General features: G+C 27.2%; 3 protein-coding genes across 5 annotated transcripts; 1 reads left to right on the top strand and 2 right to left on the bottom strand.

Moving 5' to 3' along the window:
- Nucleotides 1-11,925: 11,925 nt before the first annotated feature.
- LOC107450644 (protein GUCD1) lies at nt 11,926-27,940 on the bottom strand. 2 transcript variants are annotated; one of them, XM_016066491.3, is made up of 9 exons: nt 27,812-27,940; nt 27,359-27,514; nt 25,005-25,073; nt 21,848-21,947; nt 20,498-20,589; nt 18,879-18,984; nt 18,186-18,234; nt 16,119-16,193; nt 11,926-12,134 (listed from the first exon to the last, which is right to left on the bottom strand). In XM_016066491.3, exons 1-9 carry the CDS (start codon nt 27,844-27,846, stop codon nt 12,112-12,114), a joined length of 705 nt encoding a protein of 234 aa, XP_015921977.1. In that variant the 5' UTR covers nt 27,847-27,940; the 3' UTR covers nt 11,926-12,111. The 2 variants fall into 2 exon arrangements, with proteins under 2 accessions (XP_015921977.1, XP_015921976.1); XM_016066490.4 differs by lacking the exon at nt 11,926-12,134 and adding an exon at nt 15,331-15,751.
- A 125-nt stretch (nt 27,941-28,065) lies between these two features.
- On the top strand, nt 28,066-74,761 carry Vps8 (vacuolar protein sorting 8). Its single transcript, XM_043039562.2, has 41 exons — nt 28,066-28,225; nt 28,361-28,429; nt 30,856-30,971; nt 32,338-32,476; nt 33,725-33,779; nt 34,010-34,134; nt 34,214-34,300; nt 36,400-36,467; nt 37,244-37,294; nt 38,504-38,606; nt 39,007-39,063; nt 40,951-41,073; nt 41,360-41,440; nt 42,336-42,419; nt 42,526-42,612; nt 42,986-43,096; nt 43,188-43,278; nt 46,045-46,231; nt 47,031-47,253; nt 47,940-48,029; nt 52,989-53,083; nt 53,176-53,291; nt 55,218-55,291; nt 55,374-55,408; nt 55,498-55,564; nt 56,480-56,572; nt 58,419-58,558; nt 58,676-58,760; nt 60,001-60,099; nt 60,234-60,323; nt 60,408-60,457; nt 61,052-61,214; nt 61,363-61,452; nt 63,561-63,725; nt 63,822-63,903; nt 64,548-64,630; nt 64,705-64,785; nt 66,646-66,809; nt 67,701-67,893; nt 71,472-71,537; nt 74,189-74,761. The coding sequence occupies exons 1-41, from the start codon at nt 28,139-28,141 to the stop codon at nt 74,327-74,329; spliced, it is 4,206 nt and encodes a 1,401-aa protein (XP_042895496.1). The 5' UTR covers nt 28,066-28,138; the 3' UTR covers nt 74,330-74,761.
- A 7,144-nt stretch (nt 74,762-81,905) lies between these two features.
- Nucleotides 81,906-102,906, bottom strand: ssp6 (PDZ domain-containing short spindle 6). 2 transcript variants are annotated; one of them, XM_016066468.3, is made up of 6 exons: nt 102,473-102,906; nt 89,531-89,650; nt 88,909-89,011; nt 86,756-86,916; nt 85,302-85,368; nt 81,906-83,603 (listed from the first exon to the last, which is right to left on the bottom strand). In XM_016066468.3, the coding sequence occupies exons 1-6, from the start codon at nt 102,617-102,619 to the stop codon at nt 83,062-83,064; spliced, it is 1,140 nt and encodes a 379-aa protein (XP_015921954.1). In that variant the 5' UTR covers nt 102,620-102,906; the 3' UTR covers nt 81,906-83,061. The 2 variants fall into 2 exon arrangements, with proteins under 2 accessions (XP_015921954.1, XP_015921955.1); XM_016066469.3 differs by lacking the exon at nt 102,473-102,906 and adding an exon at nt 93,252-93,531.
- Between the last annotated feature and the right edge of the window lie 756 nt (nt 102,907-103,662).

Raw genomic sequence — 103,662 nt, 5'->3', positions numbered from 1 at the left:
ACTTGAACTTTCGAACTTTGCCCTTTTTTTTTAGTCATCCCATTAGACCCTCTTAATACTTATATTTAAAGTAAGCACGTCATACCTTTGTCGCATTTCGAAATTCCAGTAAAAAAAAATAATAATCCAAAGAAGCTCTGAACACAAGTAATTCCAGAAGAAGGAAGTGCTTTAAAATATATGACCGTGGAAAGTGAGAAGTATGAAAAATAAATTTTACGACTCAAGTTACCGGTGGGACACCGTCTTTTTTTTATTCGAATTCTCAATGTCTTCAGGTGAGCTCATCTGAAGTAAAACGAATTTACGAGCCGATAATTATTCCAAACACGTTGTTAAAACTCTGTGGGAAATGAAAAACTCAACAATTCACAATTGATTTCGGAACTGTTTGACTTCGAAATAAATAACTTAGAGGTGTCAAATAGAAATACTGATATCTTATCAGCTGTAACAGGGACAATGTACGATTTGAACTGAAGTCAGTCAGCACGTTTCAGCAGTCAACCATTGGTTTATTTAACTCAGTTACTTATTTTTAAAATCACGGATGTGTTATAGTGTTTATGCAAGTGCAATTTGCGTGTGCACTTTTTTCTATCATTTGAATCGAAATTTGTACGAACTGAAGTTTCTTGGTAATTCTATGAAAATGTCAGCTTTCATCAAAATTTAAAAGATAACAAAATATTTTGCAACGTTATAATAATACTGTAATGTTAAATACTATTATTTTAAAACTTTTTTTCTTCCAATTCCCACCTGGGGAATGACGTTTCGTCGTGCAGGCATCTGAAGGGCAGATTTGTTGGCAACTCATTCAGGGGCACCGTATTAGGTGGGCCAACGTTGCTCCCCAGTGACGTATCCAGCGGGGGGTCATAGGGGTCATGACCCCCCCCCCCAAATTGAAAAAATTTTTTAATTTTTTTATTAGTTTAATAGTGAACCAGAAACAGGACTTGAAGTGCCCAACGATCTTTCCAAGATTATTATTGCCTGTGACATCGATTTGTACCCATCAATCAATATGTTGTTGAGAATTTTAATAACTCTGCCAGTTAGTGCAGCAACAGCAGAACGTTCCTTTTCAACTCTTCGACGTCTCAAAACTTCGCTTAGGGCAACTCAAAATCAAGAACGATTAAATGGGCTAGCATTATTAAATGCTGAAAAAATCATTGACAGATTTGCCTAAGTTTCTAAAAAACGCATTACATTTGTTATTTAAAGATTTTGAATACTTGAATTATTTATATATTGTTCTATTGTTCATTATGAAAAAAATAAATGAGAAGACTAGCATTAAAAACCCCAGTTTTTTTTTTCTAAAAATTTTTTTTAAAAATTTTGGGGGTGGGGGAGGAATTTGAGTCTATGACCCCCCCCCCTTAGTAAAAATTTCTGGATCTGCCCCTGTTGCTCCCACAGTAAGAACAGATAGTACAGGAAATGAAAGAACATCCATGACTTGCCCGGGATTCGAATCAAGAAATTATTTTAAAGCTTGAATTATCTATTTTGATAAGGTAGTATACTTAGTATACTTGAACTATCTATTTTAATAGTGTACTAAATTATATCTTTCAATTAAAGAAGCCTTAATAGATATATGACACTTTTTCAGAATATTTTTTTTAGATATTTAGTGTAATTTTTCGATCATTTGTGCAAAGTAAGCGATCATTTGTTTCTTCATGATTGTAGATAAGTTATCTAGAAATATTAACATTTTTGCCCTCATCGTGAAACTTTTTATCAGAAACTTTTAAAATTACTATTTTATATTTTTACTAAGGTCATTTAATACTGAATAAATAAAAATTTCCAAACGACTGACTTTACATATTAACTGACAAATATTTTATTCAACTGTTAAATAACTACATTTGACTTTTTCATATGCTTTTAAAGAGACATTTACTTGGTTTTATTACTTTTTTTTATTAGTTTCGTTAGTTGCTTTCAATTTTAATTTTTATTATAATAATCAAAGGCTACAAAATTCTGCACAAATTGCTTGATTCTACTTCTCTAGTATTTTTGAATTCAATTAGGTTTCGTGCTTTTCCTCTCCATGTAACACAAATGCGGGTTAATTCCATCAAATAGTCCGGCACCAAAGGTTGTTTATCCCAATGCTTGATTCAAGAGTTCTCTTGTCTTCTGGAATGCGTTCAAAACTACGAGATTGCGTAGTTGAACATTAATAGTCGTAAACAGGGCCGTAATTACGCCGGGGAAGTCATGGCGTTGCCCTTAGGCCCCCAAATAAGGGAAATAAAATTTTTCAAAATGAGGGTATCTAAATTAGGGTAATATAAGGGTAGGGTAAATTCAAAATTAGGGTAATAAAATCTATTCATTCTTATCTCTTGTTAAAGTTAAAAAGAAAATGTAAAGTAATAATTGCTAAAAAGAAATTTTTTAATTTGAAGCCATAAGTTTAGATCCCTCTTTCATGAAATAGGGAGTAGAGAGAAGATTCTTTCTTCTCTCTGAAGAGCATAACTCTGAGCAGAGAGGGGTGTAAGCGATCAAAGGCATTCAGTTGATTGTATATATTACTTCAGCCTGTTGTAGTTGATCGTTGTTTCATCAATGATCTATGACTCTGTTCACTAAAAAAGAATACTATGTATTATTTACATTTGCAAATGTTGTGGACAAGATTCCTTCCCTTTGAAATCTTTCGAGGAAAACCATTCAACGGCCATTGACCATTAACTATTCAATGTCATTTCTGCTTTTGCAAAAAAATAAATATATTTCCATTTGTGAGAAAAGGAAATTTCTCAAGAAAGAAAACACGCAGGTCCCTTATTGATGTAGAATATATGCTTTGTTTTACTAAAAAAACTTGAGCATATAAAACAAATTTTAGTATACAAAATCTGCCTAAATTTATCAAAAGACTTGTAATCCTTAAAGTCATAAAAAATCGTAATATCTTTCAACACTATTAAAAAAAGTGTCCCAATGAATGTCCGAAAAATAATTTTCGAGTACACACTTCGAAAAGTTACTTCTGTAATAATTATTTTATTATTAAATGATATGAATATTAAATACTAAACTTATTAAAACATTTTCAATTAATTATTATTTTTGTTGTTTTGAAGACAATGGCTAGTTGATATTTAAACTAAGGAAGCCCACCCAGAAAATTATGCCCGGAGTGGCGAAGTTACGGTACTGGTCGTAAACTCAAAATTTGATAGGCTGTTCACTGCCAGGTTTAAACAAATTAAAGTCGTTTACTCAATTATTTCGAGCAAAGACTAAATTTTCCATGTTAATTTACTTAACGTTTAACTTTAAAAAAATACCATTTAGTCTTTTTCAAAATTAGCAATAATTATAATTTAAAATACAGGAATGGTGTACCAAGTACGTGATGAGAATAAATAGGATACATCTTCGACAGTTACTATCAATTCAATGTATGTTTGCCATTTTATACTTCATATTGTTAAATATTTTAATAAAACTTATAGTTGATACGTATACAGACTATGTAATGTTGCATAAAACATAAAAGTTAGTCTTAAAATGTTAAAGAAATCTAGATGACAGGCAGGATAAGAATTGAATAATTACATGATAAAATAAAATACATTCAGTGTAATCTTCCAAAAACAATCGAAAGTTCAACTACTCTCAGACTAGTTAAAAGGATCCAAATTGGACTTCAACTTTGTATCTGATGACAATACAAAGTTCAATAGTTTCTAGATTGCTACAGGCAGTATTTATGATCATTTTATCGCTAATCAAAGTTTCGACGAAAACTTCCAATACCATATTTTTACCTGATGGTAAGTCGTGGTTATATCGTTTTATGATCCTTATAAGCAGAATTTGTTGTCATACTCGTACTATCATAATAAAATTTATAATCAAGCAAATTTCCGACTACTTTCAAAATCGCTAAAAGTTATAATTTTTTACTGCACCTCTATGCCTCAGGACAATATAAAATTCAATCGTCTCCAGACCACAGCAAACAGAATTTACCGTCATTCTATCATGGAATAGAATTTAACATTAATCAAAATTTCGAACACTTTCTGATTGATTGGAAAGATTAAATTGCAACTACACCGCAACAGCTGCTGTAAATTGTAAAAGCAATTCAAGTTCCTATCGTCTCCTGACCACTACAATGAGATAATCCTCAAAAGAAATTTCGGCCATTTTAGAAATGGAGAGATGACGTCAATACCGGCCACTATATGAGCTATAAACACATTCCCAATATTAGTTAAATAGATTTTTCCCTTCAAATATTACACGTCGACGCTATTAATGTAGTTTCTGTGTTCGGGTACAAGCACTGTCCATCAGTTACATATAAAGAAAGTAACATACAAAATAAATAAGTTAAAGCCTTATGTTTTTCGAGTTAACTAAAGTGGAAAAAGTAACCATTTTTGTCAGGCCTAAACTAAAAAATCAAAGGCAACCTGAATCACTGTCGAAAAACGATAAGAAATTATTTTACGAAGTACAAAATATTTTACAAAAATAGTATGAATGAAGATTAATACAAAAATGCGCACAGCGTTTCTGTTAGGTCTGACAAAAGAATAAAAAAAATTTCTATTTAGTTCTTGTAAAACAAAGCTTTAAATTTATGTTAGTTGCCTTTGAAGAATTGTAATTCCTTTATTTAATGAAAAAGGCACAGAGAAATGTTTTGTTTAGCAAATTAAGCGATAAACTAGCTTTTACTCTTTATATTTATTTTCCACCTTTTTCACATTCTTTTTCATTTTTAATATTATTACACCATAGAATTACGAAATTTGGTAAGGGTCACAAATTATAAATGACAATTCATGAATTATGAATTTAATAGCAATCAGCTATTTTTGTATAATAAAAAGACGTAATTTATTTTATAAATATTTTTATAGCTCTCATTAAAAAGAATTTTTTGATGCAATGAAATCACTGTGAAGAAAAAAGTATTTCTTCTCACTAATTTGAAAATGAAGTTGTTTTAAATGATAATATAATATCCCATTGTTTAAATCATCTTTCTTGATGAGATCATTAAAGACGAAATATCTAATCACTTATTCTCACGATAAACTGAAGCATTTGTTTATCAACCTTAAACACGCTCTCAACAAGAACTAATTGCATTATTTTCTAAACTCATCTTTCAACAATCTTTCTTTAAAAATTACATCCAAAGGGTGTAGTAGGTTCATTAAGTGCAAACTAAAAAAACGATTTCTCTCCGAGATAAGCAGAGCCAATTATTTTTGTTTACTTTTAACCATTCTTTCTGCTCTAAATGAAAGGGTCACATAGATCCACAGCTTATAAAGTATTTTATGTATAATGAAACTTCCTCATTCTTAAATATGTTTGTTGGAGGGAAAGTGTTTAATATTTTATGGCTCACACAGGATGATGCAGATGACCATCTCATTTTTCACCGTTATATTGTTACTTATTAATGAATTGAGGAAATGCTATTTTTATGAATGCTATAAAATGAATAGCAGAATTAAAGTAATGAGTTAGGTAATTATGTCTGTTTAATCAATGAAGTTCAAGAAGTCAAAATATAGGTCAACTTTATTTTCCCCGTTAGTTTAAACTTCTAAACTAATCCGGATTTAAACAATAAAACAGCGGGTCTTCAAATTATTTTTGCTTGAAGAACAGGTCAAGACACGTGTGACCATTAGCACATTCCTCTTAAAATATAAGAAGTAATATACAGTAAGCCATAAAAGTTTGCGTACATTGACAAAAGTAATATCAAACTCGAATTTAAAGGGCGAAAAAAGCGGCATTTTTAAAATTTTATTATTTTAAATCCTTAACGTCAGTTAGTAACTTTAGAATTATTTGACAAAAATATTTTCATGCCCAATAATTTATGCACACTAATTTTTAAAAGATAATTGGACAAAAATCAAGGCCAATAAAGTTTGCGTACAAGCCAGAAGGGGCGGGGAATTTCTTATCTTAATTTCAAACTTGAAAATGCAAATCAGATTACACTTTCAAGGTCATTGAGCTTCAAATCTATTTTCGAGTTAATGGGAAGTTGCTAGTGCTATTTTCTTTGACGAAAATGTCACTTAATAAGGAGATTCCTTTAGCTACAAGACAGTTAATTATAAAATTGAGAGATGAAGGTAAAACTCTTCGCTATATAGGTAAAATAGTTGGGAGAGGCCTCATTCTAGTGTGCAAAGAGTTATTCAAAACTACCTTGATACTGGAAATCTTGCTGTAAAACCAAGATGTGGAAGACCTAAGAAGCTTACCCAGAGAGAAGAAAGAAAAATTCTTTTGCGAGTGAAACAAAATCCTAAACTTTCTGCTGTAAGTATAACAAAAGATATTATTTTAACAAGCAATAAGGAAATTTCCCCTGAAACTGTAAGAAAAGTACTGCGAAAGGCAAATTAGCACGGACGCGAATCTATGTCTAAGCCATACATTTCTAAGACGAATAGAATGAAAAGAATTGCTTTTGCAAAAACTAATTTGAATTCCTCGGTAGATTATTGGAACAGTGTAATTTGGTCAGATGAAAGTAAATTATTTAAAGTCAATGGCCACCCTATTGTATGGAGTAAACCGGGAACAGAACTGAATCTGAGAAATTTAAATCCAACTGTTAAACATGGAGCTGGTGGAGTGATGGTATGGGGGTGTATGTCTTCGAATGCAGTTGGAAATTTGCATATTATTGATAAAGTCATGGACAGGTATGTTTATTTGGATATTTTGAAGAAAAATCTACCAGGAAGTGCTCGAAATTTAAACCTTTCTAATACCTTTATTTTCCAACAAGACAACGACCCTAAACATACTGCTAAAATTGTGAAGGAATATCTTCTCTATCACACTCCGCGACAATTACCAACTCCTCCACAGTCACCAGACCTTAACTCGATTGAACATTTGTGGGCAAAATTGGACAAACGAATTCGAAAACACTATATTACTTCCGGAAATGAGTTAATATGCAAATTGCAGGAAGAATGGACGAAATTTACGTCAGATGATACACAGAAACTACTACAGTCAATGCCTAGACGTCTGCAGGCTGTTTTAAAAAATAAAGAGTACGCAACAAAATATTAAAATAACGCTCAAAACTTTTATTTTTCATTTTTTCTTAAGTGTACGCAGACTTTATTGGAGTGTATTGCTGCGTTTTTTTTTTCGTAAAAATTTATTTTTGAAAATTTTTTTAAAATATTGCACTTATATTTTTGCTTTTTATTGTAGCTTACAATTGTAGCTATTACAGGAAAACATACTGATTAAAATGTTTCTTTGATGTTTAAAGTGCTTTTTTAATTTAATAATCAGTCCGTACGCAGACTTTATTGACTAAATGTATATACTATATAAAAATAAAAAAAATTAAAGTCAATTCTTACTTAAGTCAACAAAGAAAAATTTTATTTCGCACTACTCTCTTGTCTGAAAGGCTAGGCTTCCCATGTACTATTGAAGTCATCTAACAATTCATCTTCGGCACAAGGCACATACTGCAGGAGAAGGCTGTAACAGTAATTCTCTGGATTTTTGGCATCTATGATATACGAAACAGTCACACATGCTGGTCTACTTCTGACTGCCATTTTCGCATTGCAAAATTCAAATTCTAAATATCTTATATATGAGAAATTTTTTTCTTCTATCTAAAACTGAAATTAATTAATAAAATTTAATTAATGAATTAATATTTGAAAAAACTGTATTAACACAAAGTGCCATCCACTACAAGATTAAAAAAAAAATGTATTTGAACTTGAGTGGATGAATAAAAAGTATTTTATAAAGGATTGAAAATTTGAACACGATATATAAATACAGGGTTCTAAAAAGTATAATATATAATTCTAAAAAGATGGGAAAAATGTTAGGAAGTGATAGTAGGGGAGAGTGGGGTCAATTGTAACAGGGTACGATTGTAACAGAGCAAAAATTTCGAGTGTCGGGTTCTAGATTTGGTTCCTAGGTGGCGCACAAGGTGTATTTAATAAATCTACATGTACACCCCTGATGGCAATCATTTTTATGTACTTTTGAAAGAGTTAGATCACAAAAGATATTTTCACGCCAAGCAAGTACTTTTTTTGATATTAGAATATTATATTGTAACAAAGTAATTTTGTTTAAACAAATAAAAATTAGTAACCGAATATGTAAGTGGACACCTTCATTAACATTTCAATAAAAAAAGATTAGTTTTGCTAATTAACTAGCATTGTTTTTAACAAATGAAGCTGAAGTGGCGTCTTGGGGACAATTGTAACAATCAGTAAAGGGACGATTGTAACAGCTGAAAATAAATAATCTTATGTTTACAAACCATTACTTAACTCTTTAAGAACCACCAATAGTTTCCTATATCATTTATATTATGTTGCATGTGCATTATTTTATTTGTCACCTTTCACAGCATAAATTAAATTTTTTAACCCCTTAAAGTTAAAAGCTTAACCCTTTAGGTCTCTGCTCATTATTATTTTTACTCCTAAAATATCACTACTATTTTGATCAATAAAGAAATATATCACAACTATGACACTATGTATAATTAACTATGTTTTAGTTGAATTTATGAACTGTTACAATTGACCCCGTAAGTGGGGACAATTGTAACAAGTGCTCGACTGTCGAAAATTGTTAATAACTAATGTAATAACATTTAAAATTAGGTATTTATTCTTTTTTCTAGTAGAGGAGAGTCTACTTTACTCGTCTGTCAATTAATACTAATAATATATTGGATTTTTTGTTAGTTAAAAATAGTTAAGTAAAAAATGTTACAATTGACCCCACTCTCCCCTACACACCCAGACAAACAATTTTTATCAAAGAATGCATGGTCGAAAACAAAACGCAAAACCGCTAGAGGGCGTCAAAGTTTATGTTCTTATATGAGGCAAAAACACACAAAGAACGATGAAGTTAAGTTATAAAAGCAAATTTAATGGCATGTGATTACAATAAGTGTTCAAAACAGTAGCCGGCAGCGGCTATGCTGGGTACAACGGCGAAGAAAAGATAGGCGAACTTTCCCTGCAGCGGAAGAAAGCTTGGCGACAAATAACGTAGCGCAGTAACTCGCAATAGGAATGGAGCTTTATCGTTTGCATGAAAAAATTTTCCACATGCGCCAGCATCTTTGCGTTTTGTTTTCGACCATGCATTCTTTGATAAAAATTGTTTGTCTGGGTGTGTACTATCACTTCCTAAAATTTTTCCCATCTTTTTAAAATCACCCTGTATATATAGAGAGAGTGTAAACTAATATATGGATTGAAAAAGATTCAGATAATTTTTTACTGTTCCGAATTCCTTCCTACTTTGAAATTTAGCTCGCATTAAATCTACGTCATTTGTTTTAGTATCCTTGTAAGAGTTGAAGTAAAAAAACTAAAAGTTGCTAATTATTATTGCAATGAGAAAGAACAAAAGCGTTTTTCAAACTTTGATAAATTACTCCTCTATAAACAGTGGCATACGCAGGCATTTTTTAGCGAGCTGTTAATGCTATTCATATTTCAATTCTTAAAATTTTTCTAATTTCTCTTGATATACTTAAAAAATTATTTTATAACTTCAGAGGTGTTTAGGTCATGCAATTTCTAATACTTATTATTAAAAGTAAAAGCTTTCAGAGGTTCGTGGGAACGACAGTAAAAACGAAAGAAAAATATTGTTTTTAAACACCCCACGCTAAAGCTTATTGTTATAAGCTTGTAACTTTTATCGATTACTTTGGTTATTACATGGAATGACTGCATAAAATTTCGTAAACTTTTCATGAAGGTATGAATATTTAATTAAACATTATTTCTTTAGATTACGTGTTCTAACAACATCGATGAAAATATTCAATAAAATTAATTCATACAAATTTAAATTAATAACAAAAATACCATTTAAAAAATTGTTCGAGGTATGAGCTCTTAAAGTAGTCATTTCATACAGAGCATGAGCGGAAACATTAAAAAAAAATTTATAATTTTGGTGTGAATCGTATTTTTGTGTTTATGTAAGAACTCCGATTTGAATTTCTTGGAAATGTAAAAATTTTCTATACGTTATATACGTTTCTATACGTCTGTAGTTAAGAAAAGACCATTACGTTATAGGATTTGAGTAATCATTCGCCACTGCATATAGTTCCGTTTTATTTATCAAATTAAACAAATATACTTTCAAAACAATTTAAAAGTTTTTCAAAGTTAAGCACGTCAAACCGAAATTTAATTCTTGTTACCTTTTACGATACATATCACAGAATTATATATTTAAAAAAAAAGGTGTTAGTTTCGAAGTCTTACTGAAATTCTAGACTTTGCGACATATTTCGATAAATAATGAGAACATTCGTTCTTGAAAAAGAAATCACTATATAACGTTGCAAGAGCATTGGATTTGATTGGACCACTAAAAATTTATGTTGAAACCGAAAGCGTCCCAGAAAGTTTCCAGAAAGAATAACGCAAAAACATGTCAACCAAAGTCTTCACCCCTAAATGCTGAAAACATATCACAGTATTTGTTCTGATGAGGTTTGATTTATGATAATTTATGACAAAAAAAAGTGGTTCTGGAGATCCCCAATATTTTTAAAAGTTCTGGAATCTAGAGACTAATAGCAGTTATACTTGTAGGAGGTTAGAAACGCTATGGGTGGTATAAAGGCAAGAGGATGGAATCAACTTTCATTACTGCAGGGCGCTTTATTAAACTTTTCAATAAAAAAGGAGAATGGGAAAAAGCCTTAACTATAAAGCATTAAATAGAAATAATCCTTTTCTCCAAAATAATAGGTTCTCATTTCCAACTATTACAGGAGTTCAAGGACCCTCAAGGATAAATTCTCCCCTCTAACCTAAACCCTCTTTTGTAAACACCACTCAATATAAACGAATTCCATGAAAGAGAAATGCATTCTAGTCCCACAAGAAAAATCAACTGGTTTTGATGGTTTTTATCCTCTTTTGCTCTTCCCAATCTCAAAAATGATTGGTCAAAAACTTATGTCTTTTTTCCTCACAATTTGGAACTATTAATGGGTATGTTTTTTACATAGAGTCTAATACTATAATATTAAGGGTAGTCACTAGGAAACACTCATCCTATATTTTGCCACTCTTATTTTATAGATACAAAAAAGTTTTAAAATGACTCAGCTTATTAAACGCCTAAAACAATATTGTATTATTTATAAAAAAAAAAGAAGAAAAAAATGAAAAAATAATGATCATAATTTATTGAAAACAGAACTATAAGAACTTCTGACATCTAAAAAATATTTTTAAGAGCAATGAGAGTGTAGTATTCAAATTTAATAGACCGTGTAATGTGTGGTCACTCTTGAATAATTTGTACGTTTTCACACATTTTACATGAAAAGGACACTTATATTTTACAGGTATAAAGATATCAAATTGCGTGAAAAATTCAGAGCATTTGAGTGAAACTTCCAACAACTCAACATTTTTTTTTAGTACAAATATGTGTAACGTTAAAAATATATTGAAACTTCTATATGCAATTGTTCTTTTCAACGTTTTGCAACTTTTTACATTTATTTCATAAAAATTTTAATTACATTTTAAAGCTACAAAGCTATCAAATCGAGTAAAAATATTATTAATATTTTGCAAAATATTATTTCAAAAAGTATTATTGATTTTTTTGATATGACCAACTAAAATGTAACCTTAGTAAAATTGTATCCCTCTGTCTTCATGCTCCACAATCAGATACTTTTTGAAATAATCTAAATTATACATACCACATAATGACACTCTTTTCATATTTTCTCTAAAACTACCATCAATAAAAATTGAATAAATAATCAGAATTTTTAAAAAAATAAAAACATGATAAATGAATGATAATTAAGTACACAAATTAAATTTAAGCAAGGAAAATTTTTATTTTACTAATCATACTCGATTTTACAATAATGAAATTTCAAAACATTTTCATAGGGTGAGATCTTACACATTTTGATATATACAAGAAACATGCAACATTTTTGATCAAATTACGGTGGAACCTTGCTTAGCCAAACCATTTCATATTGGGTACAACTAATCAACTGCCATATAGATCAGTTACTGAAACAATATTGAAAATTTAGCAGTTAATAATAAATAATCAATGATATTACAAAGAAGCATTTTTATTAATAACAAGTAGGCTGAAATATGTATTATATGTCATAACTTCAACTTCCTATCATTATTTTTCGTAGATTTTGGATTTTAATCAAATGCATAGAGCTGTTTAAATATAATATTTTATGATACAATGATATATAAGATGAATATAATGACTTTTTTATTATATATAATATTATATATCTGTCTATATATATGATATTATATAAAATATAAATATCAGATAATTTTAAATACATATATTTAAAATTATGACAGGTTCTTTTTAAACACATAATGAAACATCAAAGAAATTAAAAGCACTTATAGTGAAAATTTGTAACTTGTTATTAAAAAACAAGCTAATCACAGTTTTGAAGGAAAATGAGAATAAAACACTTTATGTATTTTGAAATTTCTTCTTTCAAATTTTGCAATAGCAAAAATTTTTAAAAAAAATAGGACCTCATAAAATAGTTTTACCAAGTCCACAGTTCCCCCCAAAAAGTACATAGCTGAACAACAATTTTAATAAAGCTAACAATATTTGGTCATTCCTATACATAATGTATAAAGAATAAAAATCTATGTTAATATAACAACCACAAATAAATTTATAGATTTCTGCTTTCAAACCTCAGGCAATTTTTCTGAAAACCTTGATTTGAAAATTGAGAATTATTCATAATAAAAAATATATATATATCACAGAAAATTATGTTTAAAAATTAATCACAGGAATGTATCTAGCATAATCATAATTTATTAATTATTTTAATGTAATTATAATTGAATGCTAAACATCAAAATTTGTCTAAATTTAAAAGTTTTAGGAATTCAGAATCAGAACAAAACATCTTAAAATCGTGAAAATTGTTAGAAAAAATATAATACTTAGCTATCAGACAAAAATCACATACATTTTTGTGCATGTAAACAATTTAGTCATAAATTATTTTTTAAAAAAACAAACAAATAATCATGTAACATATTGCTTATATGAATGTTGCTAATATTGTTTAAAAAAATAATATAAAATATGAAGTGTTAAATATAATTCTTTTCTTACATTATAAAAGGAAACACAACAAAGTCCAAGTGCTTACATAAATTTAAAAAATATAAAATTTATACGTTCAACAAATTTTTTAACAATTGTAATACTTTATAAAAGCATTTTCATTTATCATTTCACTATAAAAATTCATTTACCATAGCTATTAAAACATTTTCACTATAAAAATAGTAAAACAAAAGTTTCTCGAATAATAATATAAACACTGGAGAAAACATAGAGCTTTTATATTCAAGGTGAAATGTTAAGGAAAAAGTGATAATATTTATATTGTGACTAGAATAATAGATCTATAAAAATGAATTATTATATCTATCTGCGTGTAATGAAAATTTGCAGAAATATAGATATTGGTATTAAGAAAATAATTAGGCAATACATTCTGCAGGGGATGCAAGCAACTACATCATAAAAAATCCTTAGGCAAAAAAAAAAAAATAATAATAATAAAACAAAAAAAAATCATGAATTCGAAACTATACTTTATAGTAAATTTTAAAAAATACTTTATGATGCAGATAATAAAACGCATTTAATATTTTAATCGAGATGTAAAATAAATCTTATTAAAGAATTAAATTGAAAAAAATAACTATGCATCATATAAATATTTGGTATTTTTGGCATGAAATATGTAATTATGGAAACCATATCTACTTCTATGTTTCTTAACTGCTACTGCTGATCATATTTTTAGCAAGTTATGTTGACTAAATGGTTATATTGTACCAAATGTAAGAAAAAAATTTATTAACATCTAATATCAATGCAGTTTTAATATAAGACTTTGATATGTAATAAAATCTCTTACTTAAGAGAAATATTAACAATAATAAAATCAAAAGGAACTTTTGTAGACATATATTTTTTTTTAATGAACACTTTAATAAAAGAGCAATAATAGATTGCAGAAGAAATTCATTCCAATTAAATTTGTAAAATTTGCATCAAAAAATTATAATTTTTTAAATACATTTGGTCAAAAATTGGTTACAGTTATTTTATATTAGTAAAGTATTTAGATGCTGTGGGAAAGTATATAAATAAACTAATTATGCACCTTTACATAAATTTGATAAAAACAAATAATCATTAATGATGCTAGGGCAATGAAACAAAAACTAATGATGGGGTAAAATACAAGAATAGAAGTAAAGAATAACTTATATTAAATAAATGAATCATAAGGAGGATAATATTATGAATTTATATGATTTTCTTAATAATGTTGGTTTCATGAGTACAAATGCAAATTATACAAATTTTGAAATTTAACTGACGTGGATAGATTTCATTGCTTATAACTAGCAATGAAAAAATAAAATAGGAAGCAATTTTTAATGAATTCATCATAAATATTAATGTATCTTGAATAAAAATCAATGATAAGAATGTATTTCAGGAATATGCTTATCAAAATTAAAAGAATAAAAGATAAGAAATATTTATTCATAAATTAAATCATGTAAGAGATTACTAAGAAACATATTTAATAAAACATTTTTACAATAAATTTAGGAATAAAATATTTATCCTTCAATATATTTTTTGAACATTTATAAAAATTGCAAAAAAAATTGGTGATAATTAACTTAACATAATAGTAAAATCATGTACATAATGCTCAATTTTTACATTATTTATGTATTAGTACATTTGTTCAGACATTTGACTAATTTTTAAAGCTATCCTAACAAGTTTCTTAACTTGGTTTTACCTAAAATATGACTTCTTAGATAAATTAAGATGTGAGTAAATGCAGTGCAATAAACTTTGCCTATACAGGATGAATTTCTCTATTCCAGTTAATGACACGATATAACTCTTGATCACATCAAAAGAAATTATAACGTAGAATTAAAATTGATTTGAAATTTTATTTAAATAAAATCAGTTTGTAACATAATTATGTGTGTTATGTGAATGAAAAGTTTGTAAGACTTTTGTTAGAATTACAAATTATATTCTGATATTAGGACATTATATGTAAAAGAAAATATTAAAATATTCATATGCATAAGTATATACATAAAAATTAAACTAAGTTTATCAGTGTGCTTATTTTCCAACTTTTCCCCACTATAAAACAATTTGCTCAAAACTTATGGATCAAATTGTTTTAGCTTTATAGAGCTGCAACGGTCATGAGTATAATTATAAGAAAATTAATCAAAAAATGAGGAAGCAATACCTTTTTACAAGCAATATACATAAATATACTATTATAAGTAGTATACCAGTAGAAAAAATTCATATTATCTCTAAGATAACAATAGCTCTTGACTGAAGAGAAAAGGTAAGTCAAAATTCTATGCTAACTCTTTCGCATTTCAAAGATTTAAAGAGCCCAATTCATGTTTGTTCTATAAGTACATAAACTTTTTAGAAGACAATAATATATACACCAGTCAAGAGCTAAAGTATACAAATAATACATCTTCATCAGTTCCAAAGCTTTTCCTGGCAGTTTCAAATGAGTCATAAGGTATAGAGCACACTTCTATAATCAAAAAAGTTATAGTTGATAAGTTTATGAAAATATACTAAAAAATTAACTATTTTTCATACATTATATTATTTATAATTATATTTTTTAATTATCATTAGTAATTATCATTTTTATCAGCTATTAATCATTAACTTGAAAATTATTAAATTCAAAAACAAAAACAGACATGACATGATCTTTCGAACAGTAGAAAGGAACATTTTGTTTCTACACAAAACATTAAAAAGATGGAGGCCATCAGTATTAGACAATTATGCATCATATCTTTATTTTAATATATAAATTTATTAATTAATATATTTCTATATATTTATCATTAAGTTGTGCAAAAGATATATTTCAAGATTCATAAACTTACTGTTCAGTACTGAAGGATTTCTGTAGAGAACTTTGCATTCTTTACTATCAAAACCACAAAGCACAATATAATGACCTAAAAAAAATTTAACTAACATTAAATGGAAAGAATAAACAACAAGTACAAATATTGATGCCAGATTCAAAACCGAAAAATAGAAGCCTAAAATGTCTTATATTACATATCTGTACAGTTAACAGTATGATGGTTTCACGAGTAAAGAATAAAGTTTCAAGCTGCAAATTAATTTTTATTTATGTCAAAGAAATAAGAAACAATGTATTCACACAAAACATTTGTATACATCTACACAGTAGTAAAAATGCCAGAAACTTAACGTGGCAACATATCAAACATGACTGCAGGAAATTTATGATAAATGAATAATATAAGCAATTCCTTTTGAAAAAAATTCAATTAATACTAAAAAAAGATTTTAAACTTAAAGGATTAACATCATTACATTTTCTATAAAGTATATTATTAGAGTTTAAATGATAAAATTAATTAATATAGTACTTGCATCACCTTATCTAGAATTTTCAAATAATGGTGAAGAAGAGGAAAAAACACCAAATTTTGTGTCAGTGGGCAGACTTATAAAAAGGTTTTTCTTATTTATTCAGTATAATAACATAAAAGTTTGTAATACATGAAAGCCATCCAATTTTTCAAAAATGAAGTTATAAGTTACCGTCATTTGGGGCTACTTTGTGCAGCGGGGGCTACTTTGTGCAAATTAGAATTTGGCACTTTTTAAGTGCTGCTATTCAGAATTATGTTTTTTTCAAGTTAAAAATGTGTGGATTTTGAAGATAGTAGTCCCCTCCATTACTAAAATTTTTTTTTTGAATTTTAAAACAATCTCAGAGTGTGTTTTGTTTATCCAATGTCAACAATTTTCCGAGAACGTCAGACGTCGAAAAGAGTGCATGGAAACTTTAGCTGTTAAACGCAAAGACGTTGATAAAACAATTGTCGTAAGAGCAAAATTTTTTATTCATATATTAATAAACAATTATATCATGTTAGCGTTAAAAAAAATTTGAAAATTAATAACAAATAAACGGAAAATGAAAAAAAATGCACTGTGGGGCTACTTTGTGCAAAGTTTTATTCGGTTTTTTTTTTTGACAAAAATTGTTAGACGTTATAAAAAAAATACCTGGAACGAGAAACTACAGTGATTACACTTTAGAAAATCTGCAACAATGTTTGCAAGCAGTTGCTAGTGGTAAGTCGATGGCAGAAGCTTCTCAGAAGTACAAAATCCACAGAAATACTATCTCTAATAAAATTCACAAGAAACATGTGAAACGTGCTGGTAAACTATTATTTTTCTTCTACAAAGATTTTTCCAATGAATTAATCAAACGATTTAACACATAAAAATATATTTTATAGAAAATCAGGTGATTTTGACAGAAACTGAAGAGCAAGTTCTGTCATGATCATTCAAGCATATTATGTTCAAATTTATCAATATTATAAATGTTAATGAATATGTAATAATTATTATTTTTGAAATTTCATCCATTTCAATGTTCAAAAATGTATATGGTTTCCTTTTGTTTAAACTAAAATGTTTTGATATAAACATTCTTTTTAAGAAAAAAATTCTTCATAAAAAATGGTTTTTTAATGCTGAAAATTATTTTCAAACTAATATCTTTACATATCTTGATGTTTTTGTAATTAAAAATGTCAACAGTTAACTTTTTTAACAATTTTATATCAATATTTTGCTAAAAACATGATTATTAAACTGAATTCCTATCGCTGCACAAAGTAGCCCCCAAGTGGGGGCTACTTTGTGCAAGGTATGTTTTGACTTATTATTTGTAAATATTACATAAAAATAATGCCAATATTGATCAAATTCACTCATCTGAGTCCAGTTATGAATACAGCATCAATAAATTTTACTAAAGTTTGAATTAACATAGTTTTTTTACATGTCAAAGTTCAAAAACTGCGAAATCCTGCACAAAGTAGCCCCACATGACGGTAGAAGTAATATAATTTATTTTAGATTAAATAACCTGAATACTAACAGTATGAACTTACCTTGATAAGAAAATGAACTATTACAACAACTGAGCATTTGCATCAGGCACTAAAGGAGTACAGGAAAGTTAAAATGAGCAACATAATAAATTTTCCAAGTATATTGATTAATTTTATATATTAAAATGTATTTACAATGTAATATTATTCAAAGGAATAAAAAAGATACTTCTGAGTTTAATTCAAGAAAAGTTTAGGTCACAAAGGTAAATTATTTTCAAATTAAGATAAAATAAGTAGTGACTTGAAAAAAAATTTCAATTTTTCAAAAAAATGCTGCTATGATAAAATTGAACTTAATGAAAATTTAATGATTTGAATTAATTGAATTTAATACTGCCCCCCCCCCCAAAAAAAAACAGTTAAGATCTGGTATCAACATCTATTTACTTATTAATAATACTAGCGGAAAAGTTTCTAATTGATATGTTACATCCAAAATCTTTAATTACTACCTTAACAATTAAAATAATTATTAACAGAGAAGTTATTCAGTCTTATGTAACATTTTTACTTCCTTGAATGGGGAAATAGGGCCTAAGAATTTCCGTTATACATATTCAAACACAGAAAGCATGCAATTATTAAAAATACTGAAGAGTAAAATAATTTTAATGGAAGTAAATTTTTAAGCAATTATTTTCAATTAATTGTTTTAGAACTAATTTTATTTATTTTTTAAAAAAAATATACCTTTTTTGTGTGACAAGTATCACAGAACAGAAGGTTGGCATTGACAAGAATAATAGCTGGATTACCAGAACTCAAATGATCGATTATCTCTTCCATATCAACAGATCTACAAAGCAAATAACTCATGATTAAAAATGTGCAGAAGATTAGGAATTATAGCATTTAAATTAAACTAATACAAATACAAAAATTATCATATTAGAAAACATAAATAAGTTCCTCCTATTACAAAAACAGAACTGTTATTTTAACTAGACAATTACAAAATTCATAATTTCCTTTAACTTTTATTATAAAAATACTATTTATCAACTTTAAATATAGAGAGATTTAATTTCATAGATCACATAACCTTATAATCAAATCTAAGGCTGTTAAACTACAAAAGAATGTAATTGCAAGAATGCAATTTTATATTCATACAAAGAAATGTGTTGATTTTCAGAAAGTATTTAGTGAATACTTATTTTCAAAACAAAACATATAAAACCAATTTCAATTGATTGATAGCAAAATATTAGTTTTATATTCTTCACATTAATTTTTTGTGTTATTCTATGAAGAAAATGTGAATTAAAGAAAATATTTATGCATTTTGTTCATGCAAAATTGGTAGTTAATATAGTTGAATTTTAATCTGGCATCTCCGCATCTTTTATTTCTTCACATACATCATCTCGTTTTAATGGTCATCGTCTCAAACAATATTCTTGTGCTATTTATAATACACATTTAGAATGGTACTAAACTAAACTAAACTCAGTGGTGCGACAGCTCATATAGGGCCAAGGCCTATTGTGTCCATCTCAGTTTTCATTACCTTGGGCTCAGGGGTGCAGGAGCAGATGTTCCGTTTAGGTGGTCAGCCGAACGCGAAACCCCCAATGTATAGTTCCCAAGCATGCTTGGTACTCATTTATCAAGAAGGGATGAAAGGCTGAGTCAACCTTGCCCGGCTTGAGGATTGAACCCAGAGCCTGTGGCATGGGAGAGCGAAGCGCTGACACTTAGCTACCGGGCATCTTAGATTGGTACTTAAGCTAGTAAATTCTGGTATCTATCATTCAAAAATTTTACTGGCATTAAAACACTTGAAGTTATTTCCTCTTTGCTGAGTTAAACGTAAGTCCTAAAAAAATACCAATGAAGACAATGAAATGGAATCACAACTATGGAATGCCTCAAAGGCTATGAAACAGTGAGGAACTTTTTACATTCACAAAAACTCAAAAATAAACAGCAATCTGCAATAAATGTCAAAAATTTGTTTGTGCTGAGAAGAAAAGAGTTTTCAAACAAAAATTTCTAAATATTTTTAAAAAAAATAAATATGTTTATCTTTCTTTTGCATCCAAAATATTTTCTTAGTTTGTAAATAACTCTTTTAGATTAAAATGTTTTCATACTTATTGCAAATTTATTTTCAAAGCCATTACTTCTTTATTACTTTAAGTACATTTTAAGTGATTATTTGAAATTTCATATTGACCCGCAGTCATCGTTTTCCATTATATATCATTCTCGATTAGTGGTTCTATAAGAAACAAATGTCTAATGTTCTACTGTAACTGAATGATATCTTTTTGATTGTTAATAAAAGGGCATTAACTTCACTTTACCTTTTTTCAACTTGAATTCCATTTACAGCAGCAGAAGAGAATCTATCATTTATTCTTTGAGCATCTTTTTGCAAGACTCTTAGATAAAAATCCTAGAGAAAAAAATGCAAGTATTATAATAAAGGAGTTCTTTTTTCAAAAAAGATATTAGAAAGAAAACTTTTCATTACATTTAACCCTCTGAGTATTCATCTTAGCTAAACTTACAACAGATGGTTTTATCACAATTCTGGTTTTTTTTCCATGTTTTTTAATGTAAAAGAAGTGTCTAGCAGAAAAATTTCAGAACAATTTCGCTCAGATGCTTACCACTTGGAGAGTTAACGCTAAGGTTTGGCAGGTTCAATCATCATAAGCAAGAACTCTATAGTTTATTAGAAGTAAAACAGATAAAATATTCAAATAAATTACTGAAAAAAATCATTTTACATTTTTACACATGTGTTCTTTCAAAAAAATTATTATAAACTATCATGAGATTATTTTGCAATATTGGAAACTATTAATTATATTAGACTTATAATTTCACATGACAGGGCTAACTAAGGTTTAACAGGATCTTAGGCTGTTGAAAGAAATAGAGCTAATTACACATCCAACTCATGGCACCACATTGAAACCATTTTTTATGTTAAATATTTGAAATTTTGGTAACTTTTTTAATGGACCTTTTTAAAAAACCTAGATGTGTTTTACAAGGTTGGATTTAACATAGCAATGATGTCCCTTGAATGAGCATCTTATTTAATCTTTTTTTAATCACCTGGTACATTCAAATCACATTTTATATATAACATGTGATGAGTCACAAAAATATAAAGCTTCCATAAAATGTGATAAAATTTAAAATTCAGGCAATTTTTTTAGATAGCTTTTTTTTAAATAGCTTGTTTTTATTCATTTTTTTTTAAACTGTTTTTCTTAATTTATAATATAAAAATTATTTTTATTAGTTATTTTCAAAAATTTAATCTTTTTTAGTTGATATGGGCATATTAAATTTAAAAAAAAAGTGCAAAAAAAAAAATGAAAAAATTATAATAAAAAAAAAATTATTTTGTGTAACATTACAGAAAGAAGATCTCAGACAAAATGAATATTTATGACAAGAATAGTTGTTAGAAGCTATCCTCTTTGGGTATCAAAGTTAATAAAATTATACGAAACAATGTGAATAAAAAAATTAATCATAGCCTTCTCAAAATCAATTTAAAAAGTTAGAAATTGCTTATAGTTACATGCTAATTGAAAAATATAAAACCAAAAACTCTCCTTCGTGGTTTACTGATGTCCACTGTAATTGTATAATAAAAATTAATTACCAGCAATTTCAAATTTTTTTTTTTTTACCTCTTCAGAATATCCAGGATTTACACCTATAGTTACAGTTGAATAAAGATGCCGAATTCCGAATTTGTGTAAAAGATATGCAAGATCAATAGTCCAAGTGCTGAAAAAAAAAAGAATTATGCAAATTACTCAATGTTACTATCACTCCTAATTAATTTTAATTTGTATAAGAAATGCATAATTATAGTGCAAAATTAAAAATTTATATTCAATTATTAGTTGTAAATGGATTACTTATTACAAATTTTATTAGTAAATCAAGTAAAGTATTATTATAAATTTTAATAAATAATTCCTTTGATTGAATTACTTATTAAAATTTAAATAATTGTTTCACGAATAATTATAATTAAGTATTTTCTAGTTGTTCTAGTTCTAACAATTTTTTCCTATATTGTTACCTACTTAAAATTACGATTTAAAAATTATGTATTTATTACACATTTAAAGCATGTGTGTCTTTTTTATGAATAATAAAACAATTAATTATTTGAAAAAAGTAACCTTTTAAAATGTAAAGTTTAGAATGAATATTATTTAGTTCAGATCAAATTGAAAAAAATTTACTTATTTACTCAAATAAATTTAGAAGACCCAACTATGAGTTTAAAAGGTAGAGTAAAAAACTTCGAAATCTGCTACTATTTTATTTCACTAATAACAAATGATAAATATATATTGTTGGAAATTGAGTTGAGATGATTACATGTTATCATGGCATTGTTAAAATATCCTAAAACTAAATTAGAGAGACAGAAATACATAGAGAATACAAACTGTGGTAGTAACAACAAAGACAATGGTTATATATATAATTAATTTTAAAGAAATGTACACTGATGTTGACTATGAAGGTTGCATATAATTAATGTTGCTTACTTTTAGATGATTCTCTCTAGAAAAAACTTTCTTATGATTAAATTTAAAACAAATTACAAAAAATCACATTTTTACTGTAAGCTGAATAATTATACCGGAATAGCAAAAGAAAATAGGGTCAGTACAAAAAAGGCATAACAAAAAAAAAACATTTTTATTTGCAGTTTCAAAGGCCTCTTTGCTTTTTTATCTTGACTAACAGTTAAAATGCTTAATTTTTTTCATTCAGTAAAATTTGATAATTACTATTTTTTAAATTCATAGAATTTTAACAAACAAGTATTTAAATTTCATTAAAGTTACAAAAACTCCTTAATAAATACTGCAGGATGAAAAAGAACATGTTTACTCAAGTTTATCCATGAATTATATTAATTAAAACATATCACCTTTTAATCATAGAATATTTAATAATAAAAACAACAAGTTTTGTTAGAAATTAAATTAAGAGATATTATTTTTAAGTTTCTATAACGGATATCTATTTAGCTTCAAAATGTATTAATGAAGAAATTAAGGAATTTTTGTGATGAATTAAGCTTCAAAAAGTTTGCTTCAAATATTATTTTCAATAAAAAAATATAAAGGTAATCACAACTTTTCAAAGAATCATGGTTCATGACTTTCCCTGGTGAATTAAGATAAATATTAAGGAATCTGTATATGTTTAAGGATTTTCAGAATCCTCACATAGTCATGTTAATCTGATAAGATTACAAAGCCTTCACTGAAGGTAGCATTAAAAAACAGTTGCTCTAATAGCCTCTAAATGAAGAAATAATAGTTTAAAGAGTATCATCAGAAATATATAATAGTAGCCTAAAACCTATCCTCTGATAAAAAAAAAGTAACACACAAAGTAAAAAATTCTAAAGAAAATAGAGATAATACACAAAGTGTTTGAAAAAACTGCCCTTAATGTTTTTTTTTTAATTATTATTATTATAAAAGAACAAATAGGTATACACATTGGAGGTTGCAAATTATTATTTGACTGGAGAGGGGAAACAAAAATGCTATCAAAATCTGACAAATCACAGAGGAGGAAGGTGAATATAATAATCAAAATGACTTCGACTTTACAATTTTTTCAACTGTTTCCGTGTGATATTCCAAATTTAGATACAGTACAGAACCCGTTATCCGGAAATCAGAAAACCGGAAAACCAAAAAACCGGAACGAAATTCAATAAATATTCCCGTTATTTTTTTAAAAAAAATTTTTTTTTTTCCTTATTAGATTTTTCTTTCTTTTTTGAAAGACCTTACCATCATTTTGGAAATAATCATTAGTGTATTACTTCATCGTTTTTTCTTCTTTTTAAGATTATTTCCGAATATATTTTTTTTTAGTTGAGTTTGACAATGAAAAAAAACGGCCTTTTTTTTGCGATTCAGAAAACCGGAAAAATCAGTTATCCGGAATAGCGATGGTCCCGATCGTTCCGGATAATCGGTTCCCTACTGTACTTTGATATTGTATTATGACACACAAACTTCAAATTTGATTGATTACATTTTGACACACTTGAATTTCCACAAATCTATCATAAATCTACATATTTTTTTACAGTTTTTTAACAATTGCTTATAATCTTTCAACCCTTTCCACACAGTTCTCTATATTCCAATATTTAAACTATGATATCAGGACATTTGAAAACACTAGATAATTTTCTGATGTTTTGATATCTAGATCATTTTCTGATTAACAACTATTCCATTGTAAAGCTAGATGATTTTTCTCATTATTTTTTGTCACTTATTTATCATTTTTAGAGCCATTTCCCCATAGTTTCTCAAATTGCAGCAATTGTAATAAAATGTTATTAATAAATGAAATTTCGAATTTGAGCTATGACTCTTGATGCATTTAGTTTGCCATAAATTTACATTCGTTTCCAAAAATTTTTTTTTTTATTTCTCACTTTTTTGGGGCATTTCCATCTTCGGATATTTTCATAATTAGTTTTCATGCGACTCTCTGGTTTGTCAACAGTATTTTTTTAAATAGTCGCCTTTTTTAAATTAGTTTCCATTTTTCTAAAATCGCCCTCCTTTTTCTAAAAACAGTCACTTTTTAGCCATTTTTTTTTGGAGGGGGGGGGGTGGATTGAAAGGAACATAAACTAATTCTGATTATTTATCTAGAACTTTCCTTTAGAAATTTAATCAGACCAAAACATATGGTTATAAATTAACCTAGAAATTAAAAATGAAATTTCAAGCAAATAAAAAGCTGTTATAACAAATAATGATACTAATTATATATTTTTACCTCTTGTCAAAACCTTCTTGTTCAGAAATATAATCCAGATTTTCTTTTAGATAGGAACGATTTGCCTCACTATAGCAGGAAAAGAGAAACAAGTTGGTTTTAATTACTCAAACTAAGTAAACAGCAACAAATAAAATAATTTTCAAAATTGCAAACAATATTCATATATTTTGAAGTAAAAAAAATCTAAAAAATATAAATTTTGTAACAGCAGTCAAAATTAGTCAGATAAATCACTAATAAATCTCAAAAGTGGTAAAAATATCTTTAAAAAAAACAATCTTTGAAAACAAATATGACTTCTGATTATAATTCTACTTAAGAAAAATTACAGAATGAAAAGGACTAAATGATACCTTAAGATGAGCACAATTTTAAATTTTATTTTAGCCACTTTCACCTCTATTTCAATAGTTTAAAAAAAATGGTGAAAGAACAGGAGTGAATGTTTATAAAAATAAAACTCAAAATATTGGCAAATGCTAAATCAAAACGAATCGTAGAATGTGTACCTGTACTAACTGTAGATGTGTACAATTTTATTTATTATCACTGGATTTAACAAACTATATGATAAATAATTATATAGTAAATTTTACAGCATGAGTTTTCAGTATTTATAAAAACACATTTTCGAGAGTATGACAAATAGTTTTAGGGCAACAAAATATGTTCCAGGAGAAAAGTAACATTTATATATATTTTTCTAACCAATTAAAACCATTTACAGAATATAAACAAATGAAATAGAAATCATATAGTATTTTAATCTATTTTTAACAAAAAAAAAATGTATGCACATAATTTTTTATCAACTGAAGTCTCACGCTATATCAACTTATTCTATTGGTGGGTCTCCAAATATTGATAATCATAACAATAATAGTCATCACACAACGTCAATAGAATCACGAAAAATAATATAGTGATCAATATTTAGAAGTAAAATTGCATCAAAACTGCATAAATAGCATCATCATCACTTTATGTTTAATATGAACATATCATTGAATTTACAATTGCAATAACATGTCATAATTTAGAGTTAAGAAAAAAGCAAAGTATAATTCAGATGGTTTATAGCTGATTAATTAGTTCACATTAGAACATTTTTTAAAAATATATAAAGTCAAGCTATGTATCAAGAACTAAACCACATGAAGTGGAGTAAGATTTTTAATGGAATAAGGAGATTGCACCTTTTCTACACTATGTCCAACAAAGTGCTGAACAGAGATCACACGTTATAACTCTTTGATTACCTCTAATCATTTCACCAACAGTAAAAATGATTTATTAAGGGAGATCATGGCACATTGTTTATTCTAGTTCTGGGCTAGTGTCAATATTCAATGATTCTACTAGACTTAGGAAGCTATGTCCCCTTCGGAACACAAGACTTCCACATTTCTGGATTCATTTTTACTTAGAGCACTTTTCTTTTTTTGCTTTTTAAAATAATGCTAATCTTCCATTTTAAGATGTAGTACATGAAAGTGAATATTATATAATTAGGCTAAAAAATGTGATTAGTAATTTATTCATTAATAAGATTAAAGGAATTAAAACTAAGATTTCCACATTAATTGTCTTTAAATGATCAAAATCAGATGCACTTTTTAAAAAATTGCAGAATACACACAATTCTTTTTGATATGCACTAATTTAATACATTATTCTGATTAGATCATTGAGAATAAAACTTTGCTAAAGGTCAGACATTTTCATTCTTACCTTCTGTAAATTATTTTATTTATTTATTTACTTTTTAGATTTTCCTTTAAAGTTTGATTTAATTCTAATAACATAAATCTGCTAACACATCATTGTTTATATTTTTCGATATAGAATTATGCATTCTACAGGGTGGGTTACAAATTTTTTGCTCCCCCCCCCCACACACACAATTTGCTTAATATTTTATGAGCTATAGTGTATAAGCAAAATCGTATATAGTGATGCAAGATGCTTACAAGCTTTTACACTATGCAAAAATTTTACTATTTATATTAAAAATTTACTATAAAATTATAAATTACTATATATTCACAGCTATTTTCCTATTCAATGTTCACAATAAACAGAGGGCATTCTAGAACAAATGCGTGCTTAAAAATCAAACCAAACTAAATTAATTGCATAGTGAATACAAACTAATAAAATTAAAAAAACCAAAAATAAACATTATGACTAAATATTTCACTACCAAAGATGCATATTTTTAAGAAAATTATGAGACAAATTTTTCCTCATTGTAATATAGATTTAAATGACAAGCATTCAACATTCATATTCAAAACCAGTACATAAATTGAATGACAATTGATATGAAAGTATAACAAAGGTAGTCCTACCTGAGGACCATCATTACAGCAGATACTCCACAGTCCCATGATAACTGCTGTTGCACATGTACTAATGGAATTTCGATAGAACGTACTTCACGAGCTCCACCACCCATTACTTCAGGAATTTTTTTCGAATCAGATTTAAAATAAAACGAAGGAAATCTGAAACATTTTAAAAAATAATGTAAAATTGATGTATCTTATACATGAAAGCTTTTTTTTTTTAATCGAAAAATAGAACAATAGAAATATAAGTCAAGACAAATTTTGATTTTGCAATTGTAGCATAGTTCAACTTTTTAACAAACTATTTTAAGAGATACACTTTTATTGTTAAATGGTATAAAAACATTTTTAAAAATTGAGATCTTTTATAAGAAGTTTCAATCGAAACACATATATTTAAAAAATAAAAAAAAAAACATTTTTTGAAAAAATAAATATTCTGATTATACATACGTTCTAACAGGAAACAAACAGAAACCTTCCAACATCAACAAACAGAAGGAATTGTGTGTTGCCAAACAATAACACGAAAAATAATACGGATTATTTAAGTAATAGCCGAGAGATACTTCTGAAGAGAAAAGTCGCCCTAGCTAAGCAATTTTTTTATCCGCTATTTAATTATATATTATTTATAGTTGTATTTTCTTTTTTAAAAACAAAGTAAAAAAGCAATAATTGCATCAACATATCAATAAATGATATCTTGTTATTATCAATCATCAATTCTTCGTGTTTCTGTTTTCTGCTCTGGTTGTGCTAATTTGTTATGGTTTTGAAATGTCTGAAGATTTTGCTACTCCCACTTTGCCTCGTCGGGAAATTTCTCCGTCAACGTTAGGAGATTTAAACTTTGACATAGAAGAAGTAAATATATATATATATATATACTTCAATTTATAACTATAATAACTCTTACTTATACTTTATTAATTTATTTGTATAAAAATATAATAAGAGCATGTATTACCTTTTATTCTATTTTTTTTTTTCTTATTTTAGCTAGATGATAAAGAATTTGATTTGCCAACAATTGATACTCCTCCGACTCTAGAAAGTATTTTAAATGAAGTATGTATATTTTTATTTTCTTTTATTGGATTTGAATTAGTTTTTCGATTTGCTGTTCGTGACGGTGAAGTAGAATATAGTGTACATAGTTAGACAATACCATACCAAATTCGTAAAAATCTCTTATGCATCTTATATGCTTAAAATTCTAGCAGTTTTTCCCATATTGCAGTAATTAGATCTGGTAAAAAAAAAATTGTGAAACCTTGTAAGTTTAAGCTTTAGTTTAACTACTTTCTATGCAATTTTTAGGCAATAAATAAAATGCTATTTTTTGTCAAGTTTTGGGATAAACAATATTTTTCAAAATAGTTATTTTTTGAATGAAAACTGTTCAAATTTATATTTTCAGCATAATGCTTAAAACTGTATATTATCTAATTTATTATAAATTTTTTTTTTTTGTTTCACCATTATTATTTGTCAGAAATTTTGATAACATAAGTAAAATTGCCGCCCATGCAAATAGGGTATGTTTGGATGTTCATTAGATTTTGCTGATACTTTTTTAAAATTAATTTACTTTTTTAAAAAATATGTAAAATTATGCAGAAAAAAAGAAATTGAATTTGCAAGAGCAGATATTTTTAGAAGAGATACTGGGGATATTTCCGCATTGTGATCTGTCACACACAATCGCCGAGGTGCCTAATAGATTTTACACTTGCAAATTTTTTTTAACAAAAGCATGTAGATGTTTGCTCGAGGGTTTCTACGAGTTATACCTTTCGAGTTGGTCCCTTTCTGTAATCTTTTTTTAGTTTCTTATGGTCCACTGCCCGGAACTTTCTAAGACTTGGCGATTAATCTACCACAGATCACGATACAAAAATCTCCCCCAGATATTACCAGGGCCCTGAGTGGTGAAGTTATTGCACTAAAAAAGCTTGAACATTAAAATAAAGGAAGGAAGATAAGAAACAGGTGTTTTGGACCCCAAGTTGCAAATTGTGTAAATTAGAATTTATTTCCAAACATTGGTTAAGAATGGGATACTTTTACTTTAGTCAGAATTTAATTATTAAGCCTCTTTTTTTAAAAAATACTTAAGAATGTTGAGTTACATTAGAATTTCATTTACCATAAATAAAATTGTGTAAGGAATTTTTTTCCCTTATATCTTTGCTAAATTTGGTATTTATATTGAAAAAGCTATCTGATTGTTATTAAATTTTTAAAAAAAACACTTCTGCTAATGTTTATGTATTGATTATTGGTAATATGTTGGTACTTTTTAAATAGTAACAGGGATTTGTTCAGGCTGTATTTACTACCGTTTAGCAGTACCTTCACAAATTCAACTTAAGGAAAAACGATAGTTTCACAAATTCAAATTTAGGACAAACTGTAGTTTCACAAAATATTTTTTCTTCAAATTTCATTTTTGTATTTCTTAAGAAATGATTAATCCATATTTTTGTGTTGATTTTTAAATATAAATTTTAAATTTTTCACAAATTATGTCTACATTTTCACAAAATAGGTACCTCTCAGAAAAACCTAGACAGACCCCTGAGCAAAGAGTTTTGTATTTGAGTTTAAGCTTCTACATGTGTTCATTTAACATTATTTATTAAAGGGTTTCTTAATAAACTATAATATATAGTATTCTTAATCAGTGGTGTACAGTGGCATAGCATTTTTAAAAAGTGTTTAAGGGTGCTTATTTTCGATTTTCGTTTTTTAAAAGCCCTTAAAGGTGCTTTTTTCATTGGGTGTTTTTAAAAAGTGCTTAGTTTACCCTTTTCCAAATTGAGATTTTTCCTTTACCATGTTGATTTTCGATACGAATTATGCTGAAAGACACTGTTCACATTGTTCTATTCAATGTTTTCACAATTAATTCAACCACAATCTATTTCGGCCCATCTTCAGACTGTAGCTTATGAAAACAATATTCGATTTACATGATTCAAAAATCTTGATAATTGCCATAAACAATGCCAAAAGAATATTTTTTTTTTTTTTACATGACTGTTAAAAACAGATAAAACCGTCGATTGTCAAAAACTTTTCAACCCTGCCTAATTATGATATTCTTTTAAAGTGCTTAAAGATATTATTAGAGTGCTTAAAAGGTGCTTATTTTTTGTTGAATAATTTGGCTACGCACTCTGGTATAGTTTCGATGTATGTTCGAGGAGGTTATCAGTTATCTCCATCTAATATATGTATATATATTCTAAACGTTTAAATTATAAAAATTAATAATTTAATAAATAATTGAAATTTTTTATACCTACATCAGCCTACTTACGGAACTAATGTTCATTAATCAAGTAATGTTTAATTTCAGAAGGGTTTCTGTCCCCCAAAACAATCTCACTGATCTTAATAAATTATAATAATTTATGAACAAAAATAAAGGCATTGAATTTTAATTATTGTTTTTACTTATTGTTGATAACTTAATTTCAATTTTTTAGACAGATGATGCATCTCTTAGTGATGAAGAATTTTCGAGTCACCTTGGCTATTTTCAGGAAACTTGTGAAACAACTTCGATTGACAGCCTTGAATCTCATACTCGTCGTGAAAGAAAGTATGTTTGAGCTTTAATATTTTACTAAACAAATTATTAGAAAATGTTTTTAAAATAATTATTTTCATACATCTAGAATAATACATAATTGAATAATTAGTTTTTCATGTTTATATTTGTTTTTTTGCAGAAAATAATTGATGAATAAGGATAATAAAATAGAAAATAAATCATACTAATTTTATGAAGATTATCTTGTCTTATTTATTGATAATGATATTGTTGTATCTTTACAAATATAAAACTGATTTTCTATTTCCTAAGAGTTTGGTCAGGAGAGTGATTTAAATGTTCTACCCCTCAATGATACTTTTACTTTTTGCATATTTCACCATATCTCAAGAACTTTTTTAACAAAATTTTTGATACACATTTATGAAATTTGTTTATGCAAAGTTAATTCCATGCAAAATATAACTTTTTGTAAATATTTATTATTTTTTTATAATTTTATTTAATAATAGTCAAAAATATTTTGAATTGTAAGGTATACAATTTTTTACATCATTTTAAGGAATGTAATTTTAATTGGCAAAATACGAAATTTGAGTGAAATCAGTCATATAGTTGCTAAGAAATCAGATTTAAAAAATATGAATTTTTTAATTCAATTTCTCAGGAAGTAATCAACTGCTTTTGTTAAAATTTTGTATTTAGCCATTTCAAATTACAGTCTTTAAAATAATGTAAAAATTATATACTGTACAATTCAAATTTTTTTAGACTGCTATTAAATAAAATAATAAATATTTGCTATTTTGCTTGAAATTATCTTTGGATAAACCAGTTTAATAATTGTGTGCAAAAATTTTTCAATTTGCTAAAAAAAGTTCTCAAGATACGTGAAATATGCGTAGGTCCAAAATTTGGACTACTCTCCTGACCAAATTATTAGGACCATTATTCGCAGATTGCGGTTATCCTCTGTATCTTGGGTGCCAGAAAGTCGAATCCGTAGAAAAAATGTATTTTTATTCAGAGAAAGTGCGCTTTGTGTCTGATTTCAGAACTTAAAATATGGTCTGCAGTAATTAATTAGCATATTTGATGTCACCTCCTCGAACCTTTACGATTGAGACCTAGAACATGTAGATCAAATTATTAGATCAAAAGTTATCCAGGGTAGTCCATTTTTTATTTTGTGCACTCTACACAATTTATTCTCCAAAGAAAATATCCAATAATCATAGCTGCATACAACTCTTGTGCCATTAAACTGTTCATTTTATCATCAATCGATTAAACTCTTAGTTTGATCTTTTTTAATCAACTTGTTCAAATCTTAACTTTGTCTTATATTATTTAAATAAAACAACTGACTTAGATATCCATTTTTCAAAGAATTATCAAATAGTTTTGTTTTCAGACTTTCAAGTCAGAAAGAGAAAAAAAGTCCTCAATTCAAGATACATGGATCTATTTTACGGCATGTCACATTAAGAGGAGTTTCAGCTCAGTTACAATCAGCTGCAGAAAGAGTTAATGCTGGAAAACCAACATCAATGGTTAGTATAAAATTCTCTATGTTTAAAAAGGATATAACTGTCTTCTGTTATAATTACATTGATTTAAGCTTAACATGATGTGTACTTAACATGTCTACATAATACTGAGTTAAATAAATATTTTAAAACTTAATTAAATAGTATATTTAGTGGAGACTGAATGTTGGATTTGTTGATAAAAACTGACCGCATTGCTGTCGTGAAATATCCTCAGTGGTAGATGGATCATGGGTTATAGTTCCTTTGCCATCAGGCTTACTATGGGAGGTTCTCGTGGTTTCCCTCTCCAAGTAACGCAACTGTGGGTTAGTTCTATCAAAAGGTCCTCCGTGAAGGCTATAAATTTCTCCCAATACTTGATCCAGGAGTTTCCTTGTCTTCTGGATTGAGTTTAAAATTACGAGCCTATGGAGTTGAACATCAGTAGTCGTAAACCCAAAAATTGGTTTGGCTGTTCAATGATGGTTATAAAATAAAATGTTCATAAAAGTTTACTTGTAAGCAGTTTTCTATCTTTATTAAATAATTTTTGATTATTTTATAACCAATGAAAAAGTTTTCTTCCTCACTCAATCTAGTGTTCTCATTGCACTTACAGTTGAACTTAGTTAAGATGAACCAGATTCAACCCCAATTGTCTGATTTAATAAATAAAAAAAAGCTGAAATTTAGATAAAGAATATAAATTTCATTATTGCAAAAATATAAGCTGTATATATTTGTGTTAAGCTGTTTTGAGTTAGTTGATATTTCATTACAACTTTGGTCTACTCCTGAATAACATATTTTGTCTTGTAAAGTTGAACACCCTTCACTTATTTCTTTTTATTAATTTTAGTTTAATTTACTATTTGGTAAAACTGAAATGTACATCGAAAACTTGCTGATTGGTTAAATCACTGTTATAATTAAATTAAGTATTGTTTACCATATTTGTGTTTTTGCTTTTTGTGTGTGCCATTTTTACTCCCAATACCATTTACCAAATTTATTTTATTGTTCATTTTTTTCTCCTCGTGGTCAATATAGCATGCATTTGTAATCTAGGATTAACTCAATTTCTTTTAGATTATCAGTTTATTTATTATTTTATTCTTATTCCTGATATTTAAAACTGTACGTAACTTTTCCTATATAAATTTTATTCTCACAAAAACTAAATATTTTATTTCATGAGACATGAAAGCATGTTAAATTCCATGTTTTGTGTTATCAATATTTTTTTAAATTGTGTTATTTTTTACTCAGGCTGTATCTTCAGTTATAGCTGTTGGGACTTTCCATGGAATAACTTTAATATTTGGTAAGATATTATAAAACTTAGTAATTATTTTAAATTTGACCTGTATTTAATAACATTATTAACAGTCAAACAATGAAATGCAAAAATATATAAATTTTTATTGCACTTGAAAATAGAATGTTGTCTATTATTATATTTATAATTATAATTTTTTCACCAAAAATTCTTGTGAATTTAGGTAAATTTTTTTTTTTTAAATGTTATGTTTGTAATTTTTAAAATTTTGACAGATCCTCAGCAAGTTTTGAAATGGTGCTTGGGTACTACAGAATATGGAGAAAAATATGGTTCTGTCTCAGCTTTAGCCTTTAACAATGATTGCAGTCGTTTGCTTGCTGGATATAGCAGAGGAGAAGTATTACTATTTTTCTTATTTGTAAAATTAAATCAAAAATCGTACTATTCTCTTCAATTTGCTTTTATCTATCCAATAGATCACAATGTGGGATTTACATAAAGGAAAATTAATTAGGACAATTTCTGATGCTCATCCTATGCAAAATGCTGTTCTTCACATTAAAGTAATGAAACTTGTAAATTTATTTTTGCTGACTTTTTTTGTGTGTGTTTTATCTTTTATTTTTTTAAATTTAGATTTCTTTAAATATACGTTTTTTGTTTTCATATTAGGACTTGAAAAATCTAAAACAATTTATATGCCCTACCACGTATATTATTCTGAAAATACAAACCAAATGAAACTTTTACTTGCCTCAATATATTTTCTCAGATGTATATTAATGAAGCAAATGAATCTACCTAAATGAATTTAACTATTTATTCAAATCTCCGTGTGTAAGACAAAATTGTGCTGATATTTCCAGGCTACACATTGCTTTCTATTGAATAATATATAGAAAACTGATTTTCTGATAATGAAAAGCCTGTAGTCATAAGTTCAGAAAAAGCCAACTCTTGGAACAGTGGTTCCCAACCTTTTTTTTTTTTTTTTCGCAGACCACCTATTTTGTAAAAAAACTCTGAGGCCTAATAACTGCCACACTTATACACACATATATATTTATACAGGGTGTAAAAAAAGAAGTTTGGAACCTGTCAAATATCATCGAATTGAATTAGTGAAAATAGACACATTCAATATTATTTAAAAGCTATGCAATTATACCAAATTCATTTTTCACCCCTTCCCGGAATGGGGACAACTTTGAAATTTTAAATATGAACTCCTATTTTTTATTGCAGCTTCATTTTAAATAGTTTGGACCCTATTTTAATTTTCTCGGTTACTGTGCTATATGTGAAGGAAAATGCATAACATTAGTCGAATTGGCTAACTCTTTTCAGGAAGATACGAATCTGCAATAAAAAATCGGGTTTTATATTTAAGATTTTTAAGTTGTCTGTCACCTGTCCCTTGGGGGAACAGTTTAGAAAGAAAGTTTGAGATGATTGAATGGCTTTTAAAAAAATATTAAATAAGTCTATTTTCACTTTTTTGATTTGATGTATATTTCTCGAGATATTGGACCATTTCCAAACTTTTTTTTACACATTGTATATATGTATACTGTGTCCTGGTTTATAAGTCGAATCTCTTTAACCTCCTTAAATCTCTTTATCTTAAATCTCTTTATCACGGTATCTTTTTTTACAAATCTCTTTAAACCTCCTTAAATGGCATTTTAAACAATAAGATAGATATGAATAACTCTGAATCAATTTACCTCTTTCAAAAACTATTTTTAATATATTTTATACAATTAATTTTGTATTTTCTCTCATATTTTCTTTACATATAAAGTTTTTTTTAGAAACAATACTTTCAATTATGTTCGGGGAAAAATTGAGAATAAGAAGAGCTAAGATAATTATTCAAGAGTATTTCAAAAAATATAATACATTGAAAACTTTTAAAATATACCAAAAAGCTACAATTTTAAAAATTTCAGAATATATTTGTGGTGTATTTAATAACATGAGCAGTGTAATGGTGCAACCACTTTGCAATGATTTCTACTATATCCTCATCTGCTGAATACCATAAAAAATGGTCTTCATCCCCATCCAAAGAATTTGAAATTTCCTACACTTTTTAAAAGAGTTTGCTGTAAAAAAGACCTTTTTGTATTTGGTTTTTTCAGCAGTCGATTTATATAATGGGACCTATGCATTTTGCTTCACAGATATACTTAAATTATTTTCAACTGGTTATTTTCTTTAATTTTGCTTCAGTAAATAATGATTTTTGAATAATGCAATAATGTTTTTATTTTTGAAAAAAAATAATATATATTCGATTTTATTAAATATTGATTTAGAATATTGTAATTAAGTTATAAAAATATTGTAATTATTATTATAATTAAGTTTGAAAGGTGTGGTTTTTTTTTATAACCATTCTGAAACTATATTTTTTGTTCATATTTATGCTAAAAGATAAATAAATCAGTCTAAAATTGTATCTTTGATGTTAAGGATATATATGTATACATATGTAACATAAAAAGATTAGCTGAATCTATTTATGTTACATGTAACATAAAAAGTTTATGTTATATATATATATATATATATATATATATATATATATATATATATATATATATATATATATATATATATATATATATATATATATATATATATATATTACATTTAGTTTACAGATGATCCCACATTGGCTTTATGTAGTGATAGTGGTGGCTCAGTATTTGAATTAAATTTCAAGTAAGTTCTTGATGAAGTATTTTTTGTTTCATTTTTATTGTTATTATTTAAAAAATATTCAGAAAGAAATTTTAAATCACCCAAGATAATTTTCAGTTTTGATTTGCTTTTTAGTACTGTTTTAAATCCTGCATAATGTTTTATAAATAAACCTATTTGGGGTAATTTTGTCAAATAATTTTAAAAAATTATAATAGATAACAGATTTAAATAACATATTTTATGGAATTTTTCAAATTATCTTCATTTACAGTTCAGATATTAAACTTCATGATTAGGAATCTATTGAATTAATGATGACTCCATTGGGTCTTAAAACCAAAATTTAATATACTGTTTTGTAAAAAAAATAAAAATAATCTTCCAGCTTAACTAGAGTTTTACTTTTAAAAAAATTTCACTTAAAGTTACTAATTTTAATAATTTTGCCTTTCCATTTATATTTTGCCATTCAATTGTAAAATTTATTATACTGTTTTGCACAAACCAAAATTTAATGTACTGTTTTGTAAAAAAATAAAAAAAATAATCTTCCATCTTAACTAGAGTTCTACTTTTAAAAAAATTTCACATAAAGTTACTAATTTTAATAATTTTGCCTCTCCATTTATATTTTGCCATTCAATCGTAAAATTTTTTATTTTTGTTAAATTTTTAATGGAAACTAATTTTTATTGAGCTGTGTTAGGATTATTAAAAAAAGTTTACTGTATTTCTTTTAATGTCACATTTTCCAACGGAAGTTTACTTTATACTTAGTTTATTGTATATTTTAGGAGAGTCATGGGAACTAGAACATGTGAAACTAGGTGTATATTTTCAGGAAGGTAAGTTTAATTGCATTGGTTTTAGTTGCAATAAATTATAAAACATTGGATATTTTGCTTCAAATTATTGATTTCACCTTACTCGTTAAGTTTTTTACTATTTTTAATTGTATGTTTTTTAAGTTACATTATGAAATTACATAATAAATTATTATATTTACAATATTTTAATGGCATAGAAGTCCAGTTACTATCTTCAAATTCTCTTACTAATTCTTAAAGAATTCAGTCAAATTTATTTGCTACAATACAAAAAAAAAAAAAACATCAACATTTAACAATTAAACTCCTTATGATTATAAAGCTTCAGAGGGTTTGTATTATTTTATTAAAGCTAACTTTTTTGAAGTTTCTTTTTATTTTCATTAATATGCTGATATATCATGTAATTTTTCACATTCCAAATGAAATCACATTCAAAATGAAATTCAGCTTCTTGAAAATTTTCCTGTACATTTTTGATTTATATTTTTTTATTCTATTTGCCTGAAATGTTTGTAAGTAAACTAATACTTCTAAGTAATACATTTTTTCACTATTATTTTACTTGTTCATTATTTGTTACAATTTTTGTTTATTTCATAAAAAAAAGTTTCAAGGTAAATACATCTCCTCAGGAGGGATCCCTTTAAGTGAACATGATTCCAATAACCCCAAAGTAATCCTGCAATCCTTGTGCCCTTTTTTTTTCTGTGTGTCAGTCTCAGTTTATGACCCATTTTGATCAGCTCATGTTCTTTACATCTTATGCATTACAGCTGATTCTGAAATTTTGAATAATCAAATCCGAAGAAAGAACATTTTTTTTGTGCAGTAAAAATAAAATAAAGTATTCGACTAATTTTTTCTAAATATTAATAATAAAATTCAGCAAAATTATTGCAATTGAGCTAAACAAGGCAGTGTAGTCTAGTTGACTTTAACCATTACTTTAAAAATAATTAATATTTTTCAGGAAACATATTCAATCAATTTGTAAATTGATTTCAAATTTGGTTGAAGATTTTATTTTTATACTTTTGATTTTATTAAGAGGCCTCTTTCTTTCTATTATCGCCAGCTTCAAAGGGATGTACCTGGACGGACATGTTTAGTAACCATTTTTTATTTTCAAAATAAAACTAATGAATGCTATTTCATTTTTGAAAATTATCTATTGAAATTTCAACATTTAGTTGCTTTTATCCAAACATTCTTTTTTTTTTATAGTCGGGGTGAGGTATGTGCTGTAGAGCCTCTTAGAATGACTCCTCACTTTCGTAACCATCCAAGTCAAGAAGTATGTCTTGTTGCCTTAGGCACAGTTACAAAAGTAAGATTGTGTTTGTTCTCATAACTTACGAAATTATGTATTTAAATGTGTATTCAAATTCATATTTATGTTGTTGGAATTTAAAATAATTTATATTTGTATCATAAAGTATTTATATAAATTTTTTAATGAAAGGATTTTTATATTTTTTAAAACTTATAATTTTTAAAAATTTTATCAAAACGATTAAGCATTTACTTTTTTTTAGATTTGCTGTTGAGTATTCATTCTGAAGCACCATTTTAAGATTTTCTGTTTTAAATTTAAATGTATCAACTAATTTTTAAAATTTATTTGACCTAAATTTTAATTTAATAATTAATATTAGCAACATGCCATGAAGTATATTTTCAGAAATAATTTGATTTTCTATTATTATTGTACACTTTTTAACTTGCAGGTTATTGCTGTGACTGTGAGGCCATCTCTTCGAGTTTGGTTTACACATGCTCTTCGAGTAAATATTAATTTAATTTGTGTTTTAATGTATTCAAGTAGAACAGGATATATATTGTTGAAAATTATATAGTTGTATATTTGTGGTTTTTAGTTGATTTCAGAAATTGTCTCATTGTCCTCTGTGTTAAAAAGAATACACTTTAATGTGCAATGTTTTTCATTAAACTTGTTTAAATTAAAAAGCATATAAAATTATTATTTAGGGTAGAGTATACATATACATATGAATAATCTTTTTTTAACTTCTATATTTTTTAAAAAGATATATGAATTTCACTTAGTTAAAGTGCCCGTAAGTTAAATAGTTTCTTGATTGTGTTATGGAATTTTTTCAGTTCTATCTCTTTGAGACGAGTAATACATAAGTGAGAACAATACGACACTTAGAACTGAATCTTGTGAAAAACCATGTTTCAGTCCACAAGTTTTAGGCAAAGTATTTTTGCATATTACTCTTATGGTCCTGTTCTGTAAAAAGTCTATAATCCAAATACTTTTAATACCAAATACGTCATGAAGTTTAGTAAATAACTTTTTTCTTCAAACACTCAAGAGCCTTAGACATGTCCAAAAGAACAGCAGCAGTGTGGTTAGTTGGCTTTAAATTTTGAGCGTCTCTGACATTCAGGTAAAATAATAAAATCTGATCAATGGTATGGCTTGTCTAAATCCATCTTGCCCCTTAGGGAGCGGGCCTTTAGAAGAGAAATAAAAGTTCTATCTGACCAGAATAAGTCTCTCCTTGAGCTTGCAATTGAAGAAAGTCCTACCACTCCTAAGGTAGACAACCCAGTTTTCATTAGTACTGAGATGTTTGACCATGTAACCATGAATGTTATTTGGGCCTGGTGCTTTTCTACAGTCCATATTTTCTAGAACTACACTCATCTCTTTCATCAACACTCATCTCTCGAACCATGTTCGAATTCCTGTTTAACCTGCTTTAGGGGCAACTCAGTATTAAATCGAATTTGAAATTGGTTTTGTGATTATGAAAAAGGAGCAACTTCAATTAATCTGAGAGTCTGGCACCAAAGGGAGAAGAGTGATTTAGCCCTGAGTCATGGGTGCAAGTCTTCCGTCCCCAGGACGGATTTCCGCCTTTCGGAAATGTCCGCGGGCGGAAGTAAGACGGAAACAAGACTGACTCGAAGACGGAAATCGGAATTTCTTTTTCTTCTGTCCTTAAAAATATTTTTTAGGTCTACGTTATTGGTCTACTTTCTTATGTCCTGTTGTTATTTTATCAAAAGACAAATGAATAAATACTTTTTGTACAGTATTTAAACTTGATGTATTATGGTAAAGCTTTCTTAGATAGTTTGCATATGTCGAGGGGGTATTGTGTATGTTAGGTATTTCAGTCAAAAAAATTTTCAGTCTGGGCCTTTTTTCCAACTTGCACCCATGCCCTGAGTGCCTAATCACTTTAGCTGAACCTAATTGAATGGTTTTCACATCTAGAGTGACCTTAAAGGAGTATATACTACCAATGTACTTCACCCATTCTGACCAGGTACGCCCTACTGTCATTTGGGGACAGCAAGCAAGAATCTGGAGCTTCACATAGACATCCAAATTTCTATTCATTAAACTTTCAATTTTTTTTTGTTATAATTGAAGGGATGGTATGGTTTTTTAAACCACTTGCAGATTGTATTTTATTATTTTTACTTAAAATTCCCAAATAATGTAACACAATAAAGAAGTCTTAAAACAAGCAGAACATCTTTTTGCACTTATTCATATATGTATTATGAAATTACATGTCTTAAAAGTTTTCCTATAATTTACAATAATTCCTGAAAATTAATTAAAAAATGTTATCTAGTAAAATGCAAATTAAAAATTTATTTCTTCATAATATTTATAATAATTTCTAAAGGCTGATCCAGATACTCTACCAGTTTTGAGTTGGCAATTTGTTGTAATCCAAATTTCTTCTTCTACACGAATAATTGACCCTGTTTTGGCATTTGGAAGACAAAACACTGTAAATTTTTTTCAGGTATGTTTTCTTTGTTTTAAGCATATTTATTCAAATTTCAATTTATACATTCTAAAATTTTAGCTTTTTCTCATTTTACTTCATATTTGAATGTGATTGTTACATATATATATATTGACTTTGGTATGCAAAGCAAAATATCTATAGCCCCTAATTAATAAAATTGATTTTATTTTAATTTAAAAACGTTGCTTCAACTGAAATACTAATTTCTTTCCTCTTGTATTGTAGATTTTAGTAATATTTTACACTTCTTTTAACTTTAAACCAACATTTTATTGGATAGGTGAATTTTGCCTCTGCTGAAAAGATCAATTTTATTCCCCTACAGAAACTGGAGCTTCCTTATTCATTTCAAAATTTTGCAGTATGTATATAATTCATTGATTGAAGAAAGTGTTTATTGTTATTTACCATAATGTAACTTAGCATTGTTATGCTATCATTTGAGTCTTAGTATGCTATCATTTGAATACTATGCTTATAAGTATTTTCAAAGTGTTATTGTATTATTTATAACTTAATTAATTAGCCTCTATTTTACTATAGCAAAATTATTGCTATGCTTTTTTACAATGTGTTTTATGTGATTTAAGTTTTTACATTTAGAAATGTGTGAATATATATAGTGATTGAATAGAAAATAACTGTGTTAAAAATATATATTGACATTTTTACTCTATAGTTAAATATGAATTGGTGTAGAATGAAATGGATAGAAATATAATTTATGCATAAAAATATACATCATGTTGTTTTTGGGCTATTGCAATTAGTTCAAATCTTCTTTGTATGGTTATGACTTAATTGACAAGAAATGATAAAGTCAAAATTGTAAATGTATGCAAAAATGTAAATATATGAAGAAAAAAAAAGAAATTTTTTTTTCAAATAAATTGTGCTACTTCAAGAAAAATATTTTGTTTGCATTTTAAAAACCTTTACTTTTTTTTTATTTGTCTTAACGTAATTTAAGCTCACAATGCAATAAAAGATGAGTACATTCGTAATATAAGATGTATCAAAATAATTCAATTATCTTGAAATCCTTTTGGACCAAAATAAAACTTAATAGACTCTGAATAGACTTCAAATCTCTGAATTAATAATTAATAAATTCTTGAAATTATTAGAGATATCTGAGCACATGGTTTTAAATTCAGTTCATGCTCTTTTGATATTACCAACCAATTAATAGATTTTTTAAAATATTTCAAATATGGATTGAAATTTAAAATTAAATTTGCTTTCATTTTTTCCAGTGGCTAAACTCAAGAACATTAGTCACTTTAGATGTTTCAGAGCACCTTCATGTAATTGATGTAAAATCCAATGAAGAATTAGAGGTAACTTAGTGTAATGTTTGTTTTTAGTTTTTGTGTTTAATTATAATTACTATCTAAAGTTTCATTCCTATTTTGTTTCTTTATAAAAAATAAAAAAATATTTTAGGTATTGGATTTAGCTGATGTTCAGTTAGTCTATGGTACTACTCATTTCAAAGGCCTTGCTACAGGTGGCAATGTCAGTAAAGCTATGGTACGTTTTATGAAGCTGGATTTATTGTTAAACTTTCTTTAATATTAGTCAACTTTGCCGTTTTCTATAGTTGTTTTATTTTTAAAAAAGAAAAATGTATGAAAATGATAAATTTTTTTTATATTTTGTTAAAAGCTCTCATTTTCTAATTTGAAAGAAAAAATGAATTGAAGCATATTTTATATTTAAATAGTTCAGAAATATTTTTCTTGCTTATTCTCTGAACTTTTTAATTAGTTTGTTATAATATGCTGCCTAGTTTTATTATATTTTGTGAAATTTATGTTTCCTACACTACTTAATTAAAAGTGTTTTATGTTTGGAAAAAAGATTAAATAAAATCTCAGAAATGCATTTTTTACTGACTTTTTAGGCAGTTGCTGGTGAAAGAGCTTGTTATTACTCCATGTCTGCATTTGGGAGTCAACTGTTGATATTAGGAACTAAAAGTATACACGTGATGACTATGAGAACCTGGAATGAAGTAATTATTGAATCTGCTCAATGTTTTCCTATCATGTAAAACTTATATTTTTTCTATTTATCGAAATCCTTATACCTATTTTCTTTTCCAGAGAATTGAGTTTTTAGTGAAGCAGAAAATGTTTACTGAAGCTTTGTCACTTGCTCTGTCATTTTATGAAGAAAGTGCTAAAGCAGTTTCAGGTAATTAGCTACTTGCAAGAAAACACATGGTTGTGTCTAATTACGTGGTTGTGCATGACTTGTAACAGCTTTAAGGCTTGGGTAAAATATCACTCTTAATCAATTACCAGATTAAATTTAATCAGATACCTGCAGATGGTGTCATGAGTGTCTGTCGAACCTCCTTGACTGGTACACATGTGACCTCATTTGCAAGTATTCAATTGGACAATTAGCTGTTCTTAGATTATTTCTTTTTTCAAATATGATTATACTGTTAAGGGATTTTTCTGTAAACTTATTATGATATTTACATTTTTAGTATTATTCAAATGGTTTTGGGTAATTTTACAATGAAGTATTCTTAGATGTTCTTCAAAAAAATATGATTCGTTTTTAAATTGTTTGAATATTTTGAATGAAGCAATTCAGCATTTGAGCTTTAGTTGTTAACTAAATATAAACAACTAACTGCGCATTATTTTAGTATCTCTATTTCACTTTGTTGATGCAATTGACTTGGTCATCAATCACCCTAATAGTGGAGAGCTAAGGATTTTTGTTCAATCCTGAGATTCATTTTAATTACCATCCAACTTAACTCAACATTTGAGCTTTCAACTTAATTCAACATCTGAGCTGAGTCCAACTTAATTCAACATTTGAGCTTTAGTTGTTAACTAAATATAAACAACTAACTGCGCATTATTTTAGTATCTCTATTTCACTTTGTTGATGCAATTGACTTGGTCATCAATCACCCTAATAGTGGAGAGCTAAGGATTTTTGTTCAATCCTGTGGTTCATTTTAATTACCATCCAACTTAACTCAACATTTGAGCTTTTAATTTAATTCAACATTTGAGCTGAGTCCAACTTAATTCAACATTTGAGCTTTAATTGTTAACTAAATATAAACAACTAACTGCGCATTATTTTAGTATCTCTATTTCACTTTGTTGATGCAATTGACTTGGTCATCAATCACCCTAATAGTGGAGAGCTAAGGATTTTTGTTCAATACTAAGGTCCAACTTAGTTACCATCCCAAGTGTTTAAATTTACTGAGTGCAATAAGTTAAACTAAGTGTATTTTAAATCTGTTGTGAAATTCTTCTCATTAGTACAGTGTGAAAGTTCAATTAGACGAGTACCAGCGCGGGAGCTTTCAGTAATTTGACAAAGGTCACTTCTTTTCTAATAGATAAAACACTATTAACAGTAACAGACGCTTGTCCTTTGGATGGATAGTGTGTGTAATTATATACCATTGCAACATACTTATTACAGCAATGGATGATTTTTTTCCCTTCCAGAAAAATAAATCTATGGATTGCATGTCTATCTCTATTTTAACATGACATAGTCAATTTAACATGACATAGTCATTTTCTTTTTTCAGGAAGTTGTGCAAACCCAGAAGTATAAATTTATAATAAACAGCTAAATATTTTTCCACCCTTCATTTAAAAGTTCGTACACTTTATAATTAAACAGAAAAAGTATATTAACATAGTTATTTATACTTTTTGTTAAGTTGAATTTTTTTTCAAATTTTTAAAAAAGAAAAAAATAATAATTATTTTGCAAAAGATTTGCATTTAGAAACATCCATAAGTTATTATTTCATACTATGTATTGCAAGTTTAATAATTACTAAGTAACTCATAATTTTTTTTAACTTGCAACAAAGTGTGAATTCTTCACTTAAATAATTCTTATGAGAAGAGATATTGATTCTTGAATTAAAATGCAGACTTTCTATTTAAATGTTCCATGTCACACCAATAAAAATACATAAAAATAATTTTACATTAAAATAAACTAATAATTCCATCATATTTAGTAGTAATTTATAATACAAAATCTATTACACAAAACTGTATTTTAAGTTTTACTAAGTTTATCTGTTATTCAAAATTTTCAATATTTGAAAAAGTGGTCTCTGCTAAAAATGCTACAACTGGCATCTGGCCAGTAGCAAATTTTTTTCATTTTGCTCTATATATTAAAACGCCTGCATTACTTTCATTTTTTTTAATCTTTGCGTTATTTTTTGCCTTTTTTATCTATATAAATTTAACAGGTGGTTTTTTTTAATTAGAAAGGATAATATTGTAATAATTAATATTCAATAAAATTTATCTCAGACTAATATGGTTTAGTAATACAACTTAACACACAGTTTCCAATGCTGGGATAATTAAAAATCTACCCTTTATTTCAGGATTAATTCAATTTCAGAAACGCTTCATACTATTGTTTCAAATTCATGAAGTTCTTGCTGTTTGCATGATGTACATATTTAAAACTGGGCGATTCAGTCAAAAATAAAAAAAAGTATTCTCTTGTTACTCAAAATATAAACAGAATTTTATATAATAATCCAAAGTTTTAATTTCATTTAAGTTCTTTTGTACACTAAAGTTCTTTTGTAAGTATTTTTCCAAGTACTGAACATATTTTTTAAAAAGATTTATATAGATAATGGTGGTTATAAAAGTCCTATCCACTTAGTTTTATTATTTAAGCTTTTAACAAATTTTTATTGCACAAATTCATTAAACCTAACTTCATTCTATACTTATATTAAGTCACTTTGTTTTTTCGTTTTGAAGAAATGTGGCTAAAAAGTTCATATGCTGTTATTGAAAAGAAACTTGTCATTTTTAAATTATCGCCATACCTAAAAAATTTTTATACATTTAATATATAGTTCTTTATTCAAATTTTAATTAGTGTCATATTTTAGGAATTTATTACTGATAGTTATTTAACTCTCATCAGGTCTTATTGGTAAGAAATCTCAAAGAAAAGATCTAGTTGCCTTTAAGATGTTGGACATACTGAGTATATATGTAGATTTGATTATGACTCAGCTTTGCCCAGAGAGGGGAAAAATTGAACAATTGATTCATCACTATCAAGAAAAAATACCCTTATGTGTGGAATATTGCGTAAGAGTGAATAAAAAGTAATATATGGAATTTTTTTCTGACATAAATTTTAATGCATCTTAAGTTTATTTAAAAATTTACACGCATTGTAATTTTAATTGAAAGGGGTGTTTTATTTCTTCTCAAAAATAATTAAATTGAAACCAAACGATTATTTACTTTTTGAGATAATTTTTAAATTATTTTTTTTTGAATGGGTTATGAAGTTCTAACAGTTAGAATGAATTTAAATAGTCAATTATTTTTGGCATTCAAATTTTGGCTAAAAATTTTGAAAACTACAAAAATGACAACCTGTTATAAATTATTGCAGATTGATTCCTTTTTTATTGTAAAGTTTCTAAGTGTTAATGAGTTCATGTTGTCATGAAGTGGGTAATTTGAAGATTCTGTATTTTCCAATGTATTAAACATTTTTTCAAATCCTTAATTTTTTATGGATGTTTAGGAGTTGTCTTTACGTTGGTAATATTCATAGATTTTCTTTATAACACACTTGATAAAATTTCATTTTAAAAAATTTACTTTATGTTTTGGATAAATGCAAGCACAAGAAAAATAATACATTCATATCAACATTTTTATTTAACAGAAATAATTGTTTTTACATCATATCTTTGAGTTAATGCTATTGATTTGAGTTATCTAAATTCATTAATTTGCCTCTATTTTAAGCAATTTGCACTTACTAGCAATATATACTCTACTTTTATTTTTTAATGTACTTACGAATTTGCTGTTTTGATTCCCTCTTATGTTTAAAAACTTCTTACATTTATGTTAGATAGTGTTGCATTTAAACTGTTATTCTTTTAGAGATTTCTTGTTTGGGAAAATGTATGAAAGATTCCAAACTGATCCTTTGGCATTGGGTGTATTCTTGGAGAGCTTAGAAACTTATATCCTAGATGGTCGTTTAAGAAAAATGACACCTCAGCTGGTTAAAGATTTTGTTAATCATTTTGCCGAAAGAAAAATGTTTGATGCATTAGAATCTTGCATTGTTCGTCTAGATATAGCTGATTTAGATATTCATCAAGTAAGGGTCTATTAATAACAATAATGTTCTGATTTACAGCTTAATATAGTTATTTTAAATTTATTTTCTATGCTGATATTAATTAATATCAATTTATAAATGAGAAAACTATTATTTTGCTGTTCCAGATGGAAGTATATTCATACATTAAAAAAATTTACAGCGATGTTAAAAAGAAAATTTCAATATTTTTTCTGAAAATTTTTAATTGTAACATCCTTATCAACTTATATCCTCATGATATCAAAGAAATGTATATCCGTGCAATATGAAAAATTACGTATTAGAAAGTAAGAAAATACATGTCATTCTTCAAGTTATTTTTTAAAGTTATTTCTTATTTATTTTTTAATTACTCTAATTATGATTTCACCACTTCACGCTACAAATTTATGTACTATTCATCGCAGCAGGAATTATAAATTATTGTTTCGCTTTATTTTATTAAATTATTTATTATATTTCTTTCATTATATTTCATTACAGTATCTTGAAACAACTATACTAGAATATATAAATGAGTTGAAATGTAATTATGCTTTCTTCAAAATTGAAAAAAATGCATGATTAATTGGCTAGTATGATTAAATTTTCAAATATTAAGATCTGATTTTAAAGCCTTAAGCAAAGCATGTTAAACAAATAAAATTATAAAAATTTAGATTTTTTTTAATATTTTATTATAGGTTATGACATTATGTTGGGATCAAGGACTATTTGATGCAATTATTTATGTTTACAATAAAGGAATGCTAGATTATGTGACACCTTTTGAAGTAAGACTCCTTTCGTAAGCAATTTAATGTATATATATAAGTTCAAAATGAAGATAAAACAAAGGAAAATTACAGACATGTGAAAAAAGGGGGGGAAAGAAAAATAATAATAAAAAAAAAAGATATCAAACAACTGGAAAATAAAAAGAAAAAAAAAGGATAAAATTTTTTGAAAAATCCGGAAAAAAAAGATACTATCTTTTCATCAGTCCACAAGATTATATCAGCAAAAAGGATCAACTGATAAAAAGATATCTTTTATTTTCCGGATTTTTTAAAAAAATTTTATCCTTTTTTTTCTCCAGTTGTTTGATATCTTCTTTTTTTATTATTATTTTTCTTTTCCCCCCTTTTTTAATATGTCTGTAATTTTCCTTTGTTTTATCTTCATTTTGAACTTATCTTATGAGTTCTGTTTACTTGCAGCTTATGCGCAATAAATAAAACTTATTGTTTTTCCTATTGTTTTGCTGTGTACATATATATATATATATATGGGTCATTCTCACGAAAACTGTCATTTTTCAGTTCATAAAATCCCAAAAAAGTAAAGTGAATAAAAAGCTCTGAAACTTTTTATATTAATAGGAATATGTAATGGCATTATAAAGAAAGTATATATCCTATTAATTAGACTTAATATTTAAATTAATTAATTCTTTAAATAATTAATTTATAATTAATTAATTTATAATAATTAATTAATTAATTTAATAAATAAATAAATTAATTTAATAAATAAATTAATTAATTTAATAAATTAATTCAATATTTTTTTAATTTATTTTTCAAATTAATTAATAAGTAAGTTAATTATTTTCACTATTTAAAAAGTGAGGGAATGACACTAATAGTGAGGGAATGATATTTTATTTCAATACATGTTTTTATCTAAGTTACATCTACTTGAAGTTTGAAAATGATAACATACTAAGTATATCTAAATTTATTATAATTTAGTCTTATATATTTAATAGTTTTTACAGGTTTGGGAAATAAAATTGGCTGGCACGATTGAACAAAAAAAATTTGATAATATACTCATTTTGAATCATTCCCTCACTTTATTCACTAGTGAGGGAATGACGAATTCAATAAAATTTGAAAATAACAGTTAGGCGTAATTAATTTCTGAAGTCAATCACATACAATTATATTCATACAAGAAAGCAACATATAATTATCCACTTTCTCGATGAAGTTGTATTTTATTTTACTCTAAAAAATGACATGAGGGAATGACAAATGTAAAAAATTTTACCTGGTTTGATTCATTCAAATTTATTCCACAGCAAAGTTTCTTTAAGTTGAAGATGGAAACATACTGCAATTTTGTTCTATGATGCCAGTTGTTAACTTCTGAAGTTTTTATTAAAATATTTTTATTCTAAGAAGATTGCAGGTGATAAGAACATTGTTGTGAGGGAATGACGCGAAACACTGGGGACAAAGTTTAAAACAGCGCTGTGTTAATATTTTTATCAGAAATTAAATTTAAAATTGATTTTCTGAATTCTATATTTCAGTGTTCTGAAACAAAAAACACGAATTTGTAAAAAAAAATTTTTTATTTCAGAAACAATATTTTTCTTTTTTTAAATCAGCAGTGGGGACAAGTGAGGGAATGACATATTGGTATATTTTAATTACCTAAAATAAATAAAAAATAAAAATTGATAATTTTATTTTTATTCTTTTGTTAGCTTGCATTCCGAAGGACACTTTCCCTGATTTTTTTTTCGTAAGCTGTATAACAAACATAAAATATACTGGGGACATGAAAATGACTGTTTTTGTGAGAATGACCCATATTTATATATATATATATATATATATATATATATATATATATATATATATATATATATATATATATACAGTGGTGGCCAAAAGTGTGGACACTTTTTGAAAGTTTCATGTTTTTCTACTTTGTGTGCTTGTAGAATATATTAATTTTCCCTTAAATACAAACGTTTATATATCAAATTGAAGGTAATTTAATGTTGAATTTAATAATAAATACGGTATTACAATATGTATATTACAGTAGGGAACCGATTATCCGGAACGATCGGGACCATCGCTATTCCGGATAACTGATTTTTCCGGTTTTCTGAATCGCTACAAAAAGCCGTTTTTTTTATTGTTAAACCCAACTAAAAAAAAATTTTTTTTTAGAAATAATCTTAAAAAGAAGAAAAAACGATGGAGTCATACACTAATGATTATTTCCAAATGATTATAAGGTAAACATCTTTCAAAAAAGAAAGAAAAATCCTAAAATCTTATGAGGAAAAAAAAAAAATTTTTTTTAAATGGCGGGAAAATTTATCGAATTTCGTTCCGGTTTTTTGGTTTTCCGGTTTTCTGATTTCCGGATAACGGGTTCTGTACTGTACAAAAAAAGTAATGCAACTAATAGTAAGATCTATCTTAGATTTGCATTTTTTTAAAGTGATACTTACACAATCAATACTTAGTAGGGTAACCCTTATTTTTTAAGACAGCTTCACAGCGTCTTTTCATCGAGTGAACGATTGTTTGGAGTTTATCTTTCGTAACCACATGGTGCCAAGAATCAATTATAGCTTCAATAAGTTGTCTTTTATTGGATGGACGTTTTTTTCGTACAAGAATTTTCAAACGTCGCCACAAATTTTCAATTGGATTGAGATCAGGACTGTTTCCTGGCCATGGTAATATATCTATGCCTTTATTTTGAAACCATGCTTTGCATAATTTTGCTGTGTGGCATGGAGCTGAATCCTGCTGAAAAATAAATGGTGCGTTGTTTGGGAAGACATCCCTGATGGAAGGTATTAATTTTGGTTTCAGGACAGTTTCGATGCATTTTTTGGCATTCAGTATGCCATCAATCACTTAAATTCGGCCTACACCATCTGCAGACATACATGCCCAAATCATGACATTTGTTGAGTTTTTTGTAATTGCTTCAATGCAATCAGGATGAAGTGCTGCACCTACTCTACGTCTCACGTATTTTCTACCATTACTACCAAAGAGCGATATTTTACTTTCATCTCTCCAGATTACTTGCTTCCATTAATTTTCTGACCATTTAATGTGTTCTTTTGTCCACTTAACTCGTTTCTCGCGTTGCTTTTGATTTAAATATGGTTTTTTCCTTGGAATTCTAGCTTGTAGTCCAAATCTTGATAACCTTCTTCTTATAGTTCTTGAACTTACTGCAATACCCGCTGCATTCATTTCACATCTAATGGCATCTGATGAAATTTTTCTATCTTGTAGGCATAGCCGTATAATTTTTCTGTCGGCAGTAGCACTTATGCATTTTTTTCGGCCTGATTTGGCTTTATTTTCCACTGATTTTGTTTTTTCATAACGTAAACAGAACTTTTGTACACCAGAACTTCCCCAACAACGCACCATTTATTTCTCAGCAGGATTCAGCTCCATGCCACACAGCAAAAGTATGCAAAGCATGGTTTCAAAATAAAGGCATAGATATATTACCATGGCCAGGAAACAGCCCTGATCTCAATCCAATTGAAAATTTGTGGCGACGTTTGAAAATTCTTGTACGAAAAAAACGTCCATCCAATGAAAGACAACTTATTGAAGCTATAATTGATTCTTGGCACCATGTGGTTACGAAAGATAAACTCCAAACACTCGTTCACTCGATGAAAAGACGCTTTGAAGCTGTCTTAAAAAATAAGGGGTACCCTACTAAGTATTAATTGTGTAAGTATCACTTTAAAAAAATGCAAATCTAAGATAGATCTTACTATTAGTTGCATAACTTTTTTTGTAATACTGAAATTGTAATACTGTACTTATTATTAAATTTTACATTAAATTACCTTCAATTTGATATATAAACGTTTGTATTTAAGTAAAAATTAATATATTCTACAAGCACACAAAGTTGAAAAACATGAAACTTTCAAAATGTGTCCACACTTTTGGCCACCACTATATATATAGATATATTTGCTTCGCTATTCTAGTTGTCTTTTAATGTCAAATAAAATACTGAGTATTGAAATAACTTCAGAATTCTTGATAAAGTAAACTTCTTCTCTTTAATATTTTTTACACTTCAAATATATAAACTTAAGAGTAGTAGTGCTATAAACATATATAATTTTTTCATGTTTCTAGATTATCAAATCAGAAACTGACAATATTAGAGTTAATTTAAACTGTTTTTTATTTTCTATTCTCTTGTAGCTTATATACAGGACTTTTTCTTTTCATCCATTCCTAAACCTCTCTAGAATCTTCATTTTGAATTGAGTTGCTAAAAAATTAAAATGCATATTAACTCTGATATAGCATTAAAAATATCTGTTTTTTAACTTGCAATTCGTAGTCCTATGTAAAAATAAAAATATTTTTCTCCTTGAAAATTTTTAAAAAAAATGTCTGCAAATTAAAATTATTTCATAACTTTACAAGATTTTTTTTGTGCTTTTGGACTTGCAGCTGTTTTGTGCTATTGATTAAATAGCTTGTATCTCCCTTGGCCGAATTTCCTATTTAAATATTAAGCAACTGCGTTTGCACAACATGTTTTCTAGTTATTGAGAAATAATTTTTATGTTTTTCTGCGATTATTTTTGTAATATCAAGATTTCTATGGTTCATATTCTTTAAATTTGATGAATTATAAGCATAAAAAAGTTATATTAAATTTTTTAGCTTATAAAATTCCTTAATTTGATGACCCATGACATACCTCACTTTTCATGGGTGTTATTCCCAGTAAAAACTCATCTGAGAAAGGAATCCAGTTTTTGTTAGCTTTTAAAAAGAATACTTGAAGTTACTGCGATTTTATCCAAATTCACTCAATTGTACATTCCTTTTCTTTTGTAATTCTTCTGTAATCTTCTGCATGTTTGTAATTCAGAATAAAAAATATATATATATATTTCCTGAAAGCAAATAATTTGAAGATTTTTGTCCTTGTAGGAGCTAATGATCAATCTTCAAAAAGCTGTAAAAAGAGGTAAACAACTCACTGACGATCAAATAAAACTAGGCAATAAATTACTAGTCTATATTAGGTAAATGATTTTTTTTTTGCTTAATAGTTAAAACCTTAAACATTTTACATCAATTATTATCAATTATTACATCAATTATTTACAAAATATAGTTGCTGTTTAGCTGGTAGAGCTTATCCTTGTGGCAATATTCCTGAAGGTCTGGCATCTGATGTAAAATATAAAGTGTTTCAGTGTGTCACTAGTTTACATGGCAAAAATGGGGACGGTAAATATGAAGCTTATATTGGAAAATTATTTTTGTGTATTATGTATGCTTTATACTTAAATATTGGTACTTTTCTATTTCGTTGGATCTAGTGATAAAGTTACTCACCAAATGCATGTAAATTGAAATTTTTTTAAAAAATATTTTTGGTGATGTCTATTAAAAAAACTAAATAAATAAAACAACTGAATTTAGTTGTGCAGATGAAATGAAAAAAATACTCAATTTTGTTTTTTTACTTAAAAATAGTTAATTTAGAAATATGTAACTAAAATGAATATGTCCAATTTCCTCATTGATGCTGAGTGCTTCCTGAGCTCTAGTTTGCACAGTTTGTCAAAAATTAAAATGCATGACATTTCAAATAAGGATTTATTTTATTATTATTTATTTATACTTATAGGATGCTTGCTTTGTGTTTTAATTTTCATGCCATGATGTTGTTATAGTTTAACTTTTATTTTTGTTTAAACTGATGAAAATCATTTCTATGATACTAAAAAGTCCTCAAGGTGTAAATTATAAAAAATAAAGGTACTTTGAAAAATTCTTCAATAATTGAATGCATATTAATAAATTAATTTCCTGAAAATGTTAATTGCAAAATTGGTTTGATATAATTTCTACTGGAGAAAATAAAAAGTAGAAATTCCAAAATAATTCATGTTCATGTTATTCGAAGGTACAACCAAGTAGAGTGAATATCAATTGTCAGTTCATTTCAGCAAATTAAATTGATTAAAAGCATATTCAACATTTCTCATCTATACCCTTTTGACAGTTGAGTTTGATTGTGAGGGAAGAGGCCTCATAAGCAAGTAGTTAAAATTAAGAGGAAGAAAATTTCATTTTGCAATAATTTAAAAAAAAATTCCTTATCTTTGTGATTAGTTTGGAAACTAATTTCAACTTTAGGTTCTTTTGTTTTATCTTGTCGAAATCAATGAGACAATTTTTATAATAAAATTGCATTTTGAAGAAAAACAAATTTTTATTATTTTAGCTGATTAAATCAGCAAACTTCTCATACTTTTTATGCTTTCTATAATTACAATAAAAAAATCTGTAATTACTAATTGCAATTTAATATTAAGCCTATTCCATTGTATAGTATGAACAAAAAAAAGATCTTTGTTATTCTTAACTCGTATCTGTATTGCTTTAAAACTTGATAAGATCGAATTAAATATTTTTGCATCTAAAAATAATAAAAAGTTGTTTTTTTTTTTACTTTTGAAATGCATGTGATAAAACTCATAATTTTTTGATAATTTAAAATAAGCTAAGAACTTTTAAGAGAAATAAGCTTTCTATTTTGCTTTTACTATATTATTTTTTTGATATATTTACACTCTTGCTCTTGAGTTTTCCTTTCATAAATTTTACAAGTTTGAGTTATATTCTTGTTTTTAAATGCTATATTTTATTATGTTCTCATTATTTTGTTATATTCATATAAATCGATCTGTATATCATGTATTCAGATAATGAAAGAGAAATAGTCCTTTTTTATAAAAGGGGGAAGAAATTGCAAATTCGGCAACCACAAAAGCAATTCTGTTTGCATTTTATATATTCACACACTGTTTTGAAGTCCTTGAAATTATCAACGCACTTGAAATCATTGCAATTACACCCAAAGAAGAACATGTATGTTAAAAGATTTTGTTTGCATTTTTCTTTTTTTGTTAAATATGAAGTTCCAATAATAGAGATAGATTTTTATCTTTCTCTAAGCAATTTTTTTTGTACTTAAAAAAATAAAATTTTTACTTGGTCATAAAATAAATTTCTTTAAAATAAATAAAATTCTAAAGTGTGATTTATTGTATTTTAAGCGTCCTATTAATAACTGTATGAATTGCATACATAAAGATCTTTTTAAAATTATATTTATTAAAATAAAAATAACTTTTTTCTACCCAGATACAGAAATTTATCCTTATCTAAAGACTCTTCTTCATTTTGATACTAGGGAATTTCTTAATGTTTTGGCATTGGTAAGAGCACATTTATTTATAAACATTTGATATGTCAAACAACATTTTAATATTTATTTAACTTCATTTAAATTTCTTATAGGCTTTCCAAGAACCAGAATTTTCTACAGATGTTGGGTAATTCTAATAACTATCTTTTATCATTAAAAATTTTTCTTATGTAAAAAAACTTTTTTTTTACTGATTTGTTTTTCTATTTTATTTAGATTGTCACAGAAACAACGATTAGTTGACATCTTGCTGAAAATAATGGTTCAAAGTGAAGGATTTTTGGTATGTGATTGTTTGTCTGAAAACATTTTTTGAAATAATAGTTTGGTGACACTATATAAACTTAATTATTGCCTCCATATCAGTAAGCAATACACAGTATTTCACTCATTTAATTAACATTATATATATTTTGATTAAAATATTTATAACTGGTAGAAATTAAAATCATGAAATTTTGAAAAACAATTTAAGATATAAAAACAATATCTCTTTTTCCCTATACAATACTTTCTAAAAGAGTATTATTAATTCTTTCATATCATTTTTAAATGATATTTTGCTATTTCAATATGGCTTTATTATTGTATAGTATGCTAAACGTTAGTAACTACAGAGCACTTGTTCATGTGAAAATATACGTAAATACTCAATAAATTATTAAACAGTTACTGCTACAGTTCTTATAATTTAACAAAATGACCAACTTTGATAATGGGGCCAATTTTGCTTAATTTTCTTGCCAAATCAGGAAAGACTATCATTTATTTCTTACCTTTTTATTGTTATAGAGCTGCAATTACTGAATTGCTAGAACTTATTTTTAGTAATGTCAATACTGTGTCAGAAATAATGTTTCCTGCTAGTCCTTTAACAATGATTCCTTGATTGAATCATATGGATTTTTGTGTATCTGAGATTATTTGATAAATAATGATAGAACTTGTGTTTTTTTTTTTTTTGTTTTTTTAAATCTATTTTTGAAGTAATTACTCTTAATTTTTTCTGTAATTTTTTAATTCTGTGATAGTGATCTCTGAAGTGCACTCTCTTAGTGCTAAAAACAAGTTGTTAAATTAATGTTTATATAAGTTTATGTTTAGTACTTTTTTGTATTTCTTTTAGAGATTTAAATATAAAATGTTTTTTGTTCTAAACTATTATATTTGTATTTTATTTTAAAAATCTTTACTTTAGCCTACAGAAATTGGAGCTTTATTTACATTTCTTGCTAGACAAATGGCAAAACAAGAAAATATCATCATTGTTAACAGACTTTTGTTTGAACAAGTAACTATATTACTTATTTAAATTTTATTATAATACCGCTTAGATTCACTTCTAAAGTGTCATTTTCATTTCTTACTAAACAAATGATAAAAGAAAATAATATCATAGATCACAAACTTCAGGCTTTTGTTTGGACAAGTAACTATATTCTTGATTAAATACGAGTACTTCATTGACTTCAAAAAAATATATTTCCTTTCCTCTGAAAAAATTATTATTCATATCGTTTCTTGATAAAAAAAAAATTATTTCTCAGATATTTCCTCTGTTTTCTTTAATTACAAAAAGTCTTGACTGTCTTTTATAATTAGAACCAATTCAAATCATAAAGTTTGGGGACAGTTCTGTAAAATTTAAAATTCAAAGTAACCATTTTGTCATTTATCCTCTTCTAGTTTTATATTGATTGTTTACACTTAAATTTCATGGAACTAGAATAATATTCAACTCAATTGATAAATTACAGTGAACTCTCACTTATACACCGGTGTAAGGGGCCAAGAGAAAAAAGAGCATAAGTGAAGGAGGCACATAAGTGAAAAACTTCAAAATTCTAAAACGCAGCGTAAATTGCAGCGACAATATGAATAAATATGTTTCTAAAGAAAAAATTTTAATATTTATGCTATTTTGGTATTTACTATAATTATACACAGAAAAAATTTAACATACCTTAAGACAATTTATTTTCTTACAAAATAATCTTAATACATGTTTGTATTTGTTTTTGACGGCGTATTTCAAAAACAGTTTTTTTTTCAGTTCATATAAATGTGTAAGGGGGAGTTTCAGAAGCAAAATTAAATTGTAAATAGTCACGAATAGTGTCTAAAGCTTCTAATACTGCTGTGTGATTTGGAGGAACTTTATCATTCTTGTCAGTATCATCCACCACGTTCTCATCGTCCACAGGTTCTAGTTAGATATAAATGAACAGTTCTTCACAAAAAATTTGAGTTTTATGGGAGGGGGTGAAACATCACATGATAAATTTCTAGGAAAAGTACTTGGCGTCATAATGTGCTGCACAATAAGTTGAACCTCCTCTTATTTACTCATGATGTCCATCTGACTGCAAGTAAGTGATTGCGGTCTCTTTCATCTTTCCTATTCCAGGTGCCTTCTTTTTCTAGAAAACAGCATGGGAGTAAAACTAACCTCTGGACAAGAGGAATGGTCATTTTCTTAAAGATGAATGGGCTTTCATTGTTGTTGGTGCAACAGATAAGATACACTATTCAAAATTCTAGAAAGAATGTCTTTCCAGAAACAGCAATAATGAAAAGGTCACTGGGGGAAGAAAATTCAATGGGATATAACAACATATATTTCTTTTTATCTGTAACAAGGATTGCTTATTTGCTTCATTTTTTATTTAAAAAAAATTTTTTTTTTTAGAAAAAGAGAAAAATATTTAAAGGATAAAAAATTCAAACGCTAGTCTAGAATTTCGGCGCATAATTGAAAAATTTATTTTTTGAGCGACGCATAAACGAAGGATGTTTACCATTATTTTCATACCTTATGTATTGGGACCTGTAAAAATCGTCATATAAATGAAAAAGGTGCATAAGTGAGAGGTCATTGTAGTTATTAAAATATTTTTTTATATGTCTTACTTCTTGGTTCATAGAAAATTTTTTTAAATGAAACTTAAAAAATAATTTCATTTTAAAGTTTTTTTTATCTAAAAATATTTTTTCAAGACATTTAATTCATATTTGTCTTTAAGTAATATTACAGTGATAAAAAAAAACATTGTATGTAAACCTTAAACTATACTTACTCCAGTTGCAATAGCATTTGTAGAAACTTTTTTAAATGTTAAACAAGAGATTTGTTTTAGGTTTTGGAGCATTTGACTAATCCAGGAGATGATACTAGAATAGAAGAACGCCAACAGGCATTAATGGAACTTATACAAGCAGGTGGTCTCGCTCAGGTTAATGAAGAAAGAGTATTGGTTTTGGCAGAAAAAGCAAAATTGTGAGATTCTTTTCATCTAATCATTCATGTATCTTAATTTATATAATTACTGTTTTTTATATGTTTTTATTGTATCAGTCAGTTAATTGATTGTTATTTCCACTATTTTTACTTTAGTTACCGAGTTTGTGAATATCTCTATGAAAAACATCAGTTGTATGATAAAATTCTAGAATGTTATTTACAAGATCCATCTAGGAAGGTATTGTTTCTCCCAATCATACTAATTTTAATTTTATAATATTAGTTGGTGTTAAAGCATTTTTTTTAAATGTTGTCGTGTGAATTGGTTCTTTGCAATCTTCAGTACATTTTTCTTACATATGATCCTAAATGGTGGTGCTGCTATATCTACTATATTTTCTGAAATTAACACACTTGTCCAGCTTTCATTTGAGCAATCCATATATTTATTTTGTGATTGCATTGTAATCATGCATAGGGCTGCAAATCTGTCTCGGTTCGAATTTGTCCTCTTTTTTCTAAAATCCTCGAATTTCTCGATATGTTTTGATTTTTAAAATTAGAATTTTTGTTTTCATTTTTTAATTTATTATTTTTATTTATCAGAATATTTTACTTCCCTGAAGCCTCAAATTAAACATGTAATATTGATTAGACATTTAGGGGAGTGAATCAATAGCAAAAGAGTGAGAATCAATGGAAAAATAACGAGAAAATAGTTCAGAGATAATCCTAATCTTGTCAAGTAAGGTGGTCTTTCTACATTTAGGGAAGGATGTTGACTGATTAAGATTACCTTCCTGAAGTAAGTAAGAATACAAAAGAAATAGAATAACAAAAGAAAAAAAATTTATAAATAAAATCTTTGACAGAAAAATTGTTATACAGCCTATTGCACAGAGCAATGAAATTTCTACTGCCTTTGTACGTATCCAGACAAATTTTCCTGTGCGACTTCTTGTGATTTCTTTTAGAGGGGCCTCAAACTTTTTTAAAGCATAACGCTATCCAAACATTTGCCAAAGTGGCTGTTTGTCGGTGTCTACAAACTGGGTGGACATGGAAAGATCGTTTTCAAAGTTTATAAATGTATTAAGTAATGAACGAAATAACATAAATGAGAATAATCTGTCAATGTACAATACTTTATACCAAAATTCTGTTCATTTAAATAAAAATATTAATATTGCCTGAAATTAAAAAAGGTACTTTCGTTGTATATTTTTTAAGCTTTTGTTTTATTATTTGCATAATTTCTGTCTTTTACATCATTCACATAGTATATTTTACTGTATTTATGATCTGCATAATTTTCAAAATATCCCACAAATTTCGGGTCTTTTTTCCAGCAACAAACTTGCAGCCCTAATCATGCACATGAATTTTAATTATCCACAAATAATCCATAAATGTACTAAACTAATTATATATATATATATATCATGAATCTAAAGTATTTTGTTTAATTTTTATTACAGCTTCAGGTATTTTATTTTATCGAAAAAATTTTGAATCACCCTAACCGCACATTACAAGAAAAAAAAGCTCTGGAAGATAAAATTATCTCAAGCATAGAGGTATGTCAATTTTAAATTAAACAGAAAATGAATAATAAATTTTGAGTTTTTTATTAAAACTCTATTCCATGAAAATGCCTCTAGTATCTAAGCCTTTTTTTTTATTGTTTTAATATATTTTTCATGACTTGCAGCAACTTGTAGACATTGACAATAAAAGGACTTCGCAAATTCTTTTGGAGTTTTTTCCAAATCAGCTTTTGAATGTTGTGAAAGCTTTGAATGTAAGCTCCTTTTTATTCAGCTTTTTATTTATCTTTTATTCAAGCTATTTTTTTCAATAAATTTTGTTTTTTTCTTTTCTATAGAACTTACCAGAAATACTGTACCAGTTTTTGCAAGGCTTATTTAGCAACAAGTAATCAGTTTTCATGGTTTTTCTTTAGATTTTTGATGTTTTAAAAGATGTCTTTATATTTATGTGCTTTTTGTGTAATGTGTGAAACAATGTGAAATTTATCTATATATATTTTTTCCTGAGTGAAGATTTAACAGTTTAATTTTTTTCCTGAGTGAAGATTTTACAATGCATAAAAATCAAGTATACAAAGTTATACTTTTTCTTATATACCATTTTTTATACTTACATTATACTTACCATTTTTTACTTACCATTCTTTACTTACCATTACTTACCATACATTATACTTACCATTTTTTTCTGAAGTAGAAGAATTAACATTAATTGCTGCATAATTATTTATTAAATAGAATATATTTTTGTTTCACATATTGATATGTTAGAAGTAGGTTTATTTCATTAAAGTAATTTGTCTGTTAATTTCTAGAAAGGTAATGAATCAAATTTTTGCAACTGTTTTTTGAGTGCATTGCAATGTTAGTACAAAGGATATATTATTTCAGTTTATAAGTAAAGACCTATATGAGTTGCTCAATTTTAATGTCTATTACAGCACTTTGTTAGATTCTAATACAGAATAATAAATTACAGAGAATTGAATACTTCAACATCCACTCCTAGTAACAAAGATGCCCCTATGGTAGATCCAGTGGTAGTTGAAACTTATATTGAGTTAATGTGCCAATACGATTTAAATCAAGTCCATAACTATTTGAAAAGAGCAGATGGATATCGATTAGAAGAGACTTTAGAAGTAAGCAAATTATATCCTTTTAAAAACTGTTGATATAGTTGGTGTTTTAACTTGCATTATATTATACCATAAAAAAAACAATTCAATTTTTTTAATGTCATCTATTTAATTGTCTGTCTATACTTACTACTTTTTTCTATTTGGGAAGATTTGTAGGAAATACAATGCGATGGAAGCTACTGCATTTCTCTTGGAAAGGGCTGGGGACATCCATGGAGCATTTAACATTATGCTTGAGGTACGTATGTTATTACATAAATTTATTCAGGGTCTCTAAAAAATATTGTGACTAATTTTTTAGGAAAAATAGGATACATTTTATAACCGTCGTTGAACAGTCGCCCCCAATTTAGGGTTTACGGCTACTAATGTTCAACTCCATAGCCTTGTAATTTAGAACCCAATCCACAAGACAAGGGAACTCCTGGATCAAGTATTGGAAGAAATTTTGCCTTCGTGGAGGTTTTTTGATGGAACTAGCCCGCATTTGCGTTGCATGGAGAGGAAAACCTCCCACAGGTAGCTTGATGGCAAGGGGACTCTAACCCATAATCCATCTATCACTGAGGATAAACACTGTGGTCGATGCGAGCCGGATGCGGAATTCGAATTGAACAGCTATCGCTTAGATCGAACCTGGGTCACCTCATTAGGAGGTGAACATTCCATCCTCTGAGCCACCACGGCTCAAGTAGGATACATTATAATGATTGAAAATTACACACGAACCTATAATTGAAAAGGTCGAGAAAGTGATAGAAGATAAAAAAAAAACGTGAATGCACATTGTTTGTACAAATAGCTTATTAGGTCTATATAGCTTATAATAATACAACATATGTTCAAAGATAGCATTATCAAATGATTTGTAGCAGTATCTCAGAATAGACTTGCCACAAGAGGCATTACAAACTCTGCAGTTTCATAATACCATGAGCTGTGAGAGTTTTCCACATAAAGAAATCAAAGTTTAAATTAAGTGAGTGTGGGGTTAAGGGAAGTAGCATTGTTTCTTGATTCTCAGAATTATTATGATATTGGGAAGCAGAGCACCACTTAAATGGAATGACATTTCTATTAACTTCTACCAGAAATGTATCAAAATTATTGAACTATTCATGCCATCAGAATTTTACTGTGCCAAAATTATAATTAGTATATGTTTCTAAATTGTGTTATAAATATAAGCTCTTTATAAATAACTCTAAAGTTGGCAAAGAGCATTTGACAGTGAATAAATACTTTTCAAGTTTTGTTTACATTGTTTAACTTTTATGTCTATTCACAAAGAAAGGAAGATTGGCAAAAATGAAATCACTTGGATGCTATGAAAATTATTTTAATAAAACTACTTCTTTAAAGTGGTTAAAAAATAAAATTGCCTCAATTTAAAAAATGTTTTCTAAACTCATTCATTATTATATCATACCATATGTTATATTCAATATTTCTTCATATGTTTCATCATATTAATATTTTCAGTGGTATGAACAAAAATATACCATTGACAGTTTTCCTGAATAAACTGCAGAAATATTGTGTGCTACAATCCCAATTATGAACTTACTCACATATTAAATTAACAACATGTATTATACATATTTTTACACATATATAAATACATAAATAAAATTGGTTATGGTTGATAGCAGCAAGCTAGCTCTTAATACTAGCAAGTAATATTTTTAAAACTGATCAGAACTTAATTTATTATTGCAAAACAAATTTAGGTGATTATAAAAGTAATCCCTTTTTTAATTACATTGCCAAGAGTGCTAAGAATAAAATTTTAATTTTATAAAATAAACTATTTGCCCATTAAAAAAATTAAAATTGGAATTTTTTTAAACAAAAAAAGTTTTTTTTTAGTGTTTTAAAAATCTTCTGCTCATATACAGAACAAATGTTTCTTGTAACACAAAAATGTAACTTCTCGGGTAGTTTTAGAGAAAATTGTGATAAAGAATACAAGACAAAAACAAGGCAGACTTGAAAACAATACAACTTTATATACTTTCTGAAATATGTGTTTCAATAGTAGTTTTAATACATTCACACTATCATTTGAAATTTAACAAAAAGTATTGTTAGTGTTTGACAAATTATCTAATCACATATTCTACCTTTGATCAATTGGTCTAAGAAATGTAATTGAAAGTTGGAATTGGAGTATTGTAATTAATTTGAGAAAAGACATGTATTTGTATCAAGTACTTTTTAAAATTTGCATTTCAATGCTAGATATATTTTTAAATGATTTCTTGCATTTTATCCAGACTTTTTCTCTATTTATACAATATCATATCATTGCATATCAATTGTCTTTACTTTTTAAAACTTGCACAGGGCTTGCGAACGAAAATTAAAGAAGTCACAGAGGAAATTCTTGGAGCAACTGATACAATGCAATTAGACTATTTGTTGTCTTGGAATGAGTTACAAACTCGTTTGTTGGTTATTATACAGCTGTGCCAAAGAAATTCAAACAAAATGAACCAAGAAGAACGTGAGGTAAGAAATAATGTCTGATTTTTCATAATACATAATGTAATTATATTGTTGCATTATTTTTTTTTTTTTTTGATAATTTATTTAATATTCTTCTAGATGCTTTGGTTTCCCCTTCTAGAAGCTATGTTGGTGCCACAGAGACAGTTAAGAGGTCGAGTGAATGTTTCATACTTGAATGGTTAGTCTATTACAAATATTTTATTTATTTATTTTTGCTTTTTATTTATTAGTATAGCATTTAAAAATTTATTTGGTTGTAAAACAATTCATCAATTTAAAAGGGTATTTAGAGATTCTTTTAGACTTTGAAAACTATGAGTCCTTAGGATCAAGGATATCTAAATTTCTGAGTCCTTTTTTTCTAAAGTCCCAATTTAAAATAATATAGATCTTCTGTTTATATTCTTTAATGACTGGCCTGAGCTGTAATCATTATAATAAATTAGATTCTATTCTCAATTTTTCTATTCTATTTATCCTCACATATTCTGTTTCTTGCATTAGTATTTATCTTTTTTGTTTAGATTTGGATAACTTTGATTTTTTTGTTGTTAGAATTGATAATTTATTTTTATTTTATTTAATATTTCATTTATATTTTTGGTGTACAATAATGTGGAATCATTTATCAAGAATAGATTAAACAAAACCTGCATCTCATAATTTATTTTGAAATATTCTATGAAGTTTAACTTGTTATTTGCATTAAATAATAATTGCAATGTATTAAATAAATGAATTTATTTAAAATGAAGGAGCTAAAACATCAATCTATATTTGTTATCTTGTGGTAAAATTTATTCTTATTTTCTTCCGAATTAGCCTTTAAAGAGCAAACTCGACATTTGCTTAATAACATGATGGGGTACATCTCACTTCCTGCCATACTGCAAAGAGTTGTACAGGTAAATTTTATTTTTTATAAATTGAAACAAAAAATACTTTTCACCGACTTGAACAAGATAATTTTCTTTTTCAGGACCCAGCTTACAATACTGGCAAATTCGGAGAAATAAGGGAACTAATTATGGGAATGTTTGAAACCTACAATTATGAAAAGGTATTACCCTTCAGTCACTAGTTCTAGTTCATTTTATTGCTTCCCTCCAAAGCGAACTGGTATTTTTACATATGTTTTTAATGAGAAATTGTTTTATATAGGATAAAGTTCTTTACAAATATTCACAGTGAGGAAAATATAATAAATTTTTTTTAGCATTTTTCATGATTATGCAAGAATTGGTGATTAGAATCTCATTTTAAATGGCAATTTAATGAAGCCTTATATCAATTTATTAAAAGTAAAATACAGATAATCTTAACTCTAAATTTTATTGTCATTGTTATCCCAATAAATTGTTAGCTACTGCTTTTTGTTATGTTAGTGTATTCATAAAAATGTATTAAAAAATATTTTGACTTAGAAAAATTCAAAATTTTATATATTTTTTGTTGCATTTATTTCACAAATGATTAACTATACAACACCTAAAAAGCCTCAATAGTTCAGGAAATAACATTTTGTTTTTAATTTATAAACTTATGTTGTGTATTTATTTTTAAAAAAATGCCTTGTTAACTCATATTCTACTGACACTATTAGAAAAATATTTTTATTACATTATTCTGATTCCTTGCCAAATGTTCTTAATTTCCAGAAAAATTATTAAACAGTTTTATTCTGAATTTTTTTTTTAAATTTAAAGATTGACAATATTCTCTTTTGTTAATTTTAAGAGCTTTCAAAAAAAAAAAATTGTTTTTTTTTTGAAAGCTCTTAAAATTAACAAAAGAGATCAACAACAAAAAAAATTTTTTTTTCGAGGCATACAGTGTTTAAAATGTTAGTAATTTAAGATGTTTCTAACTAATTCAAATATACATTAAGTTGGTTATTGATGTTAAATCAATTACACACCATGTGCATACATCAGTTTTTAAAGTTTAGGGAAATATTTATTTACAATTCTAATTTTATTTGTTAACAGTTTGCTTCTAAGATTACATTTATTAATAAAATTCAATAAAAATAATAAATATACTTTTAAAATTATTATTAATAACGCAACTGTTTCCTCCACAAATAAAATGTTCAAAATGCTTAGAAGTTTAAATGCTAATGTTATCCAAGTGAACAATTTATAAAAATTTTAGGATTTTTTTTTTTTTATATTTTTTTATTAAAATCTGTTTTTATTTTTTTTAATACATTATATTTGTATTAAAAAGAATCCCAAACATACAGGAACTGGAGCTCAGAGTCATTAGATATTGTATTTTTTAAAGTAATATTAATACTTTTTATTTATCTATTTTTTTATCTGACATGAATTTCTTGATATATCTCCATTTTAAACAATGTGTACCCCATTTTCATCTGCGAGACAAAATGCAAAAACCTGTATGTCAAATCAGAGTTCCTTTTTTGTGCAATTTCAAATCTGCAAAAAATAATGCTGCATAATATTAAACTTTTGAAGTTGCTTTTACCTCCACCTTAAGAAGTGGTGGCCAAGTTTGGTATCATTTATCTGCTTTAATATTTGTATATATTTGACATTTGTATTTTTAGATTTTTGATCTGACACATATTTCTTCAGATATTTGACTACTATCCAGGCACCCTATGTATTCAACCTTGTTTCGTGACCAATTCTTTTAAATAAAATTTCTAAATGCAAGTATATATGTATCTATATACTTAATGTCAGATGTAAATATTTTATACCTCATAAGTATTTGTTAGTGAGGAATGCAATTAAACATATAAAAATATGGTTTGCCAGAATAATTGTTGAATTTTATTGTTTTGTCAAGTAAACATGTTTTCTTGTTAAGTTTTAAAAGTTAAACTATTATTCAGTATAAATAGGAAAATAAAAATGACACGCTACAATGTATATTTTATTTCTTATTTCAGACTTTGTTAGCCACTACCACAAAACTTTTAAATGATGATCTACACAAACAATTAAGGCATCTTTGTCAGTCTGCTAATCAAGCTCTTATAAATCATAATGAGATTTGTTCCTTCTGCCTAAATCAGTTGGATTCTGATGAAAATGTGGAGATTTTAATATTTAGGTTAGTTTTAACTTTTCTTTATTTCAGGTTCTTTACTAAGTTCAAGTACAACTATCCCAAGGTGTTCTAGTTTCTTCTCATGCTTTTCCTATTTGTTTCTCCACTGAGCATTGTTTCTAACATTTAATTTTATAATCTGCAGAACTTAATCTCATTTTCAGTTTATATTTATATTTAAAGTTTTTAGTGATCAAATGAACCAGCATCAATCATTAAATCATATTTTTGTTTACATTAGAGATTTTTTTCTATCATGCGGATATTTCATCGAAAAAAATTTGTATTTTTTTTTTAATCCGTAAATAAATAATCCCAAATTTTTTTTATATAGCTTACGTTGACAACATAATGTAAGTTAGATGAGGATATATTAATACTGTGGGTATTTGGATTGTCTCTCTCAGTCTATACTGCTTTAATGTTGGGGTTTTTTATAACTGTTGTTGAACAGCTGACCCAATTTTGGGTTTATGACTATCAATGTTCAACTCCGTAGCCTTGTAATTTTGAACCCGATCCAGAAGACAAGGGTCCTGGATCTAAATTGGGAGACAATTTAGTTTGTGGAGGACTTTTTGATGGAACTAACCTGCATTTGTGTGACATTGTGAGGAAAACCTCCCATGGTTAACCTAGCGGCAAGAAGACTCCAACCCATAATCCATCTACCACTGAAGATATTTTCTGTCAGTAGTGTGGTCGGTGTGAGCGGTGCTTGGAATTATGAATATAGGTCCTCATTGTTTTGGGTAATGGTTCATTTGCCTAAAATCTATTTTGTTTTGATTTTTTATTGTAGTTAATAATTTTATAGTTTTAAAATTACATTTTAATATTTACAAAAGAACAACTTATTTTCCATTGTATTGATTGGACTATTTTGTCATATAGGTGTGGTCATGTTTATCATGCTAGTTGTCTAAGTGGAAAAGATGGAGATGAAGATGTTGCAAATTACTCGTGCATTAAGTGTTCAAGGCATCAGAGGCATATCAATAATGTTGATCATGCTAGGATATCATACAGACGAAATACAGCCCATCCTCCCTTTAAATCAAGAGCCCGGACTTCATCGTTTAAAGAGGTTAATATCTTTTTTAAATGAAATATTTTATAAGTTTAATTACATTCAACCAATGAAAGTGGTCATATTTAATGTTGGTGTATAATTATCAGTTTTCTAAAATAGAAATTTACATTGCTAGTTATTCTAACAAATAAAATCAACACTATGTGTTTAACCGAAATAAAACTGCATACACATTCATTTATGCTTAGAGGATTGCATTTAAATACAGGGTTATTTAAAAATAAAAATTAAGGACATGTATCATAATCCTAAAGTTAAGTGTTTTTACAACTGTTTCAGCATTTACTGATTACACGATTTTCATAAATTCTGCCATTTATGTATTTTTCTGTGTTGAATCATACAAAATCAAAGCACGTTTAGTTAAAAAGTTTTCATGTATAAAAGTACTATTTTGCCCTAACAGGATGATATTTTTTGTATTAAGCGTTCTCCCCAGTGGAACACAACAGGATTTGAAGGCAACCTTGACACAAAAAAATAAATAAAAATGAGAAGAACTAAATCAACATGCTACTTCTCATCCATGGAAGTTATATATTTTGGTTTTCTTGAGCACTGGTGTGCGTAGCATTTGTAGTGTAATTTGTTACTCGTGTGTCATAACTTATGGCAATTTTGTTTCCAAGATAATGTGCACATATTTAACATTACAATTATAGTTAGTACATGCTTAAGGTATATTTGTTTTTAATTTAGTGTTGCCTAACCTTAACTTCATATCTGGAGTAAAGAATGGAGAAGTACCCTATTCAGTCTATATTTATATTTGCAATGAAAATAGTTATGATAGCAATGAGAAGAAAATGTCCCCTTTAAGATAAATGTATTACTTTTTACTAATTAGTAATATATAACCCATACCGTTATCAAGAGGTTAGACGCTTTGACATTTAAAACTATATAAACTTTTTTTCTGCATTTCCACTTTATGAAAGTATGAGTTAATAGACACATTTGCAGCATTCACTATTTAGTATTTTAAAATCTGTTCCACCCTGACTATTTACATGTTTGACATGGCCAAACCAAGCTTTTAGCAAAACTATAGCATTATCATAATAAATATTTTTAATACATTATTAAATACGCATACACACATTTTATACTTTAATCATCACAAAGTACATAATTTTTTTGTGCAATCTTTATATATAACCAAATATTTGCAACTCAAAATTTTGTAAGAAAAAGAAGTTTGGACCATTTTTGTGTTTTCTTTCCCATGTATGTAAAATTTTGAAATCCCAACATTTAAACAATTTTTCTGTGAAATTTATGCTAGAAATTTGTATTAGTTTCATTACTAGTAAGAAAAATATATCTATGTAATATCTGCCTGCTATGTAATATCCGAAAGTATACTCTTAGCTCCAGGTACTTATTAGTGTTCATTATTTCTTTTCTATTCCTGATAGTTTAAATTAATATGTAGTAAGAGAGCTTTCCTAAAATCACTAATATGTCTGAAAGAACCCGACAATAAGAAATAATCATTTGTGGCAGTTAATTAATATTCATAGTAGATGGCTAGACATCATGTGAAGTGACATTATATAGAATACTAAACAATCACAGGTTGAAAATATACATAATTAAAAATTGCAATAGGATTACTTCCATACTAAGTAATCTTGCCATATTCTGCATACACTGATTTACTTTTGTTACCCCTGCAGATAGCACCACTTTAAAAATGAATTGAGGGACCAATATAAATCAAAAAATCAAGGAAAAATCAAAAAAATGACCATAACCCAAAAAGTTAAGTATAGAATTTAATAAAACTGGCACACATCATAGTGTGTATAAAATAACTTAAAAACTATTAACCAGACAATTATGATATGTATCAATTTGGAATTGAAAAAAACCACCTTCAGTATTATCATCTCCAGCAGCAATACAGTGATGTTTGATGCAGTCTACCAGTTCAGTAGGAAGTGTGGGTCATTGTTCATGCAAAGCAGTTGCAAGCACGGCAAGGGTCTGAGGAGGAGGATTGAGAGCAGCTACACACATCTTCCTGAAGTATCCTAAACAGGCTGGATAGGATTCAAGTCTGGCGATCGAGCCTGCCACTTGTGTGCTGAAAATAATAATCCATGAGCCCTGTGCGGTGTTGTGCTATCATCCGGAAGCACAATAGCATCCCTATCTCACCAGCATAAGAGCGAACATTAACATCAAGGATGTCATCTCTATATAAGTGAGCATTCATAGTTTCGCGTCCTAAGACATGTAAGTTTGTGCATCCACCCCCCTTTGGTATATCACTTTAGAGGCTAAACCTGGACTCATCTATGAAGTGAACAGCCCTCCATTGGTAGCTGTCCAGTGGACATGTTGCGCCCGTTCTTTGGCATGCAAATGGCTAGTTCCCTAGCGAACAAACCACATTTGTAAAGCCTTCTATGTTTGATGTTGGCTGCACTAAAAGAGAATATTAGCCTGGTGGAGCTGTGGTTCTATTCATTCGTGCACATAGCGATAGATATAGATCATCGGCTCTCGTCCTCGCATTTGGCCATCCTTGTTTGAACCTGTGGTTTGAAATTGTTGCCTAAGTGTGAACCACAGAAGGACTCCCATTTAGCCATCTGGTTACTTCTGACTTTATCCTGTCTCAAATCTTCCAGATGATCTCCATCACAGCTCTTCGGACAAATGATGCCTGGAGATCATTGGTATAAATAGACTATTTCTAATTTGCAGGTTTACAATCAAACTCACAATTTTATGCTCTTTGTAGATGATATCATTTGATAACAGTTTTACTTAGCAACTCTTATTTTACAACATATTCAAACTTCCTTGAGATTGGCCTTTTTTGGGTGATAATTATTGCTATTTTTGTAATTTTTCCTTAATTTATGATAATCTGGGTAAATAAATGATCCATATAATTCTTTAAATTTCAAGATCAAACATAAAATCACTTTTGCCCTTTATATTCAGATCTTGACTGCCTAAATATATGGATACTGCTATATAGTTAGAGTAGTTTAGTTAGGAGATTAATCGAATGTCATTCACTTATTGCAAATTTCATTGTATCTCTTAAATTATTTAAGCAAGAATTATAATCAAATACTTTAAGATGCAAAGATTTGTTTACATTACTATTGAAAAAACTACTTTCATGAGTTTTATGACTTGCCAAAATAGTTTCACAGATATGACCAATTATGCAAAACTAATAGTAGAATGTCCAAACCTTTGACCACTCTAAATTATTTAAGGTCAGTTATTCAGAGAAATGTGTTTTTATGTTTGATTTCATAACTTATTATGAACAAAGTCACAGAAATTGAGATTGCATGTCAGTACAAGAAAATCCTATCATTATATCAAAAGTGATTAAGGCATTGCATTTTTTTTATTTTGCACACTCTATCTCGCTGGTAACATAAATCATATTGGTTTTGAAACTGTTAATCTACAACAGATGCATTTTTATTGTTGAGAAATCATATAATGAAAACACAGAGTCTTATGTTAGACATATCTTTATCTAACTTTGTAGAATGTTAATTATTCCTAAGTTTGGTATTCACATTTGTTATTTCTAGGCACGTTTAAATGCTCAGCAGTTGCAAGCTCTTGAATTCCTGAGAAAAATTCAAAAGTCTCATAGAGTAAGTATTAACTCTTTTCATTACCTCTTCAGGAATTGTTTCAATCATCAGTCCAGATCAAAGATTACTAACTAAATCTTATGATACTTTTATATTAGTTGTGTATATTTTGTGATATTTTTTAAGTTTTTTCCTTGATAAGCCTTAAACGATTTTGTAATTCACTGCTGGTCATTGAACATGACAAGCTCCACGACATATAAAACACAGAGCGATGTGTAAACAATTAAGAGTTTTAGCACATTCATGCAAAGCAGTGATTCAATTTGCATTTTAACCTTATTTTTGGCTTTAAAAGTTGTAACGGCTCATTTACGAAATGCCTACCAAGGTTGCGGTTTATCATACTGCATTAGCTGATATCTCTTTACTGTTGGCAGAATTTGGTTCAGAACGTCATGATGAATTTCAGCCATCTTCACAAACCAAAAAGATATATTTGCACAAGTACAGCAATACAAGCGTTTTCAAGATGAAAATTTTGTGCTCAAACTGTAGTAGTCAACCTTTGTGCTCAAACAGTATGAACTGCAAACATGGCAATCAAAGCTTCTGCTATACTTATGCCACATTAGAAACAGCAGCATCCCCAGTGGAGGGATGAAAGGGGTCACGTTAACTTCACAGATAAATTCTACCTTATCTGTGTTTGGCAGCATCCTAAAGAACGTATGCTGCCAACTTAGATTAGAGATCATCTATCTGGCTTATTACCCATAACGATTATATTGGATATGTGAGTTGATTACCCTTGTTCAAATTCCTGGCATTATGATCACCATTGGATGATACATTTCAATTGTATTAGGAACTATGGTTTTTCCTTATTTTGAGGCCTCTACGTCTTTTTTCAACAAGACAACCGCATGTTGCCCTACAGTCATGAACGACAGTTTCTCCTTATCTTTGAATGTGTGGATAATGGTTGCCAAGCAACTAAATCACTGCAATCTATTACTGACTTAGGTCCTTGAAAATGCTATACAATCTTAGTTTGGCTCCTTGTCCAGGTGGATAAATACTGTTATTTCTCAGAATATGAACCCAATTTCCTGCAAATTTTTATCACTTGTAAAAGGTAATAAATGCTATTCTCAGTCCATGGTGTAGCAATGTTAATGGCCAGCACTGAATTTATATCATCATCATCATAGTTGGCCAGACAGCCCAATGTGAGCCAATGCCTTTTGCTGAAGATTTCTCCATGACGACTTCTGATTCACCTTTGATCTCCAATTCTTTTCATTAATCGCGAGAAAATCAGACTCCACTGAGTCAGCCCATCTCAACTGCAGCCTTCCCCGCTTTCTTGTTCCAGTGGGTCTAAAAGGCAGTACCTTTTTTATTGTATTCTCATCACTCATTCGATTTTATTTCTGAATTTGTGAGATTTCTAACAAATTCTTTTCTTCCTTATTTTATTGTTACTCAATAAGTTTGCAACCCCTCTTAGAACTAGTTTCTGCAATTTTAAATTAAGATTTGTAAATAGTGGAACCTGTGAAAGTGACCACCTGGGTAAAGTAAACGCCTGAGTAAGGTGACCATTTTCTACAAGTTTTATTTCAAGAGTCCTTTTTAAAGAGCCTTCGTAAAGTGACCACCTCTATATAGTGACCATTTGACTTGGTCCCGAGGGTGGTCAATTTAGACAGGTTCCACTATCAAAAATACTATTTCAATTAGCCTCTTATAGGCAAAAACATCGTTGGTAAAACTTAACCCTACCAATAATCAGTAGTATTTTAGTAAGGAGTTTTGAGTAGAGTGAAATAAGTGGAAGTCTAATGACATAAAGTTAGGTGAGTATGGTGGAAGGTCCCATCCAAGCTCTAATAACTTATGACCGGTCGAGACCAAAGATGTATGTGGTCTCGAATTGTCAGGATGGGATCAGGACGTTTCTGGCCGACAGATTGGTTCAAACTGTCAAATTGCCTACATTACACATCTGAATTGATTGTCCCATTTCTTAGTTGCACCATACCCTTCCAATCTCACCACACTAAGAGTATAATTTTCCTCTGATTAAGTTCTGGTTATGAAGTGGATGATGGAGAATCTTCACCTTGGAACTAAAACCGATTGTGCACTGCATTGTTTTAAACAATCTACTTCTCCTCACTAGTTACAAAAGCTGGTAGTTTTATTCATGTTTCGTAAGCATATAGCAGATGTTTGTGTCATCTTATGAACTTCTTTGAGTAGAACCAAAATTTTGAGCTTGCTTACATATCCTAGTTTCTTTAAATGGTTGTGAACATTTTTTTTTTGGCTGACCTTCAATGTCTCTGCCATCTCTCGTGTCGTGTAATGTGGGTTTGACTGGATCAAAATCTATTTTGTCATCAATCCGGGTAGACATTCCTGAACAAGGAGTATGTTTCAAATCGGCATTGACATTCTTCTAGAGCTTGGTCACCATAAACTTAATGCAATTTTTCACAAGATTGTATTGGAAAAGTAAAATATGACAATATTGCACACTTTGATATTCCATGTTTAATATGCTGTCAAATCTCCAAAACTCAACAAAATGTATCTCAATTTGTTGTTTACAACGAAGCTATCAATGATGTAAAAACTATTATTGCAATGACTTTTATGCATCCCAATCGATAATTAATGATTGTATTTCATGTTTGTTTCAGACCTCCTTGTTTGAAGATTTAATTCAAGATGGAAGTAAAAAAACATTAACCGGTTCTCCTGTAAAGAGAGCAGCTCTAGATGATACTCTAAAACTAAATTTAGCTCCAGCTGGCAATGAAAATTTCCAATCAGAATTTTAAAAACTTATTCTAGTCTTTTTTTATGAAACAGAATAATTCCTTTATACATTTCTTTCCATCGAAAAAAACTGAGACAGTATCTCTCATCATATTTACTGTGATTTATAAACATTATTGATTTTCATGAAAGAATTCTAAATATGTTTAGAGACAATTGTGTCCAGAAATAAGTAAAATGGCTATGAAGTTGCATCACACAAGTTCCAAATGTTACTAAGACATTTTGTGCAAGTTAATATTCCAAAGATGTGATATATCTTTTTAATTATTGTACAAGTTTTTTTCATCTGATAGCTCTTGGCCTTTTTACTGCACCTAAGCACCATTTTGCAGCTCAAAATTGATTTGAGTTTATAATTGTATTTATTAGATTTTGTAAAAAGAATATTTTATATTATTGAAACAATAAAAAAGCTTTAAGATTACAAAAAATGTCAGCCAATTTAGCTCACATTTATAGAATTAATTTATAGAAAGTACTACAGTTTTTCCTAACATTGACACTAATTTACCCAGGGCATTTGCAAAACTTTTCCCACAAATCCCAGTATGGCAAAAGGGTAGAAATAAAGGTTATCCTTCGACAAACTCTATGCAAAACCTCTCTAATCATTTAATAATGAAGATAAAATTAATACCCAAGATATTATTTGAAGGAAAAAAAACTTCGTTATTATAAATGATACCTGAAAAATCCTCTATGCTTCTCCCTTATTTTAAGAGAAATGGGGATGAATTGAATTTTATCTTCATATACAAGTAAGGCCTTATGTCCCGCGTGCAATCCGGAGATGTTCGAACTAATAGTTGAGAGGTAAAGGGTTTTATATGCAAATTTGCATTTGAATCTGTTTACAAATCTTATAATTTAAACAAGTGAAGCATTCTTTCCAATGTACTTTTTCTCACTGAATTGAATGTGACTATAATAGAGTCAATAAAATAATTAGTTCAAAAGTTGCAAGCATTTAAATGTATAAAAAGTACTACTTTTAACATGACTTAGCCCCTAAATAGCGAAGTAAAAAATTTACTATCTTAACATGTAAGGTATATTTTCCGATGAAATTTTTTTTATTTAATTCGAGTTGATTAATAGTTATGAAGTTTATAAGGGTTTTCTTCTTAATGAGTGCAATTAAAAAACTATTTCAACAATAGAAATAGACCCTTTTGATTCTTGTTTGATCTCATTCAATTAATTGAAAAAATACATAGAAAATAATACCTCACACGTCTGTATAGACAGAATTTCAAAATTGCATATTTTTTTCACTAAACCCTTATAATTTCTTAATCTGTCACATTGATTCTTCTTTTATCGCACTCAATTCAACATGAAAAATTACATTGGAAGATATACCTTACATGTTGAGATATTTTCTTGAATAGCAACTTAAATTGTATCAAATGAAGTACTTTTTATACATAAAAACTCCTGCAACTTTTGAACTATTTACTAGTGTATTGTCTCATGCAATTCAACCAGAAAAAAATATATTGCAAACAATGCATAACTTGTTTATGTAATAATGTTGGATGCATAAATAGATACAAGTTCAAGAACGTGCATTTTATATATTTATACACTTATTTTATTTTAAATTTTTTAAACTATTGGTCTGACTGTCTCGGGATTGGTCTCATTCAACTCAGCGGGGGAAATATATCATTTGCTTATTTATAAGAAATTCAATTTTCCTCTCAAATAACTCTCATTTTCCTCAAAAAAGGGGAGAAACAGACAATGAAGAGTTTTCAGATTATTGTTTATAATAACAAAGCTTTCTATGAAGAAAAAAAACATGGTTGTTAATAATATTTTCAAAGAAAATTCTATTTTTACTGGACTGCAAATTAGCTTTATGTCCACAAGTTATAATAAAATTAGTTTGAGAAATATAGCAAAATTTCATCCATAAGAATAGACCATTATCAGGCATGAATAAACAATTTAGACCCATCTTTCAAACATGTGTAAACACCAAAATTTTATATTGTTAGAAAAAGGGCCTTCCTTAAAACAATCTATAATGGATATTGAACTATTATTGAAAGTCATACAAACAAATAATTTCTGTTTTTAAAAATATGTCGATAAACAAAAGACACATTAACACCAATTTCTTCATGCTCACAAACATAAAATATTTCTTAATCATTACATATACAAGTAAAAATAGCTAGACAAAGATTTACAATTACATAAATATAAAAATGTACTTAATATTTCCATAAATCTATTTACCTGCATTAAAAAGCAGCAACTCTGTTCGGTAAAGAATTTGAAACTACACCAGTCCAGAATTCATAACTGCATACTAGTCTCTTGAGAACAATGGAAGCTTGCAAATAGTAGTTTAGTTTCAAAATTATAAACCACTGGCATAGAATTTGCTACAAACGTTTCATAATTAATAAAATAACTTTTCTATTAGTGTTAAATCAAAAGTTGATTACATTATTTTTTCAACGTGCCATACATTTTTATTTTAACTACCAAATGGAGTAGAGATTAGAGAATACATTGACTATGTGCACTTCTTTTTACCAGGTAATATTAATTTAAATATTTAAAACAGCAGACTGAACTCAAATATATGTCTTAACAAAACTTATTCTACTGACAGTTAATTAGACTTTAATGCAAGTTTAGAAATCCTGAACTCAAATAAATAAAGAAATGGGAACATTTGCTGAAAAATAAACAAATTGGGTTTTGAAAAAATAAAATAAAAACAATGGCTCGCAAATGTTGGATTTTAAAGTTTATTTCTTGTGAAAATTTTCACACATTTTCAATACACAAAATGTGCTTACTGTGCCTAATTGGTTTAGTAGTCTTTATAGAATCCTATTTGTTGGATTGCTAAATGTAACAGGTTCAGCAAAGAATTATAAACGGGGATGCTAACCTGCAGCCACAGTGCAATTCTTATGTAGTTTTTCTCAGCAACAGAGTTAATTTTTAGCGCCAATATTGAAATTCAAAATGAAACTTATAATTAATATTAAAAAAAAATATTTTTCTAAATTGCACAAATCTATCAATGTGATTGCTTTAAGTTTAATTACAAAGTGAATAAGCTTGTCTATTCAAGGGAAAAAATTATTTATCACCTAATTGCAAACAATTACTAAAAAATAGGAAATCCTTCTCTAATTTAAAAATACACTTGAAAATAAGAAACCCTTCAAAAAAATTGCAAAAAGAAATATTCCACAGTTGTAAAAGAAATAGCTTCTACTAGCATAGATTTTGAATAACACATCTCTGCAAAATAAAGAAATAAATTAAGTTTTTTATGAATAAACTTTATTTTCTTAAAAAAAAATTATGAGTATTAATTTTTTTACATATTACCAGAACATTGTATAGGAACATGAAATGAAAAATATATTTGCTACAAACAAAACACTTATTCTGAAATTGAAATACATTCTGAAACTAATACACATTTTACAGTTATTGAAAATGTTTATTATACATGATGGAAAACTTAAAAATTCATGATAAGGCAAAAATAACTCTGAAATCAAAGATTAAAGTTAATTAAGAAAATATATTTAAATAATTTTATTTTACACTAGCTTAAGTAGAAACTATGAAAGTCAATTCATGCTTTGAACTATATGTTATGTTATGAAATCTTGCAAATTTAAATTACTTAAATTAACAACAACTCATTTACTAAATACAAGCAATATGTTTCAAAGTATGATTTTGTAGCTAAGCTGACTAGAAGACAAAATCACATGTATCATTAAAATATAATTATTAAAAAAAAAGAATTTTTAAAACTTCATATTCTTTGACAGTACAATTAAACAAATTATTTCTGTAACAAAATAATACTCATTTTTAAATCTCACTTTATTCTAGACTGTTGATTAAGAATCTGCGAAAAGCTACTACATGCATAGAAATACTGAATGTTACCAAATAAATAAAAAAAATACCTAAACGAAAAATCTCACTTTTATAAAAGAAATAGTGAAGTGTTCAATAGTTTATAACCTTGCCTTATTGTTAACACATTGTTGACCAGTAATGAGTAAACTCGTCGTTGCACTTGCTTTATCTATTTTAATTTATAAAACCCAGGGTGATAGAGAATATTTCAAAGTTTAAATAAAATTTGTGTTTATTTAGAATATTTTGCTTTACTTCTATTACACTTGCATTATCTATTTTAATTTATAAAACCCAGGGTGATAGAGAATATTTCAAAGTTTAAATAAAATTTGTGTTTATTTAGAATATTTTGCTTTACTTGTATAATCAATTACAAAATAAAAGCTGGTAACATGACATAGTTGTGTAAAATTGCCAGTCAACAAAGTGTTATACGGGGGAAAAAAAGATTTTTAAAAAAATAACTTATACAACATTATAACTATTTTTATAATTATGATTACTAATTTTACTTTTGAATGATTAAATACCTATATTTTGTTCTAAACTTAGTTCTCCAGTGCATATCCAGCCTGCCACAAGCTACATTATCCCCCTCAATTTTTTTGTGACTTTTATTACTAATAAAAATAACTGTTTACATATTTAATCAAAAGGCTATCAGCTTATATAGCTTAAGAAATTATATTTTTAAAAAAAACTGTGTGCAGAAAATTTGAACCAATTCAATATTGCACTCATTTTCAGAAAATGATAGTAAATTATTCCCTCTTGCAAACAGCGCCTTCCGTAAAGAATGTTCAGTCGTCGTGCTTTTTGCATTAGATTATGTGATTTTGTACGCATTAAGATGTAAAAATGATTGAATTTTCATAAGGATAGCAAAATTGAAAAATAATTAGAACTTATTAATATTAATTTCACAAAACTAAAATTTACATTTGAATGCAATTCAAAATACTTTTAATATTTCAAAAGAACAACAAAGTTAAATGTTTCAGCCAAATGTAACCAATTTCTTTCTTTTCCTTCTCCTCACTGTATTACTGTATTGATTCCTCTTTTACAGTCTGCTAACAATAAACTAGTACTAATACGTATGGAGTTATCAATCAATGCGAAATTTACAACAATTTTATATTAGCAATTAAAACAAATTGTTATCAAAATAAATTTCATTGTATCATGATTAAAAAAATTAATAAGTTCTATTTGTTTCCATTAAGAGTGGTTGAATTGTCTTTCTGATAAGCTAAAATTTAATTCACATCAAAAAAATATATTTATGTGCAGATTTGAGGCACAGTAAGGCTTCATTTTTTAACTATGCTAAAATTATGATTGATTTTTCACAAACTTAAGTAAGATTGAAAACTATAAACATAAGAAAGTGGATGGGTTGTATATTAATTAAAGAATACTCAAACCTTACTTGCATTGTAGCAAATCATATAATCCATTTTAATATGAAGTAATGTTAAAATTTTGTGTTTTCTAATTATAGAACTAAAACCACTCTCACAATGCTTAAGTACAAAAATGCAAACAAGTAAAAAATAATAATTATTAAAAAAAATATGACTTAAAAAGAGACTAGAAAAATATATTAAATTAAATTGAAAGATAAATTATGTTTCCATGAGCCTGTTATATTTTATTCATGATTAATTCCTAATCTGACTGAACCCAGTACAGAACTATTCTCATAAAATGTGAATATTAATTTTATATGTGTATCAATGTGTGAATATTAAATGTCAATCAACCCCTATATTTACACCTATTAAAACTGGAATTCTAAAATACAAAACTTCCTCAGGGCAAAATTTTTCTTTTATATATATGTGTGTTTCTTTTTTTAAATAAAGATACATTCAGTTTAGGACATGGTTATTAAGAAAATGATAGGTGAAATTTGTAGCCTGCAAAAGAAAAAAGAACTCAAAAGAAAGAATACAAAAATATAACTTTTCATGAATATTTCTGCAAATCCATAAACTGAAGCAATATGACTATAGAACTTAAGTTATAAGTAATAATAAGTTATGCATTCTGAATAATATTAAAATTAAAAAATTTGTTTAAATCTGTAATGTTCATAAGCCAATATTCCTAGTCTTGAATACATCATATAGCATCCACTCTAGCTATGACTATCTTTCTTTATCAGAAAATAAAATTTTTCAATCTCTTTTATAATATTTTTAAATTTGGTAAACTTTGGTTTTGGAGTAATTAATATTTTATACAACAATCTCAAAGTATATTTTGTTAATAAAATTTTTTAAAAAAACATCGATAAGTATTAAGAATAATCATATTTCTTTAAATCAATGAAAAAAAATTTTTTTTTAAATTTAACATTTAACACCTTAGAGAAATATTAAAAACATATCAATTTAAATTTCACCTACATACTTGTTATTTTAATACTTTCGTGCAACATAAGTAAAATGTGCTATTTACATGCTGTTTAATTTCTTCTTTCTTACTATACCAAACTTCAAACGAGAATTTCTCAACTTTTAAAAAAGTTTTATAAGTCTTATTATATAATTTCATGCCATTCAAATACATTTAAAAAACTTAAATCAAATGAACTACTTAAATATTCCACATTAAGCTTAATAACTTGTAATAACATCCTGGTATTTTTTACAAAATACCAGAAAATAAATAATTTTACATATAGATGACTTACGTCAAAGAATAGATTAATATTGCTGTCTTTGGCAAATGATTCCATTAAAATTATAGTTTTATTCAAAAACTCATTGTGTAAAAATTAGGAAACTTCGCCAACTTTAATATTTTAAGCACAATATTGAACAGTACTTCCTCTCAGGGAAAGACTAGAAGTGTGCAAAATAATGTCCTAAATGTAAACAAACACTATGTACAATTTTAACATTCAAGAGTTCCACACCTATACACAACAGTTTTAATTGTAATTTTACCAACTAAATACATTTTAACTTAATTCTTATATTCTCAATATTTAAAAAAATTTTCTAATATTTTTTAATTATTTAAAAAAATCAAGGCAAAGATCAACCTGTTGAATTTAAATTGCACTTTTGAATGTGAAATAACATTTCAGTCTCATTAGTAATTTACTAGTTCTAATGTGTTTTCACAAATAAACATGCGTTTCAAAGTTTGAGAATTAACTATTAAAAATCAGAATTTTTTTTTACCTTATTGGAAATCTAATAGTTTTACTTACATGAACCAAGAGAATAAAATTATCTAGCAGTAAAGATAGAACTCTTCTCCTTGTAAATAAATTGTATCAAAGTTTCCCAAACCTTTAAACATATTAACTTACTTTTGAAAACTTGAGACTATTGCCCCAGTGCACTGAATTTTTTAGAGATAAATAACGTGAGTTTTTCACAAAAGAGGTTATTATGATTGTTAAAAATCCTGATGTTATTGATGAATTCATTAATTAATAAAAGATATTTTTTTCCAAATTCTTACAGGAAACATATGTACACTTAAAATTTTGTTAGAGATTTATCAAAAATTGGCTCTTCGGCCACTGGTTTGTCTAGACCCAAGTTTGGGTAACTCTTATTTGTATATTTAACAGAAACAACTTCATTTACTGAAAATAATCACATTTCTTTGAAAAATAAATAAATAAAAATCTTCTTCTTTTGAATAATCCTTTTTCTTTGAAGTAATCATGAAAAATATTACAAAATATTTCATTGCATTACAAATAAAAATACAAAATGTAAGACATTTGGTATCAAGTTTTCTTGTGCAAAATGCAATGCAGAGCAAACCATGCTAATTGTTCCAAAATGTAAATGATCCCTCCGTAACATTACATTTCAAAATACTTTCTACCCACTTCTAGTTTACTTTCTGTCATTAACTCTAGAGGGCTCTGTCCTCCTACTTCAAGTTCATCAAGACTCTTGTATACCCTCTTTGGTATGGGGACAAACTGACTTTTAGCCCTTACAATTCTTAATTTCAATACACAAGTCTTTTCATTATTCCTAAATAAACTTTATCTCGGGATAAAATTAAAAGAATTTAAACTTTTTTCCTTGAAAAAATGGAGATATTTTGCAGATGAAACAGTAAAAATAAACTATTTTGGTTTAACCCTGAAGTTAATAAATATACTTACTAATAAATAAGTGGTAAATATATATACATATATTGATACTTGATAAATAAAAAGAGTAATAAATTAAATTGCAAAATAAGTTTGAGAATTTTTCAATAAATTAGAAACAGATATCAACATAAGATAAAAGAATTTTAAAATTATTGAATGATTTAAAAAGGTTCAAATTGAGAATTCTCTGCATTTACCGAAATCAGTTTACATAAATATTTTTGGAAATTCTAAAAAAAAAGTTTTTATCACTTTCTCATCTAAGATTATGTTTATTCATGAATCAATTTTATTTCATTCTTCAAATTAGGTAAAACTAAACAATAAACTAATTCTTAATAAATCTGATCTTACTTACCTTGATTAGTAAATACAAGAAGAAAAAAAAATTTCTAAATAATTATTTAAATTTTATATTGAATTTTTTTCTATTTAGAGAACATAATTAGTTATCCAGTAAATAATTATCAAAACTAAATCACATAAGGCTACAAAAATGTAGATAAAAAAACAGCATCACATGAAATATATGAATAAAATAGACCCTTTAGAGTAAAATGTACAGTTTTAAATTCTAAAAAATTTCAACAAATATAAAACTTTGTATTTAACTCATAACAAAAAATGCAAAAATACTACTGAGATCTTTAATACAAGGCTGTCCCTAAAATTAAATGACTACAATCTAGTAACTTCATCTCGATCTGCTTCTTCCTCTTCCTCATCCTGAGCAATATCAGGTAAGTCACTTTCTGATTTGTGACCTGATCTTCTGGACAGTGCTGGTGAATGAGCTCTAGAATCTTGGCTTGATGATTCTGAAAAGTCAGTGCTTTCTGATAAACCTGTACTGGATTGTGATTCCAAGCCATCCCAAGAACCTTTAGGAGTAAGAGATCCTGCACCTCCAGAAACAGTAGGCCACGGTCGTCTCATGGCACCAGCAGCTTTAGGTAATGTTGCAAACTGCTTGGGGATAATAACTGGAGAAGCATGTGCAGTACCTGCATGACTTTTGTAACCTCCCCTTCCAGAAATGCAACTAGAGGAAAATCCAAAGCAACTCACAGTATCATCAGCTTTACTTGTTCCAGCACCCATACTTGCAGCAGCAGCACTAACACGACTATGAAGACCATGTGTACTAGGTTGTAAAGCACTTTGAAATCTTGAGACTAAACAGGGGCTAGGTGGCACTCTTAAACCTCGATCTTTCCAATCTGGGAAAGAAAATAAAAATTTTTAAAATAGCAAAGGAGTTCCAATATGATATAAAAACTTTCTAACATCTTTAAGTGACTATTTTTGTAATAAATATAATAACCCAGCTTAACAATAATTTTGCAATAAAACTGAGCACTTAAGTTGAATTTCTTAGAAAATGTATTAAATCAATTCATTTTTTGAATATGGTATAGTTATTGTATTGATCGACAAATTTTATCTTATAGCAGGTAACACAAATAAAATTCAATAAACAGCTCTTGCTTTTAAAAATTTCTTACATTAAATATTTATTCAGCACATGGGAAAAAATAAAATTTGGATTAAATTACTGGTTAGCTGGAGAACTTAAGACCAAATATTTTTGAGCAGTCTATGACAATAACATATTTAGCTTGATGAACATGCCATTACATTCCTTTACAAGAAGGAAATGTCCAACAGACATATTTTACTTCCTAAAAACTTGTTTAATCTTTATAGGCAAAAGGAGTTTCAACCCGGTGTTACAATACAGCTAAATTAAGATGCACAGAAAGCGTGAAGGCAACATTTAAAAAATTAGAAGTGTATAAGCAATACCAACTTTCGTTGTAAATTTATGTTAACGTAAAAAATATGTTATGTTTGTGGAAAATTATTAAGTTTTGACTTTAGGCTTCTGTTAATAAATAGAAGTTTTAAAAAAAAATACAATAAAATTAAAAACATACATACAGTGAGCGCTTATAAGCTCAATATTGTAATAGAGAATTACTATATAGTAAATGAGCTCATATTTAGTTTTGAACCTTTATTTTGAAATAGCAATCAATACCAAAAATGTAATGATAGCAAAGAATAATGAAACGAAGGAATGATTAATATACATTACTGGTATATAACAATAAATTAAGAAATACTAAATATTTAATAGGTATAAAAACTCTTTTATAACTTTAATAATGCCATGCTGATGAATAGCAAAATCATGATCTTAGTTAATTAAGGAATAATACAATGTGATTTTCTGACCAATGAGAGAGCGCAAACAGTTATGAGAAAATATTTTAGACCACTGCGCTTTTATGTTATGTAAAGATGCATAAAAATGTATTGAAAATAAACAATAAAGGTTTTAAATAATATACTATAACCTAGCAGCCATATCTGATAAATACATACATACAAATGCAACAATTCTATGTTTTAATTTGAAATAATCCACCCAAGGAGACTAACATTTCCCAAAAAGAGAGAATAAAATTTTTGAACAAGAAAAGGACAATTACTAAATTTATTTAACACTAGATAAAAAAAAATTACTAAGGCTAAATGCATCATTTTAACCTATTGAAAGCACTTTTGATTTTAATAAATTCTTTACTAATAGCAAATTTTTATATTTTAGTAATTGGCAGGAGTAAACATATGTTATTTACTGGCAAAAGCACAATTTTTGTACAAATAACAATAAAATTTAATATGTTTTATTAACAATAGCACATTATTTATATTTTCTATGAGTTTCTCCCTCAGGCTTTTATTAAATACCGATAAAATTAAATTTAACTTAATAACACTCCAATATTTTTTTCTATTGAAAAAACTACGAAATTTTTTATTAAAACATAAGTTGGTTAATTGCTTGCTGTCTTAAAAAATATGTAAGAAAAAGAACAAATATCATAATTCATGTATACTGATCTACTTACTCTGTATTAATTGTCTTTCTTTTTCACAGAGTTGCTCGAGTTCATACTTTTTTTCTTGAAGAACTCTCTGTAAAAATAATGTTGATCTACCTGAAATTTTACTTTAAATAAAAGTAACTTTTTATGAATATATTTACTGTACTATAGCTCAAAATACATCTGAATTTCAATTAACACAGTGCATATTAAAAGCAATAATAACTTTATACTTCAAATACAAAATTAAATTATTAATATTTTTATAGTATCTTTTCTTTCCTGATGATGAAGAGTAATTTAAGATTGATGAGTGATGAAAATGATTGTTTGGGATTCATGAACAACTAAAAATATTATAATATAAACAAAAAATAAAAACAGAGTTTTTAAACTCCATTTTATCAAAAACTTGAAAATGTCTACTACTTTTATCTTTCTAAAACCCCTCAAAAATAATTTCACTGTTTTTAATTATCTATTTTCCCATTTATTACTTTTTTTAGAAAATTTATTTTCTATTTTAATAAATATAATTTGAATCAATCAATCTTATCAATCAATGAAAGACTTCAGTTTCTTTGACATTTGATTACTGGCAGAAAATACAACAATTATCATTTATTTAACAATTGTATAACAATTATCATTCATTGTTTAAATTATTTATTTATATTTTTTATAATTGAAAAAATTGACATCTTTACTGGAAGAGAAAAGTTTATTTTTAAAAAATAAAACAATTGCATTTAGTTAAGGTGCAACAGAACACCAATAACATTCACAAATTCATACCCTCTCTCATTATATGTGTGTGTTAATCTCTAAGCATCTAAATAGTTTTCCATAAAATAATTACAATTATTTTTGTCACAGTCTTTTTATCCTTAACTGCCCTAAACATTTAACAACAAAATATACAAAATATTATAGTAAGAAGGTTATATATAATTATAACAAAATTCATGATTTCTTCTTTCTTACAATTGAGTAAAATATGAAGAATGTTAGTATTTTTCTACAACTATTACTATTAATATCTAGCATTGGTAAGCAGTCAGAAAAACAGAGGATAGGAAAAACTGTGCCCCTAAAACAGTGTTTCCCAAAGTGTGCTACGTGTACCCCCAGGGGTACTGGAACAGTTGAGCTGGGATACGCCCTCTTATGCGAAATATCTTGCAACAAACGAAAATTTCAAAAAATATTATTTAAAAACAAAGCTAGCCATGAGAATTTACTATTACGTATTTTTCTATTGGCTATTTTTTGCAGAGTTAACAGTTAATAATCAGTGGTGTCAACAGCCAGTTGTGATTTTGAACTTTCGTGCAATTTTTTTATATTAAAAATAAACTTATTTTTAAAAAAATACATTCATTTTTTTATTAGTGGTACACAGCAGTACGAAAAATTTAGAATGGGTACACAAAAGTCATAAGTTTGGGAAACACTGCCCTAAAAGAGTTGAAACTTACCTTCAATCGTAAATATTTCATATGAAGCTCAACTTTGTGAACACAATTTTCAAATAAAACCACCATTCGCATAGTTTTTTCACAGCTCTGTATGTACTGCACTAAGGTTTTATGGTCCACTTTTTCCATATCTTGACCATTGATGGATAATATTACATCACCTGAATTGATAAAAGTAAACAATGCTTAAAATACATCATTCTATTCACTCAAAATAAAATAGAAAAATCCAATTAACATAAAGAAACAGATAGCTATTTAGGGGGAACTAACAGAGCTGCAGTGTTCTAAAAATGATTTTTCTATTTAAAAAAAGGAAGACAGAAATGTACAGTTTGTTGCATTCTATTTAAACAAGAAACTTATATTCAGAAAGTTTGAAAATTAGCTACAAATTTTGAAACAAAGATCACCGCTGTCTGATAAAAACAATGAATAATGCTTTCAAAATAAAAATTTGAGGCAGCAACAACCTGATGCCGCCTGGGAAAAAAAATGCTCATTCAAATATTTCTGTTGAAATGGTTGGACAAACAGTAGTTTTTCTCTTAAAACATAATTATTAATGATAGTCTAAAATAGTTCGCACAGATTAATTCTTATTCTGTAAAAGAGGATGTAAGCAAACACCAACTTTTATTAAATTGCAAATAAAAACAAGTTTCATTTGATCAAAAAACTGACACATTAAAAAAAAAAAAACTTTAAATGCCATTCTAAATACTTATGCTCAGAGTTTGCGAATACGCACATAGAGGCTCATTTCATGCATCAGATTTCAGCTTAACTCATCAGACTTCAGTAAATTAACTCATCAGACTTCAGTAAATTAACTCATCAGACTTCAGTAAATTAACTCATCAGACTTCAGTAAATTAACTCATCAGACTTCAGTAAATTAACTCATCAGACTTCAGTAAATTAACTCATCAGACTTCAATTCCTTGTAAACTTTTTGTTAAATTGTTAGTTTTGTTTTATTTAATGCTAATATTTTTTCATGCACTTCTGTAAACATTAAAGTGAGTATGAAGTAAGTGACTACACTCTTTTCATGTATCCTGAATTTTAAAAAAATTTATTGCTACTGCTCAAATACTGCCAATAGCTACTACTGCTTAGGGGGAAAAAAAAGATGTTTTACAATTGAAAATAGAATAAAATCTAAAAAGTGAGTTCTGCTTGGGGGTGAGCATTTGGATGATTTTTTGCAGATTGTCTCGTGAAGAACAACTCCCTTTTGTTAACCCCAATGACAGTGTCAATTATAAAATTTTTAAAAGTGAAAAAATGCATAAAAAATTTAATTCTCGCTTTTTTATTTAGAAGCCCGATTTAAATTACTTATATAATGCAGAAAGAAAAGCAAATATTGTGTAATATCTTTCAATAAATTTTAAATGAATTATTTTACAAAGTTTACTTTGCATAATTAAAAAGAAGTTAGTTAAAATATAATTTGCTATTAAATGGTGGCAATCTACAAACGTAACCTCTGTTTCAAAATCACCTTTTTAAATTTTACCTATCAAAAATTTAATAGAGGAGGGAAATTATTCTCTAAAAATGTATTATTTTATATTTTTTTCTGGTGGATGAAATCTGTTGCCATGTTTTGTCTGATAACTGGCCACGATTGCCTGAACATCTATGTCGCATCAACATGGTTCATGATCCCTTTTGACCTCCACGAGGTAATGGACTTGTCTCACCTGTCTAGGTGCCCTGCTCTTTCTCGGAAATCTATCTGGGAACGCTACTGGACTGCTCGCTCTTGTTTATAGATTTATTGTTATCTTTTTGACGTTCAATTGTCTTTTAATGTGCCATTGGAAATTTTAAAAAAATAATAATAATTTTTTTAGATAACACTGTGTTTTTTTTTATTTGAAATGACTATTCCTTCACTTCCAATCAAAAGTTAAAAAAAATTAAAGTACACTAATGTTTACAAACACCATTTTTTCTGAGAAATAATTTTACATAAAAACAAATAATAAAAACAAAATACATTTAAGACAAGTTTTAATTATTCACATATTGCAAAAAAAAATTCCTTTGGTTGGACAACAGAATATTTTAGACACAACATTTGCATAAGAAATACTTGGTTGCAAAAAGGTAAATTAATTACTTTAAGAATTATGTCTTACCTGGTCTCATCCCAGCACGAAAAGCAGGACCATCATATTCCACATAATCTACGTAGGTTATTAATTCTATCTCACCATCTCTTTTATGATGAATCCCATATGTCTAAAATGAAAATTAACTATTATTTATAAGGAACACAATTGTTGAATTAGCATTTTAATTAGATTCTACAGAAAATTATTTATAAGAAAAGTTTAGGTATAATTATATAATAATTTTTATTTGTGATAAAGTAAAAAAATATTTTGAATTTTGCTAGTCGTGCCAGCAAGATTTGTGCAGCAAAATTGCGATTACAGTAAATTCCTATTTATTCAAGGAATTGACACCGACATGACAATTGAGGACAAGCGAATTTCAAGACTTATTCAAAATCAAATGCTGTTTAGATATGAGATACAGAATTTTATGTCTGATGACTTGATCATTAATAAAAATTGAGATGTTCATTGCATTCTAAATAATAGGTTTTTATACAGTGAACTTATCCTTTTTAAACATACAACATATATAAAGTAATTTTAGAGAACTAAAATTTATGTTGGTGAATACAACATAATACAATCCTTTAAAACAAAACTGATAAAAGTGTAATTTTAACTGGAAAAAGATTTATATTACTTGTAAAGTGAAGCCAAATGATCCATTTCTTCGTTCAACAATGATTGTGCGACGTCGCCTGTCTTCATCTGGTTGGGTAACTATTACTCTGTCATTCTTGACAGTTTCCAAAATTTGGTGCTGTTTAAAAATATTTGAAGAAAAAAAACTACATTAATAATTCATATTTTTTTTTTAAATACAATTATCAAGAATATTTTTTAAATGAATACATCAGTAAACATTAGCCTTTAAAATAATAATGTATGAAATTATTTTGAAAGTATAAAACATCTTGACAAAAAATTAATAAACCCACTTTTTTTTTCCTTAATTAAGAATTATTCTTCATTAAATAATCTAAATAAATTTCTTTCCTTCTAAAACAATATAAATAACAAATTAAAAACAAAAGAAAAAAGAACAATACATTATAATATCAGTGGTTTGAAAACTAAATGAAAAAAATTCAGTATAAATCAAATGTTTAAAAAAAAAATGGCATTTAGAATTCCTTTGTAGCATATCTATAGGGTCAGGTGAGGGAAAGTGGTTATAAATTTAAGCATTTTTTATACAATGGATTCATACATATTAAATATGAGGCATAAATTCTTGATTTTGTTTAATTGCCTTATTAAAGTACTGCATTCAAAAGAACAAGCTTTAATATTTCTTCTTCAACCCAGAGTGGGATAAAGTGGGTATAATTCTATAATTTGTTGTTGTTGTTGTTTCTAATGCCACTTGCCACACGGGCAAGCCTGCTTGGTGAAATATATTTCATTTAAAAACATATGCAAACATTGTTTTAGAAATAAAAATGCACTTAAATAAATGTATCAAGATTATATTTAAAAAAAAAAAAACATAAACTAAAAAATTTTTTTCTTTGTAAAAAAATTAAAGAGTTAATGCTTATGGCTATCAAAATTAATTTTCACTACGGATACAGTATATTTTGCTGAACTCAACACTCATGAACAACATAAACTCATCAAAAAGAAAGAAAACAGTTATAGCTTTTGGTTTAATTTAAAAATAAACGATAGTGTTAAAATTAATATCTATAGAAGTATAATTTAAAGTTTTTTTACCATTTATAAAAAATGTGTATTTTTACTGGAATTTGTTACTTTAAGGAAATTGTTTTGTTTTTCATGAAAAGCTGTCACATGAATGCAGAGACTTGCATGATAACTCATCTATATCTCAAAAAATATGTTCATTAAGTTGTACCATTATGCTATTTTGGTAATTTTTGGATTGCATAATATGTCTGTTATATTGTGTTTTCCCTTATCATTCTTTTCTTCAAGAGATAATATAAAAGAAGTTTTATTTTCAGCTTTATAATTACTATAAAGAACTATAATCAAACAAAAAAAATTATATTTTAGCTATTTCATTATGAAATATAGAGCCTTAGATACTTACTAAAAACATAAAAGTTAAAAAAAATATTCCTATAATACAACACTTAGCTAAGCTTAACCATATACCCACTTTATCCCACCTCAGAAAAATATTCGTAATAAATAAAATTTTGAAATTTATACTTAAATTTCTATGTAAATCTGCTCGTTAGATATCCCTCTATCAGTTTGAATTAAAATTAATAGTTTTTAATGATATTAGAAGAAAGTTCATCAACAGCTTAAACTAACATACTTTATAAATTGATCAAATAGTGTGTAAACATTAAATTTTTTTATTGGTCTCTAAAACTAAAATAAAAATGCTTGCCGCAATCCCAGTAAATGTCTCTAAAAAATATTTAATAAATGATCTGAACTTAAAAGGAGAAAATAGATGTTTTTTAACATATAATCACTTTATCCCATGTACCCTGGGCCAGATTACCCATTAGGCCAGACTAAGCCATAGCCTGGGGCCCCCAATAATTAGGGGTCCCCTTAAAATGGATTTTTTGAAAATAAATTAAGAAAAACAATGATTTTTCAAATTTTTTCAAAATGTTTTGATTATTTTTTAGTTCTAATTTAATAAAATAAAGTAAAATTTAATTTATTATTATTTATTTTAATTTTAAATATGCTTTCTTAAATGAAAAGATATATAAATACTTCTATATTTGAATAAATAAGAAATATACGAGAAAAAAATTTAATCTAAGGCCCCCAAAAATTTGAATGGCCTAAGGCCCCGCGTACACTTAATCTGTCCCTGCATGTACCCACTTTCTCCCACCTGACAATATCTGAAATAATTAAAACTAAGAATATAAAAATCTGCATTAAATTTATATTGAAAAAAAAAACCCTCCAAACAGAAAAAGTTTAAAATGCTAATTTTAAAGTTGTTTTTTCATAATCTGGTGCCAGGTTAAACCATCATGTAACCCTGAACTCAATTCTATTTACTCTCCAGTCCAACAAACTGTTTAATTATAAGTGTGAAACAAACTGGTTAAATACTGGCATAACTGGTAGGAAAGAATGCACAGTATGAAAGTTTTTATTAAAATTTGGCCTAAGAACTTGACAGTTGAAACAAAACATAAAAAGTAAATCAAATAAAAATAGTATAGATTTAAATAAATATATTAATCCTGTTACTATAAACTGTATTTTTACATGAGATAAAATTTTAAGAAAATAAAATAAAAAAGTTCAAAAAACTTTTTTTACATAAGAAAAATTAACATCAAGTTTTTATCAAAGGTAAAGAATAATAATTTTTCTCCATACATTAAGATAGGCATAGCAAACTTGCCACTTGAATAAAAAAATACAATTTGGTTAGTTTAATCAAAATTAGATAGTACTACTAAGAGAAAAGAAAAAGCAAATGGCAATTTTGCAAAGCATATATACAACCTAGCAAAATTATTAATACATACATTGAAAAATACTGACAATATTAAAAAAGTTTCTTTTCCCTTAAAAAATAAATAAATAGCTGTGTTTGATAAGAAAGAAAAATTTAAAACAAGCACTCAAATAGCATATAATTTGTCACAAAATACAATAAAAAAATATTTAAAAATTCTATTATATACAAGTACTTTTTAAAAAATTTTTTTTTACTTAAATACATTTCTATTTGAGAGCTTTTTGAAGAAATTGATGCACAATGGGATAAATATGAAGTCAAAATGATAGAACATTGGAATAAAGCAAGACAGTAATTATGTCAACAAAATATTTAACAACTAAAATCACTCTATAATAAACTTATATCAGTTATTGTTACTTTCATTTATTCCTCCAAAATTACAAAAACATAAAAATGTTTATTGATCTATAAAATGTTATAAATGAAAAAAAAAGGGTTAACATTTAACAATTCAAAAAGGAGACATTAAATAAATAATACAACCCATATAATTCATAATTTTAGATACAAAATACTTTTTTAACATCCAAAATATTTTAAACCCCTTTTTCACAAAAAATAATAAAGTAAACTTGCTATTTTTATCACGTACAATATTAGGATATGAAAAAATTTCATAAATTGACTAATTAAAAAAATAAATATATAAAACTATAACGTAAACATATGCGTAGTTTTAAGTGAAAATAATCAAGTGTTAAAGCATAAATAACCCAAACATTATAAAGCTGATAAGACTGGCGAAATTGTGAATTTCTTTTTAGTAATATCGATTAAAGGATAAACAACAATTCGAAATATGTAATTATTTCAAGCTTTGACAAACTAAAATCTGATGTAAAATATGTAAACAAGGAACACAATATAAACATTTCGCACTTACATCAGGGTCATCGTCATCCGAAAGATCCCAAAAACCATCGTTTCCAAATAAGTCTGCGTGACCGATGTAAAACATAGTCATGTTTGCATTAAAAAATAAATACACCTTCCTCTATCAATTACACATTTATCAATACAAACTACTTTGAGAAAGAAGATATTGAAACAATAGTCGAGATTTTTATCGCGAGTGGAAAAAAAAAAATTTATTTCCCTAACACGGAGAACTTGTTAGAGCGGGCTAGATAACGTACGTGTGACAGACAACTATGAAGAATTCTGAGGTAAGCCGCACAAATCTTAAAAATCGTACACAACCTTGATTTTATTCACCCTTAATTTGAAGTTAGGAGGTTATATTAATAATATGTATAAATAAGTATTTTGTAATGTAATTTGTATAAATAAGTAGTAATTCGAAAGTTTCAATCATAATCTTTCTTGGAAATTATGTCATTTCATCATTGTTACTAAATTTAAATTTAACTGAGTAATAAACGCGGAATTATTTACGAACGAGATTTGAAACTGCACTTCATCTCATTAGGTAGGTTAAAGCCTCCAAAATACTGCTAACAAATGAATAATATTGAGACGATTTTCTTAATTTAGTATCGAAAAAAGAAAAAAAAAACATATCAGTCCAAAGTAAAAGATTAGTCTTTAATAAATGATTTTAGAAACATTTCGAATTACGCATTTGAAATAAGGGAATATCAGGTACCTAAAATAACAATTATTTCATTGAAGTTAGTGAAAAATAACGTCACAGTGCTAAAAATATATTTTAATATTAAATGAATAAAAATATGATAGCATGAGTAAGTAGTTTAAAGTAAATAATACCTGGTAAATTGCCAAAGAAAACGATTTCTTTTATTTAAGTAACTGTACAGCAACGCCGAGAATGACGACGCAAAATCATAAATATTTTGAATAACTAGTAAATAAATCACGTTTCACATTTCTGAATAAAAATAAATAAATTGAGAATGTTTATTATTACTAACTTAGAGTAAACAGAAGTTAATGGCTGTATTAGTTTATTAAAACTGCACTTACTTTCATTTTAATGTTTTCATTTATAATTTTACTGAGATTTAATTCGATTTTTGTATGATCATTAGAAACGAAAGTTCGAATTTCTTCTAAAAAACATCATTTGATATAACATATGTAACAAATATTTTAAAAATTTCAGCTAAAAAAAGTATTTAATTTTACCCCCAACCATCTAAGTGAAAGAAAAAAACGCGATTTTTCTGAAAGAAAAATAGCAAATTTTTAGTCATAAAATAACAAAACTCGACTCGGCAAAATCCATTATTTAAGGGGGGAAATTGGATTTTTACGATTTAAATAAAAAAAAAATTATTTATCAGTCAAATTATCTGATAAAAAATATTAACAGTACTTAATATTATTTAATAATAATATTATAGCTAAAATGTATTTAACTATAATGTTTCAGAAATTATTTAATAACTACAAACTATTCACTGAATAAATAAAATCACGGTTTTCGATCAAGCTAATCCTAAAATTTTAAAGACAAGAGAGGCAATTTGTCGCATAGATAACCGATGAAGAGTAGATTATCAGTATCAGAATATGTATATTACAGAGAAAAAAAACATTGCAAGTAAAAGTATTATAAAAGTAAGTATTTTAAAAATAATATTGTTACTGTGCTTAAATTATCTTTATGAATGATCGGGTGATCATAAGAAACGAAAGCTCGAACTTTTACCATTTGGTAAAACGTATGTAACAAATATTTTAAAAGTTTCAGCTAAAAGAAGAAATTAATTTTGCCCCCGAGAATCTAAGTGAAAGAAAATAATAAAAAGAAAAGCAATTTTTCTGAAAGAAAAATATTCGAATTCTACAATATTCGAACGAGCTAATATTTAAAAAAAGAAAACTGGACTCAGCTTATAGCAGGGTTGCAAAATTCATTATTAAAAAAAAAAAAAAAATCGAATTCATTTAGATATGAAATGAATTGAATTTTTACAATCGAAATCAAATTTTTATTATTTTTTTACATTTATCAACCAAATTATCAGATAAAATATTCTATCAGTACTTGACATTATTTAAAACAATATTATAGCTAAAATAGTAGATATTTCTAGTAGAATACTACAAACTAATCACTGAATATATAAAATCACGGTTATTTTTGTTCAAGTTAATCCTAAAATGGATATGGAGGCAATTTGTCGGTTAGATATCCTATGAAGAGCAAATTTAGTTTAAATCAGAGTATTAAGATCAGAATATGTATATTAAAGAAAGAAAGAAATTATAAGTTTCTCTGGGCAGAACAAGTCTTTCTTCAATATTGGGAAATACTAACTATGCATTTAATAAGTTTTAAAAGCCCTTGAAACTTTTACATAAACATAAAACAAAATGAGTATAATTGGAATATGTTTATTACCAGCAAATAATTTTACATAAGCTAATAGAAAATAATAATTTCAGTTCAACGCGATTTTCACCCACTTAAGTCTCTAATTATATTCAATTATTACTCGATTTAGAAATAACAATTTTTACCCTTTTATCATTTCTTTGAATAAAACTATGATTATCAATGAAATCAGACTTTAAATAGAATCACACACACCTTTAAAAATATATTTACAAAAATATTTTCGATTTAATGATTTTTTTATTTTTTTTAAATCGATTGGTTAAAATCAAAAATATTCTTTAAAAAAAATCACAGTTGATTTTAAATTGATAGTCAATCAATTTGATTTTTTATAAAAAAAATTCAAGAGAATGAAATCGTGATTTTAATCATGATTTAAATCAAGTTAACTTAAATCACGCAAACCCTCGTGTATAAATATTGCTTTTAAGTCTAAATATTGTTAATGGAATGTGTTCGTTTTTGTTAAATGAACGTATCAAAGGACAAAAGGAGATTTTTCTAACCAAACCCGAAAAAATAAATTTTTTAAGGAAGGAGAAAATTTATGTTCACCTGTTGCTAAATGTTTTAAGCAAATAATATAAATAGCTATTTTTTAAAACTAGATAGAAATAAAATGACTAATTGACAAAGAAAATAATAACAGATTTAGAATAATAATTTCTTTATTTCATTTTTAATCATTAATACAAACATTGAACTTGTTTACTATAGCAAGCATAATAATTGGAGTAAGCTTAATATTTATTAAATTTTAAAATAAAAAATATTACAGGAAAAAAGTGTTAAGGTTATGAATGAGTAACACTGTTGAAAGAGGGTACAGTTCCATAATATCGAGGACTACTTGAAATAGGAATCGCTTCTATTTTATATCTTTGGGCCGGTATACAATTTTTGATTATGGTTGATACCTTCCTGCTGTATCCAATATATACAATTTTAATTATCTTTAAGTCATTTCACAAATTAGAAGTTAGTATTCAAACATCTACACCAGACTTAAGATAAAAACTGCAAAAATGTGATATCGATTTGAGAAAAAAAATATTGCTATCGAGGTGATGGTATCTTGATGTGAGTTATTTTTTTTTTTTTATAACAGTGTGTGAGTCAATATACTTCTGAATTGATTATTCTATTTTTCTCACTGTATCAAATTCATTCTCCTCATGAGATAATAATTTTCATCTTTTACTAGAAAAACAACTAGAATTAAAAAACATAAAGGGTTTAAACATTTTGGCATTGCTACTTCTGATATGATTGCATAAATTTCTAATAATTAAAACTTAGACTAATCTTAGGTGTTGATATGGAGCTAATGCACCATTTAGAGCATTAAACTAAACAAAATTTTTACACAGATGGGTAATCTTCTACAAATAGGCTATTTTAAGGTAGTAACAACAAGAAAAAGAACAAAATAATTGTGGCAGATATTTCGAATTCTTAATATGGAAGAAGGCATTAGATAAGAAAAACATAGCAGTCGGTCACACTTAATATTTAAAAACAAAAAAAAATTAATATAAGTTTTTATCAAAGAGAGAGAATGATAAAATATCATTATTTGCTTTTCAAGTTTATTCCCATAAATGAAATAACATTATATATTTTTTAACTATCACATTAGAGGAAATTAAAACTCATAATTTATACATTATTAATTAACATAGTACATTTTTAAAAATAAACTAACTTAATAAATATGGAATAATTCTTGACAAATAGAATTTGTAAAAATGCTACTTTTTAAAATTTAATTTCATAAAATCTGTTCGACCAATTTTGCTCAAATTTTGTAAAATTACTTTCTTTAAAATAATGTAAAAAATTAGGTACCTGACAATTCAAAATTTTTTAGACTATCATTAAATAAAATAATTAATATTTGCTAAAAGTTATTTTTTGTATGAAACTATCTTTAGCTAAATAAATTTTATAATCGTCTGCAGAAATGTTTATTTCACTTAACAAGTTCTAAAGATGTGGCAAAATATGCAAAAAATAAAATTAACATTTAAGGGTCCAAACTTTGGATTGCTCTCCTGGTCAAAGCACTATATTTTCCAGATATTTTGTGGGTCAAGAAGTCTAATCTGTCAAAAAATGGTAAATTTATTCAGAGAAAGTATGTTTTTGAGCCTGATTTCATTACTTAAAATATAGTCTGAACTAACTTATTACCATTTCTGAGGTAACACATTTGAAGCATTAAGATGAGTTATTCGTGATAACAAAAGTTATTCGCGATAATCCGTTTATTAATTTATTTATGCACACAGATAGAACATACCTTTAAAAAAATTGATTTTGCTGGAAAGATTAATAAAAAATTCTCGCATCTTTTGATCTATTCGTTTTACAAAAAAATTTTCAATTATATAAGATGAAGTTAAAAACTTTATCTTTCAAAAAGTATCTTTAAAATGAGACAGACATTATGTTGCTGCAACTAACTTCTTGGGTTTTATAGTAAAAAATGCGCAATTTTTGAAGAAAAAAAATCACGCTTTTTAACTAAAAAAAAGAAATAAAAACTTTTGACAAATTAGTTATTTTCAATATTAATAATTTTAACTTTTTTCAATAATAGATTTTAATAGTGCATTAAATCCATGCTAATCCAAATCAATTGGACCTGTTTCCTGTTTGGATTATCCAAAATTATGAAAGTAATTGATGTCATGTAATTTTAGTCAAAGAAATCAGTCAATCATAACATAATCAAAGGTAAAGTTGTGTATTTAATTTGTGTCACATTGCAATACAACAGGATTTTGGCCATATTTTTTTATATGGCAAAAAACAAAAAGAAAAGTATGCATTCTCACAGGACGACAATACATCGCTTTAAAGATGGAACAAATTCTGTTTTTAGCTGATCACTTCCAGGTGCTGTAATTGCTAATTTTATTCATGCAATAAACAAATTACCAACACATACTAAAGTCATAGCTTTCATGATGCTTTATCGTGATTCTTATTCACGTTCACGTAAATTTTGAACCTCACATTTGAATAATAATTTTGATATTGCACCAGGGCACAAATTTGTGTTATTTTGCTATTTAAACTATATCATGTTTTAAATGATTTCTGAATTGTAGACTAAAATGGCTCTAGTATTAGAAAAGACATAATATTTATTTATAAACAAAATTTACATATTCCTCTATAATCCATATTTTCTCTTCTTAATACATCATTCATACTTTCATTGTTGTTTAATGAATAATTTTATAAAGATACATCATATTTATATTTGTTGAGCAGTAATATCAGTTCGAATTAACGATATTAGGTGTGGTTCCGAAGAAAAAAACATTTATTTATATTTGTTTTCCATAAATCAAGATGTGATATAAAATATATACTTACCACTTGAAGCATTAAAATTAAACCAACATTAAAACATAATGGAAAAATAATAAATGCCTATTATTTAAAAGGTAACTAAGCTTGGAATAATTTTCTTTCTATAGAAGAATGTACAGTCTGTGAAGACGAACATGGATTTTACGAGCCCAAAGTCTACATTTATAGAGACAGCCGTTCCTCTTAATACAAAAAGTCTTACATTCATACTTTGTAAAATAATTGTTTGCTTTTTTTTTTTTAAATTATTGCATCTACATTGATTTTTGTAATTAATATCTTTTTTTATAAAAATTCAAAACAACTTTTTTCCCTTAACGACAAGCACTGAACTTCTCAGTCTTTGCATCGGGAGATGCTGCAACCGTTGCTTATTTAACATTACCTCGTGAGCCGTTGCTTATTTAACCGTTGCTTATTTAACATTACCTTTGAACCTAATTCACAGAGGCAAGTAACTTTACACTTGTCATAATGCCATAGACCCAGTGCCGGATTAAGCATACGCGGGGGCCCTAGACCATTCAAATTTTCGCAATCCTTAGATAAAAAAAAATTTCTCATATTTTTTTTATTTATTCAAATATAAAAGTTATACATCTATTTATACATCTTTTCATCTAAGAAAGCATATTTACAATAAAAATAAATAATAATAAATTAAATTTTACTTTATTTTGTTAAATTAGAACTAAAAGATTATCATAACATGTATATTTGAAATTGATTTTTATTTAAAAAAATCATTGCTTTTCTTAATTTTTTTAAATTTATTTTCAAAAAATCCATTTTAAGGGGGCCCCTAATCATTGGGAGCCCCAGGCCATGGCCTAGTCTGGCCCAATGGGTAATCTGGCAATGCATAGACCCATTCATAGGACGAGCCACATTCATACAACAGAGGACAACACACAGAGAGAAACATTCATGTCCAGAGTGTGGTTTTAACTGGATCGGCTTTGCCGTCAGGCTCTTTGACTGTTCGGCCACTAGGTGATCTAATTCTAAATTATTAACTTTCTCTTATCAGTACTTATTCCTGGTGAGAACTAAATGAATATTCTACTTGTATAGATTATTATTTTACTAAAAAGTATAAAGCAATTTATTTAATTAATTTGAAAACCCTAAATGAAAAGGCACACAAAACATATGATATAAACATTTCAAAATAAAAATATGCTTTACCAAATGTTCTTTTTATATACAGTCACACATATTATATTTTCATTCTAAATAAATAATTCATAATTTTTATCCCTATTTCTTCTATATATAATATTTGGCAATTGAAAAACATCCCATATAATTTTTAAAATTTTTTTAAATGTTTATCAATGAAAAAAAGTTTAAAGATAAGAAAACCTATCAAAATATCAAGTCTGTCACCATGGAATTGCTCTCGGTGTAAAGACAAAAGAAAAATATGATTATGATTGATTCAAAGCTTAAGAAATGTAGTTTTATTAATGCTTAAAAAAAATTCTTAAATTGTTGTATTATGGAGAGCTCATTAATTATAATATTATTATGTTAGTCTAAATATTACGTTTTTAAATTAAAGGTTAAAAAAAAATTATAACAATTGACAATAAATGCTTGTGATGAAAACATAAACCAGGGATGATTGTTATACAAAATGAAAAACCCTGAAAATGTTATGTATAAAATCTTGATATCACATTAACAATTTATATAGCTACTATAGCATGTTTAATATCATTTTTTAAACTAAGATTTATAATTAAATTATCTACCAATGAAAAATATCATACCTTTATAGTAACTAATTTGAGAAAAAACATAGTTCTTACAAGAATTACGATTTTGGATTTTAAAATTACATGAATATGAATCACGATATTGGTGTTTCAAAAACACTAAAATACAAATCGCAATATTAAAATTTAAGATCGCGAAAATATATATATATTTTTAATAACGGCAGGCACTGAACTGTCAAACTTCACCTTAGAAGATGCCAGAAGTGTTGCTCATTTATCGTTACCCAGTGGGCACCTGTGAACCAAAGTCATGGAGGCGAGCAACATTACCCACGCCACACTGCCACAAATACCCGTTCATAGGGTGGGCCACATTCATACATCAGAAGACAACACAGAGAGAGAGAAACATCCATGCCCAGAGCGGGATTCGAACCCGCAGCCATTGGCTTCGCAGTCAGGCATGCTAACCACTCGGCCACCTGGTCGGCGATCGCCAAAATATAAATCACTACGTTAAATTTTTAAATCGTGGAAATACAAATCACAAAGCGTATCTTTTAAAAATCATGTATCAATATGAAAATCAATGTTTCAAAAACGAGTGAATATGAATAAAGACATTTGGTTTTAATCTCGCATAAATATTACTTGGGATACTGATTTTTAAAAACACATAAATACCAATCTCGAAGTTGGACTTAATCACATGAATATGAATTGTTATGCACAACTTTTAGATTGCTTGACTATGATTGAAAATGTGTAGCTTTTAAATCAGTCAACTATTGATATCAATGCTTAATATTAAAATAACGTAAATATGAAGTTTGATATTAACGGATTCCAGTGTAGTTTCAAGCAGTAAAAATGTCAAAAATCCGACAATCTTGAAAAATCAAATTGGCCGAAAAATAGCATTTATGAAAACGTCTCCCTGACACAATTTAGCAAAAGTTTCAGAATTTAAATTTTAGATTGTATAACTCGGTGAAAATTTTGTTGGATAAGTCTTGATTCACGGAATCACTGATCTTGAGATAAGCAGAATAATGCAAATTTTGCGGAAAAATCACATGCCCTACTCATAGTTTTTAGACCTGGAAGGATGATTCCGGGAAACCCAGAATTCGGTAGTACACCTGAAATACAATCACCCCTGAGCAAGATTAATACACAGTCAAAACATTAGCTCAAATAAAAGCTTGGGGAGATTTCGCATTGTGATCTGTGGCCGAAAACTTTCTTGTGCAGCAAAAAGTTTTTTTTTTAAAATTATTAAATATTCTTTAGAAAACAGAGTAGGTACATGACAGCGAAATGTTTACATCACTTTTCTCAGCAGTTAAAGGGTTAATCATTGGGAAATAACAACTTTCATCAGCTATTATAGATACAACATTAAATCACATCTTCTTATCAAAATTTTGAAATTAAATGAGTTAGAAAATAAAAGCACAAAACAATATCAAATCAAAAATAAGATTTATGTTACAGATTAACTCACAACCATAATCTTGAGTACAATACTTGAACATTGAAGTATCAATTCAAATTTTAGCTTTAAAATGAGGGGATATCACATTCCATTCTGAATCTATTGGGCTCTGAAACAGCTGAATCGTGGTAATGAATAAAAGTAATTATAAAAATCAAGTTCCTATTTTTTACCTGAGATGCTTCAAGATTCGAAAGATGAAGATCTTGTGGAGGATGAAAACTATGATGATGACTGTGATGGTGGTGATGATGCCGACGATGTTTCTTATTGTGCTTTTTAGTAGTTTTAGGAGATGACATACCTCCTCCGACGAACATTGTTGCGATAAATTTAAGTAACAACAGAGTTCAGATTTAATTTAAAACTCAATGCCTGGGCAAACAAATCCATAACAACGTAACATAATTACAACATCGAAAAAATTAGCAATATCACAAAAGTCCAGAACTCATCCTCATATATCTGTAAACTAGATACAGTCTGCCATCATCCGTCATCTTTCTATTATTATTTAGTTAACAGGAAAAATATGGTATTTCCCTCTAAGTTTCAGGAGAGGGATGAAATTAGGGATTATTGAATGTATAAAAGTAATTGCCATTCCTTTTTCACAAAATATCGTTTTAAAAACATTACATATTTCAGCAATTTCAATTGTCAGATGGCGCTACAAACACAAGATAGAAATATTTTCTCATAGAAGTGCTGAAATTTGTAGACGCGTTTTGTTTCTTTCATAGGAATAAAATAGCATGAAAAGGAAGATTCTTTTTGTTTATAAAAATATTTTAACATGAGATTTTATTATATTTGAAAATAAATTAGCTTTTTAGAAGACTTTATAGAAATTATACTTAAAAATATTTAGTCCAAAATAAAATTTAGAACATTAAAATACTATTGCATAACATAAAATACTTCTGCATTGCGTTTTCGAAACTCTTTTTTTAGTTACATCTCAATTTTTCATAAGAAGAATTATATTATTGTATTACCGTTTCTGATTATTGACTGAGAAAAATCACATGAGAGAACCCAAGACATTAAAAGTTTTAGCATTAATTCCCTGCAAATTATTTTTCCTTGCTTTCATGAGATCCCAGTTTCTGCCTTCCGTCCTTTTTTTATCCTTTGCGATCTCTCTGGCAACATTCCAACTGAGCCGACTAAATTGGTTTCTCTCATTGGTCACTATGTTGTTCTCGGCTTACTTCTCCTCCTTCTCTTTCCATCAAATGACCAAGTCAATGCGATTCGTTCTTTCTCTTTGACATATTTTCTTAATTTGTGCCTAATCCTGTTCAATTGCCTCATTTTTATATCTGTTGTTATTAGCTTGTAGTGTTGGTACTAGATTTAA

The sequence above is a fragment of the Parasteatoda tepidariorum genome, chromosome 7 (assembly GCF_982258835.1).
Source record: "Parasteatoda tepidariorum strain Cologne lab strain chromosome 7, Ptep-v5.0, whole genome shotgun sequence".
NCBI lineage: Eukaryota > Metazoa > Arthropoda > Arachnida > Araneae > Theridiidae > Parasteatoda > Parasteatoda tepidariorum.
This window is presented reverse-complemented; position numbering and strand designations above follow the sequence as displayed.

Coding starts and splice junctions, on each gene's coding strand:
- LOC107450644 (XM_016066490.4), bottom strand. CDS start 27,846: ATGTTGGAAGGTTTCTGTTTGTTTCCTGTTAGAAC. Junction 25,074..27,358: donor GCTGTAATGATGGTCCTCAG/GTAGGACTACCT, acceptor TTCCTGCTATAG/TGAGGCAAATCGTTCCTATC. Junction 20,590..21,847: donor ATCCTGGATATTCTGAAGAG/GTAAAAAAAAAA, acceptor TTTTTTCTCTAG/GATTTTTATCTAAGAGTCTT.
- ssp6 (XM_016066468.3), bottom strand. CDS start 102,619: ATGTTCGTCGGAGGAGGTATGTCATCTCCTAAAACTACTAAAAAGCAC. Junction 89,012..89,530: donor CATTTGGCTTCACTTTACAA/GTAATATAAATC, acceptor TTTTCATTTTAG/ACATATGGGATTCATCATAA. Junction 86,917..88,908: donor TCGTGCTGGGATGAGACCAG/GTAAGACATAAT, acceptor TTATCAATTCAG/GTGATGTAATATTATCCATC.
- Vps8 (XM_043039562.2), top strand. CDS start 28,139: ATGTCTGAAGATTTTGCTACTCCCACTTTGCCTCGTCGGGAAATTTCT. Junction 42,420..42,525: donor AATCCAATGAAGAATTAGAG/GTAACTTAGTGT, acceptor AAAATATTTTAG/GTATTGGATTTAGCTGATGT. Junction 53,084..53,175: donor AAATTACTAGTCTATATTAG/GTAAATGATTTT, acceptor TACAAAATATAG/TTGCTGTTTAGCTGGTAGAG.